The sequence below is a fragment of the Paramormyrops kingsleyae genome, chromosome 22, assembly GCF_048594095.1.
Source record: "Paramormyrops kingsleyae isolate MSU_618 chromosome 22, PKINGS_0.4, whole genome shotgun sequence".
In the NCBI taxonomy this organism is placed as follows: Eukaryota; Metazoa; Chordata; class Actinopteri; order Osteoglossiformes; family Mormyridae; genus Paramormyrops; species Paramormyrops kingsleyae.
Window position 1 is genome coordinate 16,841,991 of NC_132818.1, and position 110,237 is coordinate 16,952,227.

Below are 110,237 nucleotides of genomic sequence, written 5' to 3' on the forward strand. Positions count from 1 at the left end.
TGTCTCAAGCATGCTTGTCTGCACATCTTTGGAGAAAGAAGACAGAGGTTTTTGTTTTAAATAATGTATAGTGGTTGCGTATCTTTGAATGTTCTGAGCTGAATGTCAGTGATAGTGAGCGAGATGCCTGGTTGTTTCTCACAGGATTTTGTGTCGAATGTGTAACATGGCTGTTTTGCTGCAGCATTAAACACGCCGTGCTGTGTGCACCAGGATGAATGGGGACTGGGGCCCTTTAGCGTGTGCAGGTGGTCAGACCTCAATGTCTGCTAACAAATAAACACTAGTATAGTCGTAGTACAACTGAGAACGTGCTGCAGTGTGTGAGTCAAATTCTGTAAACAAGGTATTTTATGTGTCAGAGGATGAGGTCTGGTAAGTGGTATGTAGGGACCGGCCATATTTTTTACATGACTTGAAACTTGACTGGGATGGATTTCCAATAGCTCTCTAATTAATGTTATAAACTTTGGTACCTGGTTATTAGATGATGGTTATTTTCCTTGCCAAACCTTTCCTTGCCCCCCTCCCCCCCCCCAAAAAAAAAAAAAAACTGGAATTCCACTTAAATCTAATAGAATGTGAAATGTCTTCAGAATCTAACATTCAGAATGAAGATGTCACAAATTGAACATTCCAGTTAAAACCACCAAAAGCTGTCTCCGCCCCCCCCCCACACAAGGGACAGGGTGGGGTAGTTAGTATGAGTGACAGAACTGGGGGCTCTCCCAAAAAAAGAGCAGCCATGACCCCCCCCCCCCATCGAAAAGAAACCGAAGGACTTATACTGTATGACAGAACAGAGAGACTAAAGTTACTCCATCACTCATTTTAAGTGCTAGGAATCCAACTCGCCACTATTTTACTGTAGACACAAACGTGTACATAGAGACGTATGTATATACATACCTAAAAATTTATATATAATGAAAATTTATATATAAAGACAAATCTGGATTTAGCTATATATAGAGAGGGGTGGAGTTATTTTGTTCTTGACTTAAGCTTTTGCTATGCTTCTGATTGTGAGCTCAATAGCTGTAACAAGGAAACGACAAAACAATCTACATATCCGGCTGTCAGAAACTTCAGAAATGATGCTTTTGCTCACTTGGGCATCTGGGGAGCTTTTGAGAGTGCAAGCCTGATATCTGTGCACCGTCACGTGTATGTGTGTGTGCGCGCGTGCCGCTTTCACTCTTTACCTCTGGCTTATGCCTAACCAGGGACCCGTGTCCTCACCAACCAACACACAGCCCACAGGCTCCGCCCCTGGCGTGCGATTGGGTGACGTGGGTTGCAGCAGGTCTCTGGTTGGTTTTCAATGTCTCGCAAGAAACTACAGCTGCTCACTGCTGCCTTTTTTTCAAATAGCTGAAATAGATGTGTCAGTAAGCGATTCCAGTAGGTTATGGATGCAAAGGACTTCTGTATGCCTTCACGCAAACCTGTCCCTGATTGGCTTGTGAAGCCAACCCTTTTCCTTATGTATATACAGAGCAATAATGCTGGACCCAGCCAGAACAGACAGGGACTTATCTGAATCATGCCTAGAGCTTAAAAGACAATTTAAGATCAAAGTGCAATTATGCTATTTGTATATGGACCTCAGAGGGGGAGAAAGACTCCCCCCTTGCCCTTCCCCAAGTGGATCGGTCACTTATCTCAGTCTCCCATGTTTCTATTGATCAGGGTCAATTTATTGCTGTTTTTCCTGTTTGCTGAAGAGGGCAGCATTTTATTTTAAAATTTTGCTTCAGGCTGGCTTTTTCGCATGCAGTGTAGGTAATCCCGATGAATTACTTGAATGACATCTATGGTAGCAAAGTGATGCGTTTGTGTCAATGAAGTCAGTTGTGGATGTGGTGAAGATTATGGTTGGTTAAGGCTGTCTGTAGTTGACCGTGTAGCTATGCTCGGTTAGATGAACGTGTAGAGGAGAGACTATGTACATATCCTTCAAGAGAAACTTGATTAATAGGGTTATTCTTAGGGCATATTTACAGATTTGCGCCGAGTTGTGAAAGGACGGTTGTTATTTTTGTGTGGAATGTTCCTTGAGAGACGATATGAAGTGTTCTGTTCATTTGCTCACGTCTGTTCTTCCCTCTGGTGAGCCCCGTTAAGAGGTTTTCGTGAAATCCAGAGCTGAATGAGTCAAGTTGTGTAAAGCTGCAAATATGGTGAACTCGGCACAGTTCCAGATACAGGAGTCCACCGCTCCTGCTTTTGGGATGATTAGCGACATTTACTATGGTCACTAAAAGCCATTTGTCTGTATAAATCAGAGGGGAAGGAGTAGCCTTCTTATGAAGTGAAAGGAGATAGCCCTTCTCTCAGTAATTCTAAATTCAAACACTTACGACAGTGCTTCAATATAATAGTCAAGGTTCAATAGAGTTAAATGTTGCTAATGTGTTGCTAATGCAGTGTCACTTGGTTAAATGTCAGAAACCCCCCAACCTCTTAAATCACACATAAAAAATACACAGATCCTCCCCAGCTCACCTATTCCTGTGTTTCTTCACCTGGTCTTCACGGATCCCCAGACAGTCCAGCAGCTGGGAGGGAGGAAAAATTGTAGACTGTCTGGCAGGCAGTGGGATGGGAGCAAAAATGTGAACTGTCTGGCAGAGAGCTGGGAGGGAGCAAAAATTGTAGAGTTTCTGGCAGGGAGCTGGGAGGGAGCAAAAATGTGGACTGTCTGGCAGAGAGCTGGGAGGGAGCAAAAATGTGGACTGTCTGGCAGAGAGCTGGGAGGGAGCAAAAATGTGGACTGTCTGGCAGGGAGCAAAAATGTGGACTGTCTGGCAGGGAGCTGGGAGGGAGCAAAAATGTGGACTGTCTGGCAGCCCCCGAGGACTGCGTTGAGAAACACTAATCTTTTCATCGCCCTGCCACAACACCCCCCATTGCATGTAAACTGCTATTTAATAATCCAGGGATTCCAGATTTTTAGCATTTTGGTGCAGAACTGATGAATGTAATAAAATGGGAGGTAAATTTACCTCATAAACCATTGAAATTGCTGGAGTATGCTAAACTATGTTGTTAGTCTTTGGGAGTGTTTTGGTAACAGCTCCCGCTGGGCACAGAATGAGGTCATCACTTTGCTCTTTGTCCCTAACCCTGCCCAAAATCCTGCTCTACAGGGCCATCTCCTTGTTTTTTGCTAACCCGATCACATGTGTTACCTTAACACGGTGTGTGCAGTGAGACCTACAGGAATCCTTAACAGAATGTCGAAACAGAAACTATTAAACTTCACATTTTTAATGACTTTGGAGTTTCTTGTCTTTTCTCCTTGATGTTTTTTTTTTTTAATGGCTTCTCAACTGCAAATGTTAGTATGTGTGTTTATGTGTCTTTGTGTGTCTGTGGGCTCTGTCTGAGCTATTGTTATTGGATGATACAAAACATGCATATTTATATGTTTATTTGGCCGGAACAAAAGCTTTTTAACCACCTAGGAGGTTGCCACGTAACGTGAGAACGTTTTACTGCTCAGAAATGGGTCTGTACTGGTTAACTCAGCAATGTTTCCTTGTTGCGTGAATAATTTCCCTAAAATTCCTGCCCAATCACTAAACAGCATAAGAACGGAGAACAAGCTTAGGTACACATGAAGTTTAAAAAGGGCTTGATGCCTTATGGCTTCAACAGATTTTGCACGCAGGAAAAATGGGAAAAAATGTGATTCTCTGTACTCAGACTCATACTCTGTTACAGTGATTTATGTACTAAACCCATTTGTCATGCTACTGCATTCATTCTCTTCTGGGTTTCTCATCTGTTGGGCAAAGCAGTAAAACTATACATGTATCTTATTAAGAAATTCTCCTTATGTTTCATTATTTGCTAAGCACAGGATAGGATTATAATGGCGTTGGCTGACTGCTGGCTCAGTGGGTAATACTGTTGCCTGGCACCTCCAGGCCTGGGAATTCGAAACCCTTCTGCAATACCTGTGTGTTGAGTTTGCACGTTCAGTGCTGTGCGGGTTCCCTCCAGGTACTCCAGTTCCTGTGGTAGCCCATGTGATGCCCTACGCAAGCTTCACCACCAGCACCCCCTTCTGAGACAAAGGCTTGCTAAGTCCGCGCCCCCTCAGAAGATGGTGCCCTAGGCGGCCGCCTATGTCGCCCATAGGATTGACGGGTACTGGTATAAAGCCATTCAGTCGTGAAAACTTGTCTCTTAGATGCCTAAAAGTGCTGGTATCTGGCATGTTTCCTATCCTACCTGATGAGTTACTATCTGCCTGAGATCAGGTGAGGTTCATCAAAGACCAGGTAGGATGGAAAATCTGCTGGATACCGGCGCTCCAGGACCAGGGTTGCCTACTCCTGGCCAATAGTGTGTGAGTATTTCCCAGTGTTTGCCCTTTGATGGACTGGCATCTTGTGCCCTACGCTCTCTGGGATAGGCTCCAGACCCCTTCCCACTCCATAACGGATATGTTGCCCAAAGACATTTGAATGGTTGGATAACTTACAGCACTTACAAATGTGGTCCAGATATTAGATTACTAACAGGAGATTTATTCAATGGCTGTGTAATTAGGGCCTGTCCATCCATTCAGCACATACTGCTGGTCTTCACAGGATCCCTGCAGGTGGCATATTTGCTTTTCTTCCGCATATCGGCACCAGTCGTCCGTGGGTTATTTGCTTGTCAGGCTGTGTGTGGGCAGACAGCACTTTAGGAAGAATAGATTCTGAGATGTAAGCCCACGGTTATTTTCATTTGTTTATTTGTATAGTACTTCACATCGTAAGAGGCAGAACAACATAGGAATACCATAAAATACACAGCATGTCACACCCTGCCCGTTCGACCCTCCTGACTCCTCCCTTGTGTGATCCTAACTAGCCACGCCTGTTGATCGTTTGTCTTTCCTCTCGTTCCTGCCCTTGTGTTACTCACTCCAGCTGCCTCTCGTTTGCTCCCTTGTTACTCTTTTATAAAAAGTGCTTCCCAGGCCTGTCTTCCACAGTCTTGTCATTAACATTGCTTCTCCTGTTTGCCTGTGTGTTCTTCCCTATTTTTGATCCCCCGCGATTCAGTTGTTTTCTAATCTGTTCCTTTTTGTAATAAAACCCATTTTGCTTGCCCAATACGCCTGCCCTCGGATCTTCCGTCACGAATAGTGTGACACAGCATTCCAGATATTCAAAGAAAAGGAGAAGATTAAAACTACACATCTTAGAGGTAAGTGCTTCCAAAGTCTAGGGGCCATCACAGAAAATGTTTAATCACCCTCAGTCTTTAGTCTGGACTCTGGAACCGTCAGGTGACCAGCTGGATGGAAATGCAGAACCCTCCCAGAACGTACTGAAACCCAGAGCCAATGTGGCTAAATTTTATTTTTCAGTTTTACTGCTTCCTAGTGATGGGAAAAGGAGAGAACTTATGATTTTGAACTTAAGGTTACGATCTTACCAGGGTTACAGGACACTGGAGAACTGCACTTCAATTTCGCCTTTCTTCCGGATTCCCAATATTCAGTTCTTTGCTCTTGACACCTGTATTGTTTAACATCATTAAAAGACTGAACAATGCCTGCTGTTGTGTATGCAGCACAGGTATGCGTTCCCACTGTTTCCGGTTACGCGGTGCTCAAGCAGATCTTCGCCAGGTGTCCCTTAATCCGCAGCAATCTCTATTCATATTTCCACATATCAGTGAAACCTCTCAACGGCAGCCAATCAACCAGTCGGACAGGATCTTCTAGAAGAACTGTGGGCGGGACCCAGTGCAGGCAGGAAACACAGGTAGAGGAAAAATTAACATTAAACACACATAGTATTTACTTAGCAGAGACTTTTATCCAAAGCGACATACATTGAGAAAGGAGGGTCAGTCAGTCCCTGAAGCAACTGGGGGTAAAGGGAACTATTCAAGGGCCCAGCAGTGACATCACTCTGCTGAGCCTGGGATTTGAATCGGCAAGCTTCCAATCATAGGCACAGCATAAATTGCTGGGCCAAACACCGCCCCCTTAAAATAAGGTTCTCATATAATACATTATCAATGCATTTTTCTATAGGTAAACTATATTGATAGTTTTCCAGATTTTTTAAATAAACATAGACACATATATAAAACATGTAAAAAGAACATACATGTAAATACCTAATTTTTCATGCTCAGGGGTGCTGTTATTTAAAGCGGCTCACCCCTTACTGGTGGATGTTATATAGGGGGAAACAGAGGTCCGGCAGAATTTGCGCTGCGTATCTATGCCGTCGGTCTCAGAAAAAGACGCAGACTCTGCACATCCCAAAAATGCAGACACTCATGCTTTGCACACACAGCTGCCCCACGCCCTCCCCGTGCTGGCAGTAACCCTAAACCGTGGTATTCTCTTGCCCTACTAGCCAATCTGGCCCGTCTTCACAAGCAAGTCTTACTTCTCCAAACAGAATCTTTCGTATTGCGTTACTCGCCAGCCCGGCAAACACCATCCTTCCCGGAGAGCTCACGCGGATGCACCTCATTTACATTTTCTTGCACGTTTGAGATATTCAAACTTGTTTAAACCCATTCATGAATTTAAACATTTCACTAAACCACCACGATTTAAGACTCGTGCTGACAGGCATTACATCCAGGCATATTCTGGTTCTAAAACCAGCAACCTTCCGGTGACCAGGGTCATACTGTTAAATGCTGCGGTACCTGCTTCCCCTGAACTGTGAAAATCCATGGGTGAAACTCACAGTCCTGTTCATACCTTTGATTTTTACTCCAAAGAAACAGAGGTTTTATGGATACTAGTTAAAAAGGCAAAACCCACATTTAGTCATTCGATAAACTCCAAATCCCTTACCTCTACAGGCCCTTCTCCAAAACGAGGGCTGTCACCACCTGGTAGCTGGAGAATCTACATGGAGCTGGAAACGATCTGCCTAATTTACACATTTTTTAAAATGCTATTGTGTGTACTACGGTAATGCGACATCTCGATATTCCCTAAGAGCCTGCATGGTCCTTTGAGTCTGAGAGAGGTGTAGTTTAAGTGCTGTTTGCACATGACCAGGAAATGATCTTTACAGGAATGGAACTGATTCACAAGACGAGGTTATAATGTTTCATATAAAATGCATATCTTTTGAAAGTTTGTACTTTTTGGCGGTCCCGGTTTGGTTGGATGCCTTAAGGTTTCTGCATGATGACCATGGTAAATTCGGATGAACATTTTGATCTAACTGAATTTTTAAATACCGCGGACAAGGAGTTAAAAACTTAGCCCACGAGGTTTTTTTCCCCCTCAATTAAAACATTTTGCCAAGGACACGTTAGTCCGTATCTGTACAGACATACGATCCCTGACGATGACAATCAGATGCGCCATCATGACACGACCGCGTCGCTTCGTAACGGATCACTTAAGAAATGTTGGAGCTATATGGGGGAGCTATGTTATCAAAATCTTGGCCAGACCAAAGTAAATATTTTGCATTGCAAGATATCAGCAGACGACATGTATCAGCGTCATTCATTTTACATTGAGTATACTGCTTCCGATTTAAGCATGAATTGTTTCGTCATCGCCACCAAGTTTCACGCAAAACAGCCGGCGGCGCTGCAGGCACACATAATGGAATAATTCATAAGAAAAGCATTCAGTGACATGCAATGTTAATAATAAATAAAACATTTTCAAATGTGCTAATCTTTAATATGCTTCTTTGTAGTTTCACAATATCATTAGTGCATTTCACATAATGAGCATGTAACCCCAAGTTACCTATATAGACTATTTGTCATCACTGTCAGAATAGCTATGGCATATTTTCTACTATTATTAGACTACATTGTCGTTGCAGTTCAAATAATTAAGCGCGTAAAGTAAAAGTCACAAATGATGTTTATCCCAATAACACCCAAGGAAGTGTGGCGGCAACCAACGCCAACAGACTGAAAAGTGACAGCAATAGCACGAGACAGCGTGCGGTGGTGCAGATCCGCGCTTGACGGCGTTGTAGCTGATCCTGTTCACTGACAATGGTCGAAGCCGTACTAAATGTATCCTGCTCACTCATCGGTCGTCCCTGGTTACTTATAATAAAAATCTGAGAGTCATAGTTGCTTAATTGCCGCCCGGAGCAAGTGCTTAAAGCAAATCTCATTTGTTGCAGAGCCATTCCGATGGTTGACTGCGTGGGATGCGCTGCCCCGTACTCAGTGGGACCCTGAGTACCAAAACAATTGGATGCAGCCCTGATTGGATGGATCACAGGCACTTCAAGGGTCTGTCCATCGTCTGCAGTCTTGCCGGTCTCCACAAACGGTTGTCCTTTAATAACGAAAGTCATGTGTCTGCAGACGGGACAAATTATGTTCTGTCTAGTGATCTGGCTGCCGCCGCCGTTCCCGACGACCAGGGTCTTGACCAAGCAGTCGTGGCAGAAAACGTGCCCGCAGCTGAGAGTCCTCTCCGCGCCCGTGAAGAGCTCGTAGCACACGGGACACTCGATATCCAGCAAGTCCTGTTCGTCGGCTTGGCCCTGAGGTAGTCCCATTTTCCGATGATGAACCCTGTATTTTAATAACAGCCGTTCTTGCAATGAAGCATCTCAGTACAAGTAAGGGTTTCCCTTCACGCTTAGGTTTTGATATCTGGACCAGGGTTCTGCTCCCATGCCGCCCCGCACTACTGCGCGCCTCCGCGAGGTTCTTCCCTGACCGAATCCCCTTTGAACGCCGTTTTATAAAGGAGAAGGAAAACCCGCCGCTTAGGGCTGCACTTTTCCTACCTGGACTCTTGGTTGTCGTTGGGGAAAAAAAAAACTTGCCAAACTGGATTTATTATTTGAAAAGGAAGTAGGCTATACATCTCTGGTAGGTGGAGAGGGACGAGCATCTCAAAGTTTCAGATTTTGCTTCGATAGGCGTATGTGGTGATCAGAAGTTCCCAGTTTACCACTGATGTAGCATTTTATCTAATATCGGGCGATCAATTATTTGTATATTAGGGCTTATTATAACAACAAAACATTTGTAAACAGCTTATTTGAATTTTATTTGGAAAATTGCGCTCTTAGGCTATTAAGCGAATAGCAGTTTAGTCAATGGCCGTTTAGTAGTCGTTTATTATTTATCAATTCATTATTTGCTATATAAAGTTCCTATACGACTTTGTTGTGTTCCTGCTTTTAGACTGAGATTGCACATTGTTATAGTCATCAAATGCGTTGGTGTTTGGTCACTGTTTACCATCTAGTGGACGAAAGTGGTACAGTACAGGGTGCTACGATTAGAGCCGCCCTTCGCATAGGCGATATAGGCGAATGCTAGAGGCGAATCCACAGGGGCGTCCGAAATGACGGGGATTTTTTTAAGTAGGCTATTTTTTACACATATTATTTTTAAACTATAAAACTTTTATTCACAATCTTGCAAAAACACAGAATAACATAGGCCTGACTACACAGTCCATTAAGTTGCCCCTTTCCCCGGGGTGATTCACTGACCGTGAAATGTCATAAGACCGACACCATATGCAGGCGCCCAGGGCAGAAAAAAGGGAGAAACAGGGGAAGAAAGACAAAGGTAGGGTGATAAACGAATTGATTCTCTATGGCATAGTACTAGTTACCATAGCAGAGTATTATACTAACTTATTTTTGATAGCGTTCGCTAATCTAATAAATAGGCCTAGCTAGTTAACGTAAATTACTCCCTCCTTAAATTCACAAGGGAAGATTTGGAGAATAACATTTATAATTTTGAGGAATGTCTCTGATGGTACTGAACTCGCTTACTGTAGCTACCATGAACACCAATGTTGTTGCCAATAGGCTGCTTAAACCATTTACAGCAATATTTAAAGCATTCAGGCTAATCCAATCTAATTTGTAGACCCAATAAATCTTTTGATGTCGGCTATTTTCTTTATTATCGCATTTTGTAAAATACCGTATTTATGTTGTATTAATTATTTGTCAATTGTTTCTCTAATTCTGTTTGTGGAGGATTGTTTCTGATTGTTTCTAAAAACAAACAAAAAAGAAACCTCAAAGATATAAAGCTATGCCGTTTCTGTACGAGTCAGTGTGTGAATATAATGTTTGGCGGTGGAACTGGTATCGATGGAAGGGGCGCCAGCTAGATCTTGCCTAGGGCACCAAATTGGTCAGGGCCGGTGTTCTGACGAGTTGAGCTACCTATCGAGACGTGCTATCGAATATTTCTGCGCATGTGCAGTCCCACCGTTTTGGGATTAGGGTTAGGTTTTAGCGGTTATGGTTATAGGGTTAGAGTAAGGGTTTTAGGGGTTTCTATGGGGTTGGGGTTAGGGCTATCGATTAGCACTACAGTAGCCTAACTCGACAAAGTAGCTCAACTCGACAGAACACCGGCTCTAGATACGACAAATATGCTTCAGCAAGCCCTGTACGGGATAAGGGGCCCCAGGTAACTACGGGCCATGAGAATCACACATTACTGTACCGGTATCACGGGGCACGCATGCCCACACTTTGGACAGTTAAGTCACCAGTTCGTCTGCGTGTCTTTAATGGAAATCCTAAACAGGCCTACGAGGAGAATCTGCAAACTCCACACAGACAGACACACACACACAGACACACATTACAGTACGTGGGTGAGATTTGAACACCCTAACCTAGCTGCAGATTTGAAACCTAACCCACAATAAACATTAGGCTGTTTTTAATGAAATAATATCTCTCTCGTATGCATCATATAACTACAATAACTTTATAAACCGAGATGTCTGACAATTAAATATCACATTTAGTTAATAAAAAAACAGCAACCGTGCATTATAGGATGAGGCATGAAACATGACATAGATAGGATTTATAGCAAATAGGAAAGGAAAGTATCTGTTCATCTCTATATAAATATAAAGCATGGTGTTGGTGACCAAAACCTGGGGATGATTTAAACAGATACTGAGGAAATCCAGGAAATGCGTGTTTATTTAAAGTTGAATATTTCTGATATGGACAATGTGAGCGAATAAATTAATCAACATAATAGAAATCGTTCATTATAAGGGGACAAACCCCAAGACAAGCAGCGCATGAAATCCAAGCATTCACGAGCATGGAATACACAAACATTAGAGATGGAACGGAAATATAATAATAGCCGAAAATAAAAAGTGGTCGGAGTTTTTCTTTACAAATACTGTTTATATGTGAGAAAAGAGACCATTGATTAAATGAGGAAATACAGTACAAGGGATTATTTGATACACTCAACGGCCAGGCAGGGATGCTGGACATGCACCGTGGCGATGACGCAATTGCGTGCGGCGGCGTGCGTGCCCGCCGCCTGGCCTGCCGCGGAGCGCGCTTCGAACGGGATCGCGCAGGCGTCTCACGGACCGGTGACGGCGAGCCGCCGCATGAAAGAGCCGGGCGTGTGCTGAAAACCGACACGGAGACGCGATCGGGTCGGACATGCTCAGGTACGGACGGCGTATTTCACCCGATGTGTGCTTTGGTAAATAAAAAACGAGCTGTATTTAAAGGGAAACTGGCCTTCTGGGTGACTGGGGAAGGAGGAGGGGGATTCAGCGACGCGATGACAGCCCAGGCGACTCGGGCTGACGTGTCTTCTCCTCGGCGTTAGGCGTGACAGGCCAGCTGATCGCCAGTATAACCGATGGTTTCGGCCAAGTGAGACTGATGGCTTCCCGCACCCGGGCTGGGTTTGCTTGTGTACCGCGGTGCGGCACAGCGCGGCTGGATGGATGTCCGCCCGGTGGCAGTATGGGGATCTATAAACGACACACACCGAAGGATGCTGTAGTGCCCGGATTCATACTTATAAAAATGTTTTAGCGAGACAGTTTACGCTAACGTTTTTATTTTTTTAGTACGATCACCGAAATCAGTTTAGGGGCATTTCCAAAAGGCTAGCTAGTTGCATTTGGCTAACGTGTTGCTTTTTAGTAAACACGAATATATCCGTTTTTAATGTCAAAAACGCCAATGTGAAAAAGCTAGTAAGTCACTGAATACTAACCATGCGACGGGCGTTAATGTTAATGCGCGATGATGTCAGACCGGGTGCTTTAAACGAGCCTTACGGTTTGGGCAGGCATGCCGGAATGATTTATCTGTGTGTGTTTGTGTGTGTGTTCGCCATTACACGCATGTCATCCCCTTTCCAGTCCGTTGAGCTGCTGTCATCGCCGTCGATCGGATCGGATCGGGTCACGTATTTGCATGACAATCATCCCCTTTCCCTGTGGGCATGACGGAGCCCTGCTCTGGGCTGGGGGGAAATCCAGCGTGTGCCAACGCTGACTGACTGAGCAAACGGCGAGCGACACCCACTCACGTTCCATTCACCCCTTACCTTCATTTCACTATCCCGGGATTCATAACTTTGCTACATGACCTCAATGGCTGTATTTGTTACGTCTATACAAGCAGTTCCCGTTTTTATGTGTTGTTTGGGATCCGTCTCTTTAATACTCTAATCACTACAATAAGCCCGGTTCCTTTAATTCGGAAGCTGACCTGCCATCGCTGAAATTATAGCTCTGTGTGAGATGGATATGATTACACCTCCCCCATTTCTTTTCCTGAAGAGAATCTCATCTAGGAAGACTCCTTAATATGATTCATTAAGCTGTCTGTGAAAAATATCGGAATAACCCTCCCCAGTTAGGAGCGCCTGAGTAAAGGTTCGCTGCGGCTGGCCGCGGCTTCGGCATCCAGATGGCCCTTGGGCTGGCGGATCTTATCCTGGCAGTGCTCCTGAAGCGGATGGACGAGGTGGAATGAGCTGTAGACTGGGCAGGTGTCGCATCAGGTCCGCCAGCATCTCGGAGTCTGTAGTGTTTCCCTACAGCGTGGCAGTAGAATCGGTGCGCCCCCGCGGCCGTTTCCGGAAAGCCGCGCCCCCTCCCCCGATTTTTCTTCCCTCACGCCGCCGCGTCCACCTGCCATCTGCGTTCTGTGTCGTCCTCCACCATGGATGGGTGTGGCCAAGATGTCTGCTGGGTTTCCTTGGCAACGGCGGCTGCCCCTTCACGTGGTCACGGGTTCAAGAATGCGCCCTACTGCCAGGGTTTCTGGGAAGGGGGGAGCCCTTTTCCTCAGCCAGTCAACTCAGCTGGATGTCTCTGTCTTTTCCCCCAAGGAGGGATGGCCCTCATATATTGCAATATGCTGTAGGCTGTGTGCTAAGCAATTCATTATTTATGTTGTCACGGACATATTTTTAGCCATTGGCCCTGATAGCCATGATAATGTGGTCGCCCCATTTCAAGTGTCTGCACCCCAAAACTGTCTTTCCTGTGCTGTTCAACGGGGTCAAATCTGTCCCCCCCCCCCCCCCCCCCCCACTCACGTGACCAGCTCCAAACAACAGAGTGCTGTCCCCAGAAGACAGTGGGGTCGCCCCGCCTGGATTTTCCATTTACTTGCACTCTCCTTCCACCCTTTTCCAAGGTGACTCGTTGGATTTGCTGCCTTAATATGTGTTTAAAAGCAACCAGTCGAAAAGACAATTTTATGAGACTGCTTCTTTGCGAATCATGGCTCTGTGATCTGCTAAACATTCCATTCTATCCAGTGGGACTGTGTAGAGTTTAAAGAAGAGTTTCTCAGATATTACAAGACAAGAGTTGCCCACACTGCTTACATTAAGAGGAAGGAGGGTGGCTTTAATTTTATTGTTAACTAAAGTCATCAGAGTACAGGCATTATTCCAGGTCATATGTAACTGGGTAACCTCAGTGCTTCATAAATAACCCACTGTGCCAATATCCACTTGATTGTTCTCTTGCTCCCCTTTCTGGGTCGGTGTGTCCCTGCCAACACAAATTCAGCCCCATCTCCCAAGCTCCACCCACACTGAATATTATTGGCCATTGGGACATCGCAACAGGAATGACTGACAGGCAGCAAAGACGTTCATGTCCTTCACCTAACCAATCAGCACGTATCTTGGAGTACCTTAACCGCTGGAGAAGCAGGGCTCCAGGCTTCGGTGATGGGGTGGAGGTGATTGGGATAGGAGGCCCAGCTGGTCTATACCAGCGTCTATACTTCAAAAAAGTATTTGTTTATTTTTCTTTCTAATACTCTGATAAGTCTTGGCTTTCAGTCAAGCACATGTTGCCTGTATGCATAACTAAACATCATCTGAGATCATAGGTGAGGTGTGATTGGTTAACGGTGTATGGTCCGCCTGCTTTCGTTGGTCAAAAGCACTGCAGGGTGAATCACATGACCATTTTGGCCGAAGGTGCAGGGGGCCTGGCGCGTCTGTCGTTGAGACCCCATGCAGGTGCTCTGTTCCGGGCCGTGCCAGAACATTTACAGACGGTGGACAGTGATCGGAGCCAAGGACCCGGCTCTGGAGTTTGGTAGATTTCAGGGATGATGTGACAGATTGTGTGCTTTTATATATGTGTGTGTTTGGTGTATTTTTGTGAATGTGCCTCTCTCCATATATTTGTCTATATATGTGTGTTGTTTATTGGTCGGCAGGAGAGTTGATAAGAGAAAGCAGAAGGCTGTCTCAGCAGGACTGTGCAGCAGGAAAGAGTGGTTCCCTGGGCTTGTTGTAACCTCTCAGCCTGAAATAACTAAGCATGTGTTTGTGTGTTGGGTGGGGGGTGGGGGGTGGGGGGGGGGAGGTGCACATGCATGTGCTTGAAACCCCAGCAGGACCTCATTGCTCCATTCCTCCTCAGTCTCATCTCCTCCCTTCTTCTCCTCGCAGATTCATCTGCCATGGAAACAGAGACGAAACCAAAATTCTCCTCGAAAGATGAGGAAATCGATTACTGGAAGTCGCTCTCGCTGAAGTACAAGAAAAGGTACGGGACCTGGGGCTGGGGTCACCGGCGTCTCGGCTCGTCCGGGGAACCGCACGTTTTGGTGGCGTGGTATGTTGGGGCTTTCGATGACGAAATTAGGCCAACACCTCCCTCCGTTATGCCTAGAGATAGTAGATATTTTAGTTTTCCTCTGAGTTGTAGGCAATCCTCTTAATCATCTCTGTTTAAATCCCAAATGAGATTTCCCCGCATCTGGGGGCTATTTTTATGATTCTTATTATTACTTTTGTGAATTTAGTTGGCTTCTCCGTTTTCATTATGGCCCGGTTTGCACATGCTAACGAGAATTAGCACCCTTCCGCATCTGCCTGTCGAGCAAATGGGCTTAAACACTCTGTAGCAGTTACGCAACCCCCAGGTTCAGCCCAGGTCAGACCAGCACGCATGAATTTGTGCAAATTTGCTGTTGGCCTGTATCCGTCCAAACCAGAATAGACACAGTGAGTGACAGATTCACCCAGAGACTTATGTTCAAGCTCCAGGCTGAATGGCTGTAGTCTTTAATAGAACTCAGGATGGTGCTGAAACTCTTCTGTAAAGATGATGAAATCGACTACTGGAAGGCTCCGACAGAAGAACAGGCAGAGGTAGCAGTTTGTGGCCAATAGTGGTAGTAACTGAAGATTTTAGGAATTGGGGAAGTAGATTTTCTTTCTCGTTAACCGAAATCCACCACGGTGTCGTAACACAGGTAATCAGTCGATAACACAAACGAAAAGCAGATCTTATGCGTTAGTGGTTGGGGAAGGCAGCGCTGTTGCGTCGCAGGTTCCTGTCGCTTAGCTGCAGCATTGTGGGATTTCAGGCTCTTCTGACACGGGCGTGTAAACACGGCTGGTTCACAGCCCCTTTTCCAGTGACTGGGAACACCCAGTGTCTCGTTCCTGACGTTTATATAGTCAGGAAATTTCTGTGGACGAACAGAGACCAAGGTTGTTTGTGTTTACAGTAAACAGGATTGTTTGTATAACTACAGTCTGAGCTTTGCCTCGTGCTCAATGCTGCAGAGTTGGCGCTGAATCTGTAGCCCTATTGTGTTGTAGGCCTCGTTTTGAACCATGTTGTTTTTATATCATAATTTCCATTGGACCGCATTGTGTACTGTTTATAAATGACACCATTTAAAGAGTTAGGTGGTATTTCAGAAAGCAGGATTTTTTTCATTAGACAGATAACTTAAGCCAAACTGGAGTTTTCAAGCTAGGCTTAAGTTATCCTGCTAACTGGGAAATTCTGCTTTGTGGACTAGGGACCTGGTAAAATTACGACTTGTGGTTAATTACAAAGAACATGCATGTTGTTAATGAGCCAAGAAACGTGTCTCGAGTCTCACAATAAATATTGTGGAGTTCAGAGATATCCATAGGTGCTGCCGTTTCAGAAAGCCGTTGTGATCGAGCTTTGAATCTGTGGAATCTACACTCCACTCCCCAGTTATCAGGATGCCCAGGAGGAGCTCCTGGAGTTCCAGGAAGGCAGCCGGGAGCTGGAGGCCGAGCTGGAGGCCCAGCTGGGGCAGGCAGAGAACCGCATCCGGGACCTGCAGACGGAGAACCAGAGGCTGAAGGGCGAGGTGGAGACCCTGAAGGTGGGAGCATGGCGTCCTGGGGAGCTTGTGGATTACAGTGTCCATGGACATCATCCAGTGTGCAGGTCCAGGGGACGGATGCTTGTCGCGACTGAAATATAAGCTTCTGCCTTTGAAGATATTTAAACAGAAATTGTAAGATAAAAACATTTATTAGAATATTGGCTGCCTACACAGTTGCACTGTGACTTTTCCCATTACAGGTTCGATATATCCTAGGTTCAGCATAAGAAATTAAATGTGGGTTTTTTGGACTTCCTGGGAGTTTTGCGAAGCTGCGGATATCACACAGAAAGTTTAGTAACTCATAAATGCATAAAAGTCTATGTACAGTACAGTGCCCTCAGTGATATCTCACAGTTATCTTGCATCGCTCGTATTTTTTTGCTCCGCTCCTCTCGCATGCTGGTTTGTGGTTTTTCCAGATCCCGGGGGGGGGGCTGCGCCCCTAACCCCCGCCTTATGGAAGGGTTAGCTGTATTTTGTTATGCACGATGCTTGGGACAAATGTACTTCAGACAAAAACAATTGCTAAATAAGCAAATGTAAATGTTGTATTATTATTTTTGATATAGCATTTATATGGTCAACAAACCCTCCCTTGACGGCCAAAATTATACTCAATTGGCTATATTAGGTTTAGCCCTTGCTAAGCCGTTAACTGAAGGTGAGTGTAGCTCTGATTGGCTGACCTCAGGCCAGTAAGAGGACGGCACTCTGCGAATGAGAGACTTTGGATTACGGCGTCAGGTTCATGTCCCTAACACTGGCCCACAGTTGTCCTGGTAGCTGGACGTGTGGTGCATGAATGGCGTCCTTGCAATCAGCGAAGGGGAGCGTAGCCTGAGTTACCGCTATTTGTTGTTTGCTTTGCCTGTGTCTTAAAAGTCGATAATATGCTAATTCTCACTCTACCTCATGGACTTTTGGAGTTAGTGTCATCATTTATAAAGTTAAAATATGTTGCGTATTAGAATTCTACACGTAGGATGATGTTGCACCAAGTATGCAAACGCAGTGAACATTCACAACAGCTCCTTCTGGAATCTTTCATCCTGACCGGTTCCCTCTTTGAACCAGGTCCTGACTGACTGCCTTTTACCCGTGTTACCGGATAACTAGAGAGATTCATTAACACGCTTCTTGTGATAGAGTTAATGAGGGCTGTTTATCAGACTCTAAAGTGTACCGGAGTAATTGTCAGTAAGGACCCCTCGGTTATGTAAGGCGAACGAGCTATGGCTTTCACAGGAGTTGAAGTGGGTACGGCACTCAGATCGATGTTGACTTTTGCCATTAACCTCGGCGATGTGCGATAAGTCAAGCAGTCATATCTCTGGGCGTCTGTCTGGGATGCTAAAGTTTCCAAGAGGACCTTCATGCAGTTTTATGGGGCGTTTAGACGGCTTCTCTTGGTTGATATATTTATTCAAGCAGATAACAGTTACCGACTGCTCAGTCAGACACATTAACTTATTGACTTTGAGGCAATCGAAGGCCTTTATTTGGGGCAGGGAGAGGGGATTTCGGGATGCGTGATGTTCCCTCATGCAGGGCTGATGAGCGTCAGTAAAGCACTGAGGGTAAATGCTCTGATCTGGAGATAGAGACACAATGGGTTCATGTTTTCTATAAAGGGAAGGGTGGTGGGTTTTCCGCCTTGCGGTGCAGGGAGTGGGGTGGTGGTGTGTGTGTGGGGGGGGGGGTTTACAGCCTCTCACGCGATTGCTCCCCCCCTCCCCCACTCAGGAGAAGCTGGAGCAGCAGTACGCCCAGAGCTACAAGCAGATCTCCATGCTGGAAGACGACCTGGGCCAGACTCGAGGCATCAAGGAGCAGCTTCATAAATACGTGCGGGAGCTGGAGCAGGCCAACGACGACCTGGAGAGAGCCAAGAGGTCAGCGCCACCCCCGCCGGCCCCGCGGGCCCCAGACGGGCTCCGCCAAAACAGCGGGGTCTGGCTCCGCGGCTGCTTCAATACAGACGTACAATTTTTTTTAGCCTCATCTGTCTGCTGCTTCAGGCTAAATATGACCTGTCAAGGCCATGGAGAATATTTCCAGCTTTTTATTTATAGCTTATCCTTCTTAACCTGGAATACGATACGACCATGTGATACCAAAAATCATGAATTGAGTCTTACCTGGAGGATACGGTCTAGTATTTGACCGGTGTGACTTTGGATGGTTTTGACTCTTTTTGGCTGCATGCCTACACACACACACACACACACACACACAGACAGTCGTGTAATCATATCTTTTTGGGAACCGCTCTTTCATTTCTATGGGAAAAATGCTAATGCTAACTATGACACCCTTAACCCCTAACCATAAGTAACCAAACAAAATACAAGTGTTTTTGCAGTTTTTGTTTTTTCATTTTTATAAAATAGAGGACCAGGAAACTGGTCGCCATAAGGAAAAAAAAAACAAAAACGTATTCATCATGTTGTGGGGCATTTGGTTCACACACACACACACACACACACACACACACACACACACACATACACACGCACAGGTTTGTAAATATATCATGGTGGGGACTCTCCATTCATTTCTGTGGGGAAAACTCTAATCACAACATGACGACCTTAACCCCTGTCCAGCCCTAACCTTTTGAGACTATTTGTATTCACATAACTTTGTGGGGACCTGCAAAACTGTCTTCATTGCCAGTCTAGCCTTGATGTTTCCTTTGATTTCATCCCAAATCAAGTGATTCCATATAGCTGACTGTTCTCGTCCCCTTTCGGATAATTCTGACAAGATATTTCCTGTGACCAAAAATGTTCAAATGTAGGATGTTAACTTTAGACTGGTAGTTAGTTGAAGTTACAGAGCAGAGACCTTCTTACATTCTATCTGCCCCCCCCCCACAGGGCAACGATCGTGTCCCTCGAAGACTTTGAGCAGCGCCTGAACCAGGCCATCGAGAGGAACGCGTTTCTGGAGAGTGAGCTTGACGAGAAGGAGTCCCTCCTGGTGTCAGTGCAGAGGTTGAAGGATGAAGCCAGAGGTACCAGCTCGATTCTCCTTCTTTCTAAACCCCAACCCCAGTAGAAGCCTTTCTGTGAAAGACATTGTGCTGTCCTTCAAAGTCATAGTTTGAGCAAGACTTAAGGTTACTACTCATAGTAGGGATGGGTTAGGGTAAAGTTTACGGTTTTATTAGGGGTAGAGCTAGGATTAGGGTTTGGATTAGGGTTAGGGTTTGGATTAGGGTTTGGGTTAGGGTTAGGATTAGGAGTAGGGTTAAGGTGTTTCACTTCATACAGCGAAGTGTCTCCAGATCCTTTCTCCAGAAATGAGATCAGAGCAGTGTGCAGACTCTGGTGTTCACTCAGGCCAGTATCCACAATATCTGGGGATCAGCGTTGAAACTTCTCAGGTTTCATTAATGCGTGACGATTAGGGGGAGAGAGATCTCACACACGTGGGTGCAGGACATGGAGGTGTCTGCTTGTGGAGCATATGGGGAAGAGCATGTGTGGTTGGCGGGAGCCAACAGCATTACTGGGTCAGTGGGGTGTTTGTAGTGAGCTCGAGGAGGGGTCACCAGAGACCATGTGTCTCTCCTCCCTCAGACCTGCGACAGGAGCTCGCTGTGCGGGAGAGGAACACAGACGTCACCAGGATGTCTGCGCCCAGCTCGCCCACCCTGGACATCGATAAGATGGACTCCGCCGTACAGGCGTCTCTGTCTCTGCCAGCCACGCCCGTGGGCAAGAACATCGAAAATGCCTTCGCCAGCTCTAAAGGTGATTCTCCATTTGTTTACAGCTCTCTCTCTTTTTCTGTTATGATATCTCCACTGCAGACTTCTCCTCCTTCCTCATTTGTTCTTTTGTATCTTCTATACTAATGTTTCAAACATTTTTTTTCTATTGTAATGTGATTAAAGCTTTCTACCCAGCAGAAGAAACTGGTGATTTTTTTGGACAGATTTTCTGAAATTTGTCCTCAGAATGATGGTAAAACTCACACACTTGGCACTTGCTCGGTAGCCATGGTAACCAGGGACCTTTTAATGCATGGGTTTACCCAGACTGAATCCCAGGGGCCTCCACTAAATTGGGGCTTCAACTAAACTTGTTTCATTAAGTCTTAAACCTATGGTGCTTTTCCACCACACCATGTACGGTACTTTTAGTACTTTCCCTTTTCCATTGACTTCCGGTCGAGTACCAGTACCAAATGTTCCAGTTCCTAACCAGCACTTTCGTACTTTGGGGTGGGACTTTAAACACTTTCTATGTCAATTGGTTACGCAAACGCTGCCTTGAAAATGGTTACGAACTCAGAAAACAAGGATTAATGAAGTAAATAATAATAATAATAATAATAATAATAACAATCTGGTCTGTAGAAAAAATACAACAAAAAGATCAGAATTAAAACTATTGTGTAATATTCTACGACAACACACATATAGCATATAGCATATAGCATATAGTGTGTTGTCCTGGCAATGTGAACAATGTGATTTTGTTGTAATAAATACTGGGGAATTTATAAAGCAAAAAGGAGTTATTAAATTTCACATGAACCCGTCTAGGAGTGATTTAAACAGCAAGGATGAAAATGATTATGATTGTCTCCGATCACATGCAGCGCTTATGCGAAAGCAGCGGAGTTGAATTTTAAACTGATTTTTAAACATAGTATAGATGTAAGAATTGTATGTGCATAACATGCGTCATTGGTATTAATATCGCATGTCGTCCAACCCTATTATATACTACAGCCATCTTTCGAAGTCAATACAAAATACTCCTCATCATCCGGTGATGTCATTCGGTGCTGGTACCAGTTTTTGCGCCAGTGGAAAACCAACACCTTGAAGTAGCGTACTTTTGGTACTTTACCGAATTTCCATAAGTACGGTACCAGGTGTGGTGGAAATGTGCCTCTGGAGTTGCTATCAGCCCTATATTTTACATAATCGTCACGTATTGAGAAATCGAAATGCACTCGTGCACTAAGGGCTGTCACCCTGCCCGTCCTCAGTCACGGCTAATTCTCACTTGGCTCCCCAGCGCTCTCCAACGGCTTCAGCAACTCCCCACTGACACCGTCGGCACGGATCTCCGCCCTCAATATCGTCAGTGACCTCCTGAGGAAAGTGGGGGTAAGTGTCCACAGGGGAGAGGGTGGAGTTGATTCCCCAGGCCTGGGTGAGCCTCGTTCCTCCTGGGCCCTCTCACATGGCCGTTAAGCCACGCCCTCTCACATGGCCGTTAAGCCACGCCCTCCTGTGCCACAGGCCCTGGAGTCCAAGCTGGCCGCTTACAGGAACTTCACCAAGGACCAAGCGGCGCGGAAGGCGTACGGCACCGGCAACGGCAGCCTATTCAACAGCAACGCCACCAAGTTCTCCCATTCGCTCCATACCACCTACTTCGACAAAGCGTGAGTGAGTCCATTCCAGTCAGGGGTCCTTTAAGGGTCCTGCAGTAGGTGTCTTTCGAGGTGCCCGACTTCAGTGTGTTTAGCGTCTCTCTTTTGATCCAGGACGGTGAACGGGCTGGACTCTGGGTCCCTGACTGCCATCACCTCCGCCCCGAGGACCTCGTCCCCCCCTGGGCTTCTGCCGCTCAGCGTCTGACCCCCAGAGGAGATGGTGGGAGAGAGAGGGCTGTGTGTGTGTGTGTGTGCCCACGTTTGTGTGTATTTCTGTGTTTAAAGACCAGAGGGGACTAGCAGTGCTCGTCACGGCCTTCCTATGTACACACCTGGGTTGAGCCCACGTCTCACTAAGCCTGTATGCTTGGCAAAGCCTGTGAGTATCTTTGAGGACTTCAGTCTGCACTGAAAGCCGCTGAAAACATAATCCTGTAAAAAGATCCTCTTTGACCACATTGCCTCACTTTCTTATTTATGGCACATTTATGGCTGTTTTTTACAGTATTAAAAATAAATTAATTATATATATTTTTTTCCCATTAGCATATGTAGTATATAGTGTATTTTTGTTTTTTTGTGTGTGTGTTTGTGCACACTTTGCACGTCTGGCTGTCTGATATAAATGGAATGGGCTTTCTGACAGGGCTTGTGGTTGTGCCACAGACTCTATTGGACCAGTCAGTGAGAAGGAGTAACTAAAACACAGTGGGCACAGGTCAGGTTGGCACAGGGCTATGACGTGTAATAACCGGCAAAGGTCCAAACGATCCTTTTTTTGTTTGCTTTTTCGTCTGTTCATCTTCTGGTCCCTTCCCGGTCTTGTACACCAGTATTTACGGGTGATGAAGTAGGACCAGGCGGTGGTGATGGAGCGATTCCTCGCGCCCACGCTGCGGTAACGGTTTGGTGTCTGAAATTCGGAGTTCGTGTCCGTGCAGCGACGGCGATCACGTCAGTATGTAGTGAGCCGGCGGGGTCGTCTTCATCGTATGATTGTTGGCTTCCCATGTGTTACGTGCCTCTTTCGTTCAGCTGGTTTCAGTTTTTGGTGCTTCCTGTTTGGGTTTTGTTCCTGCATTTTTCACATTCCTTAATTAACACAGAGGGGCTCACTTGGCTTTTGTCCCACCCCCTCCCCCCCCTAATGTTAAACAAGGAGTAACAGCTGTTGAAATCTCTAGTTTGATGGATAGGACAGTGTGAGAAGAAACAAAGTGAACTGTGAGAGTGGGGACCTGGTGCATGTTCTAGTACAGTCTGTGTATCCTAAAGGCCTTTGCTACAAGGCATTTCACAATTTTGTGAATTCGTAGTTGTGTTACAGGAAAACTGACATTTCAGAAATGTTTTGGATTATGGCGCCACAAATGCTACACATATAGTTCATAGAACCAGATAATTACAGACGCACTTTGCGACCAGTATACAATCATGGAGATATGGGTTCATTTGTTTTTTGGGAAATCAGAAGGCAGATGTTGACATATTCCACACACTTGTTTTTTCCCCACCTGAACTGGATTGTTTGGCAATATTTCCTGGTGCATTTCAGTCACGTACGGTGTCGCGCAACAACATTTCAGTTCGAATTAATATGTTCACATGGCTCTCGTACCATGTAGTGCCGCTCCTTCGGCTTATAGCTTGTAAATACTGTCACTCTGTCCAAGCCATTTGTAAATACCAAGAAGTCTACGTCAAATACTCTATGGCATGCATCCAGAGGCGTTTATAATGTAAAGTATATGGTTTAAGATCTTGTATTATGTAGAATCGGTTGTTTAAGCTGTTAAAAAATATGATAATAAAGATATTTAAAAAGCAGGGAAGTAGCCTGGATTTTATTGTAAGGTTTTCTGACAGCAGTGATCTTTCATTTTTGTGGGCCTACCCACTTTCAAGATTTTGATGATGACTAATCCGAGTAGTCTTTGAAAGTTTTTAAATTGATTAAGTGTTTTATTAGTTATTCTCATACAACATAATAATAATACAAAGGCAGTATTAAGCCAAGAGGTATGTTTGTTTGAAAACTAGAAAAATATCTGTCAAAAAAAGCATTTCATTCTTTATCCTTTGGCATGATGTACAGAGCAACTATCAACATAAAGGTGTAACGTACATGACTACATGGTTCCATAACCGGGCAATGAGACAGGAATGATGCATTACCACAGATTACCACAGGGGGAGACAATGGAACATAAAAACTAGAATCTGAGTGAATTTGAACAACATTTAAAAGCTACTGGTCATCTTGGTTTTAATAATCAAAACATGATCTATTGGTTTTAATAATTCGTTCATTTTTAAAAACAATTCCGAAGTAACAAGTTTGAGTATTCTGGCGCAGAAGTCAGTAACATGAAAAATGTGTACGTGTGCGTAGTATGAAATATAAGAATCATTACTATATTCACATAAAATCTTTCACAGCTATAGAGGTAATTTTCTGTGCCTAAACAGTACTGTAATATAATGATGGCTGAGGACGCCCCTCCGCATGCAGGCTTGACGCCCTCCGGGGATCCTGCGTCCCCCGTCTGCCGTAACGCAGAGCTGCAGAGCGCGAGAGGCACCGCTGCTCCACCTCCTGTAGTCACCTCTCTCTCAGACTCGCCGCCCGCCTTACAGCTCCAGCTTCTTCTCCATCTGCGCACGCAATTTGTTCTTCTGAATCTGAAAGAGGAAGCAGAGAAAGGCGATATGTCCTCCTGTGCAGTGCTGAAAATGGCCGGGCATCCCCGACGGCAACAACTCTATTATTATTGTAATACTTATTTGGGTAAAATGGTCATACCTTTCCTGTGACTGTGACTGGATATTCCTGAACAAACACTATATAGCGGGGGATCTTAAAATGGGCAATCTGACGAGATAAAAAACAGTAAATCAATTTACATTTACATGCTACGAAAGCATAGTATTCTCACATGGCAAAAACGTACAAGCCAATAAATATCTCCCTTTACGGAACCTCACACCAGCGTAACAGGTGATAATGAATAATCCTCATTGAAGACCAGGTGCATTGTGGGTACTCTCTCACCTGACCCTTGCAGTAGGCTTTGATGTCTTCTGGGGTACAGTCCTCTCCTTCCTTCAGCTTGATGCATGCACACACCTCTTCTCCCATCCTTTCATCCTTCACCCCAACCACCTACCCCCCACATCAGTGACATCATCAACCATGTGACGGTGCCTTTCTCACCTGCTTCTGGATTGGCTGCTCCCAGCATCTTCCATGTAAACATGCTAACCCACTCCCCAGGGCACACATCTCACCTGTGCCTCCTGCACTTTGGGGTGTTTATGCAGAAACTGTTCGATCTCAGCTGGGTAGATGTTCTCCCCACCACGGATGATCATGTCCTTCATGCGGCCCTCGATGCGGCAGTACCCGAACTGGTCCATGCTCGCGATGTCCCTGTGTTGGGAGGGACGCATGGCGTTAGCGTGAAGTACCCAGGTTTGCTGCACAGCTCAGCGTTAATTTAAAGCTGCTTTGCTGTGTCACACTCTGCCCAGAGGAATTCTGGGTCGAAGCTCCAGCTGGCCGGTGTGGTTCTTGGCCTTACTCACCCGGTCCTGTACCAGCGGTCCTTCCCGATGGCCTCCTGCGTTTTCGCATCATCGTTGTAGTATTCCAGCATCACACAATAGCCCCTTACCAGCAGCTCTCCTGGTTCTCCAAGACGTACGACCTCCCCAGACACGGGGTTTATGATTTTGGCCTAATAAAACGAAAAACACCCACAATCCTTTGCACTGACAGCATTGCAGGCAATTCCAGCATCACACAGTAACCCCTAATCAGCAGCTCTTCTGGGAGTCAAAGCAGCCTGACCTTACTACTCTAGCCTGATAATAAAAAAAACACCCACAATCCTTTGCAGGCTGAACTGGAAATTGATAAAGAGACACAGCTGGTCATACCTCTGTATGTGGCGCAACACAGCCGACGGTCTCAGTCTTCAGCTCTATGTTGTCCCGGGGAAAGCCAATGAAGGTCACAGGGCTGTTCTCCGTGGTGCCGTAGGCAATCTGCCACACACACAATGAGGAGTGATATGTCACCACATGTGCACACACTGTATTGCTGCCACAAACATCATTTCAGGTTCATCAAAGATTAATGAATTAACCTTGTAAGGTTGCTCAAGTTCTTCATTAACTTTTTAAAAATATCGGGTCTGTCACTTTAAATTGTGAGTTGTTCAACTATTGACTCAACACTGCCCTCTGCTGGACAGGTCAGACCTTCCTGTTCCTTGACCTTCATTTTGGACTGGAGGGGACACAAGACCAAAGGGATTCAAGTAGACATCCGTTTTGTCTGCCTAATAAAATGTTTCATAGGTTGATATTGGGGAATTATATTCATCTAGAAGGACCGGATGCCAACAGGACTGGAAGACACCCTATGTGTATCTGTGTAACACCCTGCATTTCAATCGGTTATGTTTTGGATATGTTGAGGGTTTTTGCAGATCTGATGTTATCACTTCAGCTAACAGAGGTCATGCATCAGGCTATGGTTTAACTGTAGTGGCCTGCTGAACTGCTTGAGGACCTTCTGACGTTTGTGAAACCTTTGGACTCTATCAAATAATAACATAAACCCTCTGTTGTGCCTCTCATATTACTTCACAGAGCAAATTTTTACTCTATGAAGGATTAAATTATGTATATTACGGTTATGGCACTCTGAGAGAAATTGCTAAGAGGGACCATAAGCAGGTATAATTTTCAACCATAATCCTTTAGGTTATGATTACTCCATTATCTACTGACAAAATTTATCAAAAGACTGGGAAACGATCCTTAGTCCATTGTCTTTAGCATAAAGTGTACGCCTCTCTCTCTGGGTTGTTTACTCTTGTTGTCTCAGTTACAACCTAAATGGAGGAATAAGTTGCTCCAATAGCCTTTGGCAGGAAATGGAGGGGGGGGGGGGGGGGGGGTTTAAGAACTGTTTGAAAATGACAGGCATGTCACTGCCCCTGGTCTGACCCTGTTACACACATCATGTCTCTTTATTATGCTATTAAACATGAATAAGAATAGCGTAGAATACACTGTAATAACAAAAGGAATTATACACATCCCATAACTAAACAGAACAACAAAACTGCCAAATTCCCTCCCTACAAGGGCAAAGTTATTTTCTTGCTCACCACCAGTTCCTTGATATCCATGATGTTCATGGCTTTCTTCATGACTTCAGCAGGACACGGAGAACCAGCCATTATTCCTATAAACACAGACAGTCAGGCCAAGTCATCATCAACCGCAGTCACATGTCAGCACAATGCAGCGTGATTTTCCTGCAGGTAATTTCCACACAGTGACCTTGTCCTGCTGAAATTCAAAATCTATACCAAGCTACTCAGTGACATTCCCTGAAAAGCTAAGCAGGTCAGTTCTGAGAGGCACTGTAAGGTTACAAAGCACATGCTTGAATGATCTTTTGAACCATAAAATATGACGTGGAAAAAATATGAGAGTGGGTTGTACTTAATATATTGAGACAGCAGTATGTGGCCTCTAATACAGCTGCTTCATATTACTAAATTTCTTTTTTTTTTTTTTTTTTTTTTATTGCCCACCACCACCCCCCCTCTTCGGAGGACAACTTTATTTTACATTACATTCAAGAGTAAAGATTGTGGCCGCTCCGAACTCACCAGTACCGTGGAAAAGGAGAAAAACAGGGGGGGTACAAAAACAACAGCGTAACAATAACAGACATCAATCACCATGGGGAGAGAGAAAAGAAAAAAAAAAAAAAAAAAAAGGTATACAGAAATAATAACACTAATAATGTAGGCGGGATGGAAAAAAGATGAAGTATAGGGGAATCCAGAATACAAACAACCATAAGAAACATAACACTCATCAAACAACAAGAATTATAACAACATCAGTGCTACTAATAATAATTAATACAAATCGGTATTATATATATGTAGCATACACACACGTAATCGTACCGTTATATATGTATATTTCAATTCCTAAATCTATAACATACCCTAAAAAGTAATAATAATAATGATATTGATCGCTCAACCAGTCTTGTATGCATGTGCAAGTGTAGGTGTGACCTGATTTGTCATTGGATGTGCTGGCATTTAATGCCGTCAGGGGAGGCGGCAGCACTAATCATATTACTAAATTTCTAGGGTTTTATGTTATAAAAAATACAAACTGGGTTCATCAGTGAAGACGTGTCCAAGTAGCACCAGAAGATGGAGGAGCCAGGCCCAGAGTCACCACACAGTGCCTGGAACCTCCACAAGTCCCTCCACAAAGCAGGAAGTCGGAACAGGGGCCGGTTAAGTAGCCTGCCGCTAATAGGATGGAGTGACTTCAGCTGGATGAGAGTATAGACAAAATTCTAGAGGCAACATCGACCAGAGACTCCATACCATGAGTCCCACCATAATCGGTTCAGGACTGCAATGCAGAAGGGACACCAAGAACATCCTGGAAGCAGCAAAAAAGGCCTCACGGTGGCTGTGGATCCAGAGGGGGGAACCGTGGCGTAGCGGCACCACTTGGACACCAGGCGCGGGCTGATCACCCCCGGCTGGGTCACCCAGGTGAGGCTGTGTGATGACCCCGGGTTCATCACTCAAGACGTGTCCAAATACCACCAGGAGGTATTTTCAAGGGGTATTATGCTTGTGTCATAAAACTTGAAACAAAACCAGGACTAAGTTTTGAGGGATTCAGTTCCCACCACAACATTTAGGATGCGTAAAGTCAACGGGAAAAAAGCCTACCCCGAGGGTTAAATCGTTAATCATACTATCAGTGATTGCAAAATTCACATTCACTGTCTACGCCAAATTGTAAAGCGGCGCAACAGGACATGAAAAGTGACTCTGAGACACGCCTCTCCCACCCTCATGCCCCACCCCCACGCCCCGCCCCCACACCCCGCCCCCACGCCCCACCCCTGCGGCTCTCACCAGCCTCCAGAGATGACAGGTCATACTTGTTCTGGTCATACTGGCCCAGCATGTCGATGTACATGGTGGGAGTGCCGAAAACGAAGGTGCACCTGGGTGTGGTCCAAGATGCAGGTCACACACTGAATACAATTCATTCATTCAGTGATACAGTAATAGCAGAGAAACACGCTGCCCCCCTGAGGCAAAACACAGTAACTATGTTAATACTGAAACAAAAAAGAAAGGGTGTTTTGCCTTTGTGTTAGTGTGGACAGAGTGACCAGATACTCCATATCAGGCAGGACACTTTAAACTACTTCAGGTTTTACAAACTACAGCACTTTAAAACTGAAAGGCTTGGCTTTCAGTTTTAAATTAGTTTGATTCTTCTTGTGCTTTTACTGGTTTGTTTCCTTGATTAAAAGACTCATCATGCATTATTATAGGAGACTGACCAATCAGCACACAGCAAGAACTCAATGCTTAAATGAAATTCAGGTCCTTTTAAATGAAATGGTGGTTAAAAAATCCAGCCCTAGCTGAAAGTATCCTCCCTAACATGGGTTATCTGGTCATTCTTAAATGTGGATATTGTAGTTACTGTAATTTTCAGTCTCTGCTTTCTTCAAAACCACGCAAGATATTTTGTCACGAGAACCTAAAGGCCATTTGACACCAAATGTTTTTGTATGAAAAGACCGAACATCATTCTGGAACAAACATATTTCTATGAAGGCTTGCATACCAAGTCCGACAAAGTTGTATTGTCCTAATCCATCAATATTCATTGTGCTTTTTGAATAGAAAAAAAATAATTTCATTTGGTTTACAACACTAGCCTGTATTATTTGTTGACAAGGAATATTTTAAGCTGTTTGCATCTGTTCTGGTTGCTCATGTTATTTTGGATTCTCAATTTTCTAAGTTCTTACAATGTGCCTCTTGGATTAAACTATGGCTATTAATGTTTTTATTTTTGCTTGACTTTTGCTTGATATCTGTATACAATCAAAATCCAATAAGATCCAGTTAATATTGGAATGGGATTTGGAGTGATAATAGATGATTTTGCTGTAATGTTTTCAATATTAAGTTTGCTTATGCTGAAGAACCGTCTGAAACGGTCATAGTATCATTGTAACTTCTTGTGTTGACATTTTCTTAGAATTGGATGTATCCAGACTCTTCACCTTTTTCTTTTCACTTTTTTTGTTAAAAAGAATCAAGAAAAACTTCTCACTGCTGCTAGTGTCGTCGATGTATGGACCTCTTTTTGGTACGCAAACCAGTCAGTTGTGAAAATTTGACATCCTATTTCATATAAAAGTGTTTGGTCTGTGAAATTTGCATGCAAATATGTCACATTCGGTGTGAAACAGTCTTAAGAGACACGATTTTTGTTTTAACTCAGTTTTGATTAGACAGGTAGTTACTGTATTTTGCTTTTGTAGGGCAGCAGTTATACAGCAAATATAGAGAAAATCCATACAAATCATGGCTGATGGAAGCATCAACGAATCTCACACAACTATAAACTCAGTAACGGTGATCCACAGAGATGCCAGTTTGACTTTGACGTTGATCCTTGATAATATTGGCAATGCAACATCAGTTCCCCAGTTGAGTCCACACCGGCCAGCAGCTGCTGGGCTCACCTCTCCTTCTCAATGGCCTCCAGGTTGGCGCGTCCATCGTACCCAGGTGACGGGAAGACAAGTGTCACCCCATGTACCGCCATGCACATGCCTCCGCCGACGGCACCGAAGGTGTGGTACAGGGGCACCGGCACACACACTCTGACCTGAGGCTGGGGCGACAAGGGGTCAAGGGGTCAAAAGGTCAAAGGAGGCCCAGAGGCTTCCGTGCAACTTGACTGGGCTTCACGGGGGCGTAAACGTAAATAAGAGATCTACCCGCCAGTCAAACCCCACGCGTCGGCCAATGAAGTAGGAGTTGTTGATAATGTTGTGGTGAGACAAAGTGGCACCTTTGGGATTCCCGGTTGTTCCCTGTGAACAGAGACACACAGGCATGACTAATCAACAACCTATGCATGATGAGCCATTAAAGTATAATACTCATGCAGAATATGTCTGTGAATGTAAATCAAAATTACAAGAAAATATGCATATATAAGACGATAAGGGCTTCACTCTTAATCATAGTACACATTTGCAGGACTATGGAAAAGAATAAATCGGTATAATTTTCAACTGTAATGCCTTAGGTTAGGATTACTCAGTTATCTACTCATAAAACTACTTTACACACCTGCTGTATGCACACAAAATTCCCCCTGGGATCAATAAAGTTTATCTTATCTCTATAAACCCGCCCAGGACCCCCTGCCCCTACAGATTCCCTTTTCCTACGGCAACAGGGGTACCGATGTGAACTGGATGTTGATGGGATCGTCGCAGGACAGCTTCTTCTGCAGGGCCTCCAGCTCCTTCAGCTCCTCACTGCCCCCTGCCTGAAAGACGTCGTCCATGTGGAGCGCCCCCGGCTGGCGGCTGTCAGTCAGCACCACCATACGCATGTCCGGCAGCCTGGGACAATGAATCATGTGGTGGGGTTGATTCATACATGGTCTGTCTAACCCAGGCTTGCCAGTGTCTCTGTCGGAGGTATGTGGCTCTGCGAGTTAGGACCAGAAGGGTGTTGGTTCAAATCCCACAATGTTACCATTGGATCTTTGAGCAAGAGCCTTAAACCTAATTGCTCCAGGGACACTGTCTGACCCTGCTCTGCAATCCTCATTCGCTGGACAAAAGCATCTGCTAAATAAACAAATGTAAATGTGCCTGATCACGTACAGTACTATCCATAAATGCAGTGTTATTACTATTGGAGTTAGCATGTCACAACTGGCCAATGTTGGCTCTTCCTTTTGCATGTTGTCTTCTAGTTTTGCTGTGTTTGCATCATCCACTACAACCATCTGCTGAATAAGCAGTACAGAAGATTGACGGACGTTTGCATCAGCATCTCAAATTTTGTTCTTCCATTCGGGGTGTTACAGTTTCACGTGTGTTCGGACACGAGGGTGAGAAGAGTGAGGAGTCAGCATCCCGTGTGCAGTACCTGGCACTCTTGAAGATTCCTTGCCTGGCCGTCTCCATCTCCGGGCAGATCTTCTTCAGCATCTCATAGTACTTCTGGGTCTTGAACTGGGTCGGGCACACCACTGCGTTGCACTGTACCTGCAGCCACGGGACCACCGGTGACATCAGCTAGTGAGATTTTCATGGTGCTTTTCTGGAAACGATGCCTTTTAGGTGCTCAGCTGGGGTTCTGCTACAAGTCCAGACTCTCATAAACTCATAGAGAGTCCAAAGATCGCCACAGTCCCACCCTGTGTCTCTCCACTCACCTTCCTCAGCGCAAACTCCACCTCCTGCAGCTGATAGGCTGGGTTCACAGACACCTGCAGAGAGATTACAGGAATGTGCAAATGCACTAGTTTGAGTGCGTGACTCTTGTATTCAGGATCATTTGTTTATTGACACCTGATTATTGAGGATTATAAATGTCCAACTGCATTCTGTGGCAGTGTTCCTACAGATAGGATATCAGGACCAGAGAAGAAGCTGTTCTGACAGGCCTTTCAGAATAACTTAAATTACAGCCAAGCTTGTTATTACAGTGGAATTTCCATTCAAAGTGTTTTGACCCACAGGTGCACAGGTCCTGGAGGAGTGTGGGAACTCACCAGCACGACTCCATACTTCGCTGTGGCAAATTGAAACAGGATCCACTCGTAAATGTTCGGCCCCCACATGCCGAGCTTGTCACCCTTCTTCAGCCCCAGAGCCAGTAGGCCAGCAGCTGCCTGGTCCACCTACCGATCAGGCAGCGGTAGCATGATAGTTATGGAGTGTAAGGTAGCTGATTCAAGTCCTGATGTTCAGCAAAGTATTAAGTTCTAAACCTAAACTTATCTGCAATCCTAAAGCCTATTCCAACACTAAAGGCATGCCTAATCCTAACCCCAACCCTAACCCTAAAGACAACCCAAATCCTAATATAAAGAGCAGCCCACTGACCAAATGATGGAATCTACTTGGTCAGCTGTAAGCTCTGAATACATGCAGTTTCTCCTAAGCACTCCTGAAAAGTTACTTATCGTTTAAGGCTAAACCTAATTATCCTCCCCTGGATTTGACATACACCACCACCACCCCGGAATGTACTAGAGTGAGCAATATCAGACAAGCAAGAAATAATCAAATCAGTAAATATTTGCCAGGTAAGAACAATACACCAATCACAATTCAACAACATGACAGAGAGATCAACCTAAATTCTAACTGTACATCAACATGGTAGGGGTTGATTTTCTAATTTTACCTTGTGTACCTAGTGTAATATTTTTACTATGACGTGCTACTACAAACTCTTCTGAAATGACAACACGCCTCAGAAAGGTACTGCACACCACATTACCAGTCTAATATGACTGTTCCAGCAAATCCAGTATACATTGTGTGTGGTCATTATTCACCATCTGCTTGTCAAGGAATGCACTGAGATGTCAGTAAAAACAGATCAGGTGCACATTGCATGTATATATCTGTGACCTAATATGTAGCATGTCATTGTTCATTGGAGGAGGTCAAGACAATGACATTTCCCATGCCCCCATGCCCAGCTCAACAAGGCAACCCAAACATCTTAATAGAAGATTTTCTTTTGAACATGATACAGCCACAGAAGGAAAATATTGTTTTTGGACTGCAATCAGCTACTGGTACTCTTAAAAAAAATAAAAGCCACATTTCTGGCTCCACAGTGATCTTTGGGACAGTTTGGGGGTAAAAATAGCTGCAATGTAACCTAACGAAAATGCATATAACTCTTGTAGACTAGTTGGTCATGGAATTCTGACACAGACAGATCTGGAAACTCACGTCCTGCTGGAATTGTGCGAAGGTCTTCCGGATGCCATCCTTCATGAACACCACGGCTTCGCGATCCGGCCAGCGGTCCACTGTGGCCTGCAGGGCCTGGGGCACGGTGCAGGAGAGGAGGGAGATGGTGGAGGTGCCATGCACGTAGCTGGTGGTGACCGTGGGTATGCAGGGGGGGGTGTCCACATGTAGGGTCCTGAGAGGGGGGTAGGAGCAGAAAGGTTTAACTTAGTCTCCAAGCATGTGATATGTGAAGGGTCACATACCATCACTAAGTGTAAAATTCATAAAGAAAAACTGCCGCCTGCCCCACACATTGTAGTGAGTGTTTTGTGGCCAAAACGCCACCCCCCCCACCCCCCCTCCTTGTCAGGGACCCTGCATAAATGCCTGGAGTCTCTAGGTGTGTAATTCTACTTATGTATCTCCAACTGAACGACATTCAAGACTAAGATTTACTATAGGAAAAGTTAGAAACCATTACAACGCGTGTGTGTTTTTCTTCCATTGTTATGCAGCGGTTCGGGCCACCCAGACCCCACCCCACCCCACCCCACCATTTTCAGCAACCGCGAACTTCGCGTACTTAACTAAGCTTCCCTCATCTTTCCTGCAGATATGTCCGAATTTGCCAGTAATTTCCTGATGTAAAGTCGGTGAATAGACCACAGAAATGTAAATACATACAGCAGCCTAACGTAAACAAATAAGATTATTCATAAACGTCCATATTGAAGTCGCAAATTACATGGTTCGGTTGACTTGTGATAGTCATGCTTACACCAAGGTTAATCCTTAAGAAAGCAAATAAAGTAAAGCCCTATACGAAATCCTTATCATTCATATAAAAATAGAGTTTGCAAAGCCGACAAAGCAAAGTTTTAATCAACACTTACTTACCGACACATTTGATATGACAGACTTCCAGACTTCCAAAGCGCCCACAAACATTCTGCACGCTTAGAAAAATTAATCCTGGACTTAAGGGGTGAAAACACAATCCTAGCTGACATCGTCTATGTTTAGTTAACTTGCTTTAAATTGATAGCAAGTGCAAAGCGAAAGTAAGCAAATTGCGGAATTCTGCAAATAATAATAATAATTTAAAAAAACGCGCTCGTATCCACCGCGGTCACAGAAGCGGTGCAGAAATGTAGCATGCCATGTATCTGTTTTTTAAAGGAAGTTGTTAGTTTCTCCAAGAGTTTCCGCACAGATCTACGACTTTTCGAGCCCGATTTGCGGATGTGCCTTTATAAACAGGCGGCGCTCTGATGTTAGTTTTCACCTCTGACCGCCACGAGACAGAACCCGTCGTTTTGGCGTCTGATTGGACGGCTGAGGCATTCCAGATGTTTGGCGTCACGCGCGGGACCGCTTTTATATGTGTACAGGGGCGCAGTAGAGCCGGGGCGCCCACCACTTTGCAGGGGCTCTTAAATAGCCTACATAAGATTGTAAACTTAGCGGGGAAAGTGGTAGAACTTCTAGCTACGCCGCTGTATGTATACAATATAACCCGAAAACTGAGATGCTCAACAGCAGAAGCTGCGAATAGCTTATACAAATGTGTAAATATTGCATCAATCCTGGGAAGCATTTTTAAGGGAGTCCAGGGTTTGATGCCCTCCACGTCATGCTTCTCGGCCAAGGTGCAGTATGAAAAGCTTAGTGAAATATCAGATGTAACTCATTCATTTCTGTAATATTTTTCCAATAGAGATCTAATTTTTAACCAGTTTGGGGTTAAGGGGTTACCGATGAATGTACAGGAAGGTTATATCACCTTGTAAAGCTGCAGCAGTGAGTTTGTTGTTGACGCTTAAAACAGTAATTGAATGCGACGAAAGCCAAAACACCAGAATGCTTTGTGGGTAAAGTTACATTTTTAGACTTAGTTTGTAAACACGATATAGATTTAGCGTCAACTTGTAAGTCAAGAAACAACTTGTATAGGACATTGGACTTTAGATACATCTTTAAAAGACCCTAATTGACTGGAGTAAAGTCAGCATTGAGAAATGAACACATCTTCTTTGTATTTATTCTGTTAACACAATGCAAAAAACAAGGAAACTCCACATTCACAAGTTCGAATATATTTGTGAAATTACGTACACGCCTTGGTTATTCAATTACTACATCCAATAAATCGTAATATTGCGAAATAATCCAGTTCCTGTCGCGCATTCACACGCGCCTTGGGCTTTTGATGGTCCGCAACGTTTCAAAATAAAAGTCCCACATACAACATTTTGAAGCTCCTTCCCAAAGTGTGATATACTTATACTCAGAACCATATACGGGGCCCACTAACACTGGTGAAACTGTAAATAATAATATAAGTAAACATCCATTATTTTTTATATAGGTGGAACAAAAGGGCACCCAAATGCTGCGAAGCCAAATAACCCAGAACCTGCATTTTAGTTTGTGGTCAATGGACATGAAAAACCTCCACGTATCGTACACATTGGCACTTGTGAAACTTTGTGAAATTAACTTAAATAGCCCATATCCGTTATTTCTAATAAAGGTGGCATATAGACCATCCTCATGCTCTAAAGATGCAGAAAACAGCAACTAAAATTCAGCTTGCGGTCGAAGAGCATGATGAGACCTATGAATACCATACACTTTGGCACGTGCGAAACCTGTACACAGTTTCTGAAGCTAAATTATGTGCCTGCAAACTAATTCTCATTGTACCTGTGCGCTGCTCAGGCGCTGTTCAGCTTGTGGTCAAAGGACCTGAATAACGCAACGCGTTTCATGCACTTTGGCTCTTGGTAAACCTGTAGGTAATTGCGTAGGTCTGACTGATTTGTGTAGGTCTAGTGATGATCCTCAACCACAAGAAAATTGCTAAGTTTTGCCTTTAGACCATTATGATGGCCTATATGCCACCTGCAAAGAAAATAGTGAATATGAGGCACATAAGTTAATTTCCTAAATTACCTACAGGTTTCACCATTGTCAGAGTGCATGATATGTGTAATATCAAACCCACTTAACTGTACTCTGGTTCTAAATCAATGCGATCAAGTCTAATAGGTTTCAAAGACGTCATTTTAGGTTCATGCAGATTTACCATACAGTATATATGTATGTGTGTGTGTGTGTGTTAATGCATCATTTCATCATTTAGCAAACATCCAAACTCAGAAATGACATAAAACTAGAATAAAACGGTTTGCAGATCTATGGTTACACCAGGCATGATACTCAGGAGATTTTGAGTAGTTCTCAGTTTAGCTGTAATCTTTTCATAACCCCTCAGCTTTCATACTGCTTGTCACGTCAACATGGAGTTGAATAGAGTGTCATCAAAGACATTTTGCTGATTTATGAGAAGTCCGGCCTTGTAAAAATACACCACAAAGAAGCAGAAATACAGGGATAATAGTACATCTGGGACTTCCATTCTTAGTCTGAATACGTGTTTAACTGGTTATTAGGTATTTCTGGAGGTCAGTGAGTTGATGGGTGCACACTCCATGGTGCACGTCCTTAGACTCTGAGAGGGTGGAATTTTATATGAAATGTGTGATACAGGAATGACAAAATTTCAGAAGAGATACTTATGTTGTGTAACAACAACCCTTAATCATTACTGGCTGTTCGTGCCCCAAAATGAAATTATCCATTACTGAAGCGTTAACCAATTAATATTGCATATTAATTAGGTAATTAGGTGGTTAATCCAAATTATTGTACTCAGTTGGAATTTATGTTTTATAATAAAGTAATGGTAACTATTTTAATAAACGTGACACGAATCCCTTATTCATTAGTGGTTATGTGTCTAGTAGTTATGAGTAACGTACGTGTACCATGTCTTCAACATGAAACTGGGCTGTACTGGCCATTTGGCATACCAAGCAATTTTGGGTATGTGGACCCAAGACCCCAAAAGTCCAGGGCCGATTTTTGATCCCAGTCTAGCCCAGTGAAACATACATTCATTTTGATCGAAGCATTTAGGTCAACAAAATTACTTCAGTCGCTGCACTGATTCGCTCATTTCATTACATCCTTTTGATGAGTGACTCACCGTTCTGTTTGGTAATGAGTGATGAGTGAATTAGATTATGCCGTTCAAGTCTTTCTCACCACGCTCTGGTGTAATAATGTGCTGACATCTGGGAGACTTCAAATTTGACAATTTATAGACGTTCGTATTGACCAAAAGGCTGCTTCATGAACCATTTGTGCTGAGAGCACCATCCAGTGGGGTCAGAAAACACAACAAATGGTTCCGGAAGCATTTCGGCCATCACTAATATCCATATGCATATATGTATGCGTATGCATATATACGTGTGTGTTCCTATTTAGTCGATAGGGAAATAAAACTACTACAGCTAATCAACTTTACTAGAGATAAAGATACAAAATGTGTACATCTTATCATAGCAAGCACAGCCATAATAAGGAACAAATGTCCTTGTGGCAGAAGTGTGACATTTTGTAGAAACACTGTGAATCAATGTGAAGGCTAATCACTGAAAATCACAATATAAAATTCTTCAACCACGGAAAACACAGAACCTGATCAAAAACAAATTATAGCAATGATGGTCAGCACAATAATCATAAATTTAGAAAATCGCTTACTGGGAATTTTAGATACACTTCATTGATCCCAAGCATAGATTCCAAGAGTAAATTTCCAAAGATCCAACTTTTTGTTCTTAAAGAACATTTAACTGTAAAATTATGGGAAATGTTTTTTATTCCACATTTTTTTGTGTCCATAGACGAATAACTTTTTGTAAGAAGTGTGCTTTGTAAATATTATTCAAAATCTTGATTAAACCTAAAATGAAAACCCATGTCAAGATTAGGTGTGGGAGTCGTTTGGTTAATATTCATATTACAAATCGGCATGTGTGTATGGAAGATGTCACTTCCAGAAAACATAAACCCACATTAGCATTTTTGACACTGCAGCAACAGTCGATCATATGGTGACCATACAGTTAACATTCAACACCACGCTTACAGCAGACTCACACTTTCCACTGAAACAAACATGTAGTAGGGTCAGGAAATGTAATATGAGGCACATATGGTTTTTCCCGTGCGTTAAATTCTAACAAACTTCTATCACTAAATCCAAAATCACTTTACCTAAAGGCCTAAGCTAAAATTTCCAGTAAATAGTAGAGATTCCTCCAAGTTTAAATGGTGCAACGCTACATAGCTATTTCCTGACATCATTTAGGTAACACTTTACTTGACGCAGCACAAATACTTAGTAATAACTGAGTTATTACTGAATTACAAATCATGAATAAATACAGTTGCTACTTGAGATAAGATGTGTCAATTCATTAATGAACAAATACGAGATCAGTATTTCACTTGTGTTATTCATGACTTGTTCCTTCAATAGTTCTTTCAGTAGTTCACAAAGGTTTACAGAATAAACAGATACAGAAACAAATATAATTGCTTGGGATAAATCATGCATCATGATTCATTAATGATGAATTAACATGAGATCCATATGTAACAGACTTAGTTTGTGGTTAATTAATACATAAGTAATAGTATACAGTAATAGTATTTGTGCCATATCAAATATAGTGTTACATATCACTTATAAGATTCCCTTGTACAGGTGATCTTTGTGGTGACAAATCAATCTTGTCACACTTAGAGTATAAGATAATGTCTGCATTGTGGTAGGAGGTAACCATTGGAAACTGGTTCATCACCACAACATGATGCTAGAACATTTTCTTAAAACCATCTGTCTCATACAGATGCATTCAGTCTGGTTACAAAGGCACAGTTGGCACAGGGACGATATCCCTCAAAAAATAACTGCTGCCTGATTCAAGTTTATCTGCTAAAATGCAGCCAATAGTCACGGCCCTGTTTCTCTGGTGCACTGAAGAACTACTCACTCATTGCCCTGAAGAGGGACAATGAGAAAAGAAACATATTAAAGAAATTTAAGGCTTTCCATTCAAATGGAAAAATTGTCTAAAAAAAATGTGTATTTTAACATTGTCCCCTAAAAAACCTAAAATACACTATTAATTAGTACTTGCCTACAGTAGATGCCTGTTCATAGTTTAAGGTTCATTGAAGCGTGCCTACTGGAAATAACTTCATTCCTGACCTAGTGCACTATAAGTTAAAAGTTTGTACGTTAATGTCTCACTTTGGCGTTCTACACCTCTGGCACTGACCACGTAAAACCATTTCTAAGATGGTCTCTCAGTTGCAGATTACATACAGGCCTAGCCTGTTATGCCTGGGGTTCAAACTATCTGAGCCCCAATAAGCCCCATTAAGCTTAAAACATTTTCTAAATCACCTAAGTGTGCAGAACCATGTACCCACCATGTGCGTTAAAGACATTTGATCATCCTTAAACAGAAGGAATGGTTCAAAAGACTCGATAGGGTGTCAAAGGACTCAGACTCCTTGTTAAACTCCTTGAACATCAGCAGGCAACATTTGCTGGGATGACAATCATGTCAAAGTCACAGCAGATGCGCGAGTGTGATGCGGCTCACACGCTGGTGACGCGGCTCACACGCTGGTGACGTGCATCTCGGCCGCTGGGCCTTTCTCTCCCTTTGCAGGGATGTTGCTGTACTCGCAGTGGGAGGAAAGAGCAGCAAGGGGATTGGACGGCTGCGGGGGACAGCCCTTCACGCCTGCGTCGCCCTCTCTGTCCAGCCAATAGAAGGACACCATGAGGTAGATGGCTGACATGGACACCGACACAGCGCAGGCGTAGAACACGTAGGTGTACTGGCCCGTGCGGTCCACCAGCAACCCTGGAACAAAGCAAAGCATGAAGATTTAGCCCCTGGAACATTAACAGTATATCTGAGACAAACACTCATGTGGTCCCGTGACATCATAGAGCATTTTTGGTTGCCATGGCACTGGGAACCAGAGAAGGTCTCCCAATGACCCCCCAGAATGCAACTGCATGAAGCCCTCAGCAGCCTACCCTCCCCCACCCACAACTTACCATGCAATTCTTGGAACTGAGTGTTTGGGAACACAAGCCGAGACTTGCTTAGCAACCACTGGCTAGAGAAGGACCAGAGAGAACAGGCATACATGCACACACACTATATATGTATATATATTAACATACACAGTCACACACATACGCACACAGTGAGAGGCATGTGCTGTATATGGAGAAAGGTAAACAGGAAACCCAAGAGAGATCAGGGTCCTCTACCTGCCAAGGGAGGGCCCACCAAAATGGTGGCACTCTCCATCATGGTGAGCAGACCCAGCGCGGCGGGGAAGCGGCTCATCTCGATGACGTCCATGAGCACGGTGAAGATGAGCGAGCCCACCACGCTGATGGAGACCCCGAAGACCAGCACGTAGGCCAACAGCGTGCTGAAACTGGTCTCCAGGCAGCAGATGCAGTTGCTGAGCCCGTTGATGAGCAGGGCGACGGCGAAGACGTACGCAAAGACGTGGCGGCCCCGGAACCAGGGCAGCGCGAAGAGCAGGCCGGCTAGAGGGCGGATGAAAATGTTGACGAAGCCCAGAATGGCGAGCAGTAGGGCGGCCTGGCCGTGCCCCAAGCCTTGGGAGGTGGCGTAGGGCACTAGGTACACCAGCGGTACCAAGAAACCCAACATCATCCAGGTGACGCACAGAGCATAGGCTCTGTACCGCTTGTTGCTACAGAAGAGGTCAAAGGCCAGATACTTGCGCAGAAAGTCCTTGAGGAGACCCCTGGTGGTCGCCGCACTTCCCTTCGCCTCCCGCCGCCGTTGCTTGCTCGCCACGCTGCGTCCTCCCCCGACGGGCCTCATGACGGCGCCACACACGCAGCAGTTCAGCAGAATCCCCCCCAGCACCAGGAAGCTGCCCCTCCAGTCCAGTTGGCTGAGCAGAAAGTGGGAGAGCAGGGGCAGGACGCTCAGGCCGACGGCGGTGCCCGTGGACGACATGGCGTTGGCGAACGCCCGACGCCGCACGAAGTAGTGGCCCATCATGGTGACGGCCGGCTGGAAGGAGAAGCAGAAGCCCAACCCTGGGGAGACACGAGATCCATCCATCGTACAACTGCTCAACTGAATCAGGATCACGGGGGGCGGGTGGGGGGGGGGGGCTGGAGCTTATCCCAGGCAGCATAGGGCACAATGTTGGGACACACCCTGAATGGGATGCCAGTCCATCAGAGGGCACACATACACAGCCATATGCCATGGGCATATGAGATGCCAATTAGCCTGCCGGTATGTCTTCGGACTGCGTGAGGAAACCGGAGTGCCCAGAGGAATCCCGCGTAACGGCCGTCTCCTACCCACTGTGGCGCTGTGGTTTTTCCCACTCCGCTTTAGCAAAAGGGTTCAGGCCCTTGCCAAACTGTCACCAGTTCCCTGGACCTCGAGTAAGCCCTTACATTTAAAGAGACAGTACATCATACACGATTTATTTTACTCAATGATTTAAGTACACCTACAAAGTACTTGCATTCTGTCAACCCATTTGGTGACATGGGCGGCTGCCTAGGGCACCATCTTCTGAGGGGGCGCTGACTTAGCCAGCCTGTTTCGCTTTGTCTCACACAGGGGTGGCTGCTGCTGAAACTTGCCTAGGGAGCCACTAAGGTAGCTACTCGGAAAACACAACCACAGGAGGCAATAACAGACCCAGAGGGCTCAGTCAGACCTTGCCGTCTGTCACGCATCTCACTTGGGGAAAACCTGGATGTCATGGAAACGGGAAGGATGTCTAGGTAACGGACGTCTAACCTGTGATGACGCCGGCGGTGACGTAAAGCTCCGTCAGGGTGCTTGTGAAGGAGCTGGCCGCCATGCCCAGCCCACTCAAGACCCCACCAATCATCACGGTTGCCCGGCAACCATATCTCTCCACCAGCACACTGCATAAGGGGCCTGCAGGGACAAGGAGGTCATAGTATCTGTGTTAAACACAAATGCACGTATCATTCACACAAAAACACATGGTGCCTCACCCTAACCCAGAGTATCTGTCTCTCTTGTTCTCCTACAGAGTATAGTTTTCTCTGCTGCAAGAGGCCCACAAATCACACAGGCAAACACCACAATCCGCATGACAGCTCATCACCAGAAACACCAACAACAGATCTTTAAGTTTAATTTACCATGTACCGTTAGGGCCCCTCATGGCCAAGCACTCTGCTGACTTTCTTTTTAGGTTAACACTGATTTAATTCCATTACGTATTTATATTCACTCTTTGTAGAATTAAGGTACAAACCTTTATACAAATAACATGAAATAAACATCACAGACAAAACAAAATCAGCTGGAAATCATGTGAATGTGCTACAAGGACAACAACCACAATTTCTAAAATTGAACAGTGTCTCTCTCTCTCTAATGTATACATAAACACACACACAGTCATGGAATCATATCTTTTTGGGGGCCGCTCATTCATTTCTATGGGAAAAATGCTAATGCTAACTATGACAACCTTAACCCCTATCCAGCCCTAACCATAACCATAAGGAAACTGGTCCCCATAAAGTTAAAAAAAAAAAACAACAAACAGGTATTCATCATGTTGTGGGGACATTTGGTCCCCACAAAGTAAGGCATACCTGGACCCCACACACACACACACACACAGGTGTGGAAAAAATGAGACCACTCTGTATTTTTTAAACAAATCCGCATTTTTAAATCCTGGTTTAATCCTGGGCCTGCTGGCAGAAGGCTACACTGCGCGGCAGGCTGCTTCCAGGCTCAGTATCAACAGCAGCTCACAAGAACAAGGTGAAGCAGGAGACACTGGGAATGACCAGAAACCAGGCAGGTAGAGGGCAGAGGTGACTCTCTATTGCCAGAGGTGACCGTCAACTTATCCGACAGCACCTCATGAATCGGAGGATGACCTCAAGTGACCTTCAAAAGGAATGGGAAACATTAAGTGCAGATGTGAAGTGCACTGCTAGTTCATATCAAGCTCCTAGAAGCAGGACTGAAGTCCCATACAGCAAGGAAGAAGCCCTTCAGTAATGAGAAACAGGGAACAACCAGGATGCAGTTTATAAAGGAAAATATATTATTCACAGACCCATAAACTGAGAAATGAGTGAAACAAAACATTGTGCTGTGGTCCCAATTTTTTTAATGGCTGTGTGTATGTATGTATGTGTGTGTGTGTGTGTGTATATATATATATATATATATAAATAAACACAAATTCCAACATCTGCTTCCCCCATGATTTTGCCTTCATCACCTTCTTGAGCCTTTCTGCTCCCACCTCAGGCTACCCTGCATAAACACCTACACAACACAGGTGGGGTCCTATTAAACAGTTGTTCCTCACACTAAGAACCATTTTGTACTGATGGAAGTATTCCCTGGCTCAGTTGTCAGGTAGGAGTTAACTAAACAAACATCGCTGGGGAGACTTAGGTTCTCCTCTGCAGTGGATCAAAATTGTTTCGCAGGATTATTACTGACTCTTGACTTTAGTATAATTTAGAATAATCCCTAAACACCCCCCCCCCCCCCATCTCCCAAGGTGAACAATTGCCTCCCACCTGTTTTTAAGATCTACCAAGTACTGACTGGAGGAAAACAAGCCCTCAGTCAACAGACTGTGAACCAGGAGTCCTGTTCCCAACATACTTATCACCCAGGGGAATTGCTGGTCTCCTACAGTAGCAAAGCAGCAGGAACTGTTCCCAGTCACCCTGACTTCTTTCCACAATTGTTATCTCATATTATCAAAAGGCACTGCAAACTTTGTATGATTTAAGAGCAATGCTATGCCTCATTCCTCTGGATCACAAAGTAAAGACTATGTGTGCATTCAATTTAATAGGCTAATCAAGTAGGCTTATCACCTGGCACTCTTGTTTAAACAGGGTGTGGACTTAAATGATACAACCATAATGTATATCATATATTATTTAGTCGTGAAGGGAGCTTTTTTGATGTATACTTGTAGCTAAGTTTTCAAAGAGCTAGAACACTTGTCACGCAACACATATGCTGAGTCATATTTCCCACAATCCTCCATGTGAAGGCACACCGACTCAGGAATACCTCCAGCATGTAGCATTGCTGTCATGATAGAGGGCACCCAGGAGGTCTCCGTGTTGCTGGCTTCAAATTCAGTCTGCAGCTCTGTGTAGAAGATGCCAAGGCAGGAGGGGAAGGCTACAGTCAGCGCCAGCACCACGCTGGTGGCCATCAAAACCACCCAGCCCCACCCGCCATCTGGCGCCACCTGCTGCGTGCTGCTGCAACCACCCTGCTCCACTGTGGCACTGTGGGGAATAATGAGGGTCCCCCCGATGTCCTCTTCTTCATGATCTTCAGGGTCACCGTCTTGAGTGCCCCCAGTCCCGTCCCCTCCTGCGCTCGACGTCACAGAGTGTTTTCTCCATGTTACTGGATCCTGACACGAGTTGCTGACGTCAGTAATGGAGACCATGCCGTCCGCACCGTGCTCGGCGATCTGCCGCATCTCCCCCGTCAGCGGCTCAGTTACGCCGTCAGCGCGGCTCCTGTACGGCACATGCCAAGCAAAGTTATGATTCACCAAGAGTGTCCCGTTAGAAATGTTTACGCATAATTGGAAACAAGCAACAAATGTCATTAACTAAATCCTTAATACTTACGTTTTCACTGAAAACACTTAAGTATAACGAAAGATTAAAGTATATAGCCTCGTATTAATCATATAATTAGGTTTTAAGATAAACATTTAAGTGAACTGTACACAAGCACGTACTAATGTACAAAAATATTTCTCATCCATGACAAACAAATCACAACTTTATATCACGACCTCAGGTAATGACCAGAGTTTTGAAACACTCGAAAAAAATGTTTTTCTTCTGTAGTTTTACACGATATTTAATCGCAAAAGGGTATGTTCTATTACACATGATGTTGTTTTGATAACTATGCTTAGCTTTTCTCTGCACTTAGTTAAATATTAACATTCACCTGGATCGATTGCGCTTCAAATCCACATTTACCTTTCTACATCATGGGTCGCACTTGTTTATTTGCTGCGATCCTGTCTTTCCTCCAGCGGTGACTCCACTTCTGCCGTCACCAGCTTATATCCGTGTTCATGAAACGCACCATCAGCTGCTGAAACCAGTCCGACCGGCGTTGCGTAATCCCCCCTTCACCTCGAAAGCATTACCCGCTTTTATGCTGATTTTCTATATAAGAATACTTCTTATAAAAAAACTACACACACCGACAAGCACAAAAACCCGGAGGGACCAGAATAACCGTGCGATCTAGTACGAAAACGCGTAGATAATCTGCTTTTGGCATTGCAATAATTCCAAATTCCACCGTTTATTTATAGCTGCGCGACGCAGTATTTAAAACACCATCCTGGAGGTCATTGCAATGGATCACACTGCAAATACAAGTCCAGTCGAACTGATATTTTATTTTATTCCGGAGTACGATCGTCGTCCAGTCGGGCGTTTTTCCGCGCGTCTCCATGGGAACATTGTAGCACCTGGACGGCAGACAGCACATTGAGTGCGTCAAATTTAATTAACGCAAACAAAGACTGAATTAATTAATCAAATCGCACAATACTTTACTATGCAACTCCATGTGAACGTTTTAAAACGCGTGGATTTACGCTGAAGGTCGAAAAGGAGTATACAGTGCTTATCATCACGATTGCAGTACGTACTGAACATGAAAGTATATAGTATGGGTCCTGTGTTGGAAAGGTTATTTAAGGGGGAAGTTGTGGTAACATTACAACAGTGGTTGTACTGTTGTGGTTGCAGTATTGAAGCACAGAACACTGTCTACTGCCAGCAATGCAAACGTGCTCGCGGCTTCTAAAGTGCATTGGCAGCATGCACGTGCGGGGGGGTAGCGATGCCGACTTCGCAATTTTGTTGCTAGATTTAGGTATTAGATCTGATCATTAAAATGTGTTTATATTACTTTAAAAAAGGAAATATGTAATAATGCATATATATAAACTAAGTGTGAGTAGCTCAGCGGGATAAATAATGAATCCAAAGTTCCGGGGATCGGAATACCGGTTCGGGATCCGGCATCGGCCGAATAGGCACGTCCATGGGTCCTTAAGTCAGGCCCTTAACCACCAGCTCCAGGGGCCGCATTTCGGCTGACCATGCGCTGTACACCCACCCCAATGGAGACAAAGATGGGCGAGGTACTTGTGCAAGTGGCAAATAAAGGATTTAATCTTTTAAAAACAAATTTCTAATCATATTTTTCATCAAGAAGACCAAGAAGTCCAATTTGTTATTGACTTAGTTCAGTGGCTGGTATCACAATGAACGAAAAGCGTATATATATCAATACATTGGACGGTAACACTTTATAATACTGTTCCGTAGTTAACAGGTAAATATGCAGGAAGTAAGCAGCAACAAAGGAGTAGTGCTTCATTAACACCTAAATTGGTACTATTAACTACTAAGGAGTTATGCTTAATTACTCAATAGGTAATAGTGAACTAATTATTATAGTAGTTCGCTATTACTTCATTAGGAACTATTGAGTATTGCTGGTCTCATTGGGAATCATGTACTAACTATGGATTATTTCTAATAACTACTAGTTCATTACTCATCAAATGAACAGTGCTTTTTTTTTGGACTAACAGGAATTTACAGGCTACTGTTCTCAATGGTTTTTGCCATTTTTTTCCTTTTGGAATAACAGGCTTGTTTCTTCGTACTTGTTTGTATGACATACAACTTATTCTACAAAATATTACTGCGTAAAATATGTATACAGTACCTACATTTTAATTATTTACCTCACTTCAGTCCGTGTGCCAGTGTTCTTCAAACTGTGCTTTGAAGTCCAGCTGAAGGGATGCTCAATCAGAGACTTGTGTTTTGCCACATGATGTGCTCTACCACATATTGTTGATCTTTTCTAAACATTAAGAAATTAATGTATGCATTTTAAATAAGGAATGAAGTCTCACTAATGACCTACATAAAACTAATTGTAACTCATTAGTAATGAATGTGGCGTTACTGACTTCTTCCATAGGAGCTACTAAAGATCAAGAACAGTATTATAAAGTGAAACACACTGTAACTCCTTAGTAATGAATGTGGCGTTACTGACTTCTTCCATAGGAGTTACTAAAGAACAAGAACAGTATTATAAAGTGAAACACACTGTAACTCCTTAGTAATGAATGTGGTGTTACTGAGTAAGCTTCTATTTCGCTTAAACATTTACTGAGTTCTTTTTAAGGGGTTAATAAGAACAATGAATGTTAACATAGCTTATTTGTTTCACTTAAACATTCATGTAACACTTCATGACACAACAGCATAAGTTCATTTTAAACATTCAATTTGAAGCACATGTTATATTAACATCACAACTTAATTTTAAAAATCAAATTACTTTACATTGATTACACATCCATCCCATTAAAACTATTTACACAGGGTATTGCTTTCCGCATGTAACAAACGTCCAAGTGGTCCATCCTTGTGCTTTTGGTCCAGCCAGCAGGTCCACTCAATCGGTCTTTTTCCGCTGACTTCACACTCGCTATAGCCGCAGTGTATTGTGGGTCAAATCGCCATTTTGGTTGTATACAACGCATGAGCGAGCATTTGCGTCCGGTATTATCTTTAGTAAGATGGGATACTCACTCGTGCAGTGTGAAAGGCTGTCATACTAAATCACATGGTAGAAATAGCAGAAAGGTGGACCAGAACATGAGATTTTTTCGGTTTCCCACTTAGAAAAGAGGATATGAACAGCAGATAATGGAGGTAACGAAGAGGCGTCGCGTGGCCTGGGTCGCAGCGGTGAGACGGAAGATCACTTTCAACGCGATATCTCCCTTCATGCGTGTTTGCTCTCGGCATTTTCATAAAGGCAACTAGGATGTTTTTTGTTTAAGTAATATTACTGAATATGCATTTTTTTGTCTTCTAAAGTTGATATTCGCAGCCTTTCACACTGCACGAGTGTCCCATCTTACCAATGATAAAACCGGATGCAAACGCTCGCTCATGCGTTGTATACAACCAAAATGGCGATTTGGCCCACATTACACTGCGGCTATAGCGAGTGTGACGTCAGCGGACAAAGACCGATTGAGTGGACTGCTGGCTGGACCAAAAACACAAGGATGGACTACTTGGACGTTTGTTACATGCGGAAAGCAATACCCTGTGTAAATAGTTTTAATGGGATGGATGTGTAATCAATGTAAAATAATTTGATTTAAAAAATTAAGTTGTGATGTTAATATAACGTGCTTCAAATTAAATGTTTAAAATGAACTTATGCTGTTGTGTCATGAAGTGTTACATGAATGTTTAAGTGAAACAAATAAGCTATGTTAACATTCATTGTTCTTATTAACCGCTTAAAAAGAACTCAGTAAATGTTTAAGCGAAATAGAAGCTTACTCAGTAACACCACATTCATTACTAAGGAGTTACAGTGTGTTTCACTTTATAATACTGTTCTTGTTCTTTAGTAGCTCCTATGGAAGAAGTCAGTAACACCACATTCATTACTAATGAGTTACAGTGTGTTTCACTTTATAATACTGTTCTTGATCTTTAGTAGCTCCTATGGAAGAAGTCAGTAACGCCACATTCATTACTAATGAGTTACAATTAGTTTTATGTAGGTCATTAGTAAGACTTCATTCCTTATTTAAAATGCATACATTAATTTCTTAATGTTCAGAAAAGATCAACAATATGTGGTAGAGCACATCATGTGGCAAAACACAAGTCTCTGATTGAGCATCCCTTCAGTTGGACTTCAAAGCACAGTTTGAAGAACACTGGCACACGGACTGAAGTGAGGTAAATAATTAAAATGTAGGTACTGTATACATATTTTAGGCAGTAATATTTTGTAGAATAAGTTGTATGTCATACAAACAAGTACGAAGAAACAAGCCTGTTATTCCAAAAGGAAAAAAATGGCAAAAACCATTGAGAACAGGAGCCTGTAAATTCCTGTTAGTCCAAAAAAAAAAGCACTGTTCATTTGATGAGTAATGAACTAGTAGTTATTAGAAATAATCCGTAGTTAGTACATAATTCCCAATGAGACCAGCAATACTCAATAGTTCCTAATGAAGTAATAGCGAACTACTATAATAATTAGTTCACTATTACCTATTGAGTAATTAAGAATAATTCCTTAGTAGTTAATAGTACTGATTTAGGTGTTAATGAAGCACTACTCCTTTGTTGCTGCTTACTTCTTGCATATTTACCTGTTAACTACGGAACAGTATTATAAAGTGTTACCCATTGGACTTACTATAAGTATTCACAGATTATATGCCTATGCGAGACGACTATTAATCGGAAAACATGGGACACGTTTTCCATTAAAAAACGGAGTTTTCAGCAAATAGGATTAAACGATAAGTGTCAATGGAGGGCAGCCATCACCAACTTCTGATCACCTGTAGGCCTAAAACAAGTGCAGTGCCCAAAACGGACAGTCCAATTTCCGTATCTGAAGGAACTTACCGTTTCGGTTATTCCTGACAACCTGACTCTTCGTATAAAGTAAGACGAAACACTGTGAATCGTTGCATACATATAGTTGACTACTATACTCTCAATCTGCATACTGTGAGCATGTTTCTAATATTTTTCAGACGCTGCAATGACACAAGGTGGATGAATGCATGCATCTGACACCCTGGAATACAGAATACGCGCTTTTCCTGGTTCTCTGCTTTTAAAAATGTCACCGTATCTTTCTGTCCGCACTATGCTTATATAGTCAGATGTTTCTGACATGCTTACCTCCATCTTAACGGAGACTCCCGTCCCGTCCCGTCCCGTCCCATCCCGCAACCCTCCTCACTGACACCGCCGTCGGGTCCGAGGCACCGCAGCATTCAGCACTTCCACATGGGAGCTCCTCCCATGGATGATATACGACCGACCCAACCCACATACTATGATAAATTAATTTTAGTGGGCGTGCACCGTCGTGCTTCGCGTGTTTAACGAGAGCTAAGAAATATAAATCGCTTCGCTATAAATCTGTCATCCAATGGCATATTTATATAGCCTAGAGTATTCCGGCCGTGTTTGGGCAAAGGTACATGCCTGAAAGCTAAATTCTATAATCGGTGTCAATGTATTGCTTCTAAAACGGAAATGTAATATTTACGTGGGACTGTGTTTTCGGGATTATTATCCTCAGTGAGAACGACCTGTTAAAAGCAGTCTAAAAATAACAGGTGTGTCTTGTGAAGGATACAACGACTGGTTCAGTAACTATAGCTGAGTTCCTGAGTGTTTTTCCTAAATCATTTATCGCAAAACGAGGTAAAAAAAATATGTTTGGAATAAGAGACCCCTGTTGGATATCAGTATTCGGCAATATTTTTCTCAGATGCCACTGACGTCCACATTTATTTCTCCTGCTCAGGTTTTTCCCAGGCTTCAGATAAGAGTTCACGAAGTTCACTTAAACAGCTTCGTAAATAATGCAGTGTGACGTATTATATAATTCGAACAAAAGTTTTTGCTCATCAAACATGTAAACGTGTTTGTTTGTTCAGACTTCTCTGGCTAGGACTTCTGGTTCTGTATTGGATTACTTTCGAAGAACAACCGCATATTTTACTGACAAGAAAAGGTTCGTTTCCCGACATCGAGAGGATCCCATTACGCGTTTTGTACATCTTATATCAGGCTTGTTTAAACCTCTGAAGACCAACACAAAATAAGGAAAAGGCATATGCTATTTTATCTATGCATTTTATCCATTTTCCAGTCTGTCCCAGGATGCACAAGTCTGGATGTCAGTCCATTGTAGAGTACACATACAGACATACAATCTACAGGTAATTTATAGTCACCAATCGCCATAATTGCCCGGAGAGACCAACACAACATAGTGAGAACATTCAAACTCTACGGAGGTCGAGAAGAAGTGGTATTAAATCCACCAACCCTGGTGCTACCACAATGAACCACCAAGATATCCATCTATACAATATGGATATATTTACAAAATATTCATATTAAAACGTGAATATAAATATGATCAGATTGAAGGACGTGCAGTAACCAGGAGAGACCCGTTCACTAAATACTCACAGGCGATGCAGAATGTTTACATGAAGCAGACCATCTTCACTCCATGGACGGTGCGTGGGCTGTCAAAACCACGCAGCTAGAACCACAACTGACTGGTTCCACATCACGATCATCTGACTTTCATCTGAATTTGTCAAGTACCACCCTGATTTCAAAGCAAGCGGAAGCTATTGGCTTGAGTGTCGGGTCAGGAAACGTGGTCTGTTCAGGAAAACAGAGGAGCCTCGGTAAAACAAGATATCCACTCGCCTCCATTGACGACTCTGGCTGCCTTTAAATATAGAGAGTGAGCTGGCATTCAAGTAGCGGTCAGACCAGGGAAGGAATCAGCCCCGATACTCACCCGTTTCCATCCCTTTCAGGCACTCCGTGCGACACTCGTGACTTTGCACGACCCCAGTTTACCCCTGATTGTTCTCACATCCTATACACAGGAAAGCGGAGTCCTTCGGGTACAATGCTCAGTATCTCCAATGCTGCCAAAGTCAATTGCCCATTGTTACACACTTACTGTTTTCCATACACGTTTAGTTAAAGTAGGACAACATGTACCTCCAAAAGATTCCTGGACCTAGCAAACACCACACTTACCAACTTACTTCCTAACCCTGAATGCAAACAATGGCTGAAATAAGAATGCCACACAGTTTTTGTTTTTTTTTTTTTTTAAACACAGGATCACAGTTTATATTAAAAATGCACATCTTTAGTTTAAATAGTACATTAAACGTTACAAAAACTGCATCAGTAGGTTGAAAATAAATACAAGGTGAAGGATGTTCAGACCAAGACAGCTGAAGTTTAAGAACACTGAATCGACAACTCAACTTTTGACATCGATACGGGGAAGAAATAATCACATTCCAAACGACTTAACAAACGGGTTAAGAGTTTTAGCACGTGTCAAAGTATGTGTGTATATAATGTGCAAGTGCAGCATGCGTGTATTAATGTTTGACATGCAATGGCGTGGCGGCGTGAGAGGGGGCTTGCGCGGTGTGTCCCTAACATTGGCCTTCCCATTATCCCCATCAGCTTTTGGAGGCTGTACCGATCGACCAGGGGAATGCAACGTACAAACGTCTGGCAGAGGGGATTGTGGGAGATGAAGTGCACGACGTGAGGGTGAGCTCTGGACTTCACCTCCCATCAGACTCGTTACCTACCAATGCACTTAAGTATGCAATTCTGAGTTCGACACATTTACAGCACAAAAAAAAAAAGGGGGGGGGGGGGGGGGGGGGCAACTGCCTCTTAAGGAAATTTGCCAGAACCTCTTAGCTCTTTCTTGGTTAAATACATGTTCAGATATTAAAAACAGGAAAACTGAAACAAAGAAAAATGACTATAAATAAATAAATACAGACTACTTATGCACGCAATTCCAAATATAAATACTAATACACTTTAAACCTTGACTTGCAAGTTTCTGCGTATTTTGGATTTTTATTTCAGACAAAAATACCCACATTTGGTGTAAGGTTTTATAATTGGTTTTACTGCATGGTTTGCAGAAATGGTTTGGTCTGAGATGTTGGTATAAGCTATCAATGTTTTATGCTTTATGTTACAGATTGGCACAAAATTCTTACAAGGGGCAAAATGGTTGCCTTCACACGAAAGCCTGTACCCTCTGATAAAAAAAAAATGCAAACCAAGTTGTTAAACACTTTCATAGTTCACACGTGCAATATAAGTCTGGTGTGATAACTTAAAGAAATGCAATACGTACGGCCTATCTTCACTAGCGCGGGGACCACAAGCAGTGACAAGTACGGCTGAGTGTAAACACCAGTTATAGCATTTTTCCATGATCGTCGAGGAAGTCAAGGTCAAACTTTAAGTGCTGTTGCAATGGAAGGCAAAGTAAAAGTACGTGATTATATAAAATACAATGGTTGAGATTCCATCCCCAGACGTCTTAAAGGTACAGAAAAATAAAGGCTGATCGTGTGGATGAATGACCCTCAACCATCAGCTATTGATGTGAAAAGGCAGCTACTCATGACCTGATCTTCATTCCTCCCCTCAACCCTAGTTGAATGTCTCCATGACAACTCAAGCCTGACCCCACCTATAGTATGTAGATGTGAGGCCCGGTGCTGAGCTCCGAATCACTAGGTTCACAAATGCCATGGATGCTGGGGGTCTGTGGGTCTTCGAGGGGCCTGGGGGCTAAACTCAGTCAGTAAGGCGGAGCCCAATGAAATGTAGCTCTGCAAATGTGTGGCCTGTTGCAGAAAACGGGGCAACAGGCATCGCAGCGATACAAAAGGACAAAAGGCGAATCACTGAAACGGGTACAGGTCGACAAGGTTGGACTCCGTAATCCTTCCTTCCTAGTGTAATGACAGTGATGAACTGAAACACAAGACCGCGAACTCTCATGGGGCGAACCTGGTGGTAATACAATCACCGAACGAACAGGGAGTACGTTCCGGAACGCTCCGAGATGGAGCTCGAGCTGCGAGTGTCACACCACCAGACTTGGCACATCACGACAGATTGACCGGGGGAACATCACGATGCTTAGGACCTGCCCCGAGGCTGCAAAAGCACATCCCAGGCACTCTGAGAGGGAGCCTCAAAATATCTGTCCAGGTTCCCCCACCTGTGATGCTGGAGAATTTCCCCCAATTTCTCATTTTTAAGCTCGGCCCAAAAAAAAAAAAAAAAAAAACACCTAAATCCTGACATCTTCCATATTAAAACACTTTCTTTGAAATTCATGCCACAACATCAGGTAACTGCTTCACATCTACGTTTCGAATGAAAAAGGAAAGGGGTGGGCGATCGAAGTCAAACGTCGTACTTCAAGGGCGCTAGCTAGCTGTGGCGCATAGATAACGTTAATCGGAGAATGCACTTGGCATCTTGAGCCCAAAGACCTAAGCACCCTTAGATAAAACATCGATACATATGTTTAAATACAAAACACACAAAAGGTGACGTGGGAGGATATTAAGCGCTTCCCTTCACGGGTAAACTTGGAATTCCTTCTTATGACATGCATATACTTGCATGTATAATTATACAACTCGCTGTCTGGGCCCTCAATGGTATCTGGATACGCTTAGATATCTGAAGTGTAGGGGCGACAACATATCTCAACGCATTCTCGCACACTTATCGGCGTCCGCAGATAATAATTTGAATTCCGGCCAACGGTTCAGTTAGAGAAGGAACCAATGCGACAAAATACAAAACATGAGGTTCTCCAGGACTTGGACCTGTTCTTAGATCCTGGAGCAAAAGCTTCTTTTAAAAATCCACGGGAATATATAGGGGTTTGGGGGCAGCGAGATCCTGGGTCTCCCAGGTAGCCCAAGTGTCAGCCTGTGACTCGACCTTTTCAAAACGGGTCAGTCTGAAGCACAGCCAGCAGACACACTTTGTGGGATGTGACAATATTAATGTTCTCAAACTGGTCACCAGTTTCCTCCCTAACTTAGCACGCAGGACGTTCCGCTCTTTAATATTCGCACCGCGAAATATGTGAATAATACCAGGATAAAATTCATATAAAACATAAATTCTTAGGAGACCCACAACGTACAAAAACTCACAACTAAAATGCACACTTATGGTTTCTTTCCTTGTACCAATGTTTAGGGAAAGAGATACTTCATACAGTACAGATTTAGCTCTTAAATACAAAGAGAGGGGAAAAAGTGCATTCCTGGGATGGGTTGGAAGGAATTTTTCCACAAAACTGATGAACACAATAAAACAGCTCAATACCTACGGAATTAGGCTGCTTTCCGCGTAAGTTGAATCTGAGCAACGCAAGTGTGTATATATACACCGGTCTGTATATCCATATATATTACTCAGTATTCAAGTTACTATACAGACCTGCATTTTCTCCTTAATGCTGGACACATTTTCCGTCAATAAAATCCACGACAAAAAGAGACACAAAAACTAAGGATGCGGAAAGCAGGTTTCTTCAGGGTGAGCGGGGCAGGGGTCTGATTCGCTCTGATTGGTTGTTAGTGAAGTAGGTGACTGCTGCTATCTCTCGTTCTGGCAGAATTAGCATCTATGCCCAAGATAGGCCACACCCCCATTTCCAAGACAACGGGATGATCGATGGATGACTCAGCCAATGAGGGACGAGAACAGGCCGGGGTGGCAGCTGCAGTCTTTGCTTTAATTGGTTGCCGAGTATCTTCTTCGGTGTGAGAACAAGATGAGCAATCTCCAGCCCTTGTATGTGAGAATTGGGAACGTTTCACACCCATGTTGTAGATGTGTGCCTCCCCTTGACCAAGCGCAGAAGGGCAGAGATGGCACTGGAAAGGTCAGGCAGGACACTGTCTGTCCCGTCTCTTCAATAAATCATCGAGTGACTGCCAGCGCCAGACATCAACACGCTTCTTTCCATAAAAACTACAACCGATTACCTCCTTTCCATTTGGTCACTGAGCCCAACTTAACAACTGGGATTTCAATATCCATAGTGAGCCCTGCCAGCAAAAAGGAGCAGGTGCCCCGGAGTGAGGTGGGATACCGCCCCCTAGAGGCAGCTGTGGATGTGTGTCCCAAAAATTAAAAAAAAAAGAAAAAAAAAGAAAACGTGGCCAGGAGGACAACGGTGAGGTGTTGGCATATCTGGCGAGTTGGGAGGGGGTGGTGATGTACATGTCTGGAAGCTTCCAACAGCAACCCCTTCTCACATCCTCGACCCTCTTTCCTGAAGGATCTGTTGCAGAGCACGAAGATGTGGAAAGACAGGAAGTTAACCGAAAGATAGAAAGACAGATTACTTATCTCACGCCCTACTTTCATATTAAGGGACATTATCTTTTAGTCGCCAGGGGAATTACCAGCTCTAGCTGCATCAAGCCACACCAAACTGACACTGGCAACAAACATACACGCGATTACTAGTGACGCACCGATCAGGACATTTCTGCCTGATACTGATAGCTGACTATCTTGAAATCTGACACTGATACCGATTGTTTGGGAGGTTCTGCTTAAATAAGTTTGAGACAAAAATAATGACATTCCAAAAATATCAAAAGGTAAAAAAAAACACCAACTCCGGCATACAATAACAATCCCAGAGTACTATTTTTTTATAACTGCGTGGAATTTTCTTTTGCTATCAAACGCTTGTGTTACTCGGCAGCACTGCAGCCTTCTTCACTGGAATAGATTTGGTTTTCAGAAACACTGCGTACTCTTCACTGTCTCGCCTTTAGGTGAGCTATCAAATTTGTTGTGCTGAAATGTTCATTAGTAGGTCCTCCTCATGAAATTTTAGCGGCGTAATGTTTGCAAAATGCATTTCTAACGTTAAAATAATTCCATCAGCAGTCATTTTTCTGTGGGTGTGCATAGCAATGTGGATAATAATTTTAAAGGGAATTATAAGCGGTAAATGTCATCTTGTTTTTAACCATCGGTTGATGGCCAATTGTTGCTGTATTGTCCGATACCGATAGTTGGTCAATACAAAATCACGTTTCCCACTATGTCTGGATCTGGAGAGCATCTGGGGACTGACGAGCGGAGGGTCTCACCTTGGCTTTCTCGGTGGGCTCAATCACAAGGCCGTTGGTGGAATTGTTCAACTCCCGGGAGACCACACAGAGGAACTCCGCTTGGTCTTCATTGCCGTAGTTGTAGGAGGACCCGATGCTAATAAGCTGAGGTCAGATGGGAAGACGAGATCAAGGTCAACTCCGGCGTGAGCTTTCAGGGAGGACAGGACTTTTAGGTAACATGGGAATTTACCTGCTCAAACTTCCAGCCATCTGACATCGTAGAGACCATCTGGGTAAGTTCCTCCTCCTGACACTGCAGTACCCGGTACACATGCTTCACTGGACCCTAAGGATCATGTGACACAGACTAGTGTTACTCTGCGCACACATGAAGTATACCATAAAGCAAGACGACCATGCAAACAAACCGTTACAGAATACACAAATGACGTCCTCATCCTCCCGTCCATGGAATGATTAACTTTAGGATACTTTACAATCTGCTGCAGAAGCATTTAAACTGAAAGTAAACACTCCCAAGACAATTCTGTGAGATATATAAGCTTGCGATATCTGTTTTTTCCCCCCCCTCTACCATGACTGTGGTTTCCTATTTGTTCGCCCTCAAACAGGGTGTGTGCCATTAGCGACAAACACAGGATGCTCATCGCGCTCACTTGTGACGTCCGGTTCTCATTGTCTCTTATCCTCTCCTTGACCAGCCGCACCAGAGACGCGATGTTGTAGAACTCGGCCTCCTCCAGAACGCCTGTGATATGCAGGGAAACCAATGGCGAGAGGTCAGGGGTCAAGGTAACACAAGGCCACGTCTCCAGCCGTCTATAATCCAGCAAGAAAAATGGTAGGCTTATATTCTCCACAGGTGGAGAACTTGGTCCCCTAAAACTGGACACGGTAAACAGGACTTGGCTACTTCTACACTTTTCAGGTGTTTTACTGCATCCATCCATCCATTTTCTGTAACTGCTTCTCCTATTCAGGGTCACCGGGGGTCCAGAGCCTGTCCTGGAGGCTATGGACACAAGGCAAGGAATAACCCAGAATGGGGCACCAACCCATCGCAGGGCACACACACACACCATTCACTCACACATGCACACCTATGGGCAATTTGGTAACTCCCATTAGTCTCACCATGTTTTTGGACTGTGGGGGGAAACTGGAGTACCCGCAGGAAACCCCTCAATGACATAGGGAGAACACACAGAGAACCCTGGAGGAGACTGGAACCCAGGTCCCAGAGGTGAGAGGCAACAGTGCTAACCACAGCACCATACTTTACTGCATATTTACAAAAAAATACTAAAAATCGGTTGCCACTTTTCCCATGATCCACTTAAACAGCTGTATTACAGGACCTAGGTTTAACCCAGTGACCAGACCTCTTCCCCTTAAGGCACAAGCCCTTCAGCACCTTGCATACCTTCTTCAGCCAGATCCTTGTTTATAATGAGCTTGCCATGACGCAAGTAGTTTAGAATAGGGCCAAAGTAAGTGGGGTCCCTGTCGATTAGGTAGGCCCCCGTTTCATCCTGTAAAACAAGCACGGGCAGCAGGTAGGAGTCGGCGGAAAATGAAAAACACTCATTTAGTGGGATTTTAAGTCAGAACATTCATTCCGATCTAACAGGCAAACAGCAACGAATCAGAGATCAGATCAATACAGTTTAGGATACTATAGGTTAAAGGTAAACTGCAATAACAAGCGAAAAAAATCTCTGCATGTATTAAAGCATTCCTGCTATATTATCAAATATGGTAAATCTTAGATACTTATAACAAAACAGAAATCTAGTTGTCATACCGTGCGTGAATGCTACTGAATCGAACTGAAACAGGTTCAAATTATAATACACAGCGCTTGAATAAAGTATAATAGACAAACTGTCAATCGATTACTTTTACTGATGCGGGTTAGTGTGGTGGACTTTTATGAAATAGCTAAACACCAAGCATGTTATCCCGGTGAACGCCCACTTCAGCGGTAGTTCACAGCTTAACTTACCTTGTCTGAAACAAGATCAGGATCGTCTTGGCAAAGCCGGTACAGGAATGATTTCGGGTCTCTGCACAGCGTCTGCTTTGTGGTGACGAAGTAGGTTCCGCCGACATTGAGCCGGACCCATCTGGATCCCGGCTTCTCCAGCTGCTCCGACGGGGAACTCGGGCTGCTCCTCAGGGGGAAGACGAACATCGGCCGCGTCGACAGCCCCGGGCTGGACAAAGCGCTCCGCGGCGGGACCGTGAGAGTGGGCGAGGCGAGCCTAACAGATCGCGGCTCCGTCTGTTCTATAGTAGCCGTACCGCTCGGTTCCATGATATGAAGATCTGCCATAGTTTTTTTTTTTATTATTATTATTTTAACCTGAAGTCCCTCCCGTATCTGCTTGGCCAAAGCAACGTAGCCACACGCAGGTCCGATGCGTCCACAGAAACCCAGAGAGCTCCGGCTCCGGAGCTGCTGCTCTGTTCCCTGCGCTCGCTTCTTTATAAGACCGCGACGGGCGCTGCGGCTGTCCTGCTACGCGTTTGACCGCTGCGCACAAGCCAGCCCGTAACCAACATCCATTTTTCGCCAATACACAGATGTATGTAGCCTTCTCGCCAGGCTCTGCCTCCTTTAGCTAGCTGGGTAACTGATAAAACACGAAAATACAGCAGGAGGCAGGACTTCCGGGTTGGGTACTCCCCAAAAGCTACTCTACATTCTGATGGAATTTTATTTTAAATACATGCATTATTCGGACAAGTGTATGTGAATATTTATTTTTCATCAGTGCTCAAACATATAATAATACCTAGAAAGCTAGATAGTATTCCCATAGCGTTAGCCCAGCACGCTGGAACTTTTTTCTTCCGTGTCAAGAGGATAAATTATATTTCTTAATTTCGTGGCTAATGCTGAGTGGAAATTCAAACAAACCAAAGTCAAGTATAAAATATTTAAGGGTTCGTTGGCAACGTAAACGAATGAAGAATTGTTTTTCCAGAGATTATATATTATTTTAATCCTCACTTTATATCTGCCATTTATGTTGCGGCAGAAATTTGCCATCACTTCCAGTCCCACTTCCGCTTCCGGTTCAATCCGTGCGTCCTGCTAGAGCGCTGCTGTCTTCGCCAAGTAAGTCCTATTAAGGTTACGTTTCATGCAATACATTTAAGCGGCGTCTCCATTTAATTACTGTCGAAGAAAATAATTATGTTTCATTAACTGACTGGCGTGAACACTCATTTAAGTGTTTTTTCAGGACTCGATGTTGCTGCTCTGACCTTGCGCTTTCTCCGCTGAATGCTTGGACCTGTCAGCCCCAAGGCACAATGAAACTATTAGCCGAATTAACTTACCATCACAAAGTAGTCTACCACTGGATAGTGTCAATAATTTAATATTTCCAGTGTGTGGCTGGTGTTTCCAAGTACTTCGTACGGTGTGCCGGTCTACTTCAAGTTAGGGCCTAAGCTTACTCCCGTTACGGGAGTTGCATACTATATGAAAAGTATATCGGGCAGCAACGTTCGGTGTTTAAGGTTAAACGAAAGATTCGTGCACGTTTTATTACGTCTACGAATAAGGCATCGTTATTTTTATGGGGTGGATCTTGTATGATTTTCTATTAAATTTCTCAGCAATATTCACTGTATGTATTGCATATAAATGAGATGTAAATTCCATTTGCTGCAAACGTGACGGCTATAGGTCTAAATGATTTTTCAAAAAATCTGAAGAACATGTAATCTGTCCCCATGTTTGACCGATTGAAAGGCATAGTGTAAGCTAACGTGAGGAGTAGGTTTGTCACTGCGTTAGACAACCTTGAATTCTGTGTTTTAATGGACATTGTACCTCCTTCTGAGATTTAGCCTAGCGGCTCTCAAGGTTAAAGGTTGTGGCCTTAATTATCATATTACACACTGCACTAGCTCTGCGTTGTCTGATTATGTAACCCTCCGCGTTTGTTTCTGTCAGGCTCAGGAAAGATGTCTGGTCGCCGAGCAGCACTGAAAGCCATCGATTGGATGGCCTTCGCAGAGAGGGTACCCAACAACCAGAGGACCATGTTCAACAACCTGAAGACACGCAGTGACGCCATCGCTGCCAAGTGAGTCTGCTGCTTGGCTCTGTGTATGAGCCTGTCATGCTGGGGCAACAGGACTAGCAAACTGCAGCACCATCTCACCTTTTAACATGCAATTATATGCTTATCAGACCTTAGACTGGCTACTTGAAGATCACATACAGTGATCTAAAACCACAGTCGCTCAAAATCAGGTTTTAAAATCCCGGTTTTTGGTTCATATGAGCAATATAGGCAGTTTTAAGAACATCTTTTACAGCTGAGCTGTTCTTGTTGCTCTGCAAGTGTGTAGAATTTCCATATGAAAATGTGATACAGTGTGTCTCTGATGTCTGTCTTCAAGTGGAGAGTAGCATTACTCAGTGTGTCTCTGTCATGGCCATATTAAGGATCAGGGCTAGGTTCCTCAAAGCCTTCTTAACACTATGTTGTTCGTAAGCTCTACCTTAAGCTGTCTTTTAACCACCAGTGTGTTTCCTGAAATGTTCTTATTTAAGTCTACCTTCTGTAAGATATTCTTTCGTAAAGTTGATCTGAGTCTGTTAGCTGCAGTGTTATATTTATACAAAGAACACCACCTTTTCTCATGAGCAATCAAGCAATTGCTGCATGGAGGGAATAATTGATAATTGAATAATTTATGTCCCTTAAGCAGCCTCTCAAAGGATTGTTCGGGTACCATGTGTAGACAAGTAAACAACTTCAGTAAGGTGTACCTCTCAAGTCTCCGTAAGACGACAAGAGCCCAGTTTTTTAACAATAGATGTAATGGAAAATTCAAACATTGCAGCAAAGTATCTTCGAAATGCAACACTATAAACTAACAATCATTTCTGACATTTCAGCAAATTCAAAAATTGTGAAAATCACAAAAAATGGTGCCCAAAAAAAAAAAAATAGGACCAATCATGTAACCTCAGCTGTGGGACTGTTGCAGGTTAGCCTCTCTCCCCGAGAAGCCGGCTGTGATTGACTGGAACTACTACAAGACTATGGTGGCGAAGGCTGGCATGGTGGATGAGTTTGAGAAGAAGGTGAGTCCAAAGCCCATTTCCTGTTTGGCTTCTGGTTCTGCCTAGTCCAGGTGACGAGGCAGGACCTTCCTTTTCATTTCCTATGTCTGATCTTGGAGCAGTTTGTTAAGAGCACCAGCTCGAGTTTAGTAATCCATGAGAGCTGGAAACCTGACACCTCAGCAATTTGGGAGACCTTTCATGTGTGTCCCTCTCAGACTCATCAAAAAATTAGTTTGAAGCTCATTCCCCGTTAATAATAATACATTTTTTTTTTATAGCATTTTTCAAGATCTCAAAGCTATAGAGCATAGAATCAAGTGAACAAATAAGAAAACAACAAAACATTACGGATAGGGTAGGTTATACGCTTGAGCAAACAAAAAGGCATCTAACTTGATTTTGAAATCTGAGACCGAGATCGACCGACGAATAGCAGTAGGGAGGGAGTTCCAAAGTCAGGGAGCAAAAATGGGAAAATGTGCAGTTGTCAGATTTCATACCAATCAGATTTTGCAGACTTTTTTTCACCTCTGAGCTCATATTGGGGAACCAGTCTTTGGGCTAAGGATGCATTTCCTGTCTTATGTGTTTTGCTTCCCCTCCTTTGCAGTTTGCTGCTCTGAAGGTGCCCGAGCCCGTGGACATTCAGACGGCCACCATCAACAACCAGGAGCAGGAATCAGTGAGTGAAGTAGCTGCCAAGTGGAGGACCACTGTACTAGCTCTTGCTTATGTGCTGGCAGTGCATGGAGGACTGCTCTGTTAGCTGGTGCTAATCTGGTAGCAGTGCAGGGAGGGCCGCTCTGTTAGCTGATGCTAATTTGGTAGCAATGTAGGGAAGGCTGCTCTATTAGCTGATGCTAATTTGGTAGCAATGTAGGGAAGGCTGCTCTATTAGCTGATGCTAATTAGGTAGCAGTGCATGGAAGGCTGCTCTATTAGCCGATGCTAATTTGGTAGCAGTGCATGGAGGGCTGCTCTATTAGCTGATGCTAATTAGGTAGCAGTGCATGGAAGGCTGCTCTATTAGCTGATGCTAATTAGGTAGCAGTGCATGGAAGGCTGCTCTATTAGCCGATGCTAATTTGGTAGCAGTGCATGGAGGGCTGCTCTATTAGCCGATGCTAATTTGGTAGCAGTGCATGGAGGGCTGCTCTACATCGTCTTGCACCTGATGCTACATTGTCTCTGACAGTGCAATGTAGAATAAGCCTTCCAGAGTATGCGTGTATACATGTTCGGTTTCTCTTTCCACAGAACAAGAATGCTGTAGCCTACATTGAGGCCTCCAAGGCTCGCATTGGCCAGTATGAGCAGGAGGTGAGCGTGGCCTCTCTCTGGGTGGGCGGGTTGTGTCCAGATGAGACTGTTGGGGGCTGTATGATCTACAACAGGCTCCCTGCTTCTGCAGCCTCAGTAACAGCCCCAGTCTCATTCACCACTATTCCTAATTCCTCAGCTTGAGAAGTTCAAGAGCATGATCCCCTATGACCAGATGACCATCGAAGAACTGAATGAGATGTTCCCAGAGACCAAACTGGATAAGGAGAAGCACCCATACTGGCCACATAGGCCCATCTCGGAGCTGTGATTGGGTCTCTTTCAGTTTGCGACACGCTAGTCTGTTATCTGATCATGTTTCTCAATAAACTTATTGTACAGTTTGCTCTGTGTCGACCCCATTTTAAGTTCCCTTACACACACCTTGCTAGGCACAAGAAAAAACATGCTCCATATCAATTTGAGTGGCTCAGTGTCTGTGATCGGGAGGTCGCTGGTTCAAGCCCTGTCCTCAGCACCATAGTTAATTGTCCGTGGGTGTGTATGTGTCTCATGGAGAGCAAGATGACCACAATTTCTCCACGTGGATTAATAAAGTGTCAGTATTGCTATTCATTGGACTGACTTTTGTTATTTTATGTTCTATGTGTAATTAAGTGTACATATGTAAACACATGAATAGATTAAGATGATAATTCAACTTTGAATTTATCAAGTTTACTTAATGAATGAGTGAATGTTACATTTATAATTACTGTAAAGTGAGACCATCTGATGAAAAAATTGTGCTTGTGTGAGGGAAGAAGCTACAGTATTAGGAAATTAGTTGTTTGCTGCCATCTTGTGGTCAAGCATGGTTTGTGTTACTGTACATTTAAACGTCAAAAACATCGATAATAGAATATTTAGGGGTATTGATCACACCTATTTTCATCATACAAAACAAGACTACAGCATAAAAATATGAAAATTGATGCATATATATCAAGTTCAATAACTTTAAAACAACCATTGCTGTTATTACTAAGCTAGGTTAAAATCAAGAAACAATAACCAATGAGTAGCTATTACCGAATAATAGGGCACAACTTTTGATTTTCTCAGCGCCCGCAGTTTTCTAACACAGTAAAAAAATTACCACACTTAACTGTCTTTAAATGTACTGTGCATCCCTGAGCAAATGCATTCAGGGGCAGGATGTGACCACCTGAAATGTTCAGGCCTTCTCTGTCCCACAGATACTGAACTACCCCTCCCCCTCACAGAGGCCCCTCCCCCTCACAGAGCCCCCTCCCCCACATCATCATAGTTAGTGATGTCATCATTAGGCAGCCTCCCTTCTTGGGTGAACAACAGCTCAGTCATGTGTCCTACAGGGTGACTGTGGTGGAGATCTGTCAGAGAGACACACAGACCTTTGGGTGAATGTGTATGTAGCTCTGATTGCTGATTGAGGAAGAGGCAGCATGCTGTCATGTTTCATTTATATTGTGTATAATATTTCAAAAAGAACCTTTAGATTCCATAAGAAAAACAGCAATATCTGTCCAAGTAGTAAGTGAAATACTTGTTATAGTGTCACACTTGAGATATTCATAATTCCATGTTTAGTAATAACAATCAGCATAACAGAAGGCCTGGGCTGAGATTATCTCAAACTCAGTCTGATTGGAGCAAAGTGACCAGCTGATCCCTTTAGAGCCGCTCACCTGGCTGAGAGTCAGGGTGATGCTGCACAGAGACGACATCATAGTCTTTGGTCTGGCTGTCAGTGACATCATCATAGTCATTGGTCTGGCTGTCAGTGACATCATCATAGTCAGTCTGACCTGTGGGGCTGTCATTGTAGTACTCCAGGGTATCTATCCCTACAAACACAAAGTCAAAGCAAGGAGGTGAATGAAATTTAATTTAAATGTTTCAGACGTCCAGGAAGAGTAATACGGTCCATCTTTCATGTCTTAAGAAGGGAAGATTGGTATTGCTGAGCTGAGAAAATCTCACCTGTCAACTTTTCTGGAGTCTCTTTCTCACAAACATGGTCATGATAGTTTTCTGGGTCGTCTCCAGTGATCGTCTTCTCTAAACAACAACAACATGAGACAGAAATCACATCAGTGCCTGCTGGGAGAAATCATCTGAATTCTTACTTTATTATCATAAGTATAATTCATTATTTCTAAGCTGTTCTGCACCATCATTACCTAAGAGATTGACTCCTTCAGCTTCCCCCACATCTTCATACCCTGAGGGCAGCTCATCTGGAAGATCACTCCCTGACACCAGAAGAAGGGTTAGTGATTTCAGTGTGGAGACCTATCCTGTTTGGACAATGTACTAAAATCCTGAGTACTGATGTGGTCATAAGTACTTCACTACACTAACCTTTCTGATTGGCCTTTTCTGTCACTTTGGTAAACCTGTAATCTATTTCCTCATAGATGGCAGGAGACAGCTGTTTATGTTCACTCTCAGCAAGTTCTGTAGAGGATAAAGAAACAGATACACTACCATAATGGAATGTTGCACATTAAAAATCATGCGCATTTAGTACATTTCATTACATTGTAGTTTTATCTGTAAGGGAAACTTGTTGCTTTTCTTTTCTCCGATCTTGCCAAAACAATGCATATAAATGTATTTATATTTACACAGGTTCATTCTTTGAAAAAATGCATGTTTTTATGTTGTAATGACTAGATACATGCACATCCTAGGGACAGCAATGCAAATTTCTTTGTGCAAGAAAATGTGCAATGACAATAAAGTTATTCTACTCTATTCTATTCCATCCCTGCCCACACACTGTCCTACCTCTTGTCAGGACCCAGTTCCTGTAGACCAGTCTAACCACCAGCAGCAGAAGTACTGAGATCAGAAGACCGAGAACCACTGAGGACACTGTTCGGTCAGACTGGCCTTTTTGCGTCTCAGTAACAATGGGAGGTCCAGTGACATCTGGGGTGATTTCTGTGACACCTACAGGAATGATATTGGTGTTTATTACTGTCAGGCTAAGGGACAGAATAAGTATTTTAGCCTCATATTTAATAACTACAAAACCACACTATCAGAGAGGATGCAGGAATGTACTTCCTGGCCTCACCTGCACAGGTGACCCCTGCGTCCTGCCTGTGTGAGCAGTCACTCTGCTTCAGTGAGTAAGAGCAGTGCCACAGGTGCAGCTCACTGCCCTTGCAGTTCACCTCATCCAGCCAGATGGCGCCGTCACCCCTCCCTAACCGTCCGCCCCCTTCTGCCCCGAGAGCCGGCCCACAGCCCAACTGCCTGCACACCACCATGGCGTCACGCAGGTCCCAGGAGTCGTCACACACGGTCCCCCAGGAGCCGCTGTGATACACCTCCACCCTCCCAGAGCAAGTGTCTGTACCCCCTGTCAGTCTCAGGGGCAGACGGTCTAGTGGGGACACAGGAGACAGCTGAGGTTATTTGGAGCGGAACTCAGAGGGGACAGACATTTAATACATACATAATTTCCCGAATGAAAACAGGGTTTAGATGCAATAATCACATCAATCTCCATTTAATAATCAGTTTTAATAAAATAGTTACTGTAATTCTCATTCTTTGTATCATTCATGACTGTATTATATATGGTGTAATAATTCCCTCTATGTTTCAAAGGCTTTTAAAACACATTCATACTATAAATCTGCAAATGAATCAAGCAAGAAACTTACTGGTACAGAAGTTCAGATCAGAAGAAGATCTGCAGAGCATGAAGTCTGATGGAGATTTCAGCTTTTCAGCATCTACAATAATCAGCAAGATAGAGAAATAAAACATGGTTCATGGAACTTATTAACGTACAACAACAAAGAGGCTGGATTTAGCTTCACCTGAGCAGCTTGTTCTGGCAGCTTCTGAGCAGCCATTTGGCCCTTTGGAGGATGATGGACACTGCCAGAGTGATGTGTCATGGGATCGACATTTTCCAAAGTCCAGCCCTTTGAGGTCAGGACTGAGCCGGGATATTGTCTTAGTGACTGTCCCCTTGTCTCCGCAGCCCAACTGGCGACAGAAGACAGCTACTGTTGGTTGTTCCAGACCATCAAAGCACACACTTGCCCAGGTGCCATTGTAGTAGACCTCTGTGTGGCCAGAACATCCTTCAGACAGACGCAGCTCCTTGTGCTCTGTGGTGAAAGACACACAAGGAACGTGAACCATTATTGTTCAGTGTTTACGGAAACCACTGGACACTGTCTGTCTTTTAAGTGACAGAATGCAGTTTCATGCAGAGCTGGATCTGCTTTACCTGAACACACAACACCCACATCCTGCTTGTGCCCACAGTCCTTCCCCCCCCACTCCATTGAGGGACAGTCCCACAGGGACGACTCGTTCCCCACACAGCCCAGCTTGCTTAGCCAGATGGGTCCAGTCCCTGGGCCAAAGTAAGTGGGTACAGGGATCTGCCCACTGAGGGCTGTCCCACAACGGAGCTGCCTGCACACCACCTGAGCCTCAGGCAGAGCCCAGGACTCATGGCACACTGTCCCCCAAGAGACCCTGTGGAAGACCTCCAGCCTCCCTGCACAGTCACTGCCTCCCCCCACCAGCCTGAGGGACCTGTGGTCTGGGAGAGAAGACAGAGTGAGGAAGGAAGATCTACCAACCCAGGGAGCTCACATGACAACATTCATGCTGTGAATCAAGAGTAACACACACATGTGAACTAAAGGTCAGTACATCTAGGTGTCCTAATGTCAAAAAAATGTTCTCTGAAACAGCCATAACACATCCTGCTGACACAGATCCCACTGATGTGGAGAAACTCACTGGAGCAGACCATGGACACCTGGTCACTGGGGCGGCAGTTGAGGACATGTGGAGGTCTGCATTTCCCCAGGTGAGACTCAGTTCCTGAGCAGTGAAAGCCTGTCACACACTTGTCACTGTCCCCTGTCCTTGACAGGTATGATCTGTAGATATTTGTTGCAGAGCCACAGCCCAGCTGTCTGCAGACCACAGATGCATCAATGAAGCTCCAGGACTCTTGGTGAACCTTCTGCCAGGTCTGGTTGTAGTAAACCTCCACCCAGCCCTCACAGTCACTCCCTCCAGACAGCAGCCTGACACCCCCATCAGAGGAAGAAGGGGTTGAACCTGTGAAAAAATCCAAAAGTGATAAGAAGGACCCTAATAAAATAGGAAAGTCTCCATACTGTGGAATTTAATTGCTATTTATGGTAATATTTGCTCCGTCTCTCTGGACTATAACTGACTTGTCAGTCCTCACCAGTGCAAACGACTCCTGCATCCTGGTCATGAGAACAGGCTGTTCGTCTCCATGGGGACACTGCACACTGGGAGATGCGAGTCTCATTCCCCTGACAATGAAACACATCGGGCCAGATGGGACCAGTGCCCCCCCCAAACCAGGCCTGTCCCAGGGCAGCCACAGCGCCTCCACATTTCAGCTGCTGGCACAGGACAGTGGCGGCTCTCATGTCCCATGATGCATCACACAATGTTCCCCATGTTCCATGGTACCTCATCTCCACTCTACCAGAGCAGTGGTCAGGACCATCCCTCAGCCTGAACCATGTGTATCCTGGGAGCAGCATGAAGAGAGAGAGCAAAGAATGAAGATGAGATACACTGAAATGTCACTCAGATAATAATAATAACAGAGTGAGGGTGTCTGAGAGCAATGATACTCTTACCAGAACACACCAGGCCCACATCATTCTCATGGCCGCAGGTCCTGTTATGTGTCATTTTGGGACAGAAAACAAGATGAGACTCATTTCCCTGACACTGAAACTCCTCAGACCACACCCCTCCTTCTCCCTGACCAAAGGCAGCTCCCCCCAGCAGCTGTGCAGGTTCCCCACAGCCTAGTGATCTACAGACCACCTCAGCGTCCTGCCAGTCAAAGTCAGCGTCACACACTGTGCCCCAGGATTTTCCGTGCTGAATCTCCACTCTCCCAGAGCACATGTGACTCCCTCCTATCAGCCGAATCCCTCGATGGCCTGAGATCAAAAAGAATGCAGTTTTTTTCCTCTTAATATGACACACATCCACGTTGTTTTGGATTTTTCTTTAAGTATCACAGCAAAATTTAATTTTTACATTAATCGTGATCTTGAATGTTTATTGAGAGCAAACTTGTTTTCTCTCTTGTCCTGCCTTCCATCACTAATGAACTGAGACATTTTTAGGACCAAGAAATGGCCGGATCAGTCATTCATATACATGAAAAACCGTGTATGATGGAATAAGCGGTAGGTGAGTTAAGAAATAGTCTCCATGTGATTTAATGCTATGATTCCTACCTGTGAAGGTTAACTGACCCATGTCAGTGGGAGGCAGCTCAACCTCGGCATAGAAATTGATGTCACACTCATGCAGTCTAAATTCTGAACCGCTGCAGAAAAGTTCACTTGGCAAGACGTTACTGTGACGATAAGTCAGATAGGAAGGTCCTCCGAAGAATGCCAAGGGCCCACAGCCCAGCTCAATGCCTACCACCTTGGAGGGATTTTCAAGGGCCTTAAGGTCAGTGAAATATGGTACAACGGTCAACCACTTTCCCCAGTGATACACCTGCACTGACCCAGCACAGGGACTGCCTCCGTCCACCATTGTCCAATTATCATGTCCTAATGAAAGAAATGTTAGAGTCATAAATACAATATATAAAAAAGATCACCAGCTTTAATACGTGTCTCTGACCTGATCCTGAAGAGGCGACGCAGCATAAGACTTAACAGGATTTAAGAACTTGCTAATTATTCTTAATCATAAGTAATCAAATCTAAATATTAAAAACATACCTGTGCATGTCAGGCTAACAGCATAAACACGTGTACAGTTCTGTTCTGATCTAACAGAGGTGAGACATTCATGTAGGAAGGATTCCTCTCCTTCACAGTTGAAGCCTTTATACCAGATGGGACCTTCTCCTTCACCAAAATGGGCCCCCTTGTGTAGAGCTGAAGGAGCCCCACAGTCCAGCTCCCTACAGACAACCTCAGCATCCTGCCAGTCAAAGTTACCATCACACACTGTAGCCCAGGACTGACTGAACTTCACCTCCAGCCTCCCGGAGCAGCGATCAGCTCCACCCACAAGCCTCACATGATCTGTAATAGTGCAATGAAAATACCTAAGCATTTTAAAACAGTATCATATCACAGAAGTTGACTAAATATTTTGGACATTTAGTATTAAATTTATCACTGTAACCGGAAAATTGAGAAACAACAAAAGTGTATTAAAATATGACAAACCCTGTCTCTCACCTGAACAAATAATTCCTGCATCAAAGATGTGAGGAAAATCCATGTATCTGAAATCCAGTGATCTGCACTCCCTCAGTGCAGACTCTGACCCACTGCAAGAAACATCTCTCAGCAACACCCTTCCAGAACCTTCTCCAAAGTGAGCACTTATAGCTGCTAATACAGCAGTCCCACAGCCCAGCTGTCTACACACCACTGATGCATCATCAAGGTCCCAGTCATACTGGGCTATAGTCCCCCACTCTCCCCAGCGATACACCTCCACTCTCCCAGAACAAGGACTGCTTCCATTCACCAGCCTCAGGTCCTCAGGGCCTGTTAGGACACAGCCGAGCTGCTAAGACACTTCAGAAGGATCATTGGTCTAATGTCACAGTATTAATAATACAGCTGGTTACCTGTGCAGGTCAGTCTGATATAGCTGTTGTTTTTGCAGTTCTGTTCTGATCCAACAGAGGTGAGACATTCATGGAGGAAGGATTCCTCTCCTTCACAGTTGAAGTCTTTATACCAGATGAGACCTTCTCCTTCACCAAAATGGGCCCCCTTGTGTAGAGCTGAAGGAGCCCCACAGTCCAGCTCCCTACAGACAACCTCAGCATCCTGCCAGTCAAAGTTACCATCACACACTGTAGCCCAGGACTGACTGAACTTCACCTCCAGCCTCCCAGAGCAGCGATCAGCTCCACCCACAAGCCTCACATGATCTGCAAGTAAACAAATAAAATTAAAATTCTGGCTGAAAGATATTGGAACATTATAATCAGATTAAAATGTAGTAAAATATAGCGTTTAGGAAATTATTTAGAAACACCAATTTTAAGAGATCTGTGAATAAATGAGATAGTATTTTCTTATTTTCATTTCACAGTTTAAGATGTGCTAATCAGTAATGATGCCTTATGTGAAACGTTGTATATTGTAAATACTCACAGGTAAATTGCATGGATTTTGAAAGTTTTTATTTTTCTCCCTCATAGAATCGAGTATTAAAAGCAGGTGCTGTAATAATGTGTCAAACCTGAGCAGATGACAGCAGCAGCCAGTGTGTGCGGTAAGTCATGCTCTCTGCCATCCAGTGATCCACACTCCCTCAGCGCAGACTCTGACCCACTGCAGGAAACATCCCCTAGAACCATCCGCCCAGAACCTTCTCCAAAGTGAGCTGCACCTGGTACAGATACAGCAGAGCCACAGCCCAGCTGTCTACACACCACCGCGGCATCATTCATGTCCCAGTTACGCTGATAAACGGTCCCCCATTCGCCCCAGCGATACACCTCCACTCTCCCAGAACAAGGGCTGCTTCCATTCACCAGCCTCACATCAGCAGGCTCTGTGGAGACACAGGAGATACAGTAATGTCCTATATTACAGGCTAATAACATTCGTTATGCAATGAAAGAATATAGCCCAGCAAATATATTGTATTTAACAGAAAATTCATTAAAATTCAACCAAAATATCCCCTTTTCATTTATTTCCTGGTCTCCTCTCTGCCCTATATATGTGTGAGAATATATTTCAGACATGTAAATACAGAATATCTAGTAGAATACAATTTAAATTAAAATTCAACCAAAACCATTTAATACTGGAAATGTGGCTATATTCCTTTAATGTGTGAGAATGTATTTCACCTGAACAGTTCAGTGTTACAGTGTGATTTGTACAGTTCTGTTCTGGTCCAGTTGAGGTGACACATTCATGTAGGAAGGACTCCTGTCCTTCACAGTGGAAGCCTTTATACCAGATGGGACCTTCTCCTTCACCAAAATGGGCCCCCTTGTGTAGAGCTGAAGGAGCCCCACAGTCCAGCTCCCTACAGACAACCTCAGCATCCTGCCAGTCAAAGTTACCATCACACACTGTAGCCCAGGTATCTCCATCTCTAATCTCCAGTCTCCCAGAGCACTTCTGAGGCCCCCCCACAAGCTGGACCACTGAGCGACCTACGATGAAAGACAATGAATCATTAGTTTGCCCATCAAACCAAAATCTAAGTATCAAACTCCACCTCACCATGGAATATTTCTGATTAGCTCTTTCCTGTGTCATCAAATCATTTTTGTCTTTAAACGCATTTTTTTCCCCATTATTTTAAATAATCATATAAAAACTGCATTAGCTTTGCAGTGGCTGTTTCTTACCTGAACAGATCACTCCAGCATCAAGTACATGAGGACGACGGAGTGACCCTGATATCTTAGCAGCCTCTTGAGATGGACACATAGACAGTGTCGGCTCTGATCCATTACAGGAAACCTGACTAAGTAGCTCCTTCCCAGAACCTTCTCCAAAGTGAGCTCTACCAGGAGTGGCTACAGCAGACCCACAGCCCAGCTCTCTACACACCACTGTAGCGTCATTGATGTCCCAACCAATCTGCATTATTGTCCCCCACTGTCCTCCACGATTCACCTCTACTGTCCCAGCACAGCGATTCCCTCCCTTCACCAGTCTCACCTCCTCATGTCCTGTAGGTAGAGAAGTCAGAGTCGTTGGGTATTTTATCCTCACAGACTGTGCTCCACATTCAGAGAGTCGGGGACACACAACAGGAGGAATTGAGAACAGTTCACATTCAAAGACAGAATACTGAAGTATATTATATTTGAATTAACATAATCCTGTGATTAAGCAAATTCAAGTTTTGCTCTATTCATGATGTGGTGGTAGGAAATCAGTGTCTATACATGGTGCTGTGTAGCGTCCTGTAGTTTGCCTTCCATCCATAAACTCATCAATCCATTAATCTTCCAACACATGATCACAGTGGGATTTGAAGCCTAATTCAAAAGCTGCTTATTTTCAGAATAAAATCAGATTGTAAATGACTTCTGAAAAACATGAATTTATGCCGTTAAACAGTCTGGGGTTCCAGTCAGGATGTACTGCTGCTCTAAGTTCCCTGGGACATACCTGAAGCCCCAAGATCCTATAGTGGATGAATGATAGGGAGATGGATGGATGGATGGATGGATTCTAATAATTATCACCATTATTTTTAATTAAGGTAAGATGGATAATAGGTATAAGCAAGACAGATAACAGTGTTTGCTGCTGGATGTGCAATAAAGATGTTTTCATTTTCTCTAACTATCAGGCATCCTTGACTGTTAGAGAATCACATTTAGAGAAGTGGACAATATAGGCAAAAATTACATCAGCCCAGCAGCACAAGGAATATGTTTCAATTGTATTTACTAAGCACATCAAGCCCTGAAACCATGTGGATCAGTCTGTACTGTACACATTTAAACCATAAATTTGAATGAATCATTTATTAAAAATCAAGCTGTGGCAACTACAGTATATTCATTGGCCACTTTATTAGGTACACCAAGCTACAACAGGTTGGACCCACTTGTATGTACAAAACCACTTTAAGAGTAAACGACTCGTGCCTTCAGAGCAGTATTTCTGCACGCCGCTGTCACACTGAGCTGTAATTTCTGCACTTGTGGCCTTCCTTTGTGCTTTATTGACACTGGTCATTCTCCCCTGACCGTTCCCATTTACAAGGCCACCAAATTTCCACTGACTGAACATTTATATTTACTGCACTATAAATTATAAAGACTGTCGGGAAAATCCCTGGAAGGTGACTGTTTCTGAGATGTTGTTTGAAGGTAGCTGGGGATTTACAGGTGCTGTTTGTGTTAACGAGCAGGCCACTTATTGTATATCTAATAATTTGAATAAAGTCAATATGCAACAATTTAAAGATCTTTAATGCCGATATTAGAAATTATAGTGTCTACTTTCAGAAGACTCTGCTGCGCAGTTTAGACATCATAAATGCAGGGCATGATATTGACTAAAATGAATGAAAAGAGAAAAGATCTTCAGTACAGATTAGGAAATGAATGTATTTGAGAAGACTTTCAAATAGAAAAGACAGACTCAGCCCTGACCAGCCTCAGTCCCACCAATCACACACAACACTATCTGGCACCAACCCCACCAATCAGACTCAGCCCCTACCAGCCTCAACCCCACCAATCAGACTCAGCCCCGACCAGTCTCAGTCCCACCAATCACACTCAGCCCCCACCATCCTCAACCCCACCAATCACACTCAGCCCCGACCAGCCTCAGTCCCACCAATCACACACAACACTATCTGGCACCAACCCCACCAATCAGACTCAGCCCCTACCAGCCTCAACCCCACCAATCAGACTCAGCCCCGACCAGTCTCAGTCCCACCAATCACACTCAGCCCCCACCAGCCTCAACCCCACCAATCACACTCAGCCCCGACCAGCCTCAGTCCCACCAATCACACTCAGCTCCCACCAGCCTCAACCCCACCAATCACACACAACCCTCTCTGGCACCAACCCCACCAATCACACTCAGCTCCCAAAAGCCTCAGTCCCACCAATCACACTCAGTCCCCACCAGTCTCAAGCTCACCAATCACACTCAGCTTTGCCTTATTAGACAAAGGGCAGGAAACTTTCAAACAGGTACAATGACCAATCAGAAGATACTGCTGAAGACTATATACGCCAAGACCATTTCACATCACCTCCTAACCCAAACTGAAAGCACGACCAGATAACGATGAAACACAAGAAAAGGACATGAGAGAAATGGCCACTTTCACAGTTCAGGGGAATACACAATAACCTACAAGGAAAATACCAGCAAAATGCTGTAACTCAATCATGAAATAAAGTTAATGCAATGCAAGCTTGCAAAAACAATGAGATATACAGGAAACTTTCCTTTATCAAAATACATAAGTACATTCTTAGATAAGATTGTGTATATGGTATTTGTATATTCTTGAAAAATTGTTGCATGGGGAAGTGTATAATATTACCCACAAACCCAACATCTTTAAACTTAGCATTGTTTAAATTGTAAATATGATGAAATGAAAGACGCACTTTGCACCTGCAAAGACCAAAACAGGAATAATGGTATTTGAGCACTAAAACATAAAATAATATCAGGTATTCATTATGATTCAGATACCAACAACTGTCTAAATGCACTGTAATATTGGTGAAATTCTCAGTGAAGCAAAAATATAAATATAGGGAAAATAATTAAATATGAAATTATTCAACTCTTCAAATTCACTGAACAATCCAATGTAAATCATGCACCTGTGACTGACCCCAGGTTCTAACCAAGATCCTGGCTGAATATGGTCCAAGCAGACAGTACTTAGGTTCCTACCTGCTGAGGAGAGCAGATGCAGCAGAGAGAAGAAGACGAGGAACAGGCAGCTCCCCATGTTTATCAGGGCAGATCAACCTCCTCCTGTGTGATGTGGAGACGCCAACCTGCACCCTGAGATCTGAGAGCTTCTGCTGAAGGTTCCAGCACCAAGTGAAGACTCAGCCCCCACCAGCCTCAAGCCCACCAATCACAATCAGCCCAGATCAGCCTCAAGCCCACCAATCACACTCTGCTTTGCCTTATTAGACACACTGCAGGAAACTCCCTAACAGTTTAAACAGGTACAACGACTAATCAGAAGTTACGACTGTAGACGTCTCCATATATACCAAAACTGTGTTACTTCCGTGGACACCTCCTACAACTTGAAGACACAACCGGAAGCTGATAAAACGCAAAGAGAGGAAAAGACTGAGAAATAATGTGCCTTGTTTAATACGATCAGTGGGTTATTTAATGCAAATATTTGTATTTGATTTATTAATGAATGATCTATCTTCAACGAATAACATTGTAGGTTGGCCTAACAATTATTCGTTTTACTAAAGTACAGTGACTATTAATCTAGTCTCATAGTTAAAATCTTGCAGATTCAAATTAACATAATAAAATAAGAATATGTGAATCATATTCTTTTTTGTTTTGTGTTGCATTGTGTTGTGCATAGTGTACACGCACCTTCCACTGAAATTCCTGCAGTGATAAAGTGATGCTAGTTTCATTCATCCACCAAAAGAACATTATCCACCACATATTGGGAATCAAACCCACAACCCTGGAAGGGTGAGGTCACAAGCCTATCCAATCAGGCAGTTCATGACCTGCATGCTGCATATATACATTATACAAATGAAAGCGTCTACTAAGCAAAAGTAAAGAGTGTAATATCCTGACACAGACACTCCATGCTGCCTGAGCACATTCACTCTGTAAATGACGTAACTCTGCCAGTGTGACGGCGGCGTTTGCAGCTTCTCTTGTGGATCCAGCAGCGTCTGTCAGCGCTGAGGAGCAGGAGGTCATGCTCTCACTGCAGCGTCTGAGCAGATGAACCGGCTGCCATGCTGCTCATTCTCCTCTGATCTCTGTAGCTTCTCTCTCTCTCTCTCTCTCTCTCTCTCTCTCATTCTCTCGCTCATCATAGAACCAAGAGTCGTCTTTCCTCCCCACACCTCCACTCTGTACTTCCTCCTCCCTCATTCTGCGGTCTTACGCTGCCTAATGGCACGAAGTTTCTCTCTCATCTGCTAGGTACTATGATCCACTATCTCTCAATTCCATCTCCCAGCTCTTTGCAAGGCACCGTAGCTTTCCTTTTTTTAACATGTTTCTGCTATTTTCAGAAATACACCTGTGGTGAACAAATCTATTTATAATTTTAAAGCGGGAAGTCCTTGTCACGTGGCAGTTTATTTATATGGAACTTAAGTAACATTGGTAACTAAGGTTTTCCCCTTTCATCTTAATGTGTGTGACTCTAAATATCTGGAGAGAAGCATGTGCTAAGCAAGCTGTAGAGTATGTTCTCCTATAACACGTGTTTTGGACAGTTAGTTTATGAACGACGTCTTTTGCAACAAGCGCGTGGGACCTGTATCACGAAGCCGGATTTCTTTTATTAGCGGGACAACTTGTCAGATTTATACGGAAGAGGATTAGGGCCACCATGAAAATATTATTCGAATTCTGACTTTAATGTCAGAATTCTGACTTTTTTTCTCAGAATTTTGACTTTAATCTCAGAATTCTGACTTTTTTTTTCTAAACTAGCCCTAATCCTCTTCCGTAGATTTAAGGTAGCCCAGTTTAAATGGACTGTGTCTTCGTTCATTTTTAACCCAGACTACCTGAAATCCGACAAGCCGGCTAACCAAGAAATCCTGCTTTGTGATACCGATAAATACAGAGAACAGCATCGAGATTAACTGACCCGCGTAGGAAAACACGGAATGCACACACCTCAGACACCCAACTACTGCATTAGATTATCGCGTGTATAATCCCTCAACTGTTGTTTTGCTATTCTTCTGTCTTTGCTAGTGTTTATAATAATAATAATAATTTAAAAACTCATCTAACGGCCCAAAACACGTCACTCAAAACAGCCCAGCAGTGAGTGAAAAGTGCGCTAAGTATTAAGAAGCTTGATATATTAATGCATTTCAATGGACCATATCGTGAGAGCAACAAACATAGAGGACTCATCGTTGTGCACCATAGTATCCTCCTTCCCCTACCTCCACCAGCAAACTTATAGGTCTTAAGTCTCAGAGTAACTCGACCTATTTACCGCAGGACTTACTGTTTCTTAGCTATTATTTATAACTCTGTGCCATCATTCATTTTACGTTACTGTCTTTTTGTGTTTTCTTTCAGCCCCACTCTCGCGCAATCCCTGATATTTCTGTATTTGCTTAACGATAGGCTTTTCGGGAGAGCAAATATCACGTTTTAGAAGAATATATCCTTTAGAACCAGCGTGGGAACAAAAACGTACTTTTTTAATGTAAAACAGTTCATCTAAGAAGGCACTTGCAACGGACAATATTTTCATTCTTTGAGTAAAACTAAACAACACAAAAAGACCAGAAAAGTATACACAGATTATTATTTTTTTTATTAAATTTTAAAAATTAAAATTGGTATTTTAAAAAGGAAGAAACGACGAGTATTATGAGAAATGTGTATTTTACTCTGGGGTACAAAAAACTTTTTAAAATTTAAAATAAAAACATTTGTTTCGCTGACAAACAATTCTGCCCCTCCCCCAGACCTCTCCCTCTCACAGAAGTCCCTCCCCCACATCGTCATAGTTAGTGATGTCATCATTAGGCAGCCCCCTTTCCTGGGTGAACGACAGCTCAGTCATGTGTCCTACATGGTGACTGTAGTGGAGATCTGTCAGAGAGGCACACAGACACACAGACCTTTGGGTGAATGTGTATGTAGCTCTGATTGCTGATTGAGGAAGAGGCAGCATGACGTCATGTTTCATTTATATTATGTATAATATTTCAAAAAGAACCTTTAGGTTCCATAAAAAAGCAACATACTGTATATCCAAGTAGTAAGTGAAATACTTGTTATAGTGTGACACTTGAGATATTCATAATTCCATGTTTAGTAATAACAATCAGCATAACAGAAGGCCTGGGCTGAGATTATATCAAACTCTGTCTGATTGGAGCAAAGTGACCAGCTGATCCCTTTAGAGCCGCTCACCTGGCTGAGAGTCAGGGTGATGCTGCACAGAGACGACATCATAGTCTTTGGTCTGGCTGTCAGTGACATCATCATAGTCATTGGTCTGGCTGTCAGTGACATCATCATAGTCATTGGTCTGGCTGTCAGTGACATCATCATAGTCAGGTGTCTGAGCTGCGGTGCTGTCATTGTAGTACTCCAGGGTATCTACCGCTACAACCACAAAGTCAAGGCAAGGAGGTGAATGAAATTTCTAAGGAAGAGGAGGGAAGTCCAGCAGACACCTTTTAAGAAGGGAAACCTGGAATTGCTGAGCTGAGAAAATCTCACCTTTCAACTTCTCTGGAGTCTCTTTCTCACAAACATGGTCACCATATTTTTCTTGGTCGTCACCAGTGATCGTCTTCCCTAAATCACAACAACATGAGACACACATCACATCAGTGCCTGTCAAGAAACAAGTTCCCTAAATTACTATTTATTCCACAGATCATTTTCTTAGATGTTCTGCACCATCATTACCTAAGAGATTGACTCCTTCAGCTTCCCCCACATCTTCATACCCTGAGAGCTGCTCATCTGGAAGGTCACTCCCTGACACCAGAAGAAGGGTTAAACCCACATTTAATAATAGAACAAGAAATTATTCACTGCAGTTTGATTGTCCTTATTATTAAAGTGATTGCATATAGTTAATTAAACTCACCTTTCTGACAGGCTGGATCTGTCACTTTGGTAAACCTGTAATCTATTTCCTCATAGATGGCGGGAGGCAGCTGTTTATTGTCACTCTCAGCAAGTTCTGTGAAGGATAAACACATGATAAGTATGTAAAAGAAAAAAAAAATACAGTCAGAGACACATACTGTATATTGCGTAGTCATGGGATTCCTTCTCCAGTAATAAGACTATAGTAGGCTGATATAAAATAAAATCAAGAATAGTGAGACATGAAGGACACACCCTTCAAAGAATCAATTAGCAGAGAACAGATACAGACAAATTACCCATGTTACTAATGGACAAAACTTTTGGCCCAATATATGGTCAACTAGCCAAATTTTTGATACACAAATGAAATCAATATAATGTTATGAATCACTGTCCTACCTCTTGTCAGGACCCAGTTCCTGTAGACCAGTCTAACCACCAGCAGCAGAAGTACTGAGATCAGAAGACCGAGAACCACTGAGGACACTGTTCGGTCAGACTGGCCTTTTTGCATCTGAGTAACTGTGGGAGGTCCAGTGACATCTGGGGTGATTTCTGTGACACCTACAGGAATGATATTGGTGTTTATTACTGTCAGGCTAAGGGACAGAATAAGTACTTTAGCCTCATATTTAATAACTACAAAACCACACTATCAGAGAGGATGCAGGAATGTACTTCCTGGCCTCACCTGCACAGGTGACCCCTGCGTCCTGCCTGTGTGAGCAGTCACTCCGCTTCAGTGAGTAAGAGCAGTGCCACAGGTGCAGCTCACTGCCCTTGCAGTTCACCTCATCCAGCCAGATGGCGCCGTCACCCCTCCCGAAGCGACCGCCCCCTTCTGCCCCGAGAGCCGGCCCACAGCCCAACTGCCTGCACACCACCATGGCGTCACGCAGGTCCCAGGAGTCGTCACACACGGTCCCCCAGGAGCCGCTGTGATACACCTCCACCCTCCCAGAGCAAGTGTCTGTACCCCCTGTCAGTCTCAGGGGCAGACGGTCTAGTGGGGACACAGGAGACAGCTGAGGTTATTTGGAGCAGAACTCAGAGGGGACAGTACATTTAATATATACATCATTTCCCGAATGAAAACAGGGTTTAGATGCAATAATCACATCAATCTCCATTTAATCATCAGTTTTAATAAAATAGTTACTGTAATTCTCATTCATTCTTTGTATCATTCATGACTGTATTATATATGGTATAATAATTCCCTCTATGTTTCAAAGGCTTTTAAAACACATTCATACTATAAATCTGCAAATGAATCAAGCAAGAAACTTACTGGTACAGAAGTTCAGATCAGAAGATCTGCAGAGCATGAAGTCTGATGGAGATTTCAGCTTTTCAGCATCTACAATAATCAGCAAGATACAGAAATAAAACATGGTTCATGGAACTTATTAGCATAGAACAACAAAGAGGCTGAATTTAGCTTCACCTGAGCAGCTTGTTCTGGCAGCTTCTGAGCAGCCATTTGGCCCTTTGGAGGATGATGGACACTGCCAGAGTGATGTGTCATGGGATCGACATTTTCCAAAGTCCAGCCCTTTCAGGTCAGGACTGAGCCTGGATATTGTCTTAGTGACTGTCCCCTTGTCTCCACAGCCTAAGTGGCGACAGATGACAGCTACTGTTGGTTGTTCCAGACCATCAAAGCACACACTTGCCCAGGTGCCATTGTAGTAGACCTCTGTGTGGCCAGAACATCCTTCAGACAGACGCAGCTCCTTGTGCTCTGTGGTGAAAGACACACAAGGAACGTGAACCATTATTGTTCAGTGTTTACAGAAACCACAGGACACTGTCTGCCTTTAAAATGACAGAATGCAGTTTCATACACAGCTGGATCTGCTTTACCTGAACACACAACACCCACATCCTGCTTGTGCCCACAGTCCTTCCCCCCCCACTCCACTGAGGGACAGTCCCATAGGGACGACTCGTTCCCCACACAGCCCAGCTTGCTTAGCCAGATGGGTCCAGTCCCTGGGCCAAAGTAAGTGGGTACAGGGATCTGCCCACTGAGGGCTGTCCCACAACGGAGCTGCCTGCACACCACCTGAGCCTCAGGCAGAGCCCAGGACTCATGGCACACTGTCTCCCAAGAGCCCCTGTGGAAGACCTCCAGCCTCCCTGCACAGTCACTGCCTCCCCCCACCAGCCTGAGGGACCTGTGGTCTGGGAGAGAAGACAGAGTGAGGAAGGAAGATCTACCAACCCAGGGAGCTCACATGACAACATTCATGCTGTGAATCAAGAGTAAGACACACATGTGAACTAAAGGTCAGTACATCTAGGTGTCCTAATGTCATCAAATGTTCCATTTTTCTAGCAAGGATTCATGAATTAAACAGTTACAAGTATCTCTCTGAAACAGCCACAACACATCCTGCTGACACAGATCCCACTGATGTGTAGAAACTCACTGGAGCAGACCATGGACACCTGGTCACTGGGGCGGCAGTTGAGGACATGTGGAGGTCTGCATTTCCCCAGGTGAGACTCAGTTCCTGAGCAGTGAAAGCCTGTCACACACTTGTCACTGTCCCCTGTCCTTGACAGGTATGATCTGTAGATATTTGTTGCAGAGCCACAGTCCAGCTGTCTGCAGACCACAGATGCATCAATGAAGCTCCAGGACTCTTGGTGAACCTTCTGCCAGGTCTGGTTGTAGTAAACCTCCACCCAGCCTTCACAGTCACTCCCTCCAGACAGCAGCCTGACACCCCCATCAGAGGAAGAAGGGGTTGAACCTGTGAAAAAATTCAAAAGTGATAAGAAGGACCCTAATAAAATAGGAGAGTCTCCATACTGTGGAGTTTAATTGCTATTTATGGTAATATTTGCTCTGTCTCTCTGGACTATAACTGACTTGTCAGTCCTCACCAGTGCAGACAACTCCTGCATCCTGCCCATGAGAACAGGCTGTTCGTCTCCATGGGGACACTGCACACTGGGAGAGGCGAGTCTCATTCCCCTGACAATGAAACACATCGGGCCAGATGGGCCCAATGCCCCCCCCAAACCAGGCCTGTCCCAGGGCAGCCACAGCGCCCCCACATTTCAGCTGCTGGCACAGGACAGTGGCGGCTCTCATGTCCCATGATGCATCACACAATGTCCCCCATGTTCCATTGTAGCTCATCTCCACTCTACCAGAGCAGTGGTCAGGACCATCCCTCAGCCTGAACCGTGTGTATCCTGGGAGCAGCATGAAGAGAGAGAGCAAAGAATGAAGATGAGATACACTGAAATGTCACTCAGATAATAATAATAACAGAGTGAGGGTGTCTGAGAGCAATGATACTCTTACCAGAACACACCAGGCCCACATCATTCTCATGGCCGCAGGTCCTGTTATGTGTCATTTTGGGACAGAAAACAAGATGAGACTCGTTTCCCTGACACTGAAACTCCTCAGACCACACCCCTCCCTCTCCCTGACCAAAGGCAGCTCCCCCCAGCAGCTGTGCAGGTTCCCCACAGCCTAGTGATCTACAGACCACCTCAGCGTCCTGCCAGTCAAAGTCAGCATCACACACTGAGCCCCAGGTTCTTCCGTGCTGAATCTCCACTCTCCCAGAGCACATGTGACTCCCTCCCATCAGCCGAATCCCCCGATGGCCTGAAATTGGGAAGGACAGAATTACGTATAAAATATCCAGTTATATATTCATCAGTTTAATTACAGACTCTAACATTCATTAATGAATTGAATCCCTAATATAATGCATCCCTTCTCACAGTTACACTCTAAGGGCAATCACATGTTTTTGGAGTCCATGTTATTATAATAACTGAAATACATTTACAGTCACATATTTGCAGAGTGGCTTTAATGCACAGCCAGTGTAAGAGGAAGTCTAGGAGAAACTGGAGTCTTAACACAGGTCATAGAGTTAATTGTAAAAATGACAAGTGGATGCTAAAATTGATTATTGGTGTAGGCCTTTGGAATTACAGATATACCCCACTTTATGAAAGTTTGCTTGATGATACTTTGCTTTTACGAAAGACCTGCATTAGCACCTGTTTTCGCTAACCGAAGAGGATTTTGTTTACGAAAAAATGAGAAAAGCAAAAATAGCATTTAGCGATTGCTGATCAGTGAGCCCATTATAAATATACACATAACGACATTTTGATCAAGGACAGACCATTTATAGAACGGTTGTCTTGCACAATTATAATGGAACTGAAAAATTCCTTTCGCATAGCGACGTTGTAGCCATGGGAATGTTAAAGTGCAATGCATTACTGACTATTTTTTATTTTTTTACTTTATATAGACTGTGTATTTATCATTTTCCTGCTTTTGCTTTATGTGAGTGTTAATTATGGTTGAACATGTTTGGTATGATTTTGTTATCTTTTGGGTCTGGAAATGCACATGAAAGATTTCTTAGGAACGCTGTACTCTCAGATAGTGGTGGAAGCCGTTATATGGAATTAGGAAAACCAAACTTTGATGGCTGGAATCAGAGGTGCGTTTCCCAAAAGATCCCATTAGCTGGACCCATTCGGTTGCATGTAAGTTGCTAACGTAGCTAGCGTAACATAGCTAGCGTAACGTAGCTAGCAACTATTCTTTTGAGAAGCGCATACCCAAGATGATTAAAAAGTGTGGTGCTGCTCGATGATGCAGTATTACATGATGTGATTCCCACCTGTGAAAATGAACTGAGGCAGATCAACAGTAGGTACTTCAGCTTCGATAAAGAAACTAATTTTACAGTCGAAGAGTTTAGATTCTGATCCATTGCAGATGTGTTCACTTGTCAATATATTGTTTTGAGCATATGTAAAATATTCAGGTCCTTCAAAGAATTCTAATGGTCCACAGGCCAGTTCTTTGCCTGCCACCGCGAGAGCTATTTGATGATCATACAAGCTAATGAAGTATGGTGCTTTGTTCCACCACTTTCCCCACAGATACACCTGCACTGTTCCAGCACAAGGACTGCCTCCATCCATCAATCTCACATCATTATGACCTGAAGAAAATAAAAGTAAATCGTGAAACAAAAATCACCTTCACTTAAGATACATCTGAGGAACACTGATATGTTCTCAGAGTACAAGGCAGTAACTGACATACATACTGAAATAAGAGGATCTTAAATCTTGTAAGAGTAGTAGTTACATCGAAAACTTTAGATTGAAATATAACATGTAAATTAGACATTAAGAACTAACCTCTACAAACCAATCCCACTGCATGGCCCTGTGTGCAGTTCTGTTCTGATCTAACAGAGGTGACACATTCATGTAGGAAGGACTCCTCTCCTTCACAGTTGAAGTCTTTATACCAGATGGGACCTTCTCCTTCACCAAAATGGGCCCCCTTGTGTAGAGCTGAAGGAGCCCCACAGTCCAGCTCCCTACAGACAACCTCAGCATCCTGCCAGTCAAAGTTACCATCACACACTGTAGCCCAGGACTGACTGAACTTCACCTCCAGCCTCCCAGAGCAGCGATCAGCTCCACCCACAAGCCTCACATAATCTAGAAAAGTACAATGGAATACAGTTAGACTTTTAAAGTTATTTAGTTAATAAAGACACTTCAGGAGAAGCTTTTATCTGCAAGTGATAGGATTTTTCAATAACAGCACATAATGGACAATCTACCACTACACACACATTCACATTAATTCTCAGTCTCTCTCCTTAAATATCTCCAACTCCCTTTTCACCTCCTCATGCATTTTTGCACACTCACTTACTTAGCCTTGTACATTTGCACCAATATCAGTGTTGCGTTGTTTTTTGTCTCTTTTTTTGATATTTTATATTTGTATATTTAGTATATTTTATTGCAGTCTGTATATCTTTATACATACTATATCTATTATAATATATTATTCATATTTTACATAGAACAGTCAGGAATCTTGCCAGAACAAGCTTTTCCCTGTATGTTGTACGAGTACAACTGTTTAAATATTAAATATTATATAGTACTGGTTAAAAATTGCTACACAAAAAAATGAATTTAAAAATGACAAACCCTGCCTCTCACCTGAACAAATAATTCCAGCATCAAAGATGTGAGGAAAATCCATGTATCTGAAATCCAGTGATCTACACTCCCTCAGTGCAGACTCTGACCCACTGCAAGTAACATCTCTCAGCAACACCCTTCCAGAACCTTCTCCAAAGTGAGCTCTTATAGGTGCTAATACAGCAGTCCCACAGCCCAGCTGTCTACACACCACTGATGCATCATCAAGGTCCCAGTCATACTGGGCTATAGTCCCCCACTCTCCCCAGCGATACACCTCCACTCTCCCAGAACAAGGACTGCTTCCATTCACCAGCCTCAGGTCCTCAGGCCCTGTTAGGACACAGCCGAGCTGCTAAGACACTTCAGAAGGATCATTGGTCTGATGTTACAGTATTAATAATACAGCTGGTTACCTGTGCAGCTCAGTCTGATATTGCTGTTGTTTTTGCAGTTCTGTTCTGATCTAACAGAGGTAAGACATTCATGTAGGAAGGACTCCTGTCCTTCACAGTGGAAGCCTTTATACCAGATGGGACCTTCTCCTTCACCAAAATGGGCCCCCTTGTGCAGAGCTGAAGGAGCCCCACAGTCCAGCTCCCTACAGACAACCTCAGCATCCTGCCAGTCAAAGTTACCATCACACACTGTAGCCCAGGACTGACTGAACTTCACCTCCAGCCTCCCAGAGCAGCGATCAGCTCCACCAACAAGCCTCACATGATCTGCAATGACAAATAAAATAATAGTCCTGGCTGAAAGATATATTAAAATCAGACTAATGTTTTGAAAAATATGCCTTCCCAAAAATGATCTGGAAATTAACCTGTTACAAGATCTGTGTATAAATAAGATATAATATTTGTCACACCTGCCCCTGTTTTCCTAATCATGGAATTGAGCCTGTTCTGGGGTGGATTTAATTACAGCCCAACCTTATTTAAGCAGAGCACTGCTCACTGCTCAGTCACCATCGCTGTAGGGCTCAGCTGCTATCTGTTCAGAGGTTTGGTTTTTATGGGGTTTGCTGGTGTCCTGCCTCTTAGGTTTTTCTCTAATCTAGATTAGTTCCATTTGTGTGTGGTAACCAGCTGGCTGGCTAGATGGCTTTGGGTAGCTGGGGGTTCATGGTCCTTATTGACTGACTTGGCCTTGAGCTTCTGCTTAGCTAGATTTTAATATCTTCTTGTTATAAGTATTTTACAAGCTAATAGCCCTAGTCAGTAATGATAGTGTGGGGTGAAACTTGGCACCTCTTAATACAAAATCTGACCACAAAAATTACAGGAATATAATATGGATTTTTATCATATAATCTGCTCCCTTATTGAATCCATTGTTAAGGACAGGTGTTGTAATAATGTGTCAAACCTGAGCAGATGACAGCAGCATCCAGTGTGTGTGGAAAGTCATGCTCTCTGCCATCCAGTGATCCACACTCCCTCAGCGCAGACTCTGACCCACTGCAGGAAACATCCCCTAGAACCATCCGCCCAGAACCTTCTCCAAAGTGAGCTGCACCTGGTACAGATACAGCAGAGCCACAGCCCAGCTGTCTACACACCACCGCGGCATCATTCATGTCCCAGTTACGCTGATAAACGGTCCCCCACTCGCCCCAGCGATACACCTCCACTCTCCCAGAACAAGGGCTGCTTCCATTCACCAGCCTCACATCAGCAGGCTCTGTGGAGACACAGGAGATACAGTTATGTCCAAAAGTTAATAACTTTTAATTCCATAATTAGAGCAAAGAGACATGACAATATATCATATTTCATAATAAAAAACATTTAAATTAATATTTAACCAAAAATAATTGATCCTGGACAGGTATTTATAGCCCTGTATGTATATGACAATGTATATTACCTGAACAGTTCAGTGTTACAGTGTGATTTGTACAGTTCTGTTCTGGTCCAGTTGGGGTGATACATTCATGGAGGAAGGATTCCTTTCCTTCACAGTGGAAGCCTTTATACCAGATGGGACCTTCTCCTTCACCAAAATGGGCCCCCTTGTGTAGAGCTGAAGGAGCCCCACAGTCCAGCTCCCTACAGACAACCTCAGCATCCTGCCAGTCAAAGTTACCATCACACACTGTAGCCCAGGTATCTCCATCTCTAATCTCCAGTCTCCCAGAGCACTTCTGAGGCCCCCCCACAAGCTGGACCATTGAGAAACCTAACAATGAAGAATGGTTGATTTAAAGAAATCAATCAGATTTGTGGATTAGAAATATAGAAAAGCAGTTTCTGGTTTGTATCGATTTCTTACCTGAACAGATCACTCCAGCATCAAGTACATGAGGACGATAAAGTGACCCTGAAATCATAGTGGCCACTCGAGATGGACACATAGACAGTGTCGGCTCTGATCCATTGCAGGAAACCTTAGTAATCAGCTCCTTCCCAGAACCTTCTCCAAAGTGAGCTCTACCAGGAGTGGCTACAGCAGACCCACAGCTCAGCTCTCTACACACCACTGCAGTGTCATTCATGTCCCAGCCAAACTGGATTATTGTCCCCCACTGTCCTCCACGATTGACCTCTACTGTCCCAGCACAGGGACTCCCTCCCTTCACCAGTCTCACCTCCTCATGTCCTGTAGGTAGAAAAATCAGAGTTTTTGGTTATTTTATCTTCATAGAATATAAGGAATGTAAAACCATTCATGTTAAGATAAGACAGCATATTAAACAATGTGACATTCTCATCACAAGGCCAGTCCCAGGAGCAATTGGGCGGGGGGGGGGGGGGGGGGGTAAGAGTCTTGCTCAGTGGATCAACAAGATTGGAACCAGCAACCTTCCGATGAGAGGCACAGCATCCTAAGCCCCTGAACTGCACGCTGCCTTCTTTGAAAACATGTTATTAATTACCCTTCACTCCTATGGAATTGGCAGTAAATCATCAGGACTGGGTTTTGGCACAGAAGCCCCGATTCAATTTGATTCCGATTCTCAAGCCAATGTTTCGATTTAATCCAATTGGATTCGATCTCAATTTTATGGGAATGGAATATGAAATACGATAGCAGCTGTCGTTTTTTGTTCATGCTTATTTAGCATAAAGGTCACATTTCCTGTTGTTTGGTGTCAAAGTAACACTATAATGTGGTCAGTAGGGCTGGGCGATATGACTGAAAACTGTATCACGATATGAGTGTTTCATATCGGTCGATATCGATAATTATTGACATTTTTTATGACCCATTTAAAATAAAGACCAGGAGAAAAATATATTACATTTAAACATTTTTATTTTAAACATGTCAACAAGCATGGAAAATAAAGTGTTTTTAAAATATGTGCAGTGTTTTGTAAACATAAATAAAACTGACGTAGACTGAGATACATCTGTAATATAAAAAAACAAACCTGATACAGTACAGTAACATTGTTTGAAATATAAAACCTGCAGAAATATGAAAAAGTAACTCTTCAAGTTATTCTTACTCTAATCATACTTGAAGTTGAACTATTCAAGTATATTTTCAGTCCAGGTTTTGTGCTAGGAAAAGACACACATGCAAACACTAACGAGGAAGACGCGATACGTAGGGAGCCGGAACCCGGAAGTGCGCCGTAAACACAGAGAGGAAAGAGAGAAGGGGAAACAAAGACACGGCAGACTCGAAACGAAACACGGGATACGCGAAAAACCGGACAACATGACACATACAAACCGAAAGGATACAGACCTATAACTTAATATTCAGGAGACGGGGGGCGAGCGGCGTTAGGGAAGGGCGAGGCGACCGTCACAGTGATTCACAAAAAACCGGCAGAACTTCCATAAAGCAGTTGTTTTGCTGTGCTACGACCATTTATGACAGCTGCGTTTCCGGTGTTCCGGGCAATTCAGTTTCCCTATGTTTCCCCTGTCGCGCGCTGATTTGTACACGGTTTCGCCGTTGTTTTCATGTCTTTTTACGAAGCTCTTGAGGTAAACAAGCCACATATTTTAAAACATCACATGTTTTTTGTTTTTACTGATAATAAATGAAAGTATTTAATTCGCTGGATAGAGATATTTCTTGATGAAAACGGTATAGTATTGCTTATAAGACTATATTATGCGTGACGAACTACTGTATTCGCATGTAATAATGTACCTGAGTGATTTTCAGACATCCCACATACATATTTGCCTAAATATTAGGAGAAACATTATTTCCTGACATCCAGGATATTTGGTTCCCCACTGTTAAAACAGGTATACAGCAACTCTGGGCCTCGGTACTAATAACAATACAGTATTCACATGTAATAATGTACTTGAGTGATTTTCAGACATTTCACATACCTCTTTGATTTAATATTAGGGGAAACATTATTTCCCGATAGACAGGGGAAACATAGGGAAACCGAATTGCCCAGAACACCTGCACGGATCCAAACTAGCTTCGCAACCTCTGTTTTCTTCCGACGAAGAATAAAAAATATCGAACGTTTTATCGAACACATTTTTTATTGATATCGATCACGTGTCTATCGCGATACATATCGTAATCGTTTTATCGCGCAGCCCTAGTGGTCAGGACCTATAAAAGTTCCTGGTCGAGACAGCACAGGTACTTGTAAACTAGGACCAGGTTCGGGAACTTTAGTGTGAAAGCTATTACTAGATAAGGTCCCATTCACACCTTGCCGTTTTGGGACAAAGAGTGGTAGTGGGGGTAATAAGGATAAAAAAGTCAATAAACTTTTTTAGTACTAACTCCGGACACGGTACTTTCTGTTCAAACTCGAACTACTGGGGAGGTTTTTCCTGCCAAAGCTTGCTGATTGGTTGGTGCTTACAGCAATAGCTTGCTGATTGGTTGACCACAAGCACCGGTGCTAACTTAGAAGTTATGCGAAAGTGCAGAATGAGTAAGTTTTTGGTAATGCACTCACAACAAGGAATCTTACTGCAAATCTATATTATTCCATTATAATTCTAAGATTAGCTACATCAAAAGGGTTGGGGGCAGTTTGCAAATCCTACAGACTATTTGCAAGGTACTAAAACTGTTATGGAAATGAAATTATGGGGAAAAAAATGCATTTTTGTTTGTGCGCAAATGTAGTACTTAAAAAGCAAATTCTTGTCCAATAAATATACTATAAAACAATTTTAAGCTAATTTTGCCAGAAATTTGGCAGTAATTGTTGTGGATGAACAGTACATGGCATGCTAAGATCCCAGGAGAGCTGTAAACACGACGTCCAGGCTGCTAGTCATCCAAGGTAAGTACACAAGGATTAAATATATAAATATAAGTAAATACTGTAAAATCCCGTTATAACGGACTTCAAGGGACCTTGCAAAACAGTCTGTTATATCCAAAGTCCGTTATATCCAGAGTTGCTGCATGCTCACAACACAACTACAGGACACCATTTACTCATGCCACACCCCAGCAGACACACTTGTGGTATAGATTATTATATTGTACATGTAGTAATCCAGCTTTACCTGACTGTTGGAAGTATATATGGCCTACAAGTGGTTATACATGTACGGTACAGTAGTAACCTTGACCTCATTGCTTACTGTATCTCTCCAGCTGCGAGCGACGTCTGCCTGGTGATGGACAGCCACACAGACCAATCAGTGTTGCCTGCTGTTATGCCATGCTTATTTATAGAGCATGACTATTAATAATCCCGACTTTGTTTCTGCGCTGGATGTCACCGGCACGCCACACGCCTTGTAGGCGGAGCCTGCATGTCCGTTATAGCCGAAAAAAACTACAGCTACAGCCTGGGGAGCAAATTGTTTGTCCGTTATGAGCGAAATTCCGTTATATGCGAGTCCGCTATATCCGATGGTTTTTCTGCATGTTCGTAAAGGCGCATGGCTGGGAGCAGTGGACCTCGTACGTTATAGACGATATTCCGTTTTAAGCGAATCCACTATAACGGTATTTTACTGTACATAATGCTTCAAAATAATATACATAACAAAGTCCCAGTGTTGGCATCCTTTCGAGTGAAATACAGCGACACTTCAGACTGTTAGCACATTTTAACTGTGTTTAAGGTAGCTACTAGCTAACGTCAGGTGTCTGTTGACATCAGAGCAACAGTAATGCTAACTAGCAATAGAATCATAAGATGCACTGATGCTTCTTTTGCCTGAGCACCAGAGGGTAAATATTTCACTCGACTGCTAATTTAAGTGGCACCAACATTGAAATCTGCATTGCAATACGGTCCGGTACAACCCTATGTTCTTCTGAACCTGAATTTCTCAACCCAAATGTTCAATTTTTAATTCATGTTCAGGTTAACACAATCAAATTCAGGTAAATAAATTCAAATTCAGATTGCAGTGAGACTGAATTGACGCCATAGAGTTATACATATAATCCCTTTTTCTGACCAAGAGATTGCTTGAAAGTGATCAAAGAAGAGAGGATCTGGCCTCCTATCTGCCAATAAGAGCAGAGGCAGCAGAGAGAAGAAGATGAGGAACAGGCAGCTCCCCATGTTTATCAGGGCAGATCAACCTCCTCCTGTGTGATGTGGAGACGCCAACCTGCACCCTGAGATCTGAGAGCTTCTGCTGAAGGTTCCAGCACCAAGTGAAGACTCAGCCCCCACCAGCCTCAAGCCCACCAATCACACTCAGCCCCCACCAGCCTCAAGCCCACCAATCATACTCAGCTTTGCCTTATTTGACACAGGGCAGGGAACTCTCTAATAGTTCAAACAGGTACAACAACAAATCAGAAGATACCAATGAAGAATTCTCCATACAGTATATACCAAAAACATCTCACATTACCAACACCATCACTAGATAAATATAAGAGGCAAAGACAGGAAATGAGAGACATGGTCACAAAAATTGATGGGCTTCGGAGTAGAGTGGAAATCACAACCAGCTATATGGAAAATGATGTAAATTGATCATGAAAAAAGAAATGAATACTTGCAATTACAATTTTCCTATTTACTACATGCAACCACACTTTCCTTTAGCAAAATATATATATGTACATTATTGTACATTGTCAGATAAAATGCATTTTGGAAAAATTGTTGCATAAGAAAGTCTACAACGTTACCATGAAACCCAGCATCTGCAAGCGTTAGGCTGTTTGAAATTATACATATGATCAAATTACAGATTTAGACTTGTGTCAGACCAAAGCGTGAATAATTATGTACGAAAATTAAATATGGAATAATATCAGATGTTCATTAACATCAGGGACTATTAAATTACTCTATGCACTGTGATATCTGGAAAATCAGACAGTGAGCAGACATTTAACCAAAGGGAAAATTTGTCAAAAACAAGGAGGACACATTTCACAATCTTCCCATATAATTTATGCACCTGTGACTGACCGCAAGACCCCAAAAATCTGACCCCAGCCTCTAATCAAGATCCTGGGTGAATATGGTCCAAGCAGACAGTACTTAGGTTCCTACCTGCTGAGGAGAGCAGAGGCAGCAGAGAGAAGAAGACGAGGAACAGGCAGCTCCCCATGTTTATCAGGGCAGATCAACCTCCTCCTGTGTGATGTGGAGACGCCAACCTGCACCCTGAGATCTGAGAGCTTCTGCTGAAGGTTCCAGCACCAAGTGAAGACTCAGCCCCCACCAGCCTCAAGCCCACCAATCACACTCAGCCCCCACCAGCCTCAAGCCCACCAATCACACTCAGCCCCCACCAGCCTCAAGCCCACCAATCACACTCATCCCCACCAGCCTCAAGCCCACCAATCACAGTCAGCTTTGCCTTATTTGACACCAGGGTAGCAAACTGTCTAATAGCTGAAACAAGAACAATGACAAATCAGAAGACACTGCTGTAGACGTCTCCATATATACCAAGACTGTGTTACTTCCGCGGACACCTCCTACAACCTGAAGACACGACCGGATGCCAATTTAACCTAAAGAGGGGAAAAGACAGAGAAATGACTGTAATGTTAAATATAAATGACACAGGATCAGATACACAGTGACTTACATGCCTGAAGAATCCGGACAATGTTCCTTGTTGAATGTGTTCTGATACTGAACAGATGATGATTACATGCATTTGATTTAATTACTCATAAAATATATATATTTTTTGTTTGCTTGTTTATTTAAATGTCAAAATGGTAATTATATATTGGTCTTGGAGTTCTTATTCAAACTACCGAAACATAGTGATTTTTTGATTAGTAAGAATTAAAATAATGTACATTCAGACTCTACCATAGTAAAAAAAAGTCTCTCCTTTCAAAGAAATCCCTTCAATGGCATATGACAGTTCAAAGTCGTATTTGAACATATTCAAAGGGACAGCCCCCTCCACTGGTCTTGGGAAACGTCAACAAGGACATGGTCCAATGGGCCCATCCATCTTCTGCCCGGCAACCCATGGTGGCCTGCAGTCTATCCCAGGCAGCATGGGGCAGAAACTAGACAGGATTTGGATATTTGGGACTTAATGGGGGAGCCCAGAATAAACCACCACACACAGGACAGACGACACAAGCATCACCCACAAAGAGCTGGCGCGGGATTCAAACCCACAACCCTGGGAGTGTGAGGCTGCAGTGTTAATTACTCAGGCACTGCATGACCTGTAAGCCACATATATACATTATACAGATAAAATAGTCTACTAAGCAAAAGTAAAGAGTGTAATATCCTGACACAGACACTCCATGCTGCCTGAGCACATTCACTCTGTAAATGACGTAACTCTGCCAATGTGACGGCGGCGTTTGCAGCTTCTCTTGTGGATCCAGCAGCGTCTGTCAGCGCTGAGGAGCAGGAGGTCATGCTCTCACTGCAGCGTCTGAGCAGATGAACCAGCTGCCATGCTGCTCATTCTCCTCTGATCTCTGCAGCTTCTCTCTCTCTCTCTCTCTCTCTCTCTCTCTCTCTCTCTCTCTCTCTCCTGTGCATCATAGAGCCGAGTCGTCTTTCCTCCCCACGCCTCCACTCTATACTTCCTCCCCTTAAGCCTGCGGTCTTACGCTGCCTGATGGCACCACGTTCGTTTCTCTCTCAGCTACTGGGGGCTACGATCCACTATCTCTCACTTCCATCTCCTAACTCTCTGCAGGGCAACGTCTCTTTGCATTTTTACAATTTTTTTTCTTCATTTTTTTCAAAGTTACAACTGTGGTTAGCAAGTTTATTTATAATTTTTAGAGCTTCAAGAGATAGTAGTTGTGTGTACTGCAATCACATGACAGTATATCTTAAAATTAAGCAGAATACATGGTGAACACTCCACTTTCAAAGATATCCCTGTATATTAACAAGAAACACATTTTATTTGAAAATACCGGGCAAAATGTGGCATACCAAGGTATAGTGTAAATTGCACAGAAGAGAGAAAGCACAACGTGAACTACATGAACTAAGCACATGAGTCAGATATGTTGACCTGAATGGTATCTAATTTTGCTACCATCGTACCTTCATGTCTAACCAACAGCAAAACACAAAGAAGCGTTTAAGACAGACATGCATATTCATCATTAATTATTGGATGGCAGCTAATCTTACAAAGAATGCATTATTCATGCTGAATTCTTGTTCGAACCGGATATTAGGCTAACCCCTAGAGCTTTACATTTCTCCCTGCAACTGTTTCCAGCTCCATCTAGTGGTCAAGCTACATGAGGTGCATGTATTTCTTTCAAAGTGTTTTTACTTTGTTAATTTCTAAAACATTTAATACTTATCATATTAATACATTTAATGTTTGTGCACAGCGAGCGCGGCAGAAAAAAAGAGAGCTGGGGGTCTGATGTGACCCGCAAGCCGCCAGTTACCCGTCCATGACTTAAGTGCTTGATGGGAGAGTCAACTCCTCGATGTTTTTTTTTTGGCTCATATTCTGTGAACCATAGAGATGGTTGTGTGTCATACCAGCCTATCTGGCACCAACAATCATACCACGTGCAGAGGTACAGGTATCACCTTTAATCACCTTTCTTCCCCATTCTGGTATTTGACCCAGGGTTGTCAATTCATACACATCTGGCGTGACGCTCACACTTTCAGATTCACACAAGACATCTTACGGCAAATCTGTATTATTCCATTATAAACCTAAAAATTAGCTACATCAAAAGACTATTTACAAGTGTGGTAGAAAAATTATAAATCAACCTCTCTGATAACACAGAGAGGCACTTAGAATAAAAGTCTGGACCTCTCAGTTTGGTGAGTAAAGAAAATCTCTTTTATCCCAGCAATTCCAGCAAAGCGCTCCCATCACACTCTGGCACACGGTACCAAGTCACACCCAGCACACAGAGCAACCAGTTGATAAACCATAACTCATAATTCCCAATAAGGACTTGTTTCTGTTTCCTGATTAGTTACAACAAACCAAGTTCAAACGTATAACAAACACAATTCTCCTGCTCTATTGGTTCACCGTAGTAGCAAGGTAAAATCCACCCAACTAACCGCATGCAGCTATCACGAAGCGAGGTCACAGAGTATTCAAAACAATCTCTTCTTGCCTAAGGCCTAAGACATAACAAACCCAATATACCTCCCCTCCCCGGCCTACCAATGTCCAATTTTACTTCCACACAAGGTAACAAAACTGTTATGTGTGCAGAATTGTCTTAAACTGAAAATCTCATGCCTGCCAGCTCACCAAAGTTGGTAACCCGGTTGATGTGAGCATTCATGTTATTGACTGATTACATTGATCGAAATATGGGTGGTTGAACAAGTGTACCTAATAAAGTGGCCAATGAGAAAGGACTTTTGAAATCTATCTATAGTTCGATGTCCTCTGCAAGTTCTTTGCCAACTTACAAACAGATGCTATACGGCTTAGTTACAATTCTAAGCGTCAACAAAAAACTTACTGCTATAGCTTTACTAGATTACAAATCTTGCACATATATTGGTAACCTGTCTGCCCCAAACTGGTTAAAAATTAGATCTCCATTTGAAAAATATTACTGAAATCAAGGAGCTATGTCTGATCATTTACTAAGCTGTTGATATTGCGCCTTCGCTGGGAAGCAGATGAGGAGGACACTGCAGTCCCCTACAGACGGCTCCCAAGTTCGATACAATGTTTCTGAATTGCACATTTGTTTAATGTCCTTGCAGCATCTACTTTTTGAGCATTTAACTATTCTGTTTACTTATTATATACATACAGGGGCATAGATAGAAATTCTGCCCGCCTGTTTGAGGTATATAAAGATATCTGCAATTTCTGCAATCAGTGCATGACCTTTTGGAGGAACTGAGGCTTGTGCACAGCTCCTGTAGACGTGAACACGTTTTCTTTTCTTTTTTTCTCCAGAATTTTTCTAATTTGCTTACATTTGTTTATACGTGCTGTTGATCGAAAGCAAGTAACTAAACATAGACGATGTCAGCCAGGATTGTGTTTACACGCTTTAAGTCCAGGATTAATTTTTCTAAGCATGCAGTAGTTTTGCGGGGATTCTGGAAATCTGGAGGTCTGTCATATCAGGTGTGTCGGTAAGTGTTGATTAAAAAGTACTTCCGAAGTTCGGTTTTGTTTAAATGCTGTTTTTTAATTAAGGACAAGCTCTTTGTCTTATAGAACTTTATTTTATTTGATTGCTTCATGATAAACTAGGGTGTAAATATCAATATAACAACTCAACTGAGCCACGTGATTTATGATTTTAACAATTATGAACGTCTGCATTTTGTTTGCATGTTTGCATTTTTGTTTGCATGTTTGCATTTTTGTTTGTCTCTTATGTGTTTACACTTCTGTGGACTATTTGTAATAATATTTAGTCTCTAGTCTCTTTTTAGTCTTGAGTCTCTTTCAGTTTGAAATTCATTGACAGAATTAAAAGTCTAAAGAATCTAGGCATGGTCAGGTGAGGTGTTTACCAGCACTCAAACCCTGCATTTGTGTGGGGCCAATGCATTTACCCAGTGCTGTGTGGCACTGGGGCACCACCAACACACCCACCTCCCATATTAATGTTAATAAATCTTTATGCATAGTGTGAATTTTACACTTAGTGACTGTATGTGACCCTTCACATATCACATGCTTGGAGACTAAGTTAAACATTTCTGCTCCTACCCCCCTCTCAGGACCCTACATGTGGACACCCCCCCCTGCATACCCACGGTCACCACCAGCTACGTGCATGGCACCTCCACCATCTCCCTCCTCTCCTGCACCGTGCCCCAGGCCCTGCAGGCCACAGTGGACCGCTGGCCGGATCGCGAAGCCGTGGTGTTCATGAAGGATGGCATCCGGAAGACCTTCGCACAGTTCCAGCAGGACGTGAGTTTCCGGATCTGTCTGTGTCAGAACTCCACGGCCAACCCTCTGGTTTTCAAGATTAAGCTACATTTTTGGTGGGGAGCATCATAACTATGTCGGCACTTGCAGATAACATTTTAAATTTGTTTTGATTTAACTTCGTATCTTTACGCCCATCATGATTATAGGTCATGTTAGGTTAGAGCAATTTCTTGGAGGGAAATTCTTGAAAATGTACCAGCATGAGAATTGCTGAGCTGTTGAATTAATGGGTTCTTCACATTGTCTTCAAACCTGTGGCCCAAGGAGAGCTCAGGAAGTTTGCAGAAACATACGATGAAGAAGAACAGTAGATGCTTTTATCCAAGGTAAAAGGACTTTTGGGAATACAGGGTCAGTCGGAACCCTGTAATTAGGGTTAAGGGCCATACTCAAGGGCCCAACAGGTACATCACTCTGCCAGTTTCAGGATTTGAACCTGTGACCTTCTACGTCACCCTAACTCAGTGGGCCACACACAGAAATAGCAAACTTATGTGATACATTGCAGCTGTAGTCCAACACTTTAATTTTTTGCTTTTTTAATCACTTATGCACAACAATGAACTGTTTCCAAGACCTTAAAACTGGGCTTTCAAATGGGGTTACATCTCATAAACCATCTGTGTTCCCTCTTTTGTACGCCCCTACTGTCCCAAGATTACTGTGGAGCCACAAATATGGGTGACACTTTTCTAGAAGCCTTTTTAGAATGATTACCAGTAGCTGATTGCAGTCCAAAAACAATATTTCCCATCTGCCTTTCACAGTGGTCGTATCGTGTTGAGCTGGGCATGTAGGGAATTGTCATTGTCTTGACCTCCTCCAGTGAACAATGACATGCTACATATTAGGTCGCAGATATTTACATGCAGCGTGCACCTGATCTGCCTTTACTGGCATCTCAGTGCATTTCTTGACAAGCAGATGGTGAATAATGACTAACATTAGGCCACACACACAATATACTGGATTTGTAGGAACAGTCATATTTGACTTCAGACCTTAGAACTGGCATCATTAGTAGCTGTTAACCATTCATTTGCACAAGTTTATAGGGCTGAAATAGTTAAACAATTACCCTGCCCTTCCTGTTATGGTAACGAGGTGTAAGGTACCTTTCTGAGCTGCGTTGTCATTTCAGAAGAGCCTGTAGTAGCACAACAAAGTAAAAATATGATAATTTTCACAAGGTAAAATGAGAAAATCAGCCCTGCCCAGTATAGTACCCTCTGTGACTCGCTGCTGAATCGTGATTGGTGTGTTGTTCTTAACTGGCAAATATTTACTGATTTTGATTATTTCTTGGTTGTCTGAAATCGCTGACTCCAGTACCTTCCAGGGGGAGTGGTGGGCCCCAAGTCCAGGGCAGGATTAAATATACACTAAAATGCAGGTTATACCCATAATGCTTTATCATCAGATGACTCTAGATTTCTGGCCCATTGTTTGGCTTGGGTGAACAGAAGTGGCTACCTTATATTTTGCGGTGATAAACTTCCACGCAGCCTCTAAATTGAGTCAATCAGGAACGCCATGTTGAATGGGCTACAGTGATCACACAAGCTGAGTCTCTGAGCTTATGAGCTGATTCTCTGAGGTGAGACATTCGGCTGAACCGAGACGCCAGGCCAGGTTGACCGACCAAGCAGATGCTGCTAGTTTGTAACCATCCTTCAGTCCCTAAAGCAAGACCAAACTGGACACATTGTTTCCGTAAATTTGCATTATCGGCCAAAGGTGAATCCTTGTGCATCATCACAAACCTGTAACAAATGAGATTAGTTAGAGTTAGGAAGAGCCTAGAACTAGTCAGAACAAGCTACATTTTCTGGAGATAACAAAAAGATTTATAAACAATTTTTAAATTATATAAATTGGAGTCAGATTTAAGTAGGTTTAGTCTTAAACGATAAGTAACTTTTCAGGAGAGCTTAGGAGTACTTACATGTATTCAGGGCTTACAGCTGGCCAATTAGATTCCGTCATTAGGTCAATGGGCAGCTCCTTATAGTAGGATTTTGGTTGGCTTTAGGGTTGGGGTTAGGATTAGGGTTGGGGTTAGGGTTAGGCATGTCTTTAGTGTTAGAGTTGGCTTTAGGTTTACAGATAGAGTTACGGTTAGGGAACATTAGGACTTGAATCAGCTACCTTACACTACATAGCTATCATGCTACTGCTGCCTGATCGGTAGGTGGACCAGGCAGCTGCTGGCCTACTGGCTCTGGGGCTGAAGAAGGGTGACAAGCTCGGCATGTGGGGGCCGAACATTTACGAGTGGATCCTGTTTCAATTTGCCACAGCGAAGGCTGGAATCGTGCTGGTGAGTTCCCACACTCCTCCAGGACCTGTGCACCTGTGGGTCAAAACACTTTGAATGGAAATTCCACTGTAATACAAGCTTGGCTGTAATTTAAGTTATTCTGAAAGGCCTGTCAGAATAGATTCTTCTCTGGTCCTGATATACTATCTGTAGGAACACTGCCACAGAATGCAGTTGGACATTTATAATCCTCAATAATCAGGTGTCAATTAACAAATGATCCTGAATACAAGAGTCACGCACTCAAACTAGTGCATTTGCACATTCTTGTAATCTCTCTGCAGGTGTCTGTGAACCCAGCCTATCAGCTGCAGGAGGTGGAGTTTGCGCTGAGGAAGGTGAGTGGGGAAACACAGGGTGGGACTGTGGAGATCTTTGGACTCTCTATGAGTTTATGAGAGTCTGGGCTTATAGCAGAACCCCAGCTGGGCAGCTAAAAGGCATCGTTTCCAGAAAAGCACCATGAAAATCTCACTGGCTGATGTCACCGGTGGTCCCGTGGCTGCAGGTACAGTGCAACGCAGTGGTGTGCCCGACCCAGTTCAAGACCCAGAAGTACTACGAGATGCTGAAGAAGATCTGCCCGGAGATGGAGACGGCCAGGCAAGGAATCTTCAAGAGTGCCAGGTACTGCACACGGGATGCTGACTCCTCACTCTTCTCACCCTCGTGTCCGAACATATTCAGCAGATGGTTGTAGTGGATGATGCAAACACAGCAAAGCAAGAAGACAACATGCAAAAGGAAGAGCCAACATTGGCCAGTTGTGACATGCTAACTCCAATAGTAATAACACTGCATTTATGGATAGTACTGTATGTGATCAGGCACATTTACATTTGTTTATTTAGCAGATGCTTTTGTCCAGCGAATGAGGATTGCAGAGCAGGGTCAGACAGTGTCCCTGGAGCAATTAGGTTTAAGGCTCTTGCTCAAAGATCCAATGGTAACATTGTGGGATTTGAACCAACACCCTTCTGGTCCTAACTCGCAGAGCCACATACCTCCGACAGAGACACTGGCAAGCCTGGGTTAGACAGACCATGTGTGAATCAACCCCACCACGTGATTCATTGTCCCAGGCTGTCGGACATGCGTATGGTGGTCTTGACTGACAGCCGCCAGCCGGGGGCGCTTCACATGGACGACGTCTTACAGGCAGGGGGCAGTGAGGAGCTGAAGGAGCTGGAGGCCCTGCAGAAGAAGCTGTCCTGCGACGATCCCATCAACATCCAGTTCACATCGGTACCCCTGTTGCCGTAGGAAAAGGGAATCTGTAGGGGCAGGGGGTCCTGGGCGGGTTTATAGAGATAAGATAAACTTTATTGATCTCAGGGGGAATTTTGTGTGCATACAGCAGCAAGGTGTGTAAAGTAGTTTTATGAGTAGATAACTGAGTAATCCTAACCTAAGGCATTACAGTTGAAAATTATACCGATTTATTCTTTTCCATAGTCCTGCAAATGTGTAATATGATTAAGAGTGAAGCCCTTATCATCTTATATATGCATATTTTTTTGAAATTATGATTTACATTCACAGACATATTCTGCATGAGTATTATACTTTAATGACTCATCATGCATAGGTTGTTGATTAGTCATGCCTGTGTGTCTCTGTTCACAGGGAACAACCGGGAATCCGAAAGGTGCCGCTTTGTCTCACCACAACATCATCAACAACTCCTACTTCATTGGTCGACGCATCGGGTTCGACTGGCGGGTAGATCTCTTATTTACGTTTACGCCCCCGTGAAGCCTAGTCAAGTTGCACGGAAGCCTCTGGGCCTCCCTTGACCTTTTGACCCCTTGACCCCTTGTCGCCCCAGCCTCAGGTCAGAGTGTGTGTGCCGGTGCCCCTGTACCACACCTTCGGTGCCGTCTGCGGGGGCATGTGCATGGCGGTACATGGGGTGACACTTGTCTTCCCGTCGCCTGGGTACGATGGACGCGCCAACCTGGAGGCCATTGAGAAGGAGAGGTGAGCCCAGCAGCTGCTGGCCGGTGTGGACTCAACTGGGGAACTGATGTTGCATTGCCAATATTATCAAGGATCAACGTCAAAGTCAAACTGGCATCTCTGTGGATCACCGTTACTGAGTTTATAGTTGTGTTAGATTCGATGATGCTTCCATCAGCCATGATTTGTATGGATGTCTCTATATTTGCTGAATTAGTGGTGGCCAACAAAAGTAAAATACGGTAACTGACTCTCTAATAAAATCTGAGTTATGACCGAAATTGGGTCTATTAAGTTTCACACAAAATGCGACATGAAAAAAATAACACAAATTTGTTAGGGCCCAATGAATGATTTTTCAAATTTTATTTTCTTCCAAATTCAGTTTTTTTTTTCAGATTAATTTTGATCTTTTTCGGATTTTGTTTTATTTTTAACCAATATTTGCCTGAAAAACTTCAGCTACAGACAAAGAATCGTAAACTTTTTTCTTGTTTTATTCATACTGCTGACACATTTGGCATAGTCTAAAGATTAAGCACTTTCAAAAGTCCTCAAGGCAAATATACAATTTATACCAGGGAATAAAGGAAATGAAATGACCATGTCTAGCTTGTAGGCGTAAATAATGGTCTGCTTTGGAACTTAAAATGGAATTTATCAAAAATGTATCAAAATTTATGCACTTTGTAACTTAAAATGGAATTTATCAAAAGACTCCTTCCTTTTAAAAAGCCTGGTTATGCCTACTGCAAGGGTATTTTATACTATGTATTTATACAAAATTCATCTAATACCGACACAATATCTGCAAATTCCATGATTCCGCTATTATAAGTAAGTAAATGCCATTTTCATGCCTCAATTCCATGATTTTGTCTGCATTTTCTGCATCATTGAAAAAAAGTGTAAACTATGAATAGAAAACATGATATATGAGACAATGCGACTTTGTCGGACTTGGTATGCAAGCCTTCAAAGAAATACATTTCTTCGTTTGTACAAAAAAAAATCTAGCTTTGTGTGAAATGGCCTTTAGTCTCTGTTTTACCTCTCGACAAAATATTTCACTCAGTTTTGATGAAAGCAGAAAACCAAGGCAAGACACCCTTTCTATTCCGTTTCAGTATTAACGTGGTTACTGTGTTTTGCCTCAGGGGGACAGCGTGTTTCTCTGCTATTACTGTATCACTGAATGAATGAATTGTATTCAGTGTGTGACCTGCATCTTGGACCACACCCAGGTGCACCTTCGTTTTCGGCACTCCCACCATGTACATCGACATGCTGGGCCAGTATGACCAGAACAAGTATGACCTGTCATCTCTGGAGGCTGGTGAGAGCCGCAGGGGTGGGACATGGGGCGGGGCGTGGGGGCGGGGCATGAGGGCAGGGCATGGGGGTGGGGCATGGGGGCAGGGGCGTGGGGGTGGGGGCGGGGCATGAGGGCAGGGGGGTGGGGCATGGGGGCGGGGCATGGGGGCGGGGCATGGGGGCAGGGCATGGGGGCGGGGTATGAGGGCAGGGGCGTGGGGGCGGGGCACGAGGGCGGGGTATAGGGTGTGGGGGCGGGGCACGAGGGCGGGGTATAGGGTGTGGGGGCGGGGCACGAGGGCGGGGTATAGGGTGTGGGGGCGGGGCACGAGGGTGGGGGGTGGGGCATGGGGCGGGGCATGAGGGCGGGAGAGGCGTGTCTCAGAATCACTCTTCATGTCCTGTTGTACCGCTTTACAATTTGGAATGCACAATTGTGAATTTCGTGATCACTGATAATATGATTAATAATTTAGCCTTTTTGTTTTTAGTTGTACAACCCACTCAATTTTTTCCACGTTATATTTTATGGTTCAAACAATCATTCAAGCATGTGCTTTGTAACCTTACAGTGCCTCTCAGAACTGACCTGCTTAGCTTCTCAGGGAATGTCACTGAGTAGCTTGGTACAGATTTTGAATTTCAGCAGGACAAGGTCACTGTGTGGAAATTACCAATTACAGGAATAATGGGTGGATCTCCATGTCCTGCTGAAGTCATGAAGAAAGCCATGAATATCATGAATATCAAGGAACAGGTGGTGAGCAAGAAAATAACTTTGCTCTTGTAGGGAGGGAATTTGGCAGTTTTGTTGTTCTGTTTAGTTATGGGATGTTTATAATTCCTATTGTTATTACAGTGTATTCTACGCTATTCTTATTCATGTTTAATAGCATAATAAAGAGACATGATGTGTGTAACAGGGTCAGACCAGGGGCAGTGACATGCCTGTCATTTTCAACAGTTCTTAAACCCCCCCCCCCCCCCCATCCCCCCTTCCATTTCCTGCCAAAGGCTATTGGAGCAACTTATTCCTCCATTTAGGTTGTAACTGAGGCAACAAGAGGGAGAGGGAGGCGTACACTTTATGCTAAAGAACATGGACTAAGGATGTATATATGGGTGTATATACTGTATGTGTGGTAGCAGGCGGTTATTACCTTTGTTTCAAAGTGTGCTATAGTTGTAATATACTGTAGGTAATATACAGGGTGTCTATAAAGTCTCTTTACAATTTCAAAAATGTATTACAAAGGCAATTGATGAGATATCTTCAGCAGGTCACTGTAGCTGATGCATGGCCTGACGCGTGTGAATGGCCTCTATTAGCTTTAGTGATAGCAACAGAAACACTCCAAATAATCCAAAACATAACCAATTGAAATGCAAGGTATTACAAAAATACACACAGGATTTCTCCCAATTCTGGTGGCATCTAGTCCTTCTAGATGAAGCTATTTTCCCAGTATCATCTCTAGAAAGACAAACCAGGGGTCTACTTGAATCATTTTGTTCTTTTTTTCCCTCCCTTGTCTAAAGTGAAGTATAAAAACAGAAAGTAAAAAATAAAGTACAGTTTTTCTCTTATTTTTATCTCTATTTTCTGACGTCGGTTTTATTTTGGTCTTTGTACATTTTACCACATTTACATTCATCAGCACCTTGAGACTGCTGTACTCTACAAATGGATTTTACTTACTTACTTACATTGTTGAGTCAATAGTTGAGCACCTCAAATTAAAAGTAGCAGATATACACAGACCCAATATTTTAAAAAAGTTCATAAGCGTCTTGATTAACCTGAAATGATATTTGCAGCAGTAATACAGTGTGTGCACAGATGGTGACGTATCACTCCTCATTGTGTGTGTCTGTCAGATTGCCTACGGCACCACGGAGAACAGCCCTGTGACATTCCTCAGCTTCCCCCGGGACAACCTAGAGCAGAAGACCAAGACCGTCGGCTGTGTCATGCCCCATGTGGAGGTATGCCACACTGTGTCTATTTGTTGATTTCCAGTTCGGCCTGCAATGGTGTTGGTGCAAAGGATTGTGGGTGTTTTTCATTTTATCAGGCCAAAATCATAAACCCCGTGTCTGGGGAGGTCGTACGTCTTGGAGAACCAGGAGAGCTGCTGGTAAGGGGCTATTGTGTGATGCTGGAATACTACAATGACGATGCGAAAACGCAGGAGGTCATCGGGAAGGACCGCTGGTACAGGACCGGGTGAGTAAGGCCAAGAACCACACCGGCCAGCTGGAACTTCGACCCAGAATTCCTCTGGGCAGAGTGTGACACAGCAAAGCACCTTTAAATTAACGCTGAGCTGTGTAGCAAACCTGGTTACTTCACGCTAACGCCATGCGTCCCTCCCAACACAGGGACATCGCGAGCATGGACCAGTTCGGGTACTGCCGCATCGAGGGCCGCATGAAGGACATGATCATCCGTGGTGGGGAGAACATCTACCCAGCTGAAATCGAGCAGTTTCTGCATAAACACCCCAAAGTGCAGGAGGCACAGGTGAGATGTGTGCCCTGGGGAGTGGGTTAGCATGTTTACATGGAAGATGCTGGGAGCAGCCAATCCAGAAGCAGGTGAGAGAGGCACCGTCACATGGTCGATGATGTCACTGATGTGGGGGGGTAGGTGGTCGGGGTGAAGGATGAAAGGATGGGAGAAGAGGTGTGTGCATGCATCAAGCTGAAGGAAGGTGAGGACTGTACCCCAGAAGACATCAAAGCCTACTGCAAGGGTCAGGTGAGAGAGTACCCACAATGCACCTGGTCTTCAATGAGGATTATTCATTATCACCTGTTACGCTGGTGTGAGGTTCCGTAAAGGGAGATATTTATTGGCTTGTACGTTTTTGCCATGTGAGAATACTATACTTTCGTAGCATGTAAATGTAAATTGATTTACTGTTTTTTATCTCGTCAGATTGCCCATTTTAAGATCCCCCGCTATATAGTGTTTGTTCAGGAATATCCAGTCACAGTCACAGGAAAGGTATGACCGTTTTACCCAAATAAGTATTACAATAATAATAGAGTTGTTGCCGTCGGGGATGCCCGGCCATTTTCAGCACTGCACAGGAGGACATATCGCCCTTCTCTGCTTCCTCTTTCAGATTCAGAAGAACAAACTGCGTGCGCAGATGGAGAAGAAGCTGGAGCTGTAAGGCGGGCGGCGAGTCTGAGAGAGAGGAAGAGAGGCGACTACAGGAGGTGGAGCAGCGGTGCCTCTCGCGCTCTGCAGCTCTGCGTTACGGCAGACGGGGGACGCAGGATCCCCGGAGGGCGTCAAGCCTGCATGCGGAGGGGCATCCTCAGCCATCATTATTATAGTATTACAGTATATTACATTACTGTTGTATGAGTATTGTGATGATTTATATATTTTGTACTACGCACACTTACCCACTTTTTATGGTACTGACTGGAGACTTTTCAGCCAGAATACTTAGACTTGTTACTTATCAATAATATAAAATTTTTAATGAATTTGTAAAAACAGTAAACCATGTGTTGATTATTAAAACTAAGATTTCCAGTAATAGTACATTTTAAATGCAATTTTTCAGTAAAACAGGTAGTAGTTAAAATTCTAGTATTCTAGTAAATTGTTTTTTTTTTGCAGCGTCTCCCCCAGTGGTAGCCTGTGGTAATGCATCCTTCCCATGTCGTTCCCCAGTTCCGGAACCATGAAGCCATGTATAACATTGCACTTTTATGTTGATGGCTGCATTTAAAGGTTGACGCATCATGCTAAAGGATAAAGAATGAAATGCTCTTAGTAGTTGTTTTTTTAGTTTCCAAACAAACATACCTCTTGGCCTAATACTGGCCTGGTAGTAAAACACAGTCAACTCAATAACTTTCAAAGACTTCTTGTATTAGTGATTATCAAAGTCATGAAAGAGGGTAGATCTACAAAAATTAAATTAAGATCATTACAATAAAAACTAGACTACTTGCCTGCTTTTTAATTTCTTTATATAAGATATTAACAGCTTAAACAACTGATTCTAAATAATACTGTACATGATCTTACATCATATACTTTACATCATAAACGCCTCTGGATGCACGCCATAGACTGGAGAATGGTCTGGCTGCAGAGCACTGGGCGACCTCCACTAGTAGGACTCTACGGTGGGGCTGGAAATCACATGAACTCCACACCTGGGCCAGACATGACGTCATGCAAACTTCAGGAAGGGAGGCAGTATCTCCACTAGGAGGCTCCAAATCACATGACCTCCACACCTGGGCCAGACATGACGTCATGCAAACTTCATGAAGGGAGGCAGTACCTCCACTAGGAGGCTCCAAATCACATGACCTCCACAAAAGTGCTGGATACGATGCTAAGAAGATAACAAACTGTACTCTGTGTGTCAAAGGATGTTACTTGTCAATGAAAATTTCAGTTTTGAAATAAAAGTGACAGAAAAACAAGGAGATTACAAAGAAAATTTTATTTTTAAATATTAAATTTGAAAAACATGTAGATGCAAAAGAATGAACAGAAAAAGATGATTAACTACTGTGGTACTCATACAATTTACTTTTGAAGCATAAATTGTCAAATGATTGAATAGGACAGAAACCTTAAAAATTAAAAAATTGTACCGAATGTACTTTTAATTATGTGCACTGATACACAAGCATTCAGACAGTTCCGCCTCCCACAGGCCCCTCCCTCTCACAGAAGCCCCTCCCCCACATCATCATAGTTAGTGATGTCATCGTTAGGCAGCCCCCTTTCCTGGGTGAACAACAGCTCAGTCATGTGTCCTACAGGGTGACTGTGGTGGAGATCTGTCAGAGAGGCACACAGACACACAGACCTTTGGGTGAATGTGTATGTAGCTCTGATTATTGATTGAGGAAGAGGCAGCATGACGTCATGTTTCATTTATATTATGTGTAATATTTCAAAAATAACCTTTAGCTACCATAAGAAAAACAACGTGTCCAAGCAGTAAGTGAAATAGTTGTTAGAGTGTCACACTTGAGATATTCATAATTCCATGTTTAGTAATAACAATCAGCATAACAGAAGGCCTGGGCTGAGATTATATCAAACTCAGTCTGATTGGAGCAAAGTGACCAGCTGATCCCTTTAGAGCCGCTCACCTGGCTGAGAGTCAGGGTGATGCTGCACAGAGACGACATCATAGTCTTTGGTCTGGCTGTCAGTGACATCATCATAGTCATTGGTCTGGCTGTCAGTGACATCATCATAGTCAGTCTGAACTGTGGGGCTGTCATTGTAGTACTCCAGGGTATCTACCCCTACAACCACAAAGTCAAGGCAAGGAGGTGCATGAAATTTATACAGTAAATGTTTCAGACGTCCAGGAAGAGGAGCGATGTCTAGCAGACACCTTTTAAGAAGGGAAACCTGGTATTGCTGAGCTGAGAAAATCTCACCTTTCAACTTCTCTGGAGTCTCTTTCTCACAAACATGGTCACCATATTTTTCAGGGTCGTCACCAGTGATCGTCTTCTCTAAATCACAATGACATGAGACACACATCACATCAATGCCTGTCAGAAAACAAGGTTCCTAAATTTTTATTTTCTTTTTCTAAGATGTTCTACACCATCATTACCTAAGAGATTGACTCCTTCAGCTTCCCCCACATCTTCATACCCTGAGAGCTGCTCATCTGGAAGGTCACTCCCTGACAACAGAAGAAGGGTTAGTGACACTTTTACACTCCTGGCAGATCTTTACCTGGCTGCAGTTATAGGATGTTCAGCTAAATATACAGTCAGACTCCAGTGTGGAGACCTATCCTCTCTGAACAATGTACTGATGTCTTCATGGATGAACCTGACTGTGCACAAAGTCATTCTTAGCCCAGAGCAGATTCATTATAAATCCACATAAATAAATGTAGATGTGCAGCAGTCACACAGTGAGCTACTTCTATGACATCACTATAGTTTGATTGTCTCCACCTCACTGTCACAGCACCTTGTGAATGAGTGTCACAGAGTGATTGTGGTGGTTTCTCAGCAGTGATACATACTGTACTTCAGTTAAGTTACCTCTCTTAACTTGGGCACGTTTGTAATCTATTTCCTCATAGATGGCGGGAGGCAGCTGTTTATTGTCACTCTCAGCAAGTTCTGTGAAGGATAAAGACACAAATGTTATTATGTATAAAATATATAAACAATCTGAGACATAGATAGCTGTGGGACCCCTTCTTCAATAATAAGGAAATCAGAGGTTAACAGAAAATAAAATC

At 43.6% G+C, this 110,237-nt stretch overlaps 7 protein-coding genes and 1 pseudogene across 11 annotated transcripts; 3 read left to right on the plus strand and 5 right to left on the minus strand.

Annotated features, from left to right (window-relative positions):
- Positions 1–7,662: 7,662 nt before the first annotated feature.
- LOC111849183 (RING finger protein 222) lies at positions 7,663–8,874 on the minus strand. Its single transcript, XM_023821846.2, has one exon. The coding sequence runs from the start codon at positions 8,526–8,528 to the stop codon at positions 7,875–7,877; it is 654 nt and encodes a 217-aa protein (XP_023677614.1). The 5' UTR covers positions 8,529–8,874; the 3' UTR covers positions 7,663–7,874.
- Positions 8,875–11,325: 2,451 nt separating this feature from the next.
- On the plus strand, positions 11,326–23,660 carry LOC111849184 (nuclear distribution protein nudE-like 1-B). The gene is made up of 9 exons (XM_072705174.1): positions 11,326–11,446; positions 14,722–14,818; positions 16,274–16,427; positions 18,177–18,325; positions 19,313–19,449; positions 20,018–20,191; positions 21,470–21,561; positions 21,697–21,842; positions 21,945–23,660. The coding sequence occupies exons 2-9, from the start codon at positions 14,733–14,735 to the stop codon at positions 22,036–22,038; spliced, it is 1,032 nt and encodes a 343-aa protein (XP_072561275.1). The 5' UTR covers positions 11,326–11,446; positions 14,722–14,732; the 3' UTR covers positions 22,039–23,660.
- Positions 23,661–23,774: 114 nt separating this feature from the next.
- On the minus strand, positions 23,775–35,009 carry LOC111849182 (medium-chain acyl-CoA ligase ACSF2, mitochondrial). The gene is made up of 16 exons (XM_072705173.1): positions 34,606–35,009; positions 33,706–33,901; positions 32,508–32,636; positions 32,169–32,222; positions 31,880–31,998; positions 31,182–31,344; positions 30,709–30,804; positions 30,451–30,602; positions 28,814–28,905; positions 27,014–27,090; positions 25,773–25,880; positions 25,419–25,570; positions 25,122–25,263; positions 24,886–24,996; positions 24,637–24,705; positions 23,775–24,515 (listed from the first exon to the last, which is right to left on the minus strand). Exons 1-16 carry the CDS (start codon positions 34,716–34,718, stop codon positions 24,465–24,467), a joined length of 1,824 nt encoding a protein of 607 aa, XP_072561274.1. The 5' UTR covers positions 34,719–35,009; the 3' UTR covers positions 23,775–24,464.
- A 3,052-nt stretch (positions 35,010–38,061) lies between these two features.
- On the minus strand, positions 38,062–52,386 carry LOC111849318 (monocarboxylate transporter 6-like). 5 transcript variants are annotated; one of them, XM_023822092.2, is made up of 6 exons: positions 52,146–52,386; positions 51,803–52,003; positions 44,757–45,220; positions 42,462–42,605; positions 40,925–41,737; positions 38,062–40,505 (listed from the first exon to the last, which is right to left on the minus strand). In XM_023822092.2, the coding sequence occupies exons 3-6, from the start codon at positions 45,178–45,180 to the stop codon at positions 40,255–40,257; spliced, it is 1,632 nt and encodes a 543-aa protein (XP_023677860.2). In that variant the 5' UTR covers positions 45,181–45,220; positions 51,803–52,003; positions 52,146–52,386; the 3' UTR covers positions 38,062–40,254. The 5 variants fall into 5 exon arrangements, with proteins under 5 accessions (XP_023677860.2, XP_023677859.2, XP_023677855.2 ...); XM_023822091.2 differs by lacking the exon at positions 52,146–52,386 and having other exon boundaries at positions 51,803–52,139; XM_023822087.2 differs by lacking the exons at positions 51,803–52,003; positions 52,146–52,386 and adding an exon at positions 50,495–51,796.
- Positions 52,387–55,383: 2,997 nt separating this feature from the next.
- On the minus strand, positions 55,384–60,115 carry kctd2 (potassium channel tetramerization domain containing 2). The gene is made up of 6 exons (XM_023822095.2): positions 59,324–60,115; positions 58,742–58,850; positions 57,975–58,066; positions 57,548–57,643; positions 57,334–57,459; positions 55,384–56,507 (listed from the first exon to the last, which is right to left on the minus strand). Exons 1-6 carry the CDS (start codon positions 59,651–59,653, stop codon positions 56,478–56,480), a joined length of 783 nt encoding a protein of 260 aa, XP_023677863.1. The 5' UTR covers positions 59,654–60,115; the 3' UTR covers positions 55,384–56,477.
- Positions 60,116–60,362: 247 nt separating this feature from the next.
- On the plus strand, positions 60,363–64,077 carry LOC111849322 (ATP synthase subunit d, mitochondrial-like). The gene is made up of 6 exons (XM_023822096.2): positions 60,363–60,442; positions 61,289–61,421; positions 62,335–62,431; positions 63,024–63,095; positions 63,671–63,733; positions 63,873–64,077. The coding sequence occupies exons 2-6, from the start codon at positions 61,300–61,302 to the stop codon at positions 64,002–64,004; spliced, it is 486 nt and encodes a 161-aa protein (XP_023677864.1). The 5' UTR covers positions 60,363–60,442; positions 61,289–61,299; the 3' UTR covers positions 64,005–64,077.
- Positions 64,078–64,972: 895 nt separating this feature from the next.
- On the minus strand, positions 64,973–85,540 carry LOC111849320 (scavenger receptor cysteine-rich type 1 protein M130-like; annotated as a pseudogene).
- An 11,551-nt stretch (positions 85,541–97,091) lies between these two features.
- LOC111849153 (medium-chain acyl-CoA ligase ACSF2, mitochondrial-like) lies at positions 97,092–107,947 on the plus strand. The gene is made up of 16 exons (XM_072704562.1): positions 97,092–97,564; positions 98,162–98,357; positions 100,570–100,698; positions 100,983–101,036; positions 101,207–101,325; positions 101,781–101,943; positions 102,325–102,420; positions 102,527–102,678; positions 103,902–103,993; positions 104,655–104,731; positions 105,850–105,957; positions 106,047–106,198; positions 106,354–106,495; positions 106,622–106,732; positions 106,913–106,981; positions 107,103–107,947. The coding sequence occupies exons 1-16, from the start codon at positions 97,452–97,454 to the stop codon at positions 107,151–107,153; spliced, it is 1,824 nt and encodes a 607-aa protein (XP_072560663.1). The 5' UTR covers positions 97,092–97,451; the 3' UTR covers positions 107,154–107,947.
- The last annotated feature ends 2,290 nt before the right edge of the window (positions 107,948–110,237 follow it).

Coding starts and splice junctions, on each gene's coding strand:
- LOC111849183 (XM_023821846.2), bottom strand. CDS start 8,528: ATGGGACTACCTCAGGGCCAAGCCGACGAACAGGACTTGCTGGATATC.
- kctd2 (XM_023822095.2), bottom strand. CDS start 59,653: ATGGCAGATCTTCATATCATGGAACCGAGCGGTACGGCTACTATAGAA. Junction 57,644..57,974: donor ATGAGAACCGGACGTCACAA/GTGAGCGCGATG, acceptor CATGATCCTTAG/GGTCCAGTGAAGCATGTGTA. Junction 57,460..57,547: donor ATGGCTGGAAGTTTGAGCAG/GTAAATTCCCAT, acceptor ATCTGACCTCAG/CTTATTAGCATCGGGTCCTC.
- LOC111849182 (XM_072705173.1), bottom strand. CDS start 34,718: ATGTCAGCTAGGATTGTGTTTTCACCCCTTAAGTCCAGGATTAATTTT. Junction 32,637..33,705: donor TCGCACAATTCCAGCAGGAC/GTGAGTTTCCAG, acceptor CCTGATCGGTAG/GTGGACCAGGCAGCTGCTGG. Junction 31,345..31,879: donor GGAATCTTCAAGAGTGCCAG/GTACTGCACACG, acceptor TCATTGTCCCAG/GCTGCCGGACATGCGTATGG.
- LOC111849184 (XM_072705174.1), top strand. CDS start 14,733: ATGGAAACAGAGACGAAACCAAAATTCTCCTCGAAAGATGAGGAAATC. Junction 14,819..16,273: donor TCGCTGAAGTACAAGAAAAG/GTACGGGACCTG, acceptor TCCACTCCCCAG/TTATCAGGATGCCCAGGAGG. Junction 19,450..20,017: donor GTTGAAGGATGAAGCCAGAG/GTACCAGCTCGA, acceptor CTCCTCCCTCAG/ACCTGCGACAGGAGCTCGCT.
- LOC111849322 (XM_023822096.2), top strand. CDS start 61,300: ATGTCTGGTCGCCGAGCAGCACTGAAAGCCATCGATTGGATGGCCTTC. Junction 61,422..62,334: donor AGTGACGCCATCGCTGCCAA/GTGAGTCTGCTG, acceptor GGACTGTTGCAG/GTTAGCCTCTCTCCCCGAGA. Junction 62,432..63,023: donor TGGATGAGTTTGAGAAGAAG/GTGAGTCCAAAG, acceptor CCTCCTTTGCAG/TTTGCTGCTCTGAAGGTGCC.
- LOC111849318 (XM_023822087.2), bottom strand. CDS start 50,589: ATGCTGCGGTGCCTCGGACCCGACGGCGGTGTCAGTGAGGAGGGTTGC. Junction 42,606..44,756: donor AGCAATGCTACATGCTGGAG/GTATTCCTGAGT, acceptor TTGTCCCTGCAG/GCCCCTTATGCAGTGTGCTG. Junction 40,506..40,924: donor GGTGGGCCCTCCCTTGGCAG/GTAGAGGACCCT, acceptor GCTTTGTTCCAG/GGTTGCTGGTGGACCGCACG.
- LOC111849153 (XM_072704562.1), top strand. CDS start 97,452: ATGTCAGCCAGGATTGTGTTTACACGCTTTAAGTCCAGGATTAATTTT. Junction 101,944..102,324: donor TCAACATCCAGTTCACATCG/GTACCCCTGTTG, acceptor CTCTGTTCACAG/GGAACAACCGGGAATCCGAA. Junction 106,199..106,353: donor GACCGCTGGTACAGGACCGG/GTGAGTAAGGCC, acceptor CTCCCAACACAG/GGACATCGCGAGCATGGACC.